The sequence below is a fragment of the Panthera tigris genome, chromosome C1, assembly GCF_018350195.1.
Source record: "Panthera tigris isolate Pti1 chromosome C1, P.tigris_Pti1_mat1.1, whole genome shotgun sequence".
Classification (NCBI taxonomy): Eukaryota; Metazoa; Chordata; class Mammalia; order Carnivora; family Felidae; genus Panthera; species Panthera tigris.
The window spans coordinates 97,465,891-97,578,472 of record NC_056667.1 but is presented as its reverse complement, the minus strand read 5'-3'; the positions used below and the strand labels follow the sequence as shown (position 1 = coordinate 97,578,472).

Genomic DNA, 112,582 nt, shown 5'->3' with positions numbered 1-112,582 from the left:
TAAAAATAAAAATAAAAATAAAATAAAGTTTCCATTCTCAACACTTTTCACATCCTCCCTGGCCATATCATCCACTCTCAGGGCTCAAAACAGCAGTCCATCTCTGGGGCATGCATAACCTGGCAATATAAGACATCTTTCCAGAAGACGTTCCAACATGAATAGTTTCAAGAGGATCCATTTCCAGATCCTCAATTGCCATGCGTTTTCCTTCCTAGAATCAATCTGCCTGAGAATACGTGACACCTTGATGACAGGCGTCTTCCTTCATAAGTTCCTTCTTGCTCATCCTAAATCTGATAAGGGCACATTTCTTCAGAGTTTATGTAAAAATCTCCGGGCCAGCAACTTGAAAAGTTGCTGTAGGAAAGAACAGCCTGATGGCTGCCAGAGGGGAAGGGGTTGGGGGATAGGTAAGATGGGTGAAGGGGAGTGGGAGGTATAGGCTTCCAGTTATGGAATAAGTCACAGCATGAAAGGTACAGCAGAAGGAATATAGTCAGTCAATGGTATTGTAATAACATTGTATGGTGACAGACAGTAGCTACACTTGTGGTGAGCATGGCATCACGGTTAGACTTGTCACATCACTATGTTGTACACCTGAAAGCAATATAAGATTGTGTGTCAACTAAACTTCAATTAAAAAAAAAATGCCATAGGTACTGAGACTACCTACAAGGACTATAATATAGTGAATGACTATAATATGGGTAATAAATGCTCTTATAAGTTAGAAGGGTTCCAACCCTGCTTTCAATAAAGTTGAACAGGGGCTCCTGGGTGGCTCAGTCAGCTCAGGTCATGATCTCGCGGTTCGTTGGTTTGAGCCCCCTGTGGGGCTTTGTGATTACAGCTCAGAGCCTGGAGCCTGCTTCAGATTCTGTGTCTCCCTCCCTCTCTCTCTCTCTGCCTGTCCCCCGCTCATGCTCTATCTCTGTCAAAAATAGACAAACATTAAAAAATAAAATAAAAATATTGGGGCACCTGGGTGGCTCAGTCGGTTAAGCGTCCGACTTGATTTCGGCTGGGGTCATGATCTCACGGTTTGTGAGTTCAAGCCCTTCACTGGGCTCTGCACTGACAGTGTGGAGCCTGGTTGATATTCTCTCTCTCGCCCTCTCTCTCTGCCCTGCTCTCTCTCTCTCTCTCTCTCTCAAAAGTAAATAAACATCTAAAAAAGTAAAATAATGGGGCGCCTGGGTGGCTCAGTCGGTTAAGCGGCCAACTTCGGCTCAGGTCATGATCTCGCAGTCCTTGAGTTCGAGCCCCGCGTCGGGCTCTATGCTGACAGCTCAGAGCCTGGAGCCTGTTTCAGATTCTGTGTCTCCCTCTCTCTGACCCTCCCCTGTTCATGCTCTGTCTCTGTCTGTCTCAAAAATACATAAACATTAAAAAAAAACCTCTTAATTTCAAATAAATAAATAAATAAATAAATAAAAATAAATAAAAAATTAAAAAGTAAAATAATAATAAAATAAATAAAATTGAAGAAAGACCAAATGGAGTTGTCAGCCTACTGATCATTTGATGATAGTTTTTGATGATACATCTATATGTGAATTGGGGCTTCTAATTCGGAAGGGGGTTGAAGAACTAATTGGCAGTTGCTATAACAACTTCTTCCATCCTCATTCACTTATTTATCCAACCAGTGTTTCTCAGCATTAATATCAAAGCAAGGAAAAATATTAAGACAATTTATGCTGAGCCCTGTGTTGTTCTAGCAATAAGGAATATTCATCCGTGGATACGTAAACTAGTAGGAGAAAAATCCCAGCCCCCCCCCCAACCTCATTAAAAGATGCAGTTCCAGTAATATTTTACGTTTGTGCTTAATGATTGTGTATTTAAACTATAATTGTGTGTTAATCAGTAATCAATTGTGTACTAAGAATAATTAATGATAGCTCAAGCGAGAATAAATTAATTAACATTTAGAGCCTTAGGGTCTCAGGAGGCAAAATTTCTTTTAATAAACATATAGTAATATTTGCTCAGACAAGTATAAAAGGACATTCAAGAAAAATCTTTCAAGCATAAAAATTACTTTAGGATTACATCGCATGGAAAGATAGAATGGAAATACAAGTTCAAAGAGAAAAAGGAAAGTTGTGAAACCTTTACTCTGTTGAAGATGAGCTTGTTTATACATTTTTTAAATGGATGATGAATATGTAAAAATATTGAATCTTTATGTTGTATACTTGAAACTCATATAATGTATGTCAATTGCACCTCAATAAAAATTTATCTTGAATTAAGTTTTCTGAATTAATTTAAAAATTGAGAGATTGTCATGCACTAAACCTGATGAAACATTTCATATTGTCATTTCAAGTGTTAAACCTGAGACATAAAAAGAAATGGGTGATGGTCGGTAGCAAATGACACTGGCACTAAGTTTCTAGTGGATGCATTAAAATGAGGGATGTGACCGTTTTTTATGTCGATATTTAAAATACATTAGAAATGACATCTTTTGCAAATATTCTGACTTATAATAAAGAAATTTATATGTCAACTTAAAAATATGTGAGGGTATGGGACACCTGGGTGGCTCAGTCTGTTAGGCGTCCGACTTCAGGTCAGGTCATGATCTCACAGTTCGTGAGTTCGAGCCCCGCGTCAGGCTCTGTGCTGACAGCTCAGAGCCTGGAACCTGCTTCGGATTCTGTGTCTCCCTCTCTCTCTGCTCCTCCCCTACTCGCGCTCTGTCTCTCTCTCTCAAAAGTAAATAAACATTTAAAATATTAATAAAATTTAAAAAATGTGAGGGTAAATACCGTAAAATTCCATTTATATGATGTTACAGAAGAGGGAAAATTAATCTATCATGAAAAAATCAGAACAGCGGTTGCCTCTAGAAGGGACGGGGGCACAGACTGACTGCAAAAGAGTTCAAGGGACCTCTTTGTCATAAACGCAAAAGCATTTGTCAAACATCATCGAATGGGGTACTTAAAAACGTGTACATTTCACTGAGGCAAATTTTACTTCAAGCAAAAAAGAAAAACTACTAATATAGGTAGTGTCATGCATGCCAAAAAATTTAGAGGTGAAATGTATTGGTGTCAAACATGTATTTGGAAATGTACAAAAAATAAAATAGATTGAAAATGGACAGATGTAGAGATAAGTAATGTAACTAAAGCAAAATGTTTATGGGAGAATCTAGGTGGTGTGTGTATGTTGCTCACTGCTCAAGTATTTCAACTTTTCTGTATGTTGAAAATATTCACAGTAAAATATTGGGCAAAGTGTACAAATGAGAATATTTTTTTCATAATTCTTTGAGGGACATGTGGGCAAAAGTTTGAGACCACTGGTTTCTATTAGCGCCATTTGCTAATGAATCTCTAACTTCAACAGCCCAAACCTCTCTCCAGAATCCCAATAATCTTTCCATCTTCTCCTGGACCACTCCATCTGGATTTCCCATCAGATCTAAAACTCAACAGATCCAAATATGAATTTACTGTCTTCCTGGTTCAGTTAGAAATATCATCAAGTGACAGAATGTTACAAACAAAACGAGGGCGGTTTTTCTTACATAACAAGAGATCTGGAGGTGGACGGCTGCTGGCGTTGGCTCAGCAACTCAACGATCTCCTGGCAGGTCTGCCATTCACTTGGCCTTTCCTCATAGCCACAAAGTGTTCTACTGCTCCAGGCATCATGTCTGAGTTCAAGATAGGAAAAAGGGGAAGGAAGCAATGCCAGTGACAATTGAACTTTTATTAACACAACTTCAGATTTTCCAGAAGCCTCCAGCAGCCTTCCACATAAATACCATTAATCAGAACTGCAAAGGAAACCAGGAGGCAGGTACCCAGCTTCCCTGTCCTCTAAATTGGATGTAGGATTGGGTGACAGGAAAGCCCAGCTACAGTAGATATAACATTCTCCCCCAAACCTGTTCCACCTCCTATACTCCCTCTCTGAATTGATGGTCCCTGGACCTGATTAATTACCCAAGTAAGGAGCCCAGGAATCATCCTTACCTTTCTTTCCTCTCTACTCCTCATATTCATAGTCTTGATCTTTTCTCTGTCTTTGAGTCTCTCTCAGATCTAAGCCTCCTTCCTATATCCACTGCCACTGTCTTGGTTCAAGTTCTCATTTCTTCCCTGAACTGCTTAGTCTCAAGTCTTAACTTTAAACCATCTTCCATGTGGCCCCAGCTTGACCATTCTAAAAATAGACATCTAACCATCTTATCTCCTGCCTAGATCTTGTCTGTGGCTTTGCATAACACCTAGTTTAAAAGCTAACTTCCTGAGTATGTCATGTATTGTAGCCCCCCATTTTCGTATAATAATGGATTCTTGCAAATGTGTTATCAGTCACGGTACCCCAGTCCTGTCAAGGGTCAGCTCCCCTAAGACACAACTTTATAGATGGGGTTGGGGGGGGGGGAGCTGGGAAAGTCGATATTCAAAATCTAAACCTGTTATGCTAGGTAGGGAACCATCTGTCTCTAATACATGTGTGCTAAAATCATAGTATGAAGGAATAATACATTTACATGTTATTATAAGGATTCTGTTCTCAAGAGTTTTGAATATATCATCTCTAAATGCATTTTGTCTTAGAGACTTAAAATTCAACCATATATTTAAAATATAATATCGTTGCTGTTCATTCAGTTCAGATTTATTGAATGCCCACTAGGTACGAGACCCTACCCTTTAGTTCTTTTCCTTCATAATAGAGCAGAAATGAGAGACCTAGAACAGTGTTTGATGGAAGCCATTTGCCTCTTTCTGCATACCTCATGACTCACATCTTTGTCTCTATTGCACTATTTGAGACTTACTACCAGAATCAGCACTTTTCTTTTTCTGGCTTCTTACTCATTTTCATAAATAAAATTCACTATTCAAACAAATGTCCAAAGACGCAGATGGAGGCAAAGATGGCAACATGGTAGAAACCGGTTGATTGATAAAGAGTGTGATGCGGTGATAGCTTAGCTTTAGAGAGTACTTACTCTGCGCCAGGCACTGTTCTAGGCACTTTACAAAGAGTAACTGAATCCTCACAACTCTATGAAGCAGGTGCTATGATCTCCGTGTGGCAAATGAAGAAACTGAGACCCAAGGATACTTTTGGACCTTTGTCAGCTGAGAGCTATGCCCACCACCTCCCAGATTCACCTCCTGTCTGTTCCACTTGAGCTAACTACATTTCTCCTAGTTGGAGGTCGTGGGAGGGGGGGAGGGGCTTTGGTCTCCCCAGCCCTGTGGTTTTGTACATGCTGTCCCATCTGCCTGGACTGCTCTGCTTTGTGCTCACCTCATTCTTGGAGACCAGGTCAGGCCCACTCTCCTTTGTAAAGTCTTCCCTGTCTAATGAGGTGAGGTCCAGCTCTGCTGGCCAGCACCTTGCCCAACCTCCCCATCTTGCTGTAACTATGTGCTTACAGATGTCTCTCTACCACCAGAGAAGGTACTGCCAGGCCTGGCTGTCTCATTGTTGAGTCCCTGGGGCTTGCTACTATGCCTAGCCTATAATTGGCACTTCAAGTTTTGCTGAATTGATGCACAGGATTCCTGGATTTTACACTTTCTTGTCGCCCCCATACCGTCTGGCACCACATATTGCAGACTCTTAGTCAATGGGAGCGGGAGCCTGGTTTCCCTGCCAGCAGCCTAACTTAATAAAACAGAGCAACACAAAACCCGCCCCCCCCCCGCCTTTTTCTCCCGTGTCCACATCACAATTAATACCCCAGGATCTGAATTCCTTTCGAAGCCCTCCCACCAGTCGAATCCAGCGGGACCCGAGGGGTCTGACTGACTCCCCCGCTCAGTGCAGAAGGGGCAGGGTGGGGAGCCATCAGGGCGCAGGGTAACCGCATCCCGCGCCTTCTGCCAGTTCTTGCCTATTAAGGTAAGAGTTCTCGGAGGAGTGCGGGAGCGACCGAAGCGGGGGGATCCCCAGAAGGGGCCCCGCGGCCGGTGCGCTCGCCCGGCGCCGGGGGATCACAGCCCGGGTACTGCCAGCTTCAGGGCGGCCCCGGGTCCTACTTTTCTCTTCTGCCCGAGGCCACCTTCCCAGGTTTCCACAGCCACCGGGGCCGCGTCCTCATTCTCAACCGCCACCGCAGGCCTCAAATGAGTCTCTGCACAGGGCGCTGATTAAATGGGTCTCCTGTCCCCAGCGGACGCTCCTACCCGTCAGATGCCCGCAGAAGCACCGAGAGCGCTGCGCCCGCGGGGCCCCGCAACCGAGGGACGGTCCCGCGCTGCGGGGGCACAGCGGAGGACGCATCCTTCCGGCCTTCGGCTCTCCGCCCCCTCTGCGCCCCCACCCCACGCCAGTCTCTCGGGGTCCCCTAGGGCCCGCTCCAGCCCCGCGCCGGGCGCAGGCCCCGCCCCGCCGCCCCGCCCCCCTCAGGCCCCGCCCACGGCCCCTCGCGCTCCGCCCCCTCCCCGCCGGCTCCCGCCGCTCCCGGCGCTCCGAGCGCGGGCCTGGGGACTCGGGATCCCGCCGCCGGGGCCGCAGCATGGGGCGCTTCCGCGGGGGCCTGCGATGCATCAAGTACCTGCTGCTCGGCTTCAACCTGCTCTTCTGGGTGAGACCCGGAGCCCGGAGGGCCGGGCAGGGGAGGGGCCGGGCGGGGGCGCGGGGCCAGGGTCCCCGGGGAGCTGGCCTTTGCGGCGTCCGAGCCGGGCTCCTGAAGGCTGGGTGTTCAAACAGGCGGAGGTGTGGAAGAGGCAGACAAAGAGGGAGGGGGGGAATAAAAGGGGAGGGATGGAGGGGAAGGAAGCACAGAGGGAGGGAGAGGTTGAGCAACAAGAAACGGTGAGAAGGTGGGGGACACCTTGTGGATCTTACCTTTGAGGAACCTCTGCCTCAGCTGGTGACTCCAGATGCGGGGACACCAGCCCCTCCTCACCTCACCTCCTGAGGAGTGGGTCCCCCCAGCCTCCAGGGCACTCACCCCTTCTTGCTCTCCCTTTCTACCGCAGCGGGGGCCTGGCCAGGGCGCTGGAAGAGAACCCCCCCCTCCCCCCCCCCCCCCCCCCCCCCCCCCCCCCCCCCCCCCGAGCCCAGGATGGGGCTGCCGGGGGTGGTGCCCCAAAGGGCGTGTGTGGAGACACCACCTGGCGAGGATGGTTTTATTTAGGAAATTGGGGGTAGGAGTGAAAATGGTATGGGGGGGGGGTCGTCCTCATTCTGGGTGTTAGAAGAGGGTACCACGGGCCGGGAGGGGGTGGTGGTGCTCTTCTGCGAAGCGTATGGACGGAAGAGAGGGGCTTGCAAAGGGCATCGGCATCTCCCCACAACCCCTAGCCCGCAGCCTCTGCTAAATACCACGGATGATCTCATTCAACTTTGCATTGAACCAACATTCCCCGGATTAGTGGTTCACAGAGAGATAGGGCCATGCCCCTGGTCTCCTATATTATTGGGACGAGGTTAGGACCAGACCATCCCTAGATCCCCGGCTATCCTGTCTCGGGCCCTGGAGGACAAGGTCTAAAAATTGTTTTCTCTGCACGTTCCTGCTTGGGCTTTCTCAAGAAACTGTCAGTCAGTATAACTGCTCAGTTAGACCCTGGGGGAAAATAAAAATTTTGTTTTGGGTGAACAGGTTCTTAAAGCTGGGGTGGCGGGTTGTGGGGGGGTGGGGGGAGCAGCAGTGGCCTGGGTGCTTTGAAACAGCCAGGAAGGAAGAGGATGGTGATTGTCCTATGGGCTCTGGGGAGTCGGTCTTCCCATGGCTGCAACTAATTAATTATTGAGTGATGGGCTCTGCTCATGTCTGCCAACCCATTAGCCCAGATGGCGGGGTGACTTCAGCAACTGCAGCCTCTCAGAAGACAAGTTACCAGGCTCAGCATCCTGCAGCAGGGGAAGGTGTGAAGGAGGCACCCCAAAGACAGCCCCTGAATTTTAAAAATACACATGGTTTTTGTATCCCAGGCATTTACACTCAGCCTACTGTAGGGAGGGACATTTCTAAAGGCCCTTTATGTTGTGCTTTTTAATAGTGTGGCTTAATTTCAAAAGCTGTTAATTATAGATGTCATGCTTGGGTGACACCCTTCGCTCTCGCTGCTTACAAATTCAAAACAAGTTTCATATCAGCCTTAGAAGGAATTCTCGGGCTGGGCTCAGTGCTTACTTAGTGCCTGATGTTATGCCAGCCCTTCCAGGGATAAGAGGAAGCATTTCTTGAATGTTTTCTGTGTGTCAGGACAATGCTAAGCACATTGCATTCATTATTACACTTAATCCTCACAACAGTCCTCACGTGTATAATATTGCTATCCCCATTTTTACAGTTGAAGAAAGAGGCTCAAATAGGTTGACTTGCCCAAGGTCAAATAGCTAGTGAGTGGCAGAGGCAGGACTCAAACTCCTAAGCACTGTGGTACATCACACTCCTAAGCAGGGGTTCTCAAAGAGTGGTTCCTAGACCAGCAGCATCAGCGTTTCCTTAGAACTTGTCAGAAATGCATATTCTCAGCTCCATTCTAGGCCTGCTGAAGCAGGAACTCTGGGGGAGGGACCCAGCAATCTATTTTAGCAAGCCTTCTAGGTAATTCTGATGCATGCTTAAGTTTGAGAACCACTGTTAAACAATTATTAAATAAGTATTATAAAGATCATTTATCACATAGAAATATAAATTAATATGTATAATTTGTCAATATAAAATGCTGTTCCCTAAGTTTGCTAATGTTGTTAAGGAAACAAGCCCAATGCATATAGAACAACAAGTTAATAAGTATATAATCAAGCGAAAAGTTCACACTTCTGGCCATAAGCACAGTAAAGAAGGGAAGTAGGAACGAAGTGATGTTTGAGCGTCTACCATGTGTTAGCTACTGGGGTTAGTCGTGACCTTTTATATGTATGATCTAATTAAGGAGTTCAGAGAAAGGATCACAGCAATAGTGAGGAGTCAGGACTCTTGTCCTGAAGAATAGGGTGCTTAAGCTGAACCCCAAAGGACTGGTTGAATGAAGGTAGGCAAGGCAAGGGAGCGATGCCACCAGCCAATCTGACAAAGGGGTCAGGCTTGAGTGCAGAGATCCCAGGCAGAGTGTGCTTGAGTAAGCTATTCTCATCTCTAGGAGTCTGTTTTCTCGTCCATACTATTGAGGTAATGGGGTTGTCAGGAGGATTAAAAGGAAATGTGTAAAGCGCCTGACCTCCTCTTCCTATGAGTCTAGTACGTAGTAAGTGCTCAAAAAGCGTTGTTATTAGTGCAGACAGGAAGCATTCGATAAAAATTAGCTCTCTTTCCCGAGTCCTGTAATTTGGGGGAATAGCCTGTATGTTTGCCAAATGGCTTGCAGCTTGTCTTTGTTTTAGGATAACTACATGTTATCTTCTCAATTTGTACTCACGAATTTGGAGCGCTAGAACTCGGAGTGCTCGGAGAGCAGGAGTTTTTTGTTTGTTTGTTTTGTTTTTATGTCTTGTTCACAGTTGCACCTCCAGTGCCTAGAACAGAACCCAGCACGCAGGAGCCACGCAGTGAATAGTCTGTAGAATGAATTCATGAATCTGCAGGTTAGAGGACGTGGTACAAATAACCTTTCCAGTTTGCACAGATAATCAATGATCGACTTTATCTGGACGACCGAGCCTATCTCTTCCTGCTCATTACCTGCCAATTTGTTCTCTCTTGGGCAGATTGAGCCCAGGACAGGGGCAGGGATGGGTGCGGGTGGTATGGGGTCTTCCTCTCTCCATGGGAGGGTGGGGACTGTGGGTCTCGGAGCAGCAGCAGTTACAAGAGGCCTTCCCAGGTCCTCTACATGCATAACCACAGGGAAACGGCCAGCTGAAACCAGTACATAATGATTTAGGGGAAAATCAGTATTTGGGATAAATTATCTAGATGTCTACCTTCACTGTAACTGAGGGAACCTGATTCCAGAAAAGCCCCACCCTAGTTTCTGAAGTTGTTTTTCCTGGTTAGAGGGGTTTGTGGGGAGGTTGGGGAATGGGCAGAGGGTGGGGGCCAGTTTTCCTGGAAGGCTGGGCTTTAACTGTGATATTCAAGTGTAATATTGCCACACACTGTTGGATGTTTGGGTGTCTGCCCCTATGAGATAGAAGGTCCCCCTCGGGGACTACACTCTCTTTCCTAGCAGGCCTTCAACAGAAGGCAGGCAAGGAGGTAGGGGTGGGTGTGTTCTGTGATCTGCAATTTGACAAATCAATTTGCAGCCTCCTCTGGCAGTTTGGTTTAAGTAAGCCTCCCCAGGCTGTGCTCCTGATTTTATAAACATTCAGCTAGATCCTGCCAGAGCCAGCACAGCACTGCCTGGCCCAGGGCCGCTGACTGTATTCACCACTGAATTTTTAAAAACAGAAGTACAGCCTAGCCATGAACCCCACCAAATTCATGTCTGTTATCATGGTCGATGTCTAACATGGAACCCCTCCCAACATCTGTCATGTCTAAATTCGGACACTGCAATCAGATAGCACAGTATATTCCCATGCCTTTCACTGAAATCACCTTTATTTTTTTCTTCTGTTGCATAGCAATATAAACAAAACACCACAGTCCACCACACTGCATATGTTGGTTTCAAGAAAAACCTGGGCGCTGTTTATTCCTTGGTTTATTGTTGTACGCTCAGCGTTTTCCTATCATTGTGCTATACCGAGCAACTTGGTGTTAGCGACCGACAGGAAGCAGGACTGCTCATTGTTGAAAGTCACATGCCATATATGGCTTGTCTGAAGTTTCTCTCCTTTCCTTCTTACCACTATTCATGCAGCTTTGGGGTTTCAGTCGGTGATGTCTAGCAGGTGCTGTTGGGAAAGACTGTGTCCCGTGGGCTGGGGAGTAAAACATATTTGACCCTACTGAAGCTTACACAGGTTGCCTCCTCCACTTTGTCAAATTTAATTCAAACAGCGACTTCAGAGCTACCACCCGTTCAGAATACTGGTTTAGAAAAATACCTGAAGAAAGTATTCTTTTGAGTCCACCCAAAAGCTAGACCACTCCAGAAGGCAGACAGGAATTTCCTTGGCCTTCTGGTAGGATAGTCTTTGTTTCTGATTTCTGTCTAGGGGGGGAAGATAGCAGTGGAGGCCAGCCTCCCCTAACGTGGACAAGAGGGGCCTAGCGTTGCTGGAGGGGGCAAAGAGTCTATGACAGGGCCAGTGTGTGGAGGCTAGAGGTATAGTGCCAGTAGTCGGGTAGACCTCGGACAGGTCCAGGCAGTATGGCCATTCAAATCCAGGAACTCAAAGCCAGGAAGGTGGATACTGGCATCACACTGCCTGGGTTGTTCTTGCCTGTGTTATTTACTAACTAGGGGACCTTGGACAAGTTGTTCAACCTCTTTGAGCCTCAGTTTTCTCATCTATAAAATAGACATAATTGAGTACCAACATCCATCTGTGATTTTTGTGCAGATAAAATGAGTTACTATAGGCAAAATAGTAAGTATAGTACATGTGCATAGGTAACACTCAATAATGTAAGCTATTAGCAGCAGTCATATTTAAGCATTAGAAGTACAAGTAGAAACCAGAATCCAAGAGGTTCATAAAGGTAAAGAGAAGTGGCAGGTAAGTGGCCTAGGTCCAACCAACCAACTAAAAGGGCAAGAGTTTCATAGCTTCCGAAAGGCACGGAGTCCAAAGGACAGATGTCCTCCTCTGCAGTTACTCAGGAGACATATGCTGACGACCTACTGTGTGCCCGGCACCCTGCCAAGTGCTTGGGCATTCAAAAATGATTAAGACACGGTCCTTGACCTTGAGACGCTCATGCCTCTATGTTAGCGCTCCATTTTCCCTTTCACTGTGGCTTATTTCCTCTCTAGTGTCTTTGCTCCTCGAGGGCAGTGACTGTTTCTTGCTGGGATCCTCCTTTGTCTCTCCGCACCTAGAAGAGGTTCAGCGGTCACTGGCAAAGCTCTGGCCAACAGGACTACATTCACTGATGGCAGCACAAGGGCTGCCTGTTTGTGCCCTGCTCTCCCTCTCTACTACCAAGGGGAAGGCTTTGAGAAGCGATGGGAAAGCCTTTGGTGATTGCCGCCCCTCTAACTTCAGTGTGTCTGCGAATCATTGGAAGATCTTGTCCAAATATCCACTTTGCTCAGTAGGTCTGCATCTCTAACAAGCCTCCCAGTGATGCTGATGCTGCTGGTCTAGGGAATATGCTTTGGTTTAGATGTGGCCTGAAGAGGTCAAAGACCTACTGGTGGCTCTCATTTCTGAACGGGGCAGAGAGTACCCTTTGTTTTGGCTTCCTTATGGCATTTCTCTTAAAAGACTTTTTTTTTTTTTTTCACATTAAGACTTGATGGTTTCTAGAATTACCCAGTGACCATGTGTCCATTGTTCACTTCATTTCACTGTGCAATTCTAGAACATGCATGCAATATCCTTATGTCTCCAACCATGTGTGACAAAAAAGAACATAACCTCCATCCCCTACGTTAATATTGACCATTAACATCACAACAGGGCTGTTCTCCTGAAGTAAGTGATGCTGTACTGACCACTGAGGCAAATCATGTCACGGTTGCTAAAGAATTCGGAGAAGGAATTGAGGAAGAAGCAGGTAAAATGAGAATATCCGATTGGCTGAGAGCATATCTTACAGATGAGTAAGGGTTACCTTGGCCGGCCTTTTTCATCCTTTTTGGATTTAATTGGACACGAAAATAATAATGCTAATTAACATTCATATGATGTTTTAGTTTACAAAATGCTTTCGCATGCCTTATCCCATTTGATCACAAATTGCAACGGGCCCATGACATAATGTAATTATCCCCATTTTACAGATGTGGAAGCCGAGAGTCAGGTCCAGTATATGAGAGGCAGGAGAGAGGTTGAGAACATGACTGATCAGTTTAAGACAGAGGAAAAGCAAGATGGGAATCGAGAAAGGGTATATATGTATCAAGAGACAGTTTTTAAACTTAATTTCAGGAGCAAAACCTTGAGGAAGAATAGTAAGCATTATATAAATGTAAGCTGTGTGCCGCTGCTTTCCTGAGCGCATTTTCTACATTAGCTCCTTAAATCCTCACTCCAATCTCCGAAATAGCAGCTATTGTTACCCCTAGTTTGCACAGGAGGAGACAGAGGTGCAGACACTTTAAGAGACTTGGCGGGGACTCCGAGCCAGCCAGCGACAGAGCCGGGTTTCCGTGTGTGGCCCCAGACTCTCTGGTGTCAACCACTCTAAGTCTGCAGACCAGCAGGAGAGAAGGTTGGAGCTGTGATGAACGTGTGCATTCCAATATGGTGACCGTGCTCCTAATCATATGCGGCGACTCAGATTTAAATTAGTTAGTATTAAAAGAGACTTAATATTCGGCTCCCCAGTCACAGTAGCCCCATGTCAAGTGCTTGATAACCATAGGGGGCTAGTGGCTACAATACTGGACAGCGCAGAGAGGGAACATCTATATTCACATCACTGGGAAAAATTCTATTGGATAGCTCTAGCCTAAGTATAGTTATTCTTTCTCTCTAAACCATTTTTTCTGTTTATCTCTCATTAGGTCTTATAAAACTAAAGAGAGAGGGGAAGTATAGTTTTTAGAAAGCGGCACTGACGTATGGAGTATCGGATGATTGAGAAAACTCAAGGGGATTCTAGCTATCCTGGAAAGAGCATAGAGCTAAAATAAAAGTGAAGGGAGACAGGTGGCAGAAGACTTAGTTATTGGTACTATGGGACTGGTGTTTCCTACCTTGAGTAGGATTCAGTTTTCAGTTTGACTGTATGTAGTAACATTAGCACGTCTACCACCATAATGACACTAAGTGCCACTCCCACTCCTAACACTCACTCCCTCTCCTAAGTGTGAACCGTGAACTCATTTAACCTCTTAGGGAGGCACGGTTATTACCTCCACTTTGCAGATGAGGAAGCTGAGGGTTAGAGGGATCAGGTGTCTTGCTCAAGATCACAGGCTAGTAAGTGACAGAGCCTGATTCCAATCTAGGATGCCTAGAACCTCCGCCTGTCGACACCTCAGCACTATATGGTGGATGTTTTTGTTATGATCCAGCCTGAGGGCATCACTATGCAGTCAGAATACTCAGAAGCGGTAAAATTTTCAAGAAGAATCGTTGGCAGTGTTCCCAAGTGCGTGCCAAGCCCCGTCCTCCCCATTGTAATGGTGGTTGGGAAAGAGTCAGCTTATAAACTGGGGCACAGAAGTTGGGTGAGGATGGCAAAGCCCCCTGTGGAGCAGGGCCTGGTGCCCTGAAAGTTGCTGTCACTCAGCCAGGAAGCCCATTTGCTCTCCCTGCACACGCTCGAATCTGTCCGGTCCCCTGTTAATGCCCCAGCGCTGTCTGCCTTCACGGCACAAATGGCTTCTGGCAAAATTGCTGTTAAGTAAAAGCTTTCTAGAACACCAAGCTGGACTTTCAGGATTTCTCTGGGATTCCATCCAAGCTAACTTTTTAATAAACCAAAGCTTTTAGGCTTGTTCCAGTCTGACCTGAGTTCTACCTGAAACATTTATTTCCTCCTGTTGTTTCTCTGTACCATCTAAAACTGGATGGAGAGCATTATCATTGATGGATATTTAAGAATCCTATGTATCTCAAGAATAATTCTTGAGATACCTTGAAAGATATTAGGCTCTAAAACAAATATTGCTTCATGCCCAGTCTTTGCTCATATAAAGCTTGATACAGATGAGATATCAGAGTAGGCATTGGAGCCCTCAAGGTATATGTCTACTCAGAGGGTGAGCCTGGGATAAGAGCCAGCCAGGTGTTGTAAGGAGGAAGTCAGAGGATGTAGAAAAGGCCATTACTGTCCTCCTGGGAAGTCATCCGCTAGGTGAGCTAAGGCAGACAGCGGATTTCATTCACTTCAGTGACTTGGTGGGTTGGATGTTAGTTCTGTATTTGATCTTCCCTTGATGAAGCCATCTGCTCACTAGAATCATTAGCCAGCAGTCTGTGATATTTGTGTTGCTGTCAAAGACAACTATACGGCCATCACCTTTCTCCTAATCCTTGCTGATCCTTCCCCCCTCCTCCTTTGCCCTGTATCTGTTTAGAGACAAGGTGTTGTGTAGAACCACTGAGTAAATGCAACACACTTTCCAGCACCTGTCTTGTATCTGCTTTGGGGTGGAGGAAAGCTCCACCCCAGGTTAGTTTCCTTCTCCTGTCCCTGGGGTGACCCAGCACTTCCACACTGCCTCCCACGCAATGCCATGCCGGCTGAGCCACACAAGTTAACTTCCTAATGACCTAAACAAGCACAAGAAGGTGTGTTTGGCTCAAATCTATAACCCGGCATTCTTTCCAGAGAGGACATGCTCCTGATTCTGTCGCGATGTTGATTGCAGAACATTACCATCAGTGCAGAGAATTCAACATGGATTGGTTTTAAAATATATCCTTACCCAGAGGCAGTCTTTCGGGAATTTCTGAAGCACGAGCTTGTTCTAATGAAACCGTTATGAGAAAAATAATAGGGAAAATCAGAAACCCTGGTATCTAACCGGCACGTTTCCAAGCTAATATACACTGCTGCAGCCCTGCCTCCCCGTTACACCTCACCTGCTCTGGATGTCAGGGCAAAGGCAGCGAGCTTCCTCAGGTCTCCTGTGGCCTTTGGCTCTTGGGTTTCTTCTGACAGAATCCTCGATTTTGAGAAAGTGCTGTCTGCCTCCTTTCACTGAATAAGGGGATGAAAATCTTGGGAGCTGGCTTTCCTCCTTGAGAAAATTAGTGTCACCGTCCAGAGCAAATGTGCTTCTGACGTTTGCCTGCTGAAAGGATGAAACTCCATTACCCTTATGGTATCATAATGTGGTTTGCAATCACATCAAAACTGTGAGTGCTCATTACGTGATTCCATCCGGGATGAGAACTGCCCCCAAGCTTAAAAGCTTTTAATGGAAACTCTGGGGTTCAAGTGTCATTTCCAGCTTTGCGTGACTTCATCCCCAAGAAGAGATTTGCAGATGAGCTGGGTTGTGGGCGCACATGGTGTTCACCCTGGAGAAGCAAGAATCCAAAATTGCTTTTGTTCAGTCTTTCATTCGAGTCCTTGATTGCTGCTCTAATTGCATTCATATGTCCCTGCCTGTAAAAAGCGTGTGGAGACGTACCCTGTGTCCACGCATGAGGGGACAGCACACATCTGCACAGGCTTAGGAAACACGGAAGTGATAACTACCTGCGCTAGTTTTGGTTTGGTTTTCTGTGGGAAAGTGTTTTGCTGAGTATATTCAGCAGTGTGTTCACACAGTGCCTTCCAAGGTGTCTGCACAGCGTTTCCCAGGCTCAGATGTTTTTGAAAATAGTATTTTGCAAAGTATTCCCTTGGGGGGCAATCATTCCTGTCCGCCTATCTTAGTCAAGTCAGGTTGCCATAAAAAAAAAAAAAAATACCATAGATTGGCTTAAACAACAGAAATTTATTTCTCACAATTCTGGAGGCTTGGAAAGTCAAGATCAAGGTATTGGCCGATTGGGTTCTTGGTGAAAGCTTTCTTCCTGGAAATCAGATGGCTGCCTTCTCACTGTGTCCTCACATGGCAGAGAGAGAGAGAGAGAGACAGAGAGGGAGAGTGCGGGCTCTAGGGTCTCTTATAAGGGAATCCCATCATGGGGCTCTCACCGTCATGACCCCATCTAAACCTAATCATCCCTCAAAGGCCGCACCTCCAAATACCATCACACTGCGGGTAGGGCTTCAGCATATGAATCTGGGTGGTGGTGGAGGACACAGTTCAGTCCACAGCACAGCCTAAATGGTAACCTTGTGAAGGCCCTCCACTCTTGCACTTAACAGATGTCTGTTGGGAGCCTGCTCTACAAGGCTGAGGGGTAAATCAACATATACCCTGTCCCTACCCTCATGCAGCTCAGGCCTTAGTTTTTTTCAATGCCAGAAATATTTACAACGGATTATGTTTTTAATGTTTATTTATTTATTTTGAGAGAGACAGAGCGGGGACGGGCAGAGAGAGAGAGGGAGAGAGACAGAGAATCCCAAGCAGGCCCCGCCATGTCAGCAGAGACCACACGCGAGGCTCGATCCCAAGACTGTGAGACCACTGACTTGAGCCAAAATCAAGAGTCAGGCACTTAACCAACTGAGCTACCCAGGCACCTCTGAATTCCAGAAATATTTAAATAGAAGTGGTTACATGAGACATGAAGGAAAATACATACGCAGGCCAGCGTAGGTTTCCCAGAGGAAGTGACAAGAGAGCTGATAGCTGGGGGTGGGGATGGGGGGCAAGTTGGGGAGCTCAGGGGAGGGGGAGGGGAGGAGAGGGGAGGAGAGCTTTCTAAGCTAAAGAAACAGCAAAGGAGTAAGCGGAGGCCCTCAAGTGTGAGGAGGAATTGAAACTGTGTCTCCCATATAGGTGAAAAAATATGTACTGAGAACTTCCCCAAGTGAAGCTTTTTTTACCCAAATAGGGGGCTTTCTGCTGGGTTTAGTTATCAGGTAGCAGAGTAGCATGTATTTGCTTTTTATGATCAAGGTTTGGCTGGCCGCCTCTGGGTGTGGGTGTGGGTGCGGGTGGGAAGCTGGGCAGCCCTGGGCACCAGGGTCTGGGGAGTGATCTTTGCATTTTCGCATCTCAGCACAGCCCGCTTTCCAACTTAGTGCCTTCCAAAGAACCATGTTTGTGATCCATGAAATCTTTGTTTTCTTTAAGTGAAAAAAATATGTCCTCAAGATGGAACATTTCATCAGCAATCCTAGGAAAGTAGAAATAAATACAGCAAAATAAAATTGAAATCCTTTGACAAGTTCTGCTTTGTGCCAGATGATCTGTTTCTGACAGATAGCCATTCCTTAAAGGAAACTTTTTGCTCATCACTTTCTTAAATGCTTTCTGAGCAGGTCTGGAGACCTCTCCGCTGCTACTTCAGTTTTAGAGCACAAACTGCCTTCTCTAAAGACATATGCTTACAATTTGCAACTTTGTGTCCTGCAAATGCTCTGGAGTATGGTTAGATACTGAAACCACTTGCCTGTGAAGATGCATAATATAGTTATATCTGGTGACCCCCTATTTAATGACATGGATGTATATGTCACTGTTCCCTTCACTGTTACCTTTTTTCCCCTATTTGATTCCTGTCCTCTTTTTAAATGGTGGGCACACATTTGCCCTCAAAATTCTGTTTCATCATATTCTCTGAGTTCGTAATGCACAGTTGGTCCTCAGAAAAGAAGTGTGACACAAAGGATAATGATATCTGGCATATTCTCATGGGCTGGTTCTGTGATTGAATTCTTACCTGCAAGGTTTGTGTCTGTTGTGGACCACCCGGTGGGAACCAGCTTCTCCATGAGCCCCTGAGATCCTCCTGAGAAGGAACTGGGTCTTCCTTTCCTATGAATCTTTGGCTCCTGGCTCACAATAGATGTTCAATAAATGTTTAAGTGACCAACATCAAAGTCCCACTCATGCTGCTGTAGGAAAACATCCATTCCTAGAAAAAACAACAGCTCTAGTGAGAATTACTCCAGAGGCATGAGGATTGGTACGAGTCCTGGACTCAGGGGCAGTCCTCAGAAAAGTTCTTTAGTTAGGAGAGTGGATCCTCACCACTCAACTACATCCACTCTCTAGTGTCCCTGCTCCCTCCTTCAGCCATCGGGTCTTTATCTCTGGCTTCTCACTGTCTGGCACGAAGAAGCACTCATGCTCCCGATTGTTCCATCAAAATGAGTAGCTCCCGTCTCCCCTCCCCTCAAGGCCCTGCCATGGGCTTTCCAAGATGGCAGCAAACTAAGTAGAAGCCACGGGCCATGCATGGTCTGCCCCAATGTGCCTTTCCAGCCCCAGATTTCTCTCTCTGCCCAACACAGGTTCCAGGTAAGGAAGGAAAGCCTTACCCATGCTGTTCCCTCTGCCTGATATTTTCTCCCCCCTTCCAGTCCTCCCTGGCTCAGTGACTTGCAGCCCATTCTTCAAGGTGTAAATCAAAATGCCTTCTGCCGAACACCGGTTGTCATGCTTTGCTCTGCCCCCCAGGGCAGTGTGACGCTCTCCCATGAGCACACTTCCTGCATTACGTTGCATGTGTCCATTCATGGGATTATCTTCCATGTGAGACTGTGAGTCCTGTCTTTCAGCATTGATTTCCTAAAGCCTAGCACATCCCCAACTGGGACCGCAGTTGATTCCTTGAAAGATGGGAGGAAGGGGAAGGAGGTGAGGGCAGGGGCAAGAGAAGGAAAGGGCGGCCTCATTCCTTGTTTGTTCCAACACTGGCTGAGGTGCATGTTGTGGCTGAGATTAAAAGGAGAAGAAAGAGCGGAAAAACGGAGGGGTTTGGGCCTAGAAGGGGTTAAAATTTAAGCTTAGTGGGCCTGAAGTCTTCTCCCACATCACTTAGTGAGATGTCTCTTCCCGGGTTTGGGACACACAGAGCAAGGGGACTCACTGACACCTGCCTTGCTCTCTTTGCCCCTGGCTGCACTCGAGTTGGGGTGAAGTTTTTCAATTTAATTCAGTTTGTAGCATGAGTTAGATCAGTCAGAGTCCAGTGATCAGAGTATTACAAGAGACTTACCGGAATGGTGAGTTTGAAAAAACCAAAGGGCTACGTGGTCTGTGTTGATGTCACTTTCCAAAGCAGCGATCACTGTTGTCACGAGCAACCTCAGGCCTGACTGGTCCTCACCCACGTATTCCTGACATAGCCAGTGGCTATGTGCTGGGAGGATTCCCTCCACACAGTGATGACATTCAGTTAAGCCACAGTTTCCTTGACCCGGGAGGAAACCCGTGTGGTTTGGGTTGGGGGCGTGGATGAGCAAGCCCAGATTTTTTTCTCCTTGCCCCGTGGCTTTAAATTGCAACTTCTCTTTTAATTTTCCATTATGCAGTGAATACATGTGTGCCAGAAGTGGACAAATGTGTTCCGTCTGGGAGGGTGATCCCAGACAGCAATAAATTAAAGTCTGTGTACAGACATGCCAAAAATGTGGCCGCGTGGTGGGGTGTCCCTGGGACCAGTCACCTCCTCCACAGTCTGCTTGGTGGCTGCAGGCCTTTGGCCTGACGCCTCTGTCAACAGATTTTGCTTTGTATTTGGAAACTGTCTTTCCATCAAGTCGCCGCAGAGGCAAGATGGGAGGGTTGCCTGTGAGGCTTTGCTGGGCATGTCTGTCCCAGGCAGCCTCGGGGAGCTTCTAGGACAGTGTCCTCCCAAGGGCATCATTCTCTTTCCTACACCAGAACAGCAATGACCTCAAAGCTGGTTCCCTCCCAAACTAAAGCACGGCCCAAGAAAAGCCTCCCCGCTCTTTCAGGGTTGAGCAGATAAACTACCCTATAATGCTTTAAAAAAAAAAAAAAGAAAGAAAGAAAAGAAACATTTTTAAGTTTACGAGAGTAATACATGCTTAATGCACACAACTTAGACGGTAGAGTGGGAAAAAAAAAAGCCACCCATAATCCCACCTTCAAAGATACATACTGTGACTGTTTTAGCATGACTTCTTTCAATATTTTTCCATGCCATGCTACCCTTTTAAACATGCAAAACCCCTTTTAAAGCTGTCAGACTCCGGGGTGGCTCAGTCAGTTAAGCGTCCGACTTCAGCTCAGGTCATGATCTCTTGGTCTTGGGAGTTGGAGCCCCACATCGGGCTCTGTGCTGACAGCTCAGAGCCTGGAGCCTGCTTGGGATCTTATGTCTCCCTCTCTCTCTGCCCCTCCCCTGCTCACGGTCTGTCTTTCTCCATCTTCCAAAAATGAATAAATGCTATAAAAAAATAAATAAATAAATAAAAAGCTGGCAGACTCCAGCTCCCTTAGCTGTCCCTCACATTATCCAATTAGTGCTTTCCCCTAAGTACTGGAAACTTTTACTTATTCCACATGAGAGAGTCCAGCTGGTGGAGCGCTAGAGCCTCTGACTCCCCATGCTCTTCTGAAGAAGCCGGCCACAGAGGGAAGTGGCCTGGAGACAAGGGAAGGACAAAGCCCTTACATAAGTCCAGCCAGAGAGCCCTAAATGGGAGCACCAGGTCCTTCAGCAGCAGCCCTGCGAATGGAGGGATGCTGCATCCAAAGGGCTCTGGTCTGACCCTGACTTTGATGCCCTTTTCCTTCGGAAAACCTCTACCGCCCTGACCGCATCCTGTCCTGTTGCTAGCATGTGTGTGTGCTCTTCCCTGTCAGGCCAGAAGCAGCCTCTGAACTGCTCATGTGATGATGGGCTCAGGCGCCCCCGCACCAACGAGAGGGGTTGGCCGACCCAGGAGGCGATCTTGACATCTGCTTGCTTCCCCACGAGCCTCGAGCCCAGCAGGTGCCCAGAGAGTATCTGTTGATTGACTGATAGGACGCAATTCGAGATGGGTGTTTGTGGCAGGAGTTGTGACAGTCCTGCGACGGGAGGAAAGACTCCCAGCGTTGATGCGGAGCCTCACAGAAGCCCTCAGAGTGGCTGAGAGGAAGCAGGCAATGAGTCTACCAGCCGCTGCCTGCGCCAGCCACACGGCCTCTCCATGAGCCGCACAGTACACAGACCGTGCTTTTTCAGAAAATTATTTTTTCCTTTCTCACTTTCCATGGAAACTCAAAATAGCAACCAAAAAGAAAAAAAAAAAAAAACCCAAAACAAAACAAAACAAAAAAACAGCTGAGCTCCCTCTCTGCCTGCAAAACCATCCCCAGGCCGTACTGTGATCATAGAGGCCCTGGTGGAGACAGGGTTCTAGATCCCTCTAAAAGACCTTTCTAACTGGGCACTGCACACTCATGAGGTGAAAGCGGGTTCTGAGGTGGTGTGCTTTCTTCCAGTTGAGAAAAGTGGGTTTCTTCCAGGTCTTAGAGCTCAGCTTGCTGTTGTGGTGACGGTCCCCTTTCACTGTGATGTCGGTGAGGAGGTGCGGACTGCCCAGCAAGGGACAATGTGGCAGAGGGTAGATGCCTTCCAGGGGGACTTTTATTGGAACATTCTTTTTGAGATGCCTCCCAGGCTGTGCTGTTATGCCCAGTCACCGCAGGGCAGCCTGGCAGAATGGGGAAAACTCTGGGCTTGGAATCAGGAAATCCCAGTTCTGGTATCACATCAGGTACCTGAGAGGCTTTGAGCACATTGTTTCACCTTCCCTAGGAAACGTGAAGGGCGGACAGGCTGGTTTCTGAAGGGATACCCTCATCCAGCCTCAGCACTCTGTGCCCCCAGCCCACTCCCAGACTATGTGTACACCATCCCTTTCCATTCCCTGAAAAACCAGGTTGTTTCCCTTTCAGCTGGCAGGGTCGGCCGTCATCGGTTTTGGACTATGGTTTCGGTTTGGAGGCACCATGAAGGACTTCTCATCAGAGGACAAGTCCCCGGAGTATTTCTACATGGGTGAGTGACCCCAGCTTGCTTCTCTAAGCTTTACCAGAGCTGCCCTGGAGGCTTAGGGCAGAACCCGCACCTGGACTTATGGAGGGGAAGTGAGGACGCAAAACCTGACCCCTGTAGACTCCACCTGGCCCCGAGGGTGCAGGGGCCATGTGGCCATGGCAGGCGAGGACCCTGCACCCCTACCCTGCCTGTTCCTCACATGGATCAAGAAAGACCAGTGTGGGAGGACCAGGACCGACCTACTGTGCTTCTCTCAGCCACATCTCATTTCCAAAGAGTTAGAAGGTTGCCTCTTGCCCTCCGAATGAGGTGGGTGTGCCACAAAATCGGTCATCCTCTTGTCCGTCTGGGCTGATGGGGTCTCTGCCGAGTCAGGTTTTTTTGTGTGTGATCTGCTATTTTAAATTGTCGTGAGAGAGACACAATTCCAAGTGAGGAGACATCTCAAAGTTTGGAGGTGCTCAGTCCATCCCTAACTAGGGCCTGCAGAAGGCAGGGCTCCCTACCCAGGGAAGAGGCTGCCTCCCCCACCCAGCTGGAGGAAAGGGATGAGGGCTGTGAGGGCAGCCTGCAGTTCTGAGACAGTGTGGTCAGTAATAGGGGCTGAGCATTTCCCCGGATTTAGTCCCTCTGATCTACTCCTCGTCCTCTTCTGTGAATGTCCTCACTCTCCAGCCGCGTGCACCCAGACTCTAGACTTCAAAAAGCTCCAGACCGTTGTCGCTGCAGGTCATAGCTCCGTGTGACTGGCCATTTCACGGTCTGTAGCAGCCACACGGCCCGCCTCAGTTGTTGGGGGAGAAGCAGGGCCCCGTGCAAGTCCTTTGCTCCCAGCACGGAGAAGAGCAACGTCCACTGCCGGGCCAGGGGGACTGAGCACCCAGGCTCAGTCCACACCAGGAAGGGCCACCCACAGCTGTGTCACCTCCTGTTCCTGGCACCTTTCACACACTGCCTCCTCCTGCAGAGAGCAGCCAGATCCGCGAGGATACTTCCAGGAGCAAGTAACAAGAAAACCTACTACAAGATGGGTAACTGTAAGGACACTCCACATTCATCAAATCTTAGATGCAGTCTTTTGTAAAACACACAATTATTTTAAGTTCCACCTCGAGGTGGGAAAGAAGAAATGCTGCCAATTCAGCCATGACCGCCCCTAAAATATGCATGCTAATTTTAGAAACATTAAAGTGTAAATATGTAAAATGTATATCGAAATTGATGAAACGTGGGGAGGGAAGAGTGGCGGTGGGGAGTCTCGTCTCCAGAGCTAGTTCTGGGTCCAGCAAAGTCATCAAGGAGCCAGGGTTTTTCCGTCTTTCCACCGGCAGTCCTTGGGATAACCTCAGACACCTCCCCTCGGGTTTAAAAGACAGCCGTTGTGGCTCCACGTCTCATGTCCTCATACGGCAACCTCCGAAAGAGAAAAAAAAAGAAGTTTCACCTCGCGTGGCCCCTTTTAGGGATGAATACCACCTTTGTCAGAAGACCCCCAGCAGACCTCTCCTCGCAGCTTATTGGCCAGGACTGTACCGTGTGTTCTAGCCTAAGCCAATCATGGCCAAGAAGAGAACTACTGTGACTGGCTCTCTGACTAATGGGGAGGCACCCTGGGCTTGGGAAGGGGCCCAGGCTCCCCGGAGGGCCTCTGACCCTTGGACAAAGTCAGAGTTTTGTGCCAAGGACGGAGCGGAGGAATCTGCCATCATGCTTAGCACCGAAATGCTCTTTTCCACTCACGTGGTTTCCAGGGAGTGCACACCCTTCCGTCCAGAGCCAGCACGCACATTTAACATATTTCTCCTTGAGGAACTCCTGGCTCTGAAAACCTCGTCTCCATCCCAGGGCAGGCCCCAGTGCCCCAAGACAAAGCTCGGCCTGTCCTTGTCCTGCGCCACCTCCCCAGGGATGCCCAGAAACAGTCAGGGGAGGGGAGCAGAAGGAATGAATCTCCCTGCCCCCCCCCAACCCCCATATGCTGCTGGTAGTCCAGGACCTGCTTATTTCATACTTGTTCCCCACGATGTCTGACTCAGTTCAGCATAGTCACACCTCAGCACCCGCTGGATTAGCCAGCATGGTTTGATCCTGTTGTCCTGGGATTCTTGCCTCTCAGACATGTGCAGTAATAAACAGCAGACAACAATCACAAGCAAACTTAAGTGCTAACGAGTGGCACAAGCATAACCACTGAATTAGGAAGTAGAAGGGGCGCCTGGCTGGCTCAGTCGGGGGAGCATGCAACCCTTGATCTCGGGGTCATGGGTTCAAACCCCATATTGGGCAAAGAGCCTACTAAAAAAAAGACGAAAAAAAGAGAAAAGATTGTGTGGGAACAGTGGTGGTGTATGTGCCTGTGACTTTAGCAGTCACATGAAACCAGCGTCACAGATTTAGGAGACACTTCTAAGAGCCACCTGGCCGACCCAGTCAGAAGAACATGCTACTCTTGACCTCAGGCTCATGAGTGTGTGCTCCACGTTGGGCCTAGAGCTTACCTTAAAAAAGGAGGAGAAGAAGAAGTGAGAGAAAGCACTAGGGGCCGGCAGGACAGTCTCAAGTGGAGGGGGGCTTGAACGAGGCCTTGGAAGACAGGTGGGTTTCAGACAGACTGACTGAGTTGGGGAGAGCCTTACTCATGACTCGGAATTAGCACTGGCAAACATAAGGCAAGCAGTTACCTATCATTTCCCTCTCCTGGGGAAGTGATGGCTAATTGTTCAGGCTGCTCTCTTACCACAGTCTTCCTAACCCAGCCCCTCCAACCAACTATAGCTGATGCCCAGGGTCAACAATATTTTCTCTCCCTACTCTGAAGCCAGTAGTTACCTGATGGCGTAACAAGACATCCGTCCCAATAAAACAGCGGAAATCTTTTGCTCCTGAAATCCAGGCACGCAGTGGTTCAGGGTTATTAACATTCAGTCTGTCTTCTCTTCACATGCTATTGGCTTCGCACTGGCACCCTATTTATCCCCTCTTCCTCGGGAGGGATCAACCAGTTCACTTACAGGCAGACCTTCTCCTTCAAGGTGTTTGGCAATAAGTAACTGCCTAATGCCCAGCCACCTACCCACCTCCTCACCAAGTTTGAGGTTGACAGATGTAAATCTCTATAATGCAGTTTCTGAGCTTGAACTGGAAATTTTCAGCACCAGTGAAGAAAACCCATTTTAAAAGGTCATGAAGGCCTGGGTTATGTGAAACACATGTAAGAAAAGCTGTCTCCCTTTCAATGATGATAAGCGTCTGGCTATCTAGTGATCTCTTCCTGGCTGTTTTAATTTGGGGATTTCATCAACTGTGGGTTTATGCAAACATAGGTATTCATTCAAGCAGGGGTGCCTCTATTCTTTCCATTTTTTTAGAGGTTTCTCCATTTGGGAAAAAAAATATAACCTATTCATGGATGCATCACCCAGCATCTACAGTCGTGGGCACTGGAGTCACACAAAAAAGGATGAGAACGCTGTACTTTCTCCCATGTATCTTTGCAATCTATTCGAAAAGACTCACGGAGTTAACAACTCAAATTCTAGTGGAAACTAGCACGTAAATGCCAGCTAAGTGGTATTTGCAGTGGGTGAATCAGGGGTCATTCTAAACTGGTGAGGCAAGGATCTGATGTAGGTTTGAAAGACCAGACTGTAATCAGTAAGTGGAAGCAAAATGAGGACGGTGAAGGTTGTAGGGCAAGACTGCACAAGGCATGTCCACAGGACAGTGACCAGTGAACCCAGGCTGGACAGAGAACTCTGGTTGGAGTGTAACAGGTTGGGGCAAGGTGGGAAATAGGACTCGAAGGGCCAGGGAGGGGGCGCCTGGGTCACTCGGTGGGTTAAGCATCTGACTCTTGATTTCAGCTCAGGTTATGTTCTCATGGTCTGTGAGATCGAGCCCCACGATGGGCTCTGCACTGACAGTGAGGAGCCTTTTTGGGATTCTCTCTCTGCCCCTCCCCTGCTCATGTGCTTGCTCTCTCTCTCTCCCCCTCAAAATAAATAAATAAACGTTAAACAAACAAACAAAAGAAGAAGTGCCAGAGAGGGAGGAGGACAATCACAAAGGACCCTGAATGTCAAAACTTGTTAATTTGGTAAGCAGTAGAGGAATAATTCAGGGTTTGGGGGAGGCATGATCAGCGCTGCGTTTATTTTTAAGTTTATTTATCTTGAGAGAGAGAGAGAGAGAGCACAAGCAGGGGAGGCGCAGAGAGGGAGGGAGAGAATCCCAAGCAGACTCCATGCGCAGAGCCCAGCACGGGTCTCAAACCCATGAACTGTAAGATAATGCCCTGAGCCGAGATCAAGAGCTGGACGCTCCACCAACTGAGCCACCCAGGTACCCTGGCAGTTCATTTTAAAGAGATTATTCTGGCAGCGGCAGAATGAGAGGGGAGATAGCCCATGCTAGGTTATTGACATAGGCAGACATAGGGCATAACCCTTGGGGGTTGTCAATAGTAGGGACTGTGAAGAAAGAGACAGGCAGATAAGAAATGTTATTAAACGTTATTATTAAACATTATTAAAGTCAGGAATAGAAAGAATCAAAATGACAAAAGATATCCATGATAGAAGAGTCAAGCCTAGAAGTAATAATTAATGATTTTCAGTGGAAACTTGAGTTGCAGAAGGAAGGGATCCTGCTCAGAGAGAGGGGGAGGGATGTGGACCTGAGGTGAAAGCCAGTCTCGGGAGCAGCCTGTGTATGTTGCCCCAGAAACAAAGTGCTGATAGCAATTTCACAGGTGTACATTTGGGGCCAACAGAAGAGAACCTTTCTAATGATTTTGTAAACCAAGGAAGCTGAGCAGATTTCCACAGATAGAAGTGAGCTTTCCTCTACATCAGTATTTAACCACGAACATGGCAAAAATCATAATGGAGTGATTATCAATTCGGGAGATTTCCTGTGCTGAGTAAGAGGGTGAAGAGGCTCCATACAGACATTCCTGATCCTATTTTTGAAACGAAAGCAAAATGAACTGCTCAAGATGCAAGAAATGTCATATCTTTATGGACGTATCTGTCAGGACCCTTTTCAAATCCACTCACAGAAACTTGACTCCCACTGTCTTGAGCAAAACAGAAATTTCTTGACTCACAAAACTGAAAAGTCCAGGATCAGTACTCATCTCGGGGGTGCAGGTGGTGCGGTCGAAGCCCAGCCTGTACCCATCTCTTAGCCCTGCTCCCCTTTGGCTCCATTCTTGGGCGGGTTCCCATTAGATGTGACAACATGGCTGCTCCCAGCTCCAGGTGCCATCTCCCGAGCAACACTGGCAACGGAGGTACATACTTCTTTCATTCCAGCAGCACTAACCAAAGTCCTGAGCCTCACTCTTACTGGCAATCTTGGGTCCAGTGCTTGTTCCCACACCAGTTACTGGAATGGGCTTTTTGGCCGAGGCCTGGGCTTCATGCCTGCCTTAGAGGTTGAGGTGAGGCAGACCGCAGGGACTGAGTGGAGAAGGTTTGTGTCTCTCACGGAGAGAGGAGGAAGTGAATTCAGGTTAGGGAAAACAACAGGCTATAAACCGGGCCTGAGGTCCATCTTGTGTGTTTTTAGTGGCCTGGGGCATGGATGTGGGTCTGCCCACCCTTAGTTCTTCCTCAGCCACACTTCCCTTCCCTGTGTCTTCCCTTGAGTGGCTGGTGAAACGCTCACGGTCAGTGCTTGAAGTTCAGCGAAATGTGTTATCAAGAAACTAGAAACCAGTGGGTAGAGCAGCGGGGGTTGGCAGTCAGCCATAGTTTTCCAGCTCTTTGTGATGGGGCCCAGCCCACAACCCAGGTCTCCTTGTTTGTTTCCCCAAGCTGCCTCTCTGGTTAGAGGCAACAATAAAAAGTCCTGTGAAGTCAGAGATCTTTTCTTCACTTTAAATATTCCTTCTAAGTGAAGCAATATAACCCACATTTATAGAAGGCGATACTTCCTTCCTCAATAAATAATTTTCCAAATCGGAAAGATACCTGCTCTCTGGCAATCAAATGAGGAGAAAAATACACCCAGACACCATTTATGGACTTGCATAGCAAACAGTGTGAGGTAATAGGACTTTAAAAAAGAAGCAGGCCCAGCTTTTGGAAAATCTCACTTCATGTCACAGGGTACCAGTCACTAATCTGTGTGTTTTCTTTGCAGAGTAAGTTCCAGAGCAATCAGCCCACCAAGCTCTTATCACCCCTTTGTTAAAGAGCGTCGGTGAATGGGCTTGGCACATTCAAGTGGTTCTGAAAGAAACAGGGCCTCACAGCCTAGAGTCCGTCCCCTCTGAGAGGGACCTCGGGAGGACACGTGGTCTAGCTGCCTGCTTCTGGGCAAATGACCGCCATGCTTTGTAGGAGAACTTCCTCCATCTTTGGGGGGATGCTTTCCTGTCTGGGATCCTTAGTTCTTTCTCCTTGTGATGGAAAGAAGCTCCCTTCCTGTGATGAAGATCTACCCTGATGTGAGCTGGGGGCAGGGTGGAAAGAATCCAGCCGCAAGCCCTGGGGGGAGCTGGCGCTGAAGGCAGGGCGTGAGGGTGGTCAGACTGTCTCCTGCCGCCCCTTCTCCAGGTCCTCTGAGTCCAGGCCGGAGTCTGGAGGCTGACGCAGGAAGTCTGTGTCCCCTGAGTGCTAACATGGACAAAGGAGAGCCTGGCAAAAGAGGCTTGGGTGGCTTGGGGCTTCCTGCACTCTCTCCACTGTAGTCTCTCTCAGTGAGCTCCAAGGGGAAGCTCTCCCACCCCCGTGTCTTCCAAACTCTACCCATCTGCCCCTCTGACTTCCTGTCAGTCTGTCTCTAGGGCTGCCTCGTAGAGGGGCAGATACCGCAGGGGGCTTCTTGGGGGACAGGGAGGCCTCCCCTAAGCCCTTGGAAGCCTGGACAGATGGCATGTGCTGGAGAGCCTGAAGTCGTGTCCCGTGAGCAGAGGACGTTGGCAGGTTTTCTCCACGAAGGGGCTGCCCACACAAACAGCAGTCCTTTGGCCCTTCGGGGTCACAGGCTGACTGCCTACAGCTGTGTCTTCCTGTTGAATTCAGAGTCCGGGAGCCTGGCTCCGATTGCGGGCTGGATGCAGTGCTGAACACTGAGGAGCCGGCCTGCCTTTTCTCAAAACTCTGACTCACCCCGCTAATATTTTTTTTTTCACTTCTTGGTTTTCAGTTGTACATGACGGTCATAGTGGCTGCAGAAGAGATGTGCCGTAGCTCACGTTGTTGAGAAAATTTCCCCGAAGCCTTTTTTACAAGTTAGATTGTTATCCATACTGCAGATGACAAAACTGAGGACTAAGGGGAGGTACCTAAAGCTCAGTTGACAGGCCTGGGTCTCTGGCTCCCAGCCCTGTATTTTCAGAGGAAAACCCAGACATCATCCACTAGAGACTCCTCAAGCCCTTCTCTCAAGGAAGAAGAAAGAACCCTCCTGACATTTATAAGTTACAAAGTTAACAGACTTCCAGCAGTGAGCCTTTGTTCTCCTGCATTCCTACCGGAATTGCCCTGTAGGAGTTGGGGGGGGGGGGTGCCCTTTGGAATAGACTCCCTAGTTCAGTTCCAGTTTTGCACCGTCCATGAGCTGTGCAGTCGCAGGGAAGTGACTTAAACTGTCTGTGTCTCCGATTCCCCAGCTGTGAAATGGGAGTACCAGCACCACAGACGTCATAGCATGAGATGATTTAACACGTGAGCGTGCTGACACACAGTACCTGTCGTGTAGCTTTGTTGTTTTGTGTAGGTAGGTTATCGTGTTCCTCAATCAAGGAAGGAGCCGGCCCACAGCCCATGGGATGCATGATTCCATGGGACGAAAAGAGAAGGAAAGAGAGATAAAGGAATGGTTTAGGTGCCGGTAGTCAGTGAGAGAAGAGTTGACAGCATTGAGGCTTGTCAGACGGCAGGTTCCCGAGATGATGCCTGTCAAGGTCACAGCGCAGAGTCCGCACAGAGCAGGCTGAGGTTCCAGGAAGTGGCACCTGTTACTCTAGCCCTGAATGACTCCATGACTAATACATGTTACGCTACTTAGAGCACGACTCGATAACCGATAGCTGTTGTTATTTAGATAGAACCCGAGTCTTTACTGTCCCCATAAGCCAACTCCCATCCAATATTCCAGACGACAAATGGTCATTAGCCAAGTGTGTAAAACCATCTGCTGCCAGAAAGCCACTATAATTGATGACCACGCCACTCTCCAGTCCCTAAAAGGGAAAGCCGTTTTGAAATGAGTTGATGCCGACAAGGCTTTTTGGAGGTTGCTGTCTCCTTTCCCTGTTAACTAAATGGTGCTTCTGGCTTAAAAAGAAGAATCTGGAATGTAAGAAACGAGCGATGGAATCGTCAGGGATTTGGTGATAGTGTGTCACGTGAAGATCACTTGCATCACAAGACCCAGCTATTAATGATAAAAATGCGTTTTCAAGGTGTTTACTCTTTTCTTTTTTTTTCAAATCGAGGGAAATAGGACTTGGAAGGCATAGGGGATTTTAAGAAATCGGTAAGGTACTTGTCACACCAGCCGCCTGAGAGGGAAAGGGTTCTACAGAAACCATCTTGGAATTCAAATGTGACTGTCAATTAATGTATTCATTCAACAGCTATTTTTTTAATGTTTGTTTTTTGAGAGGGAGAGAAAAAGAGACCAGGCATGAGCAGAGGAGGGGCAGAGGGAGAGGGAGACACAGAATCCGAAGCAGGCTCCAGGCTCCGAGCTGTCAGCACAGAGCCTGATGCGGGGCTCGAACTCACAAACTTGGAGATCGTGACCTGAGCCAAAGTTGGATGCTCAGCCCACTGAGCCACCCAGGTGGCCAACAGCTATTTTTTGAGGGCCAGATCAGAAAAAGGATAAGGTGTCCTTGGAAGCCACAGGTGGCCTTATGGTGTGCAGTTTTACAACCAGACTGGGAACTGCTTTCCAGAGGCCTAAGGAATTCGTCTGATTTTCCCTTAAGCTCCAACAAGCAGTGCTCATTTGGCACTGGGCTGAGTCATGTGGCCTACGCATACACAAACTGAGGTTTGCTGGGGAGAGGCCTCTGAATTTGGAGCTGCCGGGTCAGTTCCAGGATGTTTTTGCTCTGAGCTCTAGACTCTGACAGCCTAAGAATGGACTACTATACCAATCAGCAGATTTTCTTGGCGAGCTCGTATTATTTCAGAAGGGAGAGGATTGTTGCCCGTGGAACCAAGTGAGCCTGTTTGCAGTGGGGAACAACTGTGTCCTCCTCAGGCCCCTGTGCCTCTGTCCACTGCACCCCCGCTTCCTCAGGAGCACCCCTCTTTCCTACATCCCAGACTTTCAAGAACCCTTTCTCAGAGTGTGCAGCCATGCACACATCTGCCCGACCTTGAGAGAGCCCACCCTGCGGCAGCTTCATGGAGGTTGGTTGAGATGTATTCCTAGCGTGTATCTCTAAGCAAAGATGGGCAATGGCAGACAGCCAGTCCAGAACTTCAGATTTGATATGTTCTTTCTTTATCCGCTCATCCAACAAACACTGATCAAGAATCCCGCCTTGTGTCGGCGTGGTCTAGATAGGGTGAATAAGGGTTGTTTGTGGACTTAAAATCTACAGAAGACAGACAAATAGGACAGCCTGCAAAAGCACAAAATGGAAAAGAGCTGGCCGGGTCAGATCACGATAAACTCCCCTGTGGCCAGAGCATGGGCTAGATAAGGATCAAGGTGAGCCCAGGCCCTAGGCTGTTACTGTAAGCGGAACCTGTAGAGTAGATCTTGTAGCAGTGGGAGACCATGACTGTTAAAAAAATTTTCTAATGTTTATTTATGTTTTGAGAGAGAGAGCTCAAGGGGGGCGGGGGCGGAGAGAGAGGGACAGAGGATCTAAAGCAGACTCTGTGCTGACAGCAGACCTGGGGCTCGAACCCACGAACTTCGAGATCATGACCTGAGCCCAAGTAGGATGCTCAGCCGACAGAACCACCCAGGTGCCCCCACAGTGAACATTTTAAATGGGAAATCAATATATTAAGGTAGCCCAACCATGAGATCTTCTGTGAGGGAACTGAGTACGGTGTTGCTGCCTTCCTGCAGCAGTAGGGTGGGGATCAGGTCTCCAGTCCCGGGTGTCCCGCCTGGAGCCACCTTGCCTCTCTGACCCCCGTCGGCAAAACAGAAATAGAACACTCGCCTTACCTTACGGGCTTGTTTGAGAGACCAGTAAGATGATGAAAGTGAAAGAGCTTTGAAAAATAAAATTTTTAAAGCAATAAAGTGTGTAGGCAGTGGAGCCAACAACAGTATTGTCTTTAACATGGTGTCGTTTCTCATTCCCACGTCCGTTCCACACTAAGTCAATTCTTTTAGCGAAAAGGGAAGGGGAGGGAGTGGCAGATCTGGCGTAGCAGGAAGTAAATAAATAACCTGCCACAGGACCGCAGCACGGCAGGGCTTCCCCGTCCCAGGGGCCCCGAGAAGAGCTGGGGTGCTACAGGAAGCGGAGCTGCCTGGGTGTCACCCTGTCTGTGTCAGGGACCAGACAGATCTGCCCACAAACAACCGTCAGCACTGAGAGGGGCCCCCCGGAGGCACCCGGCTCAGGCTTTCCCCACTGAGGTGGGACACCGGCTGGCTCCCACCCTTTCGGTGACTGGGAGTGGTTTCCAGGTGACTCAGATGAATAAAATGCAAAAAAATAAAATAGGGACAATTAGCATTACTCTAAGCAAGTCAAGTGCCAGGCCCCCACATTGTGTTCTGACTTATCTCCGGATCAGAAAAGGAAATAAGAAAGGGCTTGGCTTTATTTGTCTCCGAACAAGAACATTTCTGTCCTTTTCTTTCTCTGTGAGAACAGTGGTTCCTGTGGCTTGACTTCAGGACTAAGTGGGATTAGCGCCAGCAATGAGGCTGCTGGTATTACCGACGAGACAGGGCAGGGTAGGCTAACCATGATGAGCTAGCTTTAGAGGCACATGGGTATTTTTATCCCAGCTCTATCTTCTTGAGCAAATCGCTTAACCATTTGGGGACTAGTTTCGCTAGAAAATGGATATAATGGTACCTGCCTCAGGAAGATAAAATTATAAATCTGTGCCAGGTGCTTAAAACAGTGCCTGGAAAAAATAAGCCCTTAATAAATGTAGCTACTATGGTATTAGGAATAGTATTTGGTGTGTATTATCCTGTCACCTCCTCTCATTGGCTATTTTCTTGGAACATTGCCACCTCCCATGTGTCCAGTGTTCATGGTGATGCCCTCTACAGTTGGTGATTCTCAACCAAACTTGACTGCCTTATTCCTGTGTCTTCCTGCCCCTCTTGGTAACCAAAGACCCCCTGTTCTGCCCCACCCTGTCCCTGCTTCCCCATCTGTGCCTGGGCAGACCATCAGCCCTTTTCCCTTCCAGGCACTTTGTCCTCGCAGCCTCTCCTGTGATGGAGACAGCCATTAATTCCAGAGTGCCGTGACGGCCCAAGGGTCTCCTGGAAAGGCGTGGGTTTGTGTCCCAGCTCCAGCACTGACTCCTGACCACCCCTGGACTCACTGCACTACTTTCCCACAAATTATAGTGATACCCACTTTCCAGGGAAGGTAGAAATCTGAAAGGTAAAGTGCCCGGCATGTAGGAGGCACCTGGAGGGGATTAAGAGCATGAGCTGTGGAATTTGGACTAGTCATTGCCGCTCAAGTGACAGTGAGTAGGTCCCTTCACCTCTGTAGGTATCAGCTTTCTCTGTCCACCGGGGATAATCGTACCCCCTACCTCCCAGGACCCTGGTGCGGGTTCTGTCAGGTGCACACTCAGCAAGCATTCAGCAAGTGCTCCCCATTATACTGTCAGCAGCCATGCTCTGCTCTGCAGGGACACCTGGCACAGCAGGGGAGCAAGCGGGCTAGGTGCTCAGTGTCCCCTCTGACCTCTTCCCTGCAGGACTGTATGTACTGGTTGGAGCAGGGGCCCTGATGATGGCCGTGGGCTTCTTCGGGTGCTGCGGAGCCATGCGGGAGTCGCAGTGTGTGCTCGGATCTGTAAGTGGGGCATGTGGGAGGGGACTGGTCTGAAGGGCACTGGAGATCGGGCCTCCAGCGCCAGCTCCTCGGGCCCACTGAGACCTTGGCACTCGCTCCCTCTCCCTGAGTCTCCATTTTCTCCATCTCTTGCTTAAGAATAATACTATCTTTGTCCCTGCCTCATATGGAAAATATGAAAAAAAAATGAGGTCATTAGTGTGAAGATGTTTTGGAAGGAAAGGTGCCTAATAATTGTAGGGGGTAATTATGATTGTTCTTTCAAAAGTACTTCCCAGTGAGGCAGCTAAGATTCCTATAGCCAGGGAAGTGCTGTTATCTACAAGAAAAGAATTGCTGTTTGAGATCAATAAGTTAGCCAAACATCTCTCTCGTGGATTATTTTAACAAGCAGCCTCTGTCAAAAAGAAAAAAAAAAAAAAAAAGAACGAATTTCAGTTACTGCTATACACATCCAATGCCAGAGCGACCTAAGAGAAACAGGGAGAAGGAAGAGGGGTCAGAAGAGAGAAGGATTTCGTATTTCTCCATGAGGGGTCAGAAACAGCAATTTCAGAGGGCAGTCTCTCCTTACTCGTTGCAATCTTTGATTTTTAAACCGTGCCTGCTGCTTCTGATCTCTTGCTGTGTAAAATCTCTTAACTCATTTCCTCAGTCCTGCATTCTGCCTGTCTTTCCCTTGTTGCTGAGCATCTCTCTCATTTATCTCTTAACATAGAGCCGACCCAAGAGACCGGAACAGAAATCTGTCCGGGAGGCCACCCCTCACCACCACCCCCACTCCCCAGAGAAGCCCTCACAGGCCCCAGGCCCCACCAGTTGCTCCCTATCTCCTGGCCTTGTTTTAGATCTTCGTAGTATCTCTTTTGTTCAAGAATTCGTTCAGTGCATAGGTGTCAGGCACTGTTCTGAATGGTGGGATTTCTTTATCAGTGTCTGAAATTATCCAATTCACCTTTTTTTAGTGCTTTACTCCTTTATCATATTTACCCTTTTCCAAGATGAGGCCCATGATCGCAGAGACGTTGGGATCTTACCTTATTCACCAATGAATACTCAGTGCCAAGGACAGTGCCTGGTGCAGAGTAGATGCTCAATAAACAATCACTGAATGAATCAATGAGCAAATGAACGCATAAACAAGCTCCAGGGGAAGGGGGGACAAATACTTCCTACTAGATCAATTCGAACTAATAATCTTGCCTCATGTTTTCCAAATGGAACTAGAATTAAAGAGGCCGAATACATTGAAAAGGTATTGAGTTAATGAAGTGAATGTTTTCTCTCCTCTATAGTTCTTCACCTGCCTACTGGTGATCTTTGCTGCTGAAGTAACCACTGGAGTATTTGCTTTTATAGGCAAGGGTGTAGTAAGTAGAAATTACATGCAATTTCTTTTTACGATGGTTAAAGGGTCTCTTTATGGCAAAGGATATGAGAATATTACACCCACAATGGTATTACAAAACTAAATAACCCCCACGTTTATCATTGGCACAGAATGTCTTAACCTGGAAATATCGTGCAGACCTATGCGGGTGTATACACGTATGTGCACGCATTTTTCTGAGGAGATAGTTCATAGCTTTCATTAGATTTATGAAAGGGGCTATGATTTTTTAAAGGATATTTATCTTAAGATTATCCTATTTGTAATGGGGAAAGGGGATAAATTGCATTCATGAGAAAGAGGGATCAAGAGGAACATGCATTTTCATCCCTTGTTGGACTAATATTTGTCCATAGGGCTCGGCCTGGAAAGAGGTCACATCATCCTTGAAGACTAAAGCCTGACCTGCTGTGTGCTGGTGAAGCCAGTCTCTTTAGATTTGTGCTCAAACTATAGGTGTCCAAAATAGGTTATCAGAAGAACCCACAGAGGAAATGTCCTTTTAGAAGGTTAAAACACCCTGTGGGAAAGAGGGGAGTGAAAAGGAGGAAGAATGGAGTCTTAAATGTACTGTATTTCATGTAAATTCATGTGCTATCAATATTGTGTTTATGAACTTACTTTAGATGTAAAAAAAAAAAAAAACGGTGAACACGTAGAATAAGTAAATATCACCTCCTTTGGAATGTTTCTGAAGTAGCTGGCTATATTTGCAGGTTGGAGGAATTGGATCTAATGACTTTTTGAGATCTTTATGGATGTCAGATCATATGCCTTTATATCAGAAAAAGCATTCTCTATGTTTTCTACGATATTTATATGCTGAAACAGTGTTCCTCAGTCATGAGCATCTTTCCAACCATGTCATGAATAGACTTGAATACTTTTAACCAGTGGGGTACCAAGAATGCCTAAGTCCCCACTCCCTGTATGTCAGAATCTCCTGGGGAGGCCCCAGAGTCTGGGGCTTAGTGGATGCTGATGTCCATTCAGGTTTGGGAACCTCCACTTAAAGAAATCTTTCTAGTCTATGAAAGTTATTCTTGGTTAGTCTGTCCTCCCATCTCCAGAAGTATCTGTGAAACTCCAGAATCTATAATCTATTATGTAAATGCAGAATTGACTTAAAATACAGATAAACACAGGGACAGGCTGTATTTTCCAAGGGTAAGGAAGAGGGGGTTTTCCTTGATGAAAGGAGAATGTTTGGAACTTCCCACAGTTTTCCTGGTATTTTTTCAGGCTATACGGCATGTTCAGACCATGTATGAAGAGGCTTATAATGATTACCTGAAAGACAGGGAAAAGGGAAATGGGACCCTCATTACCTTCCACTCAACAGTAAGTAACTTTGCTTCTTCTTTAACATCATATCTTCTGAAGACCATGCATTAGTCAGGACCTCTCTCTTCACTTGGCTTAAAGATCAGAATAACTTTGGTGAAGCCATGCTGTAGCTGTATTTCAGCCCTCACAGGAGCCACCATTGGCATTACGCGTAGAACCTAGAAGAGGAAGGGGCCTACCTGGCACCCAGCGTTCACCAGAGGAAGTCAGGGCATGTGCCCCAGAGAGACAAAAGAGCACAAAGAAGAGCACCCAGAAAGCAGCCCAAATCAGTTCTAAGCTGTCTCAGAGGGTGGCATGGTGGTGTAATAGAAGCGACCATGACCTTCAAGTCAGGAAAGCTCTTTCTAGCTGCAGCTCTGCCACTGAGCCTCTTTGCGACTTGAGCCACTTCTTTGCCTCCCTGATAATCACTCAGCTCCCCCATTTGTAACACAAAAGGGCACGGAGACAGCTATGCTCCCTTTATCCTAGAATGTTCTATGAGATTGTGCTGTCAGTGCAGTGCTGAGGGCTGCACACAGCTAACCAACAAGGGCTTATGGATGATGGGCCAGGTCAGAGTCATCCTGATTTATTAACCACTGCCGTATGGAGAAGTATCTCTGAACCCCTGGGCCAGTTGCTTCCGGGTAGCCCCATTCCTGTTTGTCACAGGAATGTCCTGGAAGGTGCCAACCATTTATCCTGTTCAGCCTCAGCTGCCCCAGGGACATCAAGCAACACACAGTCTCCTTTGTCTTTGAAGAGCCAGCCCTAAGGCAGGACACCTATTTGCTGACCTGACTTCATGCCCTGGCCTTTCAGCCCCTGGGGTTTATTTACTGTGGCCACTTCTCCTCTCTGTCCCAGACTGTCCCCAGTTAATGAGCCCTTCCTGAAGCTCATAAAACTTGAGGTACTCAGCAAGGTAAGTTACTCCCGGGCTGAAATAAAGAATCTAAGGACCCAATTCCTGTCTAAAAAACAGCAATTTACACAAGACACTGTCATTGGCTTCTTGCTTTGTTTGGATTGCCTTGAGTCACTTCCCATTGCAAAACTCAGACAACTTTACCGAAGTTCTCTTCTTGTTTTGCTAGCATGGTTATGTGACTCTTCACTATCTTCCTAGAAATGGCAGTTTGGGTTGCAGAGATTGGCCCCATAGCTGCTTTGCTGCCTCAGTGCCCCAGTCCTCCGCCGTGATGCCCAGACTTATAGCTCCCACTCCTCCTTCCTGTGCCCTAAAAGCTGTTCTCTGACTCTCTAGTTTCAGTGCTGTGGAAAAGAAAGCTCTGAACAGGTCCAACCCACATGCCCAAAGGAACTTCTAGGGCACAAGGTAAGCTTCTCTACTAGGGTTCCCATCCTATCTATACTGTAAGATGGCTCTTCCCCTTGGGTATGATTCTAGAAGGCCATCTCCCAGTGGCTTCTGAGCCTCAGCTTTATTCTATGTAAAATACATGAAGCAATGCTGAGTCCTAGTCTCCCGGTCCCCTGGGAAATGATGGTAAGCGGACCTGCCCATAATGGTGCAAATGCCATGGCATTAATTAAACTCACCAGGGCCAGAGGTGTGCACCCTGAGAACATTGCCCCACCCACCTCTCCCTGGAAGTCACTGATGAATGCTTCATTTAGCAAGTGAAGGTGCCAGGTTCTGAAAACCTGTGCCAGGTTTTGTGCCAGGTTCTGAAAACTCTGAGATGAAACATGGCTCCTGCCTCAGTGGCCTTGTAGACTAGTCAGGGGACATGGTGTGTGCCCGAAGCCTGTAAAGAATACAATGTAGACACAGAAAGCTTCACAGAAGTTGAGATCCTTGAGCTGCATTTTGACAAAGGAAGGTCATTCTGGGCCCATAAAGCAGCAGGAACAGAGGCATGGCAGTAGGGAAGCCCAGGACTGCAGGACAGTAGGGAGTCCAGAGGGGATGGTGAGGGACATTCTTGGGCAAGGCAGACAAAGGCGTGATTTTACACCTGGAAGTTTGGGAAAGGTGTTGCTTTTAGCAGAGGATTATCATAGTCCGTTTTGCATTGTAGAAACAGTACTCAGGCTGCTGGGTGTGACAGGTAGAATAGAAGGTTGGGGAGTGTTGGAGGGAGGCCACGTAGGTGCCACTTGTGGTCACCTTGGTAAGAGAGGATGAGGAGCTAATGAAAGTCACGAGCAGTAGGGATGGAGAGGAGGCAGCCGATTCAGAGATGTTCGGAGGGTAGAATCAACAGGCCTGGCCAATCTCTTGTGTGTGAGTGGGGAGTGGGAGGAGGAAGCTAAGACCTCAGACTTCTGCTTGAGCAGAATGGGTGGATGGAGACTCTGCTCCCCGTGAGAGGTGCATGGAGGGAAAAGAGCACATTCCGGGGCAGTTTTGGCCGAGTTTGCACTTCAGGTGCCTGTGGGACTTACATGTAATCTGAGCTGAAGACGGGTGTAGGAATCCCAGCATAGTGGTGGTAGCTGAAGCCGTAGGAGTGGCCTCACCCAGGAAGAGTGTGTGGAATAAGGCAGAGGTGGGCTTAAAACCCTATCATTTAAGGGGTAAGCAAAGGACAAGAAGCCAGAAGAAGACTGTGAAGGAGGAGTCGAACTGGAGAGAGTCCAAAGACAGTGGCGCCTGGGAAGCGAGGGAGGAGATGGTTGGTCCATAAAGTTCAATGCTGGGAAGAAGACAAGGCAATGAAGGCTGGAAATAATGTGTTGGATTTGGTCTTAATCATTAATGATGTTTGCTCTGCAGTTTCAGTGAAGGGGGTGGGGGAAGCACAGATGCGATGTGGGACATTCAGGGAGAAATATGAGAATATGGGGACAATGACATGGATGCTTCTAAGCATGCAGCTGTGAGGAGACTGATGAGATCTTAGCTCCAGCCTGTGTCCTGAGTCCTGCATTGGACACTTAGTGACTCCCTTTGAGTTCGAGGACATGAACAAGGCACAGCCACTGCCCTCAAAGTGCTCAGCGGCTGCCGGAGAGACCCGCAGGGGAGCCAGCACCACCACTCGGTAGTACAAGAGTAAGGCTGCGTGAGAGGGGCGTGCGATTGAAGGGTTGCAGGAGACCCTCCTGATGTGTGATTCTTTTTTGTTGGTGTTCAAGTATCATTAACGTAACACTCTTCACTTAGTTTCAAGTGTACAATATAATGATTCAACAATTCTGTGCATTACTCGGTGCTCGTCACAAGTGTACCTACCTCTTGGGGCACCTGGGTGGCTTAGTCGGTTAAGCATCCGACTTAAGCTCAGGTCATGATCTTGCGGTTCGTGGGTTCGAGCCCCGTGTCGGGCTCTGTGCTGACAACTTAGAGCCTAGAACCTGCTTCGGATTCTGTGTCTCCCTCTTTCTCTCTGTCCTTTCCCTGCCCATGCTCGCTCACTCTTTCTCCCTGTCTTAAAAATAAATTTAAAACGTTTAAAAAAAATTCTAGGGGCACCTGGGTGGTTCAGTCAGTTAAGCATCCGACTCTTGGTTTCAGCTCAGGTCATGATCTCACGGTTTCTTGAGTTAGAGCCCCACCTCTGGCTCTGCACTGACAGCGTGGAGCCTGCTGGGGATTCTCTCTCTCCCTCTCTATCTGCCCCTCCCCTAGGTGTGCTGTCTCTCTCTTAAAATAAATAAATAAACTTAAAAATTAGTTTTTAAAAATTTCAACAAGTGTACATCTTAAGCCCTGTTATCTATTTCACCCATCTCCCTACCCACCTCCCCTCTGGCAACCACCAGTTTGTTCTCTGTATTTAAGAGTCTGGTTTTTGTCTTTTTTTTTGTTGCTTGCTCATCTGCTTTGTTTCTTAAATTCCATACGTGAGTGAAAACGTATGGTATTTGTCTTTCTCTGTGTTTCTCTTTTTCACTTAGCATTATACCCTCTAGGTCCATCCACGTTGTTGCAGATGGCAAGATTTCATTCTTTTTTATGGCCGAGTAATATTCCATTGTGTATCTATACCACATCTTCTGTATCCATTCATCTGTCGATGGACACTTGGGCTCCTTCTATATCTTGGCTATTGTAGGTAATACTGCAATAAACATAGAGGTGCATATATCTTCTTGAATTAGTTTTCCTTGGGTAAATATCCAATAGTGGAATTACTGGATTATAGGGTAATACTTCATATTGTTTCCACAGTGGCTGCACCAGCTTCCATTCCCACCAACAGTGCGTGAGTGTTCTCTTTCTCCACGTCCTCATCAGCACTTGTTTCTCGTGTTTTTGATTTTAGCCATTCTGACAGATGTAAGATGATATTTCATTGTGGTTTTGATTTGCATCTCCCTGATGATGAGTGATGTTCAGCCCTTGCATGTCTTCTTTGGAGAAATGTCTATTCAAGTCCTCTGCCCATTTTTTAATTGGATTATTTGGGGTTTTTTGGTGTTGAGTTCTCCAAGTTCTTTATATATTTGAGGTATTAACCCTTTATCAACTATGTCATTTATAAATATCTCCTCCCATTTGGTAAGTTGCCTTTTCGTTCTGTGATTGTTTTCTTTGCTGTGCAGAAGCTTCTTATTTTGATGTAGTCTCAATAGTTTAATTTTGCTTTTATTTCCCTTGCCAGAGGAGAAATATCTAGAAAAATGTTTCTATAGCCAATGTCAAACAGATTCCTGCCGTGTTTTCTTCTCGGAATTTTATTTTTCAGGTCTCACTAAGTCTTTAATCCATTTTGAGTTTATTTTTGTGTGCAGTGTAAGAAAGTGGCCCCATTCCATTCTTTTGAAAATGTAGCTGTCCAGTTTTCCCAGCACTGTTTGTTGAAGAGATGTCTTTTTTCCATTTTGTATCCTTGCCTCCTTTGTCATAGATTAGTTGACCATAAAAGCGTGGGTTTATTTTTGGATTCTATTCCGTTCCATTGATCTGTGTGTCTGTTATTGTGCCAGTACCATACTGTTTTGATTCCTACAGCTTTGGAGTGTATCTTAAAATCTGGGATTCTTTCTTCAAATCACTTTGGCTATTTAGGGTCTTTTGTGGTTACAAATTCCAGGATTATTTGTTCTAGTTCTGTGACAAATACTGCTGGTATTTTGATAGGGATTGTATTAAATCTGTAGATTGCTTTGGAGAGTATAGACATTTTAGCAATATTTGTTCTTCCAATCCATGAGTATGGAGTATCTTTTCATTTGTTTGTCATCTTGTATTTATTTCATCAGTGTTATATAGTTTTTGGAATATAGATTTTCCACCTCCTTGGTTAGGTTTATTCCCAAGTATTTTATTATGTGTGCAATTGTAAATGGGATTCTTTTAATTTATCCGTTACTTCATTATTAGTGTGTATAAATGCAACAGATTTCTATATATTGACTTTGTATCCTGCAACCTTACTGAATTCATTTATCCATTCTGGTAGTTTTCCAGTGGAGCCTTCAGGGTTTTCTGTGTATGGTATTGCGTCATCTGTAAATAGTGAAAGTTTTACTTCTTCCTGACAAATTCAGATGCCTTTATATATTTTTGTCTTCTAATTGCTGTGGCTAAGACTTCCAGTACTATGTTGAGTAAAAGTGGTGAGAGTAGGTAAAAAAGAAAACAATGGTAGGAGTGGATATCCTTATCTCGTTCCTGATCTCAGAGGAAAAGCTCTCAGTTTCACCATTGAGCATGATGTTAGCTGTGGAGTTTTCACATATGGACTTTATTATGTTGAGGTATGTTCCCTTTAAACCTACTTTGTTGAGGGTATTTATCATGAATGGATGTTGTACCTTGTCAAATGCTTTTTCTGCATCTATTGAGGTGATCATATGGTTTTTATCCTTTCTCTTACTGATGTGATTATCACATTGATTGATTTGCAAATATTGAACCACTCTTGCATGACAAGAATAAATCCCACTTGATCGTAGTGAATGATTTGTTTAATGTATTGTTGGATTTTGTTGCTAGTATTTTGTTGAGGATTTTTGCATCTTTGTTCAACAGAAACATTGACCTGTAGTTCTTTTATTTTGTAGTGTCTTTGTCTGGATTTGGTATCAGGGTAATGCTAGCCTTATAGAATGAATCTGGAAGCTTTCCTTCCTCTCCTATTTTTTGGAATAGCTTAGGAAGAATAAATGTTAACTCTTCTTTAAACAATTGATAGAATTCACCTGTGAAGCCATCTGGTCCCATATGTTTGTTTATTGGGAATTTTTTATTACTGATTCAATTTCATTTTTAGTATTTAGTCTGTTCAAATTTTTTATTTCTTCTTGATTCAATTGTGGGAGTTTATATGTTTCTAGGAATTTATCCATTTCTTCTAGGTTGTCCAATTTGTTGGCATGTAATTTTTCATAATATTCTCTTATAATTGTGTTTCTGTTGTGTCAGTTTTTTCTCCTCCTTTGTTTCTGATTTTATTTGAGTTCTCACTCTTCCTTTTTTGATGAGTCTGGCTAAAGTTTTACTGATTTTTTTAGTCTCTATTTCATGTATTTCTCCTCTAATGTTTATTATTTCCTTCCTCTACTGGCTTTGCTTGGTTTGTTTTCTTTTCTAGCTCCTCTCAGTGTAAGTTTAGGTTGCTTGAGATTTTTCTTGCTTGTTGAGGTAGTCCTGGATTGCTATAATCTTCACTCTTAGAATAGCTTTTGCTGCATCCTAAAGATTTTGAAACCTAGTTTCATAGTGTTCTGGTCAGAAAATATGCATGATATGATTTCAGTCTTTTTGAATTTATTGAGATGTGTTTTGTGGCCTAACATGTGATCTGTTCTAGAGAATGTTCCATGTGCACTTGAAAAGAACGTGTATTCCACTCTTATTGGATTGAATGTTCTGAATATATCAGTTAAGTCCATCTGGTCCAATGTATCATTCAAAGCCACTATTTCCTTGTTGATTTTCTGCCTGGATGATCTATGCATTGATGTAAGTGGGGTGTTAAAGTCCCCTACTATTATTGTATGACTATCAATTTCTTCTTTTATGTGTGCTAATATTTACTTTATGCATTTAGGTGCTTTCTTGTTGGGTGCATAAATATTTACAATTGTTATATCTTCTTAATGGATTGTTCCCTTTATCATTATGTTGTGATCTTCTCTGTCTCTTATTATAGTCTGTCTTTTCAAGTCTATTTGTTCAATATAAGTACTGTTACCTCTGCTTTCTTTTTGCTTCCATTTGCATGGTAAAGGTTTTTCCACCCCTTCACTTTGAATCTGCCTGTGTCTTTAAGTCTGAAGTGAGTCTGTTTTAGGCAGCATGTAGATGGGTCTTGTTTTTTATCCATTCAGTCACCCTATGTCTTTTGATTGGAGCATTTAGTTCATTTACATTCAAAGTAGTTATTGATAGGTATGTATTTATTGCCATTTTGTTACTTGTTTTACATTTGCTTTGGTAGTTTTTCTTTGTTCCTTTCTTCTCTTGCTCTTTTCCCTTGTGGTTTGATGGCTTTCTTTAGTGATATGCTTGGATTCCTTTCTCTTTATTTTTTGTGTATTACTGCAGGTTTCTTATTTGTGGTTACTATTAGATTACTATTGTGGTTACTATTAGGCTCATATACAACATCTTATACATATGGCAGTCTGTATTAAGCTGATGGTTGCTTAAATTTGAAACCATTCTAAAAGCACTAAATTTTTACTGCCCCCCCCCTCGTTTCATGTAATGATGTCATACTTCATATTCTTTTATTTTTTAATTCTTTGACTGGTTTTTATAGATATAATTGATTTTACTGCTTTTGTGCTTTAATCTCTGTATTGCTTTTATAAGTGATTAATCTACAACCTTTATTGTATTTGTATTTACCTGTGAAATCTTTTCCTTTCATAATTTTCTTACTCCTGATTATGGCCTTTTCTTTCCATGTAAAGAAGTCCCTTTAATGTTTTTTGTAAGGCTGGTTTAGTGGTAATGAACTCCCTTAACTTTTTTTTATCTGGGAAACCCTTTCTCTCTCCTTCCATTCTGATGCTAGCCTTGCTGGATAGAATATTCTTAGTTGCAGGTTTTTTCCTTTCAGCACTTTGACTATATCATAGGGGCCTTCTGGCCCTCAAAGTTTTTGCTGAAAAATCCATGGGTTTACCTTGTCTGTAACTATTTACTTTTTTCTTGCTACTTTTAAAATTCTCTCTTTATCACTTTTTTTTTTTTCTTTTGCGTGGTGTGTCCTGGGATGTATCTTTGTGGGTTCATCTCGTTAGGGGCTCTCTCTGCTACATGGGCTTGTTTCTTTCCCCAGGTGATTAGGGAGGTTTTCAGCTATGAGTTCTTCAAATAAATTTTCTACCCCCTTTTTATTTTTTTCTCTGGTATTCTTATAATGTGAATGTTACTGCATTTGAATATGTCACTGAGTTCTCTTAACCTATTCTCATTTTTTATTGTTCTTTTTTCTTTTTGCTGTTCAGTGTGGTTGCTTTCCATTACCCTGTGTTCCAGCTCCCTGATCCATTTTTCTGTTTCTCTAATCTACTATTGATTCCCTCTAGTGTATTTTTAATTTCAGTTATTGAATTCTTCATCTTTGATTGGTCCTTTTTTATATTTTCTCTTTGTTGAAGGTCTCAGTGAGATCCTCCACTCTTTTCTCAAGTCCAGTGAATATGTTTAGGACCATTGCTTTGAATTCTTCTTCAGGAATATTGCTTACCTCTGTTTTATTTAGTTTTTTTGCTGTGTTTTTATCCTATTCTTTCATTTAGGACATATTCCTCTGTTTCCTCATGTTGTCTAATTCTCTGTGTTTCTGTGTATTCGTAATGTCAATTATGTCTCCTGCTCTTGAAAGTAGTTACCTATGAGGAAGAGGTCTTAGTGCCCTGCACTTAGAGGCCCTGCAGTGCAATGTCCCCTGTTCCCCAGGACCAGGAGCTTCAGTGGTGTCTTCTGTGTGAGTTGCACAGGCCCTACTGTTGTGGCTGAGCCTTGTTTACCTTCAGTCCAGGTGACTACAGTGGTCCACTTTGCCTGTTGTGGGCAGGGTTTGGTCCCTGTGCCAGTCTGGGGCCACAGTGGGCTTGTCGTTAGGCAGTATCAGCAGTCAGACCAGATGTCTGCCCTCATCCCATCTGCTGGGGCTGGGGTCATACCAAAATGCAGGGCACTGTCTCTTTCTTGTCCCCTGAGAGGCTTTCATTGGTGGCTTGGGCCTCCAGTCCATCTGCTGAGGCTGCAGTGACCCCAGACTGCAGGACTCTCTTCCTGTGCTGTCTTTGAGAGGTTTCTGTCGGTGGGCAGAGCCAGTAGTGAGATCAGATGTCTGCCCCCAGTCTATCTGCTGGAGCTCTAGATGCACCGATTGTCAGGGCACTCCCTCTGCACTGCCATTTACAAGGTTCAGCTCCTAGAGCTGCAGTGAAACTGGTGTGTATGGTTATCTTCCCTTCTTCCCAGGGCAGATGTCACTTTGGAGTGGCAGGGTCCCTGCCTGGGCTGCTGCAGGATCAGATGCGGCCGGAGCCATTCTGGAAGGACTCCTGCCAAGTGGGGCTGGTTGGATGGAGTGGACCCAGATCCATAGGAGAACACAGGGGCAGGCACTGTGGTGTTAGCAAGCTAGGTGGCAGGTGTTCTCACTGGTTCCCGCAGGTCTCTAGCTGTCTAGGCTGGAGAGCAGGGAGAGAGAAATGGTGCCCACAAGCTCTTTTGTTCTTAGAAAAGTCTCCTAAAGACCCCTGCCCCTCCAGCACATGTTCTGCGGTTAATAAATAAATCTCCTTCCCATATACCCCAGCCACTTTTCAAACTGCTGCTTCTGTGTTATATCTCCGCAGGCCTGTTTGTTATGCTGGCTCTTTAAGGATAGCAGCTGGGTTTCCTACCACCCTCTGGCTCTCCCAGAGCGGAGCATGCTGATTTTTAAATTTCCTGGTGTTAAGCCCCACAAATTGTAAAAACTCTCAAAATTAAACCCCTCTGGTTTTCAAAACAAAATGTTATGGGGACTTATGTTCCCAGTGCCAGTCCCCTGTGAGTGGGATGACTGGTGTGGGGTCTGTCTCTCTCCCTTCCCCATGCTTGTGGTGCCCCCCTGTTCGTGGTTAGTCTCACCAAGAGTTTGGTTCCCAACTGCCTCTCTGCCCTCCCTGCCCTTGTCCATGTGGCCTCCTTTCTATGATTAAGTGTGGAAAATCTATTCTGCTAGTCTTAGGGGTTTCTGGGTTGGTTGCACTGATGTCACTGTTCTCTAGGTGTGCTCATGGGAGGAGGTGACTTGAAGATCATCCTACTCTGCCATCTTTCCAGAAATCCTCTCCCCTGATGTAATTCTTAGGATGCGTTTTAAAGGATGAATCAGAGCTTAGCAAACAGACAAAAGAGAAGGGTATTCCAGGTAGAAGGGATATGGGGTAAAGACAATGAAAACAAGGGAATATAATTGTATCCAGAAAAGTGCCAGTAGTGGGTTTTGGCTCAGGTACCTGTGGGGATGAGTCCTTCAAGGAGGAGGGACCTGTTCTTGAAGGGCCTTGAATACTTTCATGAAGCCAAAAGTCTACATCTCCTGCTGTATGCTTAGGAAAGTACTAATGTTAGAATCTGGGATAGGATTTACATTTTCCTGAGTTTCCTATAGTAGCAGTTTGGAGGATTGATGGGAAATGAAAATCTGGAGCCAAGAAGGCCAGTTGGGAAGGCTGCTGTCCTCGTTGTCGTCCAAGAGACGTTAACTGGTAACAAGCTGGACTGAGCACCAGGAATGGAGAGAAAGCCATTTAGAAAGGAAAATCTACAGAATCTGGTGACCAGTTCAATATGAGAGAAGAGGGAGGAATCCATTGCTGCTTTTGGCTTTACTAGCTGGATAGATGGTATCATTTAATGAACTGAGAAATAGAGAAAAAGGAACAAATTTTGGAGGAAAGAAAGCTAGTTCAGTGCTTAACCTGGTAATTTTGAGGAGCTAGTGGAACTTCCAACTGGAAATGTCCAATAGACGGTTGCAAAATCTGGCCTGCAGCTCAGGAGAGAGGTTTGGGTGTCAGGACTTCATGGGAGTCTTAAAGCTGTAGATAAGAGTTTAATCCATTAGGTTTAGACGAGAAAATGGCAAGGATAGAATTCCAGGGAACAACAACATTTAAGGACGGGAAGAAGAAGAGTTGCCAAGTAAGAAAAGTAGAAAAAGTAGACAGACACATGTGAGGAGATGCATGGGGGGAGGAGGGAATAGTTACCAGGGTCAGGTGCTGCCATTGAGGTCAACTCAGCATTTATCCATACCTACCCTACGCCTGGCCCTGCAGGTAAAAAGATGAACGACACAAAGTCACTGCTCTCAAGGAATATGTAGTCTAACAGGACAGATGGACACAGAAATGGACAAAGTGCAGTAACAGAGGTAGGCACAGAGGGTGCAAGTGCTTTGAAAGCACAAAAGGTTACTTAGTGAGGCCAGAGGCTGGAAGGGTCGCGGGAAAGCTGACCGGAGCAGTGATGTCTCAGCTAACTCTTCAGGTGTGAGAAGTACCTATGGAAGCATTAGGCAGGAGGAAAGAGGAAAGCAGAGGAAAGAGCATAAGCAGAGGCACAGAAGCAGAAAATATGAATGGGGAAGTAAAAGTCCAAGGAGGTCCACTGAGATAACTACTGCCATGTTGACAGGATTGAGCATTTTCAAACGGTAACTTGATGTCAGGGGGAGTGAGGACAAACCCCATCCTGCATGGCATGAGATGTAAAGAGGGAGGGTGTCCTTTCAAGTAGTCTAGTTTGGGGCAAAGGACAGGCAAAAAGAGTTCAGAAAAGACGAAATCCAGGGGCACCTGGCTGGCTCAGTTGGAAGAGCATCCAACTCTAATTTCGGGATCATGAGTTCGAGCTCCACGTTGGGTGCAGAAATTACATAAGTAAGTTTTTAACAACTTAAAAGACAAAATCCAAATTACCATTAAACACATAAAAAATGCAGGCAGTTAATAGCAATGGCAAAATATTGCAAATTAAAGAGCTGGCATCGTTTAACCTATGAAATTGACCAAGTTCTTCCTTCCTTAATAGTTATATACAGGGTTGACAAAAATGATACGAAGTGAGCATTTTCAGAGAAATCAGTACAAAATGTTTAGAGGTAGTATGACTGTAGAATACTAGTGAGTTAAAAGAGCTTAGGAATGTGATAGAGTAGGAGGACCCTGACCTCACCCCGTCCCATGTTTACAACCAGATATCACCCACATCCAAATCAATAAACTAGAGAGTAATCCAAAGGCTTAGAAAACAAACGTCACAACTAAATATAGAGAAGAAGCTGCATCTGGAAGGTTAGGAAGGTCAGAAAGGCAAAGGGAGGCTGCCTGGAGGAGGGAGGGAGCCGCACACGTGGAGAGGACAGAGAAATGGGCCTTTGCACCAGGGAACTTACGCAGGGAAGACTAATCCCCGTAATGTTTGGCTTTAAAAACCAGAGAGGCTGAATTCTGGGGGACTTGGATCCTGGAACTTTAAAAGTCAGCTGACTCCGCACAGGGCAAGCTGGGAAGGTGAGCGATAGCCGGGTCACTGCCCTTAAACAGCAGCCTGTATGAAGAGGCAACATGAAAAAGGCGGTTTACACAATGCCAGGGGCAACAGGAGACAGATCTGTTCATACTGATTTCAGAGCACGTTGGAGGACTTCAAACTAAGGGAGCTGGCAGGTGCCGTCTTCCTTCTCCACCCTCCAGCATAAACACAGAGCCACTTGTAGGAGGCAGGACTGCACAGACACTTGCTGCCTAACCTGCTAGCAGTTCAGGTGCATGCCCATGAGATCTCCTGAGGACTCACCCACTCCAAGCCTGCTAACCTTGGCCCTGGGCTCAGGGAAAATTTTGTGAAAGCCGCCCATGCACCCCGCCCAGCCTCTGAGTGCCCAGTTGCCACCATGTTCAGTGCCTAGCCACTGCACCAGGCCCAGCTGAAAACCCCCAGCCGCCAACACATGCTAAGCACAGCTGGATGCCAAGTTCAGCCTCACACCCCCAGCCATCCCGGCACAGCCTCCAGCCTCCACCACAGTGCTTTGGGGGATCTGGCATGGGACAAGTAGCACAATGCAAATTTTGCTAACACTGCCACCCTGCTCCCAAGTTCCCTGGCAGGTACACCCACTCAGAGCTGGCCTGAGTGGGACCGGGGGTCCCACTAACACCACAGAGAGCAAGCACAACCCACACCAGGCAGAGAGTCAGTGCAGATAACTGCATGGAAAGGAAAAGTGACCCAGACACAATAACAGAGCATAAGCCACACACATAGGATACTATCCTGAACTGCCAGGACCTCTTTGTTGTGAAGTCCCCATTTTCAAGAGCAGAAGACGTAGCTGACTTTCTTAACACAGAGAGACAGACAGAGAAGCAGACAAAAGGGAGACAGAGAAATTTATCCCAAATGAAAGGACTGGACAAGGCCACAGCCGGAGATCTGAGCAAAACAGATATAAGTAACATGCCTGATGGAGTGTTTAAAGCAAAGATCATAAGGACACTCATTGGGCTTGAGAAAAGAGTAGAAGGCATGAGAGAGATGCTTAACAGAGATAAGGAGTAACATAACAGAGATAAAGGTTCAATAAAAGAAATGGGAAACATGCTTGATGGATTGAACAGCAGGATGAAAGAAGCAGAGAGGTTAGTGACCTAGAACACACACTATTTGAAAATAATCAAGTTGAACAAAGGACAGAGAAGAGAATTATGCAAAATAAGATTAGACTTAGGAAATTCAACGACTCCATCAAAAATAATAACATTTGTATTATAGGAGTCCCGGAAGAAAAGCGGGCAGAAAATTCATTTGAAGAAAATAATAGCAGATAACTTCCCTAATCTGGGGAAGGAAATAGATACCCAGATCTAGTAGACACAGAAAACTCCCATCAAGATCAACAAAAGCAGGGGTGCCTGGGTGGCTTGGCTGGTTAAGCATCCAACTTCAGCTCAGGTCTGAATCTCAGGGTTCTTGGGTTCGAGCTCCACATTGGCTCTGTGCTGACAGCTCAGAGCCTGGAGCCTGCTTCAGATTCTGTGTGTGTGTGTGTGTGTGTGTGTGTGTGTCTGCCCCTCCCAAACTCATGCACATGCTCTCTCTGTCTCTCTCTCTCAAAAATAAACATTAAAAAAAATACTTTTAAAAGAATCTACAAAAGCAGATCCACACCAAGACATATTGTAATTAAATCGGCAAAATATAATAATAAAGAAAAACATTTAAAAGCAGCAAGAAAAGTCCGTAACTTACAACAGAAAACCCATAAGGCTAGCAGGGAATTTTTCAATAGAAACTTTCCAAGCCAGAGGGAGTAACATGATGTATTCAAAATGCCCAATGGGAAAAATCTGCAGCCAAGAATACTCTATCCAACAAGAATACTCTTATCATTCAGAATAAGAGAGATAAAGTGTTCCCAGGGAAACAAAAACTAAAGGAGTTCATGACAACTAAACCAACTCTGCAAGAAATATTAAAGGGGACTCTTCGAGTGGAAAAAAAAGAGACCAAAAGTAAGAGTATAGAGGTAAGATATACAAAAGGAGTAAAAAATGAATATTTCTGTAAAAAATCATCAAGGAAATCACAAAAAATGGTTATAAAATATAATAATATATACCTAAAACCTGAGGAGGAAAAAACAATGGGTTCAAACTTAACCATCAACTAAATATAGACCGCTATGTGCAGAAGCTGTTATATAGAAACCTAACGGTAACCATATATCAAAAGCCACTAGGGGCACCTCAGTGGCTCGGTCACTTAAGCCTCTGACTTTGGCTCAGGTCATGATCTTGCAGTTTGTGGTTCAAGCCCCACATCAGGCTCTGTGCTAAGAGCTCAGAGCCTGGAGCCTGCTTCTGATTTTGTGTCTCCCCCTCTCTCTGCCTCTCCCCTGCTTACACTCTGTCTCTCTCTCAAAAATAAATAAACGTTAAAAAATAAAAAAAAAAAAAACTAAAAAAAACACTAAGGGCACTTGGGTGGCTCAGTCAGTTAACCCTCTAACTCTTGATTTCGGCTCAGGTCATGATCTCATAGTCATGAGATCAAGCCCCGTGTCAGGCTCTGTACTCTGTGGAATCTGCTTGAGAATCTCTCTCTCTCTCTCTCTCTCTCTCTCTCTCTCCCCACTCCTCTCTCTCTACCCTTCCCCCTCTCTCTGAGAAAACACTAATAAATATGCAAAGAATAAAGAGAAAGAAATCCAAATGTATCACTAAATAAAATCAGCAAGCTATGAAAGAATGACAAGAAAGGATGAAAGAAAATCTTCAGAAACAACCACAAAATAAAAAATAAAATGACAATAAATACATACCTATCAATAATTACTTTGAATGTAAATGAACTAAATTCTCCAATCAAAAGACATAGGGTGACCAAATGTTAAAAAAAAAAAAAAAGACCCATCCATATGCTGCCTACAAGAGACTCATTTTAGACCTAAAGACACATGCAAATTGAAAGTGAAAGGACAGAGAAACGCCTATTGGATGCAAATGGATGTCAAAAGAAAGCTGGAGTATTAATACTTACATTGGACAAACTAGACTTTAAAGACTGTAACAAGAGATGAAGAAGGGCACTATATCATAATAAAGGGGACAATCTAATAAGATATAACAATTGTAAATATTTATGCATCCAACAAGGAAACACCTAAGTATATAAAACAGTTAATAAAAAACATAAAGGAATTAATCGATAGTAATGTAATAATAGTAGGACACTTTACCACCCCACTTACAACAATGGATAGATCATCAAGGAAATAATGGCTTTGAATGACCCACTGTACCAGATGGATTTAATAGATATACTCAGAAGATTTTATCCTAAAGCAACAGAATACACATTCTTTTCAAGTGCACATGGAACATTCTCCAGATCACATATTAGCCCACAAAAGAAGCCTCAACAAATTCAAGATCGAAGTCATACCATGCATATTTATGACAGCAACACTATGAAACAAAGTCAACCACAAGATAAAATCTGGAAAAACCACAAATACGTGGAGCTTAAATAACATGCTACTAAACAATGAATGGGTCAACTAGGAAATAAAAGAAGAAATTAAAAATTACATGAAACAAATGGAAATGAAAACATAATGGTCCAAAACTCTGGGGTGCAGCAAAAGTGGTTCTAAGAGCAAAGTTTATAGCAATTCAGGCCTACCTCAAGAAGCAAGAGAAATCTCAAGTAAACAACCTAACCTTACACCTAAAGGAGCTAGAAGAAAACAAACAAAACCTAAAGCCAGCAGAAGGAAGGAAATAATAAAGATTAGAGTAGAAATAAATGATACAGAAACTAAAAAAACAAGAGAACAAATCAATGAATCCAGGAGATGGTTCTTTGAAAAATCAATAAAATTGATAAACCTCTAGGCAGACTTATTTAGAAGAGAAATGACTCAAATAAATCTCAAATGAGAGAGGAAAAATAACAACAAACACCACAGACATACAAACTCATAAGATAATATTATGAAAAACTGTATGCTAACAAATTGGGCAACCTAAAAGAAATGGATAAATTCCTAGAAACCTATAAACTCCCACAGCTGAATCAGGAAGAAATAAAAAAATTGAAGACTGAATACTAACAATGAAATTGAATCAGTAATTTTAAAACTCCCAAAAAACAAAAGTCCGGGACCAGATGGCTTTACAGGCAAATTCTACCAAACGTTTAAAGAAGAGTTAATACCTGTTCTTCTCAAACTATTCCAAAAAATAGAAAAGGAAGGAAAACTTCCAGATTCGTTCTATAGGGCTAACATTACCCTGATACCAAAACCAAATGAAACGCCACTAAAAAAGAGAACTGCAGGACAATATCCCTGATGAACTTGGATGCAAAATTTCTAAACAAAATACTAGTAAACTGAAACAATACATGTAAAAAATCACCATGATCAAGTGGGATCTGTTCTTGGTTTGCAAGGATGGTTCAATATTGGCTAATCAATCAGCATGATACATCACATCAATAAGAGAAAGGATAAGAACCATATGATCATTTCAATAGATGCTGATAAAGCATCTGACAAAGTACAACATCCATTCCTGATAAAAATCCCCAACAAAGTAGGGTTAGAGAGAACATACCTCAACATAATAAAGGCCATCTATGAAAAACCCACAGCTAACATCATCCTCAATGGCTAAACACTGAGAGATGTTCCCCTAAGGTCAGGAAGAAGACAAGGATGTCCACTCTCCCCACTTTTATTCAACATGGTGTTGGAAGTCCTAACCACAGCAGACAACAAAAAGAAATAATAGGCCTCCAAATCGGCAAGGAAGAAATCAAACTTTGACTATTTGTAGCTGACATGAGACTATACGTGGAGAACCCAAAAGACTCCACCAATAGATAGATAGGTAGGTAGAATGAAAAACTGCCAGAACTGATAAACGAATTCAGCAGAGTCAAAGGATACAAAATCAGTGTACAGAAATCTGTTACATTTCTATACACCAATGACGAAGCAGCAGAAAGAGAAATGAAAATGCAATTTCTATCAAAATACCAGCAGCATTTTTCACAGGGCTAGAACAAACAATCCTAAAACTTGTATGGAACCACAAAAGACCCCAAATAGTCAAAGCAATCTTGAAAAAGAAAAGCAAAGCTGGAGGCATCATAATTCCAGACTTCAAGTTATATTACAAAGCTGTAGTCATCAAAACAGTATGCTACTGGCACAAAAATAGACAACGCAGATCAATGGAACACAATAGAAAATCCAGAAATAAACCCACAGCTATAAGGTCGATTTATCTTCAACAAAGCAGGAAAGAATATCTGGTGGAAAAAGACAGTCTCTTCAACAAATGATGTTGGGAAAACTGGGTTGCAACATGCAAGAGAATGAAACTGGACCACTTTCTTACGCCAAACACAAAAATAAGTTCGAAATAGATGAAAGACCTAAATGTGAGACATGAAACCATCAAAATCCTAGAAGAGAGCACAAGCAGTAACTTCTTTGATATGGCCATAGCAACATTTTTCTAGATATGTCTCCTGAGGCAGGGAAACAAAAGCAAAAATAAACTATTTGGACTACATCAAAATGAAAAGCTCTGCACAGCGAAGAAACAACAAAACTAAAAGGCAACCTACAGAGTGGGAGATGATATTTGCAAGTGACAACTCTGATACAGGGTTAGTATCCAAAATATATAAAGAATTTACAAAAACTCAACATCACAAACACAAATAACCCAATTGAAAAATGGGCAGAAGGTGTGGACATTTGTCAAAGAAGACATACAGATGGCCAAAAGGCACATGAAAAAATGTCCAACATTACTTATTATGAGGAGAATGCAAATCAAAACTACAATGAGATACCACCTTATACCTGTAAGAATGACTAAAATCAACAATGCAAGAAAGAACAGGTGTTGGCAAGGATGTGGAGAAAAAGGAATTCTCGTGCATGGTTGGTTGGAATGCAAACTGGTATAGTCACTGTGGAAAACAGTATGGAGGTTCCTCAAAAAGTTAAAAATAGAACTACCTTATGACCCAGCAATCCCATTACTGGTATTTACCCAAAGAATACAAGAACACTAATTCAAAGTGATATATGCACCCCTCTGTTTATCGCAGCATTATCAACAGTAGCCAAAATATGGAAACAGCCTAAGTGTCCACTGATATATATATCATATATATATATATGTGTGTGTGTGTGTATGTATATATATATATATATACATACACACACACACATATATACATGTCATATATATACATATATATACATGTCATGTATATACATATATATGTCACTTTTTATATATATACATATATATGTATATATGTGTGTGTATATATATATATATACACATTATATATATACATATATAAAAATAGAATGAAACCTTGCCATTTGCAATGACATGGATGGAGCTGGAGAGTATAATGCTAAGCAAAATAAGTCAGACAGAGACAAATACCATATGATTTCAATCATATGTGGAATTTAAGAAACAAAACAAGCAAAGGAGAAAAATAAGAGAGACAAATCAAGAAACAGACTCTTAATTGTAGAGAACGAACTGATGGTTACCAGAGGGGAGGTGGGTGGGGGGGATGGGTGAAATAGGTAAAGGGAATTAAAGAGTGCACTTGTAGTGATGAGCACAAGGTGATGTATGGAAGTGTTGAATTACTATATTATATACCTAAAACTAATACAACACTCTATGTTAAGCAATTGGAATTAAAATTAAAACTTAAATTTAAAAAGAAATTTAAATAGACTAATGAGTTGAGTATGTCCATGCCCTTTATCCAGAAATTCCACTCATCAATTTACTTTAAGGAAAATAAATCAGAGATAGGGAGAGAGGTATGGTATCACTGCAGTGTTATTCATGAGAACAAAATACTGAATAGGCCATTAATGTGTAACAAGAGGGGACTGTCTAAATTATGTACTCTCATATGATAAATTATAGCCACTAAAAACCACTATTGCAAAGAATTTTTGATGAAAGTAGTTTTGAAGTCCTAATGTTAAGTTTAAAAAGCACATAGTTGTATATAAAGAATTACCTAAGTGTGTGTTTGAGTTTAAAAATACACCACCTGTGTCATCTAGCTGGTTCTGTGGGTAGAGCATGCGACTCGATCTTGGGGTTATGTGTTTGAGCCCCATGCTGGGTGTGGAGATTACTTAAAAAAAATAAATATTTAAAAAAGGAATATACTCACAGTGTTGATGATTATCTTTAGTGTAGTAATACAAGTATGTCTTATTCTCTTTATTTTTTAATCTCCAGTATTTCCCCCTTACCCACAGGGGATATGTTGCAAGACTCCCAGTGGGTGGCTGAAACACAAATAACACCAAACCCTGTATAAAGGGTCTTTATATAAACCCTATATATGTGGTATCATACATACCTGTGATAAAGCTTAATTTATAAATGAGGCACAGTAAGACGTTAACAATAATAATAAAACAATTATAATAATGTAATAAAAGTTATGTGACTGTAGTCTCTTTCTCACTCAAAACATCTTACTGTGCTGTACTTACCTTGTTCTTGTGATGTGAGATGGTAAAATACCCATGTGATGAGATAAACGAGGTGAATGACAGACATTGTGATGTAGCATTAGTCTACTAATGACCTAATGGTATGTCACGGGAAGGACCATCTGCTCCCAGACCCATGGAACCATGGGTAACCAACTGCAAAAGCGAAACCACAGATAAGGGGGAACTACTGTATTTCCCAAATTTCAACAGGAAGCACCTATTTCTTTTATAAGGAAGCAAACCCGTACAAGTTACTTTTCCGAAAAGAAGCTGGCTTTGAAAGCAAGGATGGAATATGGGTAGTGCTAGAGGAGGACAGTCGTGGAGGGGATTGTTTTGTTTTAGACTGAGGAACACGGGCATGGTGTCATAACGATGAGTGGGAATGTCAATGGAGAAGTAGAGGCGAAATAAGAAAGATAACGGACAGCACAGGCTTCCTGAGGAGATGACTGGGAAAGAGATCCGGCTCCAGTAAAGGGATTAACTTTCAACAGAGATGCGTACTTGGCTTTGATGAGATAGAAATAAGAGCAGTGTTGCCTTGTTCATTCTGCGTGCTCACTGCCTACAACTGCCTGGCACTGACTGAATGGAGCGTGTAAGTTTTATAGGTGAAGGAGGGGAAGGTTGAGGAATTTTCTCCAACAGGTGCAGTCGTGTATTATAATGTATTATTTTTTCTGTGGGTCTGTATCCCTCTCTAAACTGTGAGCTCCCTGGGGTACCTGGGTGGCCCAGTTGATTAAACGACTGACCCTTGATTTCGGCTCAGGTCATGCATGATCTCACAGTTCATGAGTTCGAGCCCCGAATCTGCACTCAAACTGCAGAGCCTGCTTGGGATTCTCTCTTTCCCTCTCTCTCTGCTCTTCCCCTGCTCACTTGCTCTCTTCCTCTCTCATAAAATATATCAATAAACTAAATAAACTGCCAGCTCCCTGAGGGCAGAAGAAATCATGTCTTATTATCTCCATATCTACCACACCATTCCAGTGACTGACTGATGAAGGTAGATTGCTCAAGAAATGTTTGTTGAATGAATGAATGATGAATGAATACGGTATGATAGGAGACCTGAAGATTGTGGTAAGGGTTTCATATAGCTTATTAGAGGGAACTAACCAGTGACAAGTAAAAGGACCTGGGCAGCCTAAAGACAAAATTGAATAGAGAGCATACCTCTGTACTTAAAAGGATTCCAGGGAGAAGCTGGAGAAACTAATTATAAGTGATCTGTTCTTTTCCCTGTCCAATTATCCCCCTTTCTTTTAACCTGCCCTGCACAAGTCTCTGTGGGCACAGATGAAAGGATAGAGACCCACCCAGCCCAGCCATCATTGAAAAGAGTTGGTCCTCTAACTGCTAACATTTGGTTTCCCTTTGTTTAATTCGAACCTGTACAGTCTTTTAAGCCTCTTACTAAGTAATCCCTACCTTGCATAGTAAATTGGACCAAGTATGTAGAAAGTCTTTTAAACTATTAATGGCAATAAAAAAAAAAAAAAGCAAGGAGCTATTATCTGGGGGATATGTTACTTATTTTTATATGCTGAAAGTGAGAAGATGCCCCAAATTTTTAAATGCTTCAGGTCCTAGAATCGCTTCCCCCAGCCAGGTTTCAGGGTTCTGAAGCAGCCATTGGCCTAAATAGGAACATTTTACCAAAAGGAGAGGATTATATGTTTTCCCCAATATACATTTTTGCTTTAAGGTTATCAGAATGATGCTAAGAGGAGTGGTTTGGATGTGAGCAGAAGCTGACATGGAAAAACTGCTCTGTAGAGAAGGAAAGGGTTGGATCAGAGTGATGATTCACAGATACAATCATTTGTTATTCCTTTTTTTTCCCCAAAACAGAATTGCATTGATGAAATTGAGGCCATAATCAGCATTAAACTCCAGCTCATCGGAATCGTCGGCATTGGAATCGCAGGTCTCACGGTGAGAAAGTTCCAGAACTTACCTCTTTTGCGCTCTAAGAAGTCTTTGTATGTTGTTTGTCTTCCAGTGTGATACAGCAATACCTTAGGAGAGATTTCTCATAAAAGACAGACACTGTTGACAGGACGTCTTCTAAGAACAAATCTTATTAGATATATCAAGACTTAGTTCTCTAAAATATGATACAGGTTTTTTTTTTTAACATTTATTTATTTTTGAGAGACAGAGAGAGACAGACCATGAGCAGGGGAGAGGCAGGGAGAGAGGGAGACACAGAATCCGAAGGAGGCTCCAGGTTCCGAGCTGTCAGCACAGAGCCTGATGTGGGGCTCGAACCCACACACCGCGAGTTCATGACCTGAGCTGAAATCGGACGCTCGACCGACTGAGCCACCCAGGCGCCCCAACACAGATGTTAACTTTAACCAAATTATGACTTTGAGTTTATCATTGTAATAACTTGCTGCTTTAAGGCCACCAGACTTACACTAGACAAGTGATTTTCAATTCTGGTCTCTTCTTACTCTTAGAAATTTATAAGAGCATACCACATTAATCCCTCTCACTTATGATTTGCAGATGTGGTGATTAATAGTGTAAACTCTGGCGTCACCCTGTCTGGATTCAGCTCCTAGCTCCACTACCTGTGAACCCTGGGATCATGGGGTAGTTTCTTAATGTCTCTATTCCTCAATTCCCTCATCTGTGAAATGAGAATTTTAATGTACCAACCTGAAGTATTCTTCCAAATTAACCCCTATAAAGCGTCTGGAACATAACACTCATAGATGCTCCCTCTATACATAGTCTGAGGGTTCCCAAGCCCAGAATCCAGGCAAAGGGAGTAACACACACAGAGTGTGAAGCCTAGTGCAACCAGCACCTGCAGGCAGCTCAGTGCCTCTAAAGCATGTGTGTGCAAGAATTGAGAGCCGAAGGATGTGAGAGGAGCAGCAAGAGATGACACTGAAGGGCGTGTGAGGGTCCACACAACTGTGGTCTCTGTGTGCCCTTTAGAAAGGCTGGGCTTCATCCTTAAGGTAGAAGGAAGCCACCGAGGGTTAGAAGGGCCTGTGGTTGCCAAGTGGAGACAAGTTGGAGGGAAATGAGGTTGGAATCAGGCCAGTAAAGAGGTGATTTCCACTGTCCAGGAGTTGAGTGATATTCGCTAATGCCAAGGCAGTACTTACCCTCTGGCTCTCTATGTAGATTAATTCATGGCATGAGCATAAGGGAATTACGAGGAAAATCAATGAATTGGCTGTTTTTCAGGACACACCGGCATCTGCCCTCTTTTCTGTATTTCGAGCGCAGAGGGGTGGGACGTGTGGGTGAAATACTATGCTGAGGATCCCCCAATCCAGGGCCATCTCTCAGGCCCTCCTCACCTGCTCTGGGGCTAGGCCGGTTGCTACTCTGTGGCTTCCTGAGGACAATTTTTAGGCAAGAAGACTTGAAAACGCACTGCATCACAGAGGTATCAGATAGACGCTCCTAACAACTCTACAGTCTCAGTGAGCGAGCATCCTACAGACAGTCACCCCTGACTCGTGACAGTGGCAGGACAAGGCTGAAAAAGTTCTTTAGAGTGCAGCCAGGATGAAGCAGGGGTTGTAGCCAACCTTCACAACCACACTCAAAGGGGAACGCCTTCTACTGGTCGTCTTGAATCAGCACCCCAGGAGTTTCTTCTTAAATTCCTTTCTTCTTAAGTGTAATCAGTTAACCAGATGTCCATTAGGTGTCTCCCCTGCCATGCGCTGGTACGATCAGCGAGAAGCTTGGAGCCCTGCTGCTGGCTCTTCTCCTACTGAAGCCTACCCCTTCCCTTCCCAAAGAACAGATAATACATGTCTTTTTAAACTTAGCACTTATAGATTCTGGTCCGATGTAGGGTAGGATCAAGGAGAGAATGGTATGGATTTCTTTAAACAAACATTGACAGTCATTTATCAACATTGCACCCACAGATAACATTCCATAGGCTCTGCAAAACTGTAAGGGAAATGACTGAGAACAAGAAAGATCTTTCGGCATCCTTCTATTCAAATCACACCAGTGGCTGTTGGTTTGGCCAAGTGTTTGGCTTTTCCCAGAATTATCCAAGAGGTAGAAGACATCAGTAATAACAGAATTCCAACACCTCAGTTTATGCTTTGGGGAAACTGTGGAGTTAAATAGTGAAGCATCGTTTGTACCTTAAAATGGACCAAGAATGAAGAGACACTCCACTTTGTCATATGTGGTCAAAGCTGCAAAAATTCGAAACTTTTCCAATGACAGAAAACTCTTTAGACCAAAAATGTAAACAACTAATAAATAGTTGATATGTTAATATGGAAGCCTTTAACCTGCAGCCATAAATAAGTATTATATACAAAAGTGCCATTTATAGCCAGTAGTGGTTGTAATTATTTGTTAGACACCCAGGCAGTTTGCTGACCTTTTCATCAATTTTTATCATTCGAAAGTCACTAACAAGTGGTTCCTTCTTTTTCAGATCTTTGGCATGATATTCAGCATGGTCCTTTGCTGTGCAATCCGAAACTCACGAGATGTGATATGAAGCTACTTCGACATGAAAACTGCAATCGAGAGCTTTCATACAGCTGTCACAGGACCTGGCTCCTGGCTCATTTTTATTACTCAAAGGACATTAGGATCTTAAAATAATTTGCTGTCAATTGTACATTTGCACATGTATGTATGTTTGGCTCATTCCTCGTTTACCCCTTGAGTGAATGCTCTGTGTGTTGACTGACAGCATATTCATGTGTGATCTGTGTGTTTCTGGTATACGCATCATACAGAATGAAATCTGTTGGCTGAAACTTCCTGGTTCTTGTTATGTTAGAGGAACAATCTATTTAACTCTCAGAAAAAAAGATCATAAAACTTTGATACACTTTAAAAAATTTGGCTATTCAGAAGAAGTGATAATGGGTCATTCTCTCAGATTCTAGCCATAGAAAGTTAGATACAGAGAATTCAGGGATTTCTAGTTAACAGAAGCAGTAAGTTATGGGAATTGAGAGATCGTGGCGAGGTGCTGAAATTGCCTGCCTCTGAGTTGGGTGTCAGGGTTTCCTGGGATTTTTTTATATACATACTCTCCCCAGAACACAGTAAGCCACAGTTTTAGAACTAAACACATCTGTAAAACTAAATATAGCATGGAAAATCTTATTTGAATAACTCATACTTTCCTAGTATTTAAAAACAAAAAACTCCCTCTGGAAAGAGTGGTCACACAGACAATCATGTGCCCTATAAAAGTGAGTGTTTTTAGGACTTCAAAAAAAAAAAAACCTTTTAATAACTTTTTGAAGACATTTTTTTTCTTATGTAAGTACATTTAAACATTGCTTTATTACTTACTTTCCTTTTCTGACTCTGCTCTGAACTACAGCAACCCTCACACAAACAAAAGGGCTTTTATCTCAGATTTTTCCGTGTTTCTCCAAATGTAAAGATAGAAAGACTAAAGCCAGAGATCTGGCAGTTGCAATTAGTGGGAAAGAGAATTTTCATGGGCACTGTATCCTTGAAATACCTCATAACTTGAGTTTACATATTTTCCTAATTTTTTCTATTTTTCTTACTCACCTAGAGAATTCTTCTTCATAGATTATGAACTACAGTTTCCACCACTTAGGAAAACAAAACCCTTCCTAATTCAAATATTATAAGCATCCTTGGCCAAACCAAAATAAAGAAAGAAAAGCATCTACTAGTTGTGTGCACACAGCAGAGACAAGCTAAGGAAATTAAAATATTTGAACACACAGAACAGAAATATGTTTTTTCTGTGTTAAGTCGCCTATAAAAATAAAATTTTCGTATTCTTTATGATCTTGATGCTTTCATTTTGGTATGTAAACCCAAAGATAGGATCTAAACTGACATTGTTTGTCCATTTTTAACAACTTGGTACCTTTAGTAGATCATGGAGGGGTTTTTTTAATTATTATTATTATTACATTTGAAAAGGCCACCCAAAAGTGAAAGTGCTGGGGACTTTGGAAGCCCCTGGGTAAGTTCACAGGCCTGTGAGAACACAATCTTTGGGTGCGCACTAAAGCAAAGTGCTCAGTCCCAAGAAACTTTTACAAAACGATTTGCTGAAAAGACCTAATTGCTACAAATAGTCTCAATCACATAGAGAACCATCTTCCACCATACTTGCTACTGCCACTAACTTGGGAGGAAGCTTTTCTAGAAAAAAAGACTGGAAGCAAGCTAATTTAATCGTACGTGGCTACTTTACAGTGTTTATAGTTGATGCAAAGATGATTTTAAGAAAGTCACTTTAATTTTAAAGATTATTTTAAGAAAGTCACGTGTAAACGTGAAATAGATGTTTACACCCCAGTAGGTGACAAATACAACCTTTGAGGCAAAGAACAAACAGTCCATCTCTCTTGCTGGCTTTAGTTCATCCGTCTACCTGAAGACAGGCCCAAGTGCATACTCGGGTTTCTTGCAGTTCAGAATCATCTCTGATTCAACAAAACTGAGTTTCACTCCATATCTGAATTAACAACCTTAAAGAAGACTACAGTGGTTAAAAAAGAGTAGAGATCTGTTCCATAAATGATTAATGTACCCCTTTGGGGAGTAATTTTTCAGAAATATGTGCCATGAGTAAAACTAGAGAATTCCACCTCTGAGTGAGGGTAGATTTATATATATCCTGAATCTATATATATCTTGAATTCCTATATATCTTGAATCTATATATGTCTTGAATCTATATATCTCAAATATGTAACTCTTGGATACATACATATGTAACTTGAATATATGTATACATGCATGTATGTACAGGCATACATACATGCATGTATATATATATATATATATATGTGTGCATATATATATATATATATACACACACACATATATAAATTTTTGGTTATGTCTGTTTACCTGAACTGATTTGAGATCAGACTCAAACATATTCTTAAGCATCTGGTGCCAAGGCACTGAATTAAAATTTCTTGATGAACTATTTTAAGTTATTTCAAATTAAATTTTCTACGTACTGGAATTGTTTGTTTGATTTTATCTTAAAATTCTATTCTATCTGTATACACCCCTTTACACAACCTTTCCAAATGTCCAACTACCAAACAAACGGTTAAAAAAGGCAGGAGTAGCAATCCTTCTATAGTTTATTGTGAGGAGCTGGACGTAAAAGCAACACCCTAAGGACGTTCAAGCAAATAGCACTATTTCCTTTAACGTTGTTTCATCTCTTCCCCAGAGTCGCTCCTTTGTTGTCCATGGTTCAATCTGGGAAGCCAGACATTGCTCCTGGGGCCATCACAGTCCCCCCCTCCGCGCAGTCATGGAGATAGTTCTTTGCCCGTGTGCCTTGCTAATAGGTTTGCTTGATGAGAGTAAGGCTGGTGGGAAGACAGCAGTGAAGGAGATCTCTTCCCTTCTGAAGTAAGTATCAAAGGTTAAAAGGAAGAGGCACCCTTGGAAATTCAGGCAGTGCACCCCAACTTTCCTGGTTCACTGCTCCGTTGACATCCCTTTGAGGGAGCATTTGTGGGCCCTCGAAGCTAGTCACTTAACTACACCATCTTAGTTTGAACTCATCAAAATCAAATTTGTATTAAGGTATATTTTAAGGGGAACAAACGTTTTCTACTTTCTCTCAACATGATTTTATTTTTTCCTATAAAATGTACCTGTATTATATGTAGGTGTCCACTGAAAGGTAAAAAGGACTATACTACTACCAAATATTATTAATCATTCTGTTGGTAGCCTCATTGCTAACAAAAGTTAAATGCATTCCAGGAAACCACTATTCCAATGGCTATCTCCTGGGGACACAGAAAGCATGACATAGAGAAGCACTATGTCGCAAAGCAAACTCTATGTTGATTTCATAAAGTTTTTAGCCAGAAACCCATCTGAGGCTTTGGTATTTGTTTTTTGGGGATTTTTTTGTGTATAATTTAATGATGGTTTTACTTACATTAAACAGAAGAAATTTAAATTAAAAGAAATAACCAACGAAATGCTTAGCAAACCTGGCAACTAATGAGTATTACCTTAATTGTTATATTTATTACATTGATAAGGACTTTCTGTTAATTACAAATCAAATATGCATCATCGTGCACAACTGAATATAACTTCTGCATGATACCAAATACCTATCTGAACACATTCATTTGTTGAATTAATCAATAGTCTTTGATCTAGTTCCCCATTCTATTTTAATTCAAAGACTTGTTATCAGTAGCCAGAGCCAGAGTCCCTCTATATCCCCCTCGGCCTGCTCTGCCTTACAAGATGCAACCCACTCTAATATTAGAATTTTTTTCTTTACTTTCTTTGGGGGCTACTATTTTATACATTTGATAATCTCTTTGCAACATACTGATATGCTAAGATGAACAAGAGAAGTCTCTGCCTTCAAGAAGCTTAGGGTGGAAAAAAGGCAGGCAAATAGAACCCCCGTGAGGTTAAGTGCTGTGATAATCGTTAACCACGCGTGGGCCTTCTTGACCTTGGAGAGGATGGTCAGGGGAGAGAGGTTTCCTGAGTTCTGAGGTCTCTAAACTGAGTCCTGAAGAACTCCTCTAACACATTAGCCAAGTAAAAAGTAACAGGAGTCGAGAAGAAAAGGGGATCTTTGGTGGAACAATATACAAGAAGACCCTGAAACAGAGAGCATGGAAGCTTTCCAAGAGGGCATGTCAAGAAGACACAAAGAGATGAAGGGCCCCGTTAAACTGTACCAAGGTGTCTTATCTCTGTACAGAGATCATAGGAAATACTTTATTTTCACATATTGTGATCTTTATTTTTTCTTTTAATTTAAATTTGAGTTAACATAGAGTGCACTATTGGTTTCAGTACAATTCAGTGATTCATCACTTACATACAGCACCCCATGCTAATCACAAGTGCCCTCCTTAGTACCCACCATCCATCTAGCCCATCCCCCACCCACCTCCCTCCATCAACCCATAGTTTGTTCTCTATCATTAAGAGTCTCTTGTGGTTTGTTCCCTTCTCTTCTCTTTTCCCCCCTTCCCATGCGTACATCTCTTTTGTTTCTTAAATTCCACATATGAGTGAAATCATTTGGCATTTGTCTTTCTCTGACCTATTTCGCTTAGCATTATAATTATACTCTTTAGATCGATCCATATCGTTGCAAATGGCAAGATTTCCTTCTTTTTATGGCAGAATAATATTCCATTGTATATGTACACATCACATCTTCTTTATCCAGTTATCTGTCAGTGGACACTTGGGCTGTTCCATAATTTGGCTATTGTAAATAATGCTAGTATAAGCATCAGGGTGCACATATCCCTTTGCATTAGTATTTTTGTATTCTTTGGGTAAATACCTAGTAACGTAATTGCTGGCTCATAGAGTAGTTCTATTTTTAACTTTCTGAGGAAGCTCCATACTATTTTCCAGAGTGGCTGCGCCAGCTTGCATTGCCACCAACAATGCAAAAGAGATCCTCTTTCTCCGCATCCTTGCCAACACCTGTTGTTTCTTGTTAATTTTAGCCATTCTGGGAGATGTGAGGTGGTATCTCATAATGGTTTTGATTTGTATTTCCCTGATGATGAGTAGCATTGAGCATCTTTTCATGTGTTTGTTAGCCATCTGGATGTCTTCTTTGGAAAAGTGTCTATTCGTGTCTTCTGCCTCTTTCTTCACTGGGTTGTTTGTTTTGGAGGTGTTAAGTGTGATAAGTTCTTCATAGATTTTGGATACTAACCCTTTATCAGATAGGTCATTGGCAAATATCTTCTCCCACTCCATAGGCTGCCTTTTAGTTTTGTTGATTGTTTCTTTCACTGTGCAGAGGCTTTTTATCTTGATGAGGTCCCAGTAGTTCATTTTTGCTTTTGTTTCCCTTATGTTCAGCAATGTGCCTAGTGAGAAGTTGCTCCAACCAAGGTCAAAGAGGTTCCTGCCTGTGTTCTCTGGATTTTGATGGTTTCCTGTCTTAAATTAAGGTGTTTCATCCATTTTGAATTTATTTTTGTGTATGGTGCAAGAATGTGGTCCAGTTTCATTCTTCTGCGTGTTGCTGTCCTGTTTTCCCAACACCATTTGTAGAAGAGATTGTCTTTTTTCCATTGGATATTCTTTCCTGCTTTGTGAAGATAAATTAACCATATAGTTGTGGGTCAATTTCTGGGTTTTCTATTCTGTTCCATTGATGCATGTGTCTGTTTTTGTGCCAGGACCGTACTGTCTTGATCACTAGCTCTGTAATGTAGCTTGAACTCTGGACTCGTGATGCCTTCAGTTTTGTTTTTCTTTTTCAGGACTACTTTGGCTATTCAGGGTCTTTTGTGGTTCCATACAAATTTTAGGATTGTTTGTTCTAGCTCTGTGAAGAATGCTGGTGGTATGATGACAGGGATTGCATTAAATGTGTAGATTGCTTTGGGTAGTATTGACATTTTAACAATATTTGTTCTTCCTATCCAGAAGCATGGAATGCCTTTCCGTTTGGGTCTTCTTCAATTTCTTTCATAAGTGTTCAATAGTTTTCAAAGTATAGATCTTTTACCACTTTAGTTAGGTTTATTCCTAGGTGTCTTATTGTTTTTGGTGCAATTGAAAATGGGATCGATTCCTTGATTTATTTTTCTGTTGCTTCATTACTGGTATATAGTAATGCCACAGATTTCTGCATGTTGATTTTATATCCTGCTACTTTGCTGAATCATGTGTTCTAGCAATTTTTTGGTGGGGTCTTTCAGATTTTCTTTTTTTATTATTTTTTTAATGTTTATTTATTCTTGAGAGAGAGAGACAGAGCATGAACAGGGGAGGAGCAGAGAGAGAGAGAGACAGACAGACAGAATCCAAAGCAGGCTCCAGGCTCTGAGTTGTCAGCATAGAGCTGAACTTGGGGCCTGAGCCCACACACCGTGAGATCATGACCTGAGCTGAAGTCAGACACGCAACCAAGTGAGCCACCCAGGTGCCCCCAGATTTTCTACATAGAGTATCATGTCGTCTGCAAAAAGTGAAAGTTTGACTTCTTCTTTCCTTTCTTTTTGTTGTCTGATTGCTGAGGCTAAGATTTCCAGTACATGTTAATAGTAGTGGTGAGAGTGGAAATCCTGTCTTCTCCTCACTGTAAGGGAAAGGCTCTCAGTTTTTCCCCACTGAGGATGATATTAGCTGTGGGTCTTTCATGTATGGCCTTTGTGATGTTAAGGTATGTTCCATCTATCCATACTTTATTGAGGGGTTTCATCAAGAATGGATTCTGTATTTTGTCAAATGCTTTCTCTGCATCTATTGACAGGATCATATGGTTCTTTCATCCTTTTTTTTAAATTAAAGTGGTGTATCAAGTTAATTGATTTGTGGATACTGAACCAGCCCTGCAGCCCAGGAATAAATCCCACTTGATCATGGTGAATGATTCTTTCAATGTACTGTTGAATTCGGTTTGCCAGTATCTTCTTGAGAATTTTTGAATCCACATTCATCAGGGATATTGGCCTGTAATTCTCCTTGTTTAGTGGAGTCTTTGGTTTTGGAATCAAGGTAATGCTGGCTTCATAGAATGACTTTGGAAGTTTTCCTTCTATTTCTGTTTTTTGGAACAGTTTGAGAAAATAGATGTTAACTCTTTAAGTGTTTGGTAGAATTCCCCTGGGAAGCTATCTGGCCCAGGTCTCTTGTTTGTTGGGAGATTTTTGATTACTGATTCAATTTCTATACTGGTTAGGTGTCTGTTCAAATTTTCTATTTCCTCCTGTTTCAGTTTTGGTAGCTTGTGAGTTTTTAGGAATTCGTCCATTTCTTCTAGATTGTCCACTTTGTTGGCATATAATTTTTCATAGTATTCTCTTACAATTGTTTGTATTTCTGTGGTGTTGTGATTTCTCCTCTTTCATTTGTGATTTTATCTATTTGGGTCCTTTCTCTTTTCTTTTTGATAAGTCTGGCTAGAGGGTTATCAGTTTTGTTAATTCTTTCAAAGAACCGGCTCTAGTTTCATTGATGTGTTCTACTGGGTTTTTTTGTTTGTTTGTTTGTTTCTATATCATTTCTATTCTTCATTATTTCCCTTCTTCTGCTGTCTTTAGGCTTTATTTGCTGTTCCTTTTCTAGATCCTCTAGGTGTAAGTTTAGTTTGTGTATTTGGGACCTTTCTTACTTTTTGAGATAAACCTGAATTGCAATATACTTCCCTCTTAGGACTGCCTTTGCTGCATCCCAAGGGTTTGGGATTGTCATGTTTTTATTTTCATTTGCTTCCATGTATTTCTTTAATTTCTTCTTTAATTTACTGGTTAACCCATTCATTCTTCAGTAGGATGTTCTTTAACCTCCCTGTAGTTGAGGGCTTTCCAAATTTTTTCTTGTGGTTGACCTCAAGTTTCACAGTGTTGTGATCTGAAAACGTGCATGGTATGATCTCAGTCTTTTGTACTTGTTGAGGGCTGATTTGTGACCCAGTATGTGATCTATTCTGAAGAATATTCTATGTACACTCAAAAAGAATGTGCATTCTGTTGATTTGAGATGAAATGTTCTGAATAATATCTGTTAAGTCCATCCAGTCCAGTGTGTCATTCAAAGCCATTGTTTCCTTGTTGATTTTCTGCTTAGATGATCTGTCCATTGTTGTAAGTGGGGTGTTAAAGTCCCCTACTATTATTTTATTGTTATCAGTGAGTTTCTTTATGTTTATTATTAATTGATTTATATATTTGGGTGCTTACAAGTTGGAGACATATTACAATTATTTGATCTTCTTGATGGATAAGCCCATTTTATTATGACATAATGTCCTTCATCCTTTGTTACAGTCTTGTCTTAAAATCTAGTTTGTCTGATATAAGTATGGCTACTCCAGCTTTCTTTTGACATCCAGTAGCATGATAGATGGTTCTCCATCCCTTCACTTCCAATCTTCAAGTGTCTTTAGGTCTAAAATGAGTCTCTTGTAGGCAGCGTATAGATGGATCTTTTCTTTTTACCCATTCTGATACCCTATGTCTTTTGATTGACCCTATGTCATTTAGTCCATTTACATTCAGAATGATTATTGAATGATTGGACTTTAGTGCCATCATGTAACCTGTAGATTTGATGTTTCTGGTGATGTTCTCTGGTCCTTTCTAGTCTTGTTGCTTTTGGTCTTTTTTTTTTCTTTTTTCTCCAAAGAGTCCCCCTTAAAGTTTCTTGTATGGTCACAAATTCCTTTAGTTTTTGTCTGGGAAACTCTTTATCTCTCCTATGTTGAATGACAGCCTTTCTGGATAGAGCATTCTTGGCTGCACAATGTTTCCATTCAACATGTTGAATATATCTTGCCACTCCTTTCTGGCCTGCCAAGTTTCTGTGGACAGATCTGCTGTGAACCTGATCTATCTTCCCTTGTAGGTTAAGGACTTTTTTTCCCCATGTTGCTTTCAGGATTCTTTCCTTGTCTGTGTATTTTGTGAATTTTACTATGATATGTCTTGGTGATGACTGGCTTTTGTTGAATTTAATGGGAGTCCTCTGTGCTTCTTGGATTTTGATGTCTGTGTCCTTTCCCAGATTAGGGAAGTTTTCCGCTATAATTTGCTCACATAAACCTTCCTTTTTCTCCCTCTTCATCTTCTGGGACTCCTCTGATACAAATGTTATTACATTTTAATAAAACACTGAGTTCCCTTAGTCTGCCTTCATGATCCCTGACCTTTGTTTCCCTCTTCTTTTCAGATTCATTATTTTTTATAATTTTATCTTCTGTATTGTTAATTCACTCCTCTGCTTCATCTATCCTTGTTTTTATGCACTCGATTTGGGTTTTTGCATCTCAGTTTTAGCATTTTTAATTTCGGCCTGACTCGATTTTAGTTCTTTTATCTCTGCAGAAAGAGATTCTTTTGTGTCTTCTATGCTTTTTCAAGCCCAGCTAGTATCCTTATAATTGTTTTAAATTATAGTTCAGAAATCTTATTTATATCTGCATTGACTAAATCCCTGGCCATCATTTCTTCCTGTCCTTTTTTCTTTTTTAAAAAAAAATTTTTAATACTCATTTTTTTTTTTATTTTTTTTTAACGTTTTATTTATTTTTGAGACAGAGAGAGACAGAGCATGAACGGGGGAGGGGCAGAGAGAGAGGGAGACACAGAATCGGAAGCAGGCTCCAGGCTCTGAGCCATCAGCCCAGAGCCCGACGCGGGGCTCGAACTCACGGACCACGAGATCGTGACCTGAGCCGAAGTCGGACGCCCAACCGACTGAGCCAACCAGGCGCCCCAATATTCATTTATTTTTGACAGAGAGAGACAGACAGATTGTGAGTGGGGGTGGGGCAGAGAGAGAGGGAGACACAGAATCTGAAGCATGCTCCAGGCTCTGAGCTCTCAGCACAGAACCCAACACAGGGCGCAAACTCACGGGCCATGAGATCATGACCTGAGCCAAAGTCAGATGCTTAACCAACTGAACCACCCAGGCACCCATCTTCCTGTTCTTTCTTTTGAGGTGAATTCCTCAATCTTGTAATTTTGGATGAATATAAAACAACAACAATAATAATAGAATAAAATAAAATAAAAATTAATTTAAAAAAATCAAGTAAAGGAAGCTAGATCCTAAGTGTGTTTTGGTCTGCATGTTAAGATAAGCTTGATAGAAAAAAGAGGAGAGAAAAAGAATAATGAAATTATTAAAATGAAATAAAAAATTAAAAAATTGAAAATTAAAAAAATTTTTTTAATGAAATTAAAAAAATGAAAATAAAAATGAAATAAATGAATGAATAAATGAAATAAATGAATAATGAAATAAAAAATGAAAATAAAAATGAAATAAAATTTGAAAATAAAAAATTTTGCTCTTTCCGTAACCAAGATACAAAAGAAAAACAACAAAAACAACAGAAGCAACAAAAACAAAAAAAGCAAACAAACAAATGAACAAAAAAACCCAAATGAAGCTAGATCCAGTTTTCCCTAGAGCTGAAACTTTGCAGCAGTATGGTCAGTAGACTTATCTCGTGGAAGGGACTTGTGCTGGTCTCCTAGGAGAGGGGAATGCTGCTCTCTCAGGCTGACTTGCCCTAGTGGAGATGTGCCTGGAGGACACAATGGGGAGGGGCTTGCCGTAATGACTCAGTTCTCCACTTGGTGGCACTATTTAGCTCACTGGGGTCCATCAGTGTTGGTGGGCTAATGGTGAAAATGGCTTCACTCCACTCTGTATTCTCCAGTGTGGGAAGTTTGGGCCATCACCCCTCCTGTGTCCCCTGCTTCCGTCACCTCCCTGCCTTCCCCCTGTGTCCAAGCTGTCCACCTACTAGGCAGTGACTCTCTCCAGAGTTTTATCTTAGGCATTGCTGCGTTTCAAAATCCATATTTCAGAGACCTCCATGGTTCAGACCCACAGTGATCTGGGGGAGTCTCATGGAACTGTAGCCTGCTTGTTCCAGGAAACAGTTGCACCACCACACAGTGGCTTAGAGTTTATGGTGAATGAAACACAGCCAGTACCAGGGTTTGTTGCCCTCAGCTGGGGTCTTTGTTCCTATATGGGTGAATATGGCAGCTTGATCATGCCCACCAGGTCTTTTGCCCGCAGAAAGGCCATATCACCTCTATTAAATGCACTGCAAGCTGGGGAACCACTTCTTCCTGTAGGACCCAGGGGATCTTCAGACCGGGCTTCCTGCTCCTGGGCCTCCGCCTTGCTTCCTCACCAGAGCACCACCAGGGGCTGACCTCTGACTCTGTGCTCCACTGTTTATTAAAAACTGGCAGTATTGAAACCCTGTCCTTTTTCTCCTATCAATGGTTTTGGGGAACAGTTTTCTTGTGCAGTCCCCTGTGCCTGTTTTCACTCTTGCTTTCTAGCTGCTTTCAGGGGGATTGCTTTCTTGCACAAACCCAATGCACTGCCCTCTCCCTTGAAGTGCAGGTAGCTGATAGAGACTCTCCAGCCTGAGATTAAGGAATGGATGGGGAATACGAACTGCTTTGGGCTTTAAACATTACTGAATTCTGGAATGTAGTTAGAAACATTACTGGATTCTAGTTTTTGCAGCTTTCTCACTGAGGTCTTCGATGTGAAAGGCTACTCATATTGTTCAAATATGGGCACTACTGCTTGTATGTTGCAGATTCCTAAACTATAGTTCTCGTGAGACTCCCTCCTTGAGCTTCAGGAATGTATATATCCTTCACATGTATTCAGTGCCTGTTTATGTTTCCTCTTGGATGTCGTATAGTCATTTCCAACTTGCTTCCTCACTGTAGTCTGCTCTCCTGCCTGTGTGCCACCATCTTCTAGCTGTCAGGAAACCTGGGAATGATTCTAGTTTCCTATTTCCCTCAATTCCCCCTCTCTCTGTCTACTTCTTGGTAGGAATTCCAGTATATTAGTTAGAAATCCTCATGAAGGGGTGCCTGGGTGGCTCAGTCGGTGAAGCGTCCGACTTCGGCTCAAGTCATGATCTCACGGTTCATGAGTTCAAGCCCCATGTCGGGCTCTGTGCTGACAGCTCGGAGCCTGGAGCCTGCTTCTGATTCTGTGTCTCCCTCTCTCTCTGCCCCTCCCCTGCTCATTCTCTCTCTCTCTCTCTCTCCAAAATAAATAAACATGAAAAAAAAATTTTTTAAATCCTCTGACTTTGTCCTCCAGTCACTGTTCATACTAAAGCTAAGTGATCTTGAAAGAGTTCAAATTTGATTTTGTAACTCGTTCAAAAATTTTTCAGTGTGGGGAGGAGTTAAGATGGCAGAGTAGTAAGGGGACCCTGGGCTTGTGTCATTCCTTGGACACAGATCAACATCAACCCATTTTGAACACCTATGAAATTGATCTGAGGATTAACAGAACAACCTGTATAATTTGAGGCAGAGAACACAGCAGGTGTGTGCCAAGAGGTGAACTAGGGGAGCGAAGAGCTGCGGTGCCACAGAGTGGAGGGAGGGAAGGAGGAGAGAGGGAGGGAGGGAGGGAGAAAACAAACATGGGGGGAGAGAAGCCCAAAGGAAAATCGAGGTGCACCTACCAGAAGGGACATGAACGCTAGGCAGACAAAAACAGCAGGTGGAAGGAGGGTCACAGAAGTAGAGAATGTGAGCCAGAGTTCTTTGAAAAGATAACTAGGAATTAGCCAGGAGAGATGAGAGGGTAGGAAAGAATCCAACATTGAGCAATAGGGGGTTAGAGTGGAAGTTACCTTGATAAAAACAATTTTTACTGTACTTAGACTTGCTACTGAGAGGTGGGAGAGGGGCAATTTCTTATATAAATGAGAACTTTTTTTTTCCTGAGGAGATACTGTATAATCGACATACAACATTAGTTTCAGATGTACATTATATTTGTATATATCCTGACATGATCACCACAATAAGTCTAACATCCGTCACTGTACATAGTTACAGAATTTTTTTTCTTATGATGAGAACTTGTAAGATTTACCTTCACTTAGCAACTTTCCACTATGCAATACAGCATTAACTATAGATGCCATGCTGCACATTACATCCCCATGCCTTAGTCATTTCATAACTGGAAGTTTGTACCTTTTGACTCTCTTCACCTATTTCACTCACCTCCAACTCCCCACCTCTGGCAAGCACCACTCTGTTCTCTGTATCTCTAGCTTATTTTTCTTTTTCTTCAAGATTCAACATATAAGTGAGATCATACAGTATTTGCATTTCTCTGACTGACTTATTTTGCTTAATATAATCCCCTCAGGGTCCATTCATGTTGTCATACATGGCAAGATTTTACTTCTTTTTTATGGCAAAACAAAAAATAAGTGTTGATGAAAATGTGAAGAAAAGGGAACCCTCGTATGTTGTTGGTGGCAATGTAAATTGGTGTAGCCACTATGGGAAACAGTATGGAAGTTCCTCAAAAAATTAAAAATAGTACTCTCATATGATCCAGCAATTCCACTTCTGAATATTTATCCAAAGCAAATGAAAACACCAAGTTGAAGAGATATATGCACCCCTATGTTCCTTGCTGCATTATTTACAATAGCCAAGATACGGAAGCAACCCAAATGTCCGTCAATGGATGAATGGATGTATATATATGTATATATATATATGCAATGGACTATTACTCGGCCATAAAAAAGAATAAGATCTTGCCATTTGCAACAACATGGATGGACCTAGAGGGTATTGTGCTGAGTGAAATAAGTCAGACAGAAAAAGACAAATACCACATGATTTCACAAGATGTGAAGTCTAAAAGCAAAGAAAAAAAAACACAACAAGCAAAATAAAACAGACTCATAAATACAGAGAATAAACTGGTAGTTGCCAGAGTGGAGGGGAGTGGCAGGATGGATGAAGTAGATGAAGGGGATTAAGAGGAACAGGGGCGCCTGGGTGGCGCAGTCGGTTAAGCGTCCGACTTCAGCCAGGTCACGATCTCACGGTCCGTGAGTTCGAGCCCCACGTCAGGCTCTAGGCTGATGGCTCGGAGCCTGGAGCCTGTTTCCGATTCTGTGTCTCCCTCTCTCTCTGCCCCTCCCCCGTTCATGCTCTGTCTCTCTCTGTCCCAAAAATAAATAAAAAAACGTTGAAAAAAAAAAAAAAGAGGAACAAACTTCCAGTTATAAAATAAATAACTCATGGGGATGAAAAGTACAGCATACAAAATATAGTCAATATATTGAATAACATTGTATGATGACAGAGGATGGCTACACTTATTGTGGTAAGCAATGAGTAATATGTATTGTAGTGTATACAACGTATGTCATACACATATATATATTATATTTTGTTGTATGTATAGTGAGAATTGTTGAATCGCTGTGTTGTACATCGGAAACTAATATACTATCATATGTCAACTACACTTCCATAATAAAACAAAAATATTTTTTAAGGTTGCTTTGGTTATTCAGGGACTGTGGTGGTTCCACACAAGTTTTAAGTTTTAGAATTGTTTGCTCTAGTTCTGTGAAAAACGCCACTTGCGTCTTAATAAGGCTTGCACTGAATCTACATGTAGATTGCTTTGGCTAGTATGGATTTTAACAATATTCATTTTTCCAATCCATGAGCAGAATATCTTCCCATTTACTTGTGTCTTCTTCAATTTCTTTCATCAATGTCTTAGAGTTTTCAGTGTCTTTCACTTCCTTTGTTAAACTTATTCCTACTTTCTTCTTTTTGATAGAATTGAAAATAGGATTGTTTTCTTAATCTCTTTCTGATAATTTTCTGGGGTTTTTTAGTGTTTGTTTTCAGTGCAACAGGTTTCTGTAGATTAATTTTGTACCCTGCAATTTTACTGAATTTATTTATTAGTTCTAACAGGTTTTTGGTGGAGTCTGTAAGGTATTCTATATGTAGTATCATGTCATCTGCAAATAGTGACAGTGTTACTTGCAATTTGGATGCCTTTTATTTCTCTTTCTTACATACTTCTGAGGAGTTTGGCTATTAGAAAAGCAGAGATGGCGGCTGCACTGATCCCAGATCCATTTACTTATGAAAAACTCTTTATATTTCAGAGTCAAATGAGGAACAAAAGGGTTTTTTACAGACCTGAGTCTCAAACTTCTGTCAAGAACTGACTCCTTTAAACTTTAGGTTGAATTAAAAGCCACTTCAGAAGATGTTCCAAAGTCTCCATCTTTCCCTTATTCCACCAGCAATGATTCTTTATTTCCCATTTCTGAGCTCTCTGTTCATTCCGCCTCTCTTAAGCCCAAAGAACATCGATACCCTCCGAAAGAGCATTTCCATATACACGTGTTTCTAGATCCAGTTGAGGCAAATTGTTGATCGTGCCAATCCCGAACCCTTCTCCTAAGGATTGTCTTAGACTACTTCACTTTTAAAAATAGTTCAGTATAACTTATAAGTGCCCCTATTCTAAGTGGATTGCCTTCAGTGGGTGGAGACAAGTTGTCTCTGATATGCCATTCTAGGGTTCTGTGGCCCATGATGGTATAGGCCCACCACAGCCATGTCCAGGCCTAGCCTCCTCCCTACAGGTATAGGAAGCTAATTTATGCAATGTCTTCTGAGTGGAAGTCTGTTTAAGGGGCTCCCTAAATCTTTCAGCGTAGTCACAGTTCAAGTCGCTGGAAAATATCTTTCAGATTCCATGAAAGCCATGGAATCACGTGATTAGTGCCAGTTAGGTTTGAACATTAAAGAGTTTACTCATTAATCAGAGATCTGTGTTTGATACACAGTTTTCAGAGGGGATGTTATAATCTTGCAGCTTTAACGTGTTCATGTTATCAAGTGATATAAGAACCCAAAGCCCCAGATTAATACTTGGAAACTGTACTGTCAACCTCAAACACAGTAAGGTAAGCATAATGTGCATTCCTGACTTTGTCTATAAATGTGCAAATATTCGGGGCTCCTGGGTGGCTCAGTTGGTTGACCGTCCGTCTTCGGCTCAGGTCGTGATCTCGCCGTCTGTGAGTTCGAGCCCCGCATCGGGCTCTGTGCTGACAGCTCAGAGCCTGGAGCCTCCTTCTGATTCTGTGTCTCCCTCTCTCTCTGCTCCTCCCTGACTCATGCTCTCTCTCTGTCTCAGAAATAAATAAACATTAAAAAAAAATAATAAAAAAAATGTGCAACTATTCCCTCCCCATTGACAGAGCATGGGCTTGGTGGTAATCCATCTATGCCACCTGAACACCTGCACACATGCGCACTCGCACACACACACATGCGCACTCGCCCAGCTCTCCAGTGTCTGCATGCGGGCATTTACAAGATGCCCAGCTGAATGTAGCCGGTGACTGTGGGATACGGCAAAGGTAACCATCCCTGCTGATAATTGATTTTTACCCTGAGGGTAGCAGTTTAGATGGAGAGAAATGGGCAAATACAGGATAAATCATCTTTTTGAGGTCAAGTCTTTTTGAGGTCAGACTAGGTCTGTCTCGCATCACACATGTGTTGAAACCAAACTCATGAAAGAGTACCTAAGGAAGGAAAAGAAAAATAAACGGCCACTTACCAAGTGCATTTTCCAGATAACAGTGTTTCAATATTGATGAAGGTTTAGAATTTAAGATGATTCTATGTTATTGAATCCCTTAGCATTCTCCCCCTGTCCCTGAAATCTTTCAAAATCCTTCTAGTTTTTCAGGACATCAAAAGCCAAAGCAGCACAAGTTACTCTTGGTATAAATGCTGAAAAGTGTCTCCTATTACCTGAAAGAATACAAAGGATTTAGACTTCCACATGTAAAATGATCATGGCCTCTTTTCTAGGCTTTTGGGTGTATAACTTTCACAAGTCAGTTGGCCCATCAGAGTAATTAAATTAAAGAGAACAGTTTTTAGAATGGAATATACTGTCCTCTGAGTTTTGGTGAAGTTTTATCATATGCTTTGAGTAGCCTAGAATAAAAGGCTATATTGCAGATTTCACATATTCTTTACCCACCATTTCCACTCCAGTCCTGCTTCTAGCCTTTGGAAGTCAGTGTCTCCAGTACCCTGTTGCCATATATTCCTTCACTTTCTGATTCACATAACCCTCTACTTATAACTCTGCAGCGTCCCCACATTCATTTTCTATATCAAGACAAACCTCATGGCCTTCTGTTAAGAAAACCTGCTCAGGGGGCGCCTGGGTGGCTCAGTCAGTTGAGCGTCCGACTTCAGCTCAGGTCATAATCTCACGACTTCGGCTCAGGTCACAATCTCACGGCTTCGGCTCAGGTTATGATCTCACGGCTCATGAGTTCGAGCCCCACGTCGGGCTCTGTGCTGACAGCTCAGAGCCTGGAGTCTGCTTCGGATTCTGTGTCCCTCTCTTGCTGTGCCCCTCCCTCACTCACGCTCTCTCTTTCTCTCAAGAATAAACAAAACATTAAAAAAAAAAATTTTTTAAAGCCTGCTCAAGGCTGGCTTTCATCAGTGTCTGATATCCCTGTTCGCCATTTTACCTGCTCTCTGCCCTTCCATGTGGAAACCATCCTTTATGCGAGCTCAAAAGGCTGTTTCATTGACCTTTTCTTCTAAATCCCCTAAGCTCTCTAATGCATGTGTGGGTATAGGTTTGGATGAAAGAGTACTCAAAATGTACACAGTGTGTTGTGAAACATATTAGTATTTTATTAATTGTATTCCAGGTAAACACATTGAACTGAACCGCAAGTGACCTTGCTATTGAAGTTAGATAGAAACTCCTACCACATCGGACTTCCGGGGTTTGGTACAATCATTTGTCTTGATGGCCTCATGTATGCAGTCGCTATAGTCAGTATTACACTTGCCACATTTACAGCTTATAGCTACCGGGTAGGAGAAATAGGGAGTAACATGGTGTGGGCATCCTGGTATTTCTACAGTCTTGTACAGGAAGTCTCTGTAGGTGCAAACATCTTGGGACAGAGCATATTTGGGAAGAAACAGTTTGCCATTGATATCCTGAGGGAAGAACAGAAGAGGAAGCAAAATGTTAATTCGCTTACATCCCATAGATACAAATAGGACTGGGGGAGGATTCCTTAGTCCCATTCCCCAATACCAATTCAGCATATCCACACTGAATCCTATAGAGACAAAAATGACATACACACACACCTCTCTTTTATCCTTGATCGTGGGAACAAGATAAGGTTTAAATAAACTTTGGGAGTAAAACTATTGTAAAAATTATCTGTACCAACTGTATGGAGTAGGTCCGTATATTATAACCTAGGGACTCTACCTCTAAGGAGCCAATGACCGTTAGGTCTGCGAAATGAGGTTGTGATTTATCTCATTTCCTTTCTGGATAGAAATGGACTGAGTCTAGGTTTATCTAATTTTCAGCTAAAAGAAGTGAGATGAACTACATACCCGTGTCATACAATATCCAGCACAGATGGTGGTGTTGATGGTTAGGCAATAAGCACACTCTTTCCTTTCGACATGCATCATATACTCAGTGGGAAAACAAAAAGACATCGCTTGTCCACATGCCAGGCCAAAAAGCACGGACATCACGTAGATTGCAGTCATGCTAAATCAAAGACAAAATTAAAGAATCTATTACATGAATCCTTTAGGACATTCAGAAGGGACATTTAGAAAGAGCTACAGTGCGTGTGCATATGTGTGTGCATGTGTGTGTGTGTAAATATATATATTTATCGAATGCCTACTTTGTCCTAGGCCCTATATTAGGTGTTTTTACATACTTAGTACTCTCAATAACCTTTCTTTATAATGTGGCCATGAGCCATATACGTCATAGTGTAGGAACTCACATAGCAAATGTCCTGCTCGCAAGTGCCACTTAACAACACTGGGCAGTGAAATGAAAAGCCTGAAACATCACAACAGAAAAGTGACAGACACATAAGGTCAACTCAGCGCAAAACAATTCATTCGGTAGAAACAGTTTAAATACCTGCCTCTAATTATAAGAAGTGACTTAACAGGCCTCAGTAGGGGCTTTTCAAAACAGGAGTTTTCTAAAATCTTTGGTTCGATAGTTTAAAAGGCCAACAGACTAGTCATAATTAGAAAGCATATCGAAACCAAGAAAATGTATAATCAAACTGTAGTGCCATCTCAATGCAAATAAGCTTGCATACAATTCTATCCAATGTCCGGCAAGGAAGATGAAGCTAGAGAAAGCCTAGAATGGGCCAACTATCCTAGTGTTATTCTAACCGGTGTTAAAGGGTTAAACCAGAAATCTAGAACCCCCCCCTTTTCCAACCCTGAGAATATTCTCTGATGGTTGAAAGAAGTGGAGTTGGACAAATAAAAATTATTTTACTAAGAAAATGTATGGGGCGCACTGTCTTAAAACAAATTATAGAAACAAAAAATATAGGTTGACATAGTGAGAGTAATACCATTCAAGGACAGATCTACTGTGGGTTAGCCGGGAAAATAAAATGAGGTTTCACTACCTGGAAGATAACAGAGGGTCCACTGTGCCTCAAGTAGAAGGAGAATATGTATCTCAATAGAACCTGTTTAATGGAGAGTCTGTTCAATATTGATGGGTCATTCTAAGCAGATGGATAATGTTATTATGACTTATAGCAGATAAGTTAGATAAACATATACTGAGCATTTGAACCAGACGATGAGAAATACAAAATGGATAAGCTATGGTCCATGACTTCAAGGGCTAACAGTCTAAGGAGAGAAGTATGAACACTAATAATAAAAGCATTGTTCTAAGTGCTCTGAAAGAGTCCAAAGCATGACTCCAAGATACAAAATTATAGAAAACGTCTTCTGTATAAACAAGGAAGTGAAGTAACCCATTTAAAAGGGTTTTCTGGTTAACTCTTTTGGATAAAATGTTGCATATTCAAGTATTCTTTGGAATTTTTTGGTATTTCAGTTAAGGAGTGAAAATATAAGAATTTCTGGCTCATGGGTCTGGTTTTCTCAAGTGCTTCACAAATGTGAGCTCCGTCTATGGTAGAGAATTGGTTCCATTATTTTAAAACCACAGATTTAGAGGATTCTCTAAGAATGATATAAAATATTCAGCCATCATGATCATATGGTTCTTGCCTGTCTAGCCAACTACTGGGTTTTTGCATAAAACATAATTAACTCGGATATTTTAACTATTAGCTCTGTCTGTGATTCTATATACAATAGATGTGTGGTGATCTGGTGAGAATATTGGTCCTGGAGTTAGGAAACAGAATGCTATTTCAAGATCTCCCATAGATCTATGAGAAATTGACTAAAATATTTAATCTGTCTGGGCCTTATTTTCTCATCTGGAAAACATAAAGAGACAAGTAAACCTAACCATTTTTTTTTTAATTGTAGGATAAAACACTGTTTTAGAACTTTTACCCACTGTTGCCATATTCATTATGGATACTGTATATGTTTTGAGAGTTCCTCTTATAAATGTAAAACTCTGAACTAACAAAAGGAAAAATTAAAAATGCTGAGTTACTGGGTGGCTCCGTCGGTTAAGCATCAGACTTCATTCAGCTCAGGCCGTGATCTCATGGTTCCTGAGTTCGAGCCCTACATCTGACACTCTCCTGTCAGCACAGGGCCCACTTTGGATTCTCTGTCCCCTTCTCTCTGCACCTCCCCCATTTGCATTCCTTCTCTCTCAAAAATGAATAAAAACATTTTTAGGTGCTCCTGCGTGGTTCAGTTGGTTAAGTGTCCGACTTCAGCTCGGGTCATGATCTCATGGGTTCATGGGTTCGAGCCCCAGGTCAGGCTCTGCGCTGACAGCGTGGAGCTTGGAAACTACTTCAGATTCTGTTTCCATCTCTCTGCCCCCACCCCCTCCCTCGCTCACATTTTGTCTCTCTCTCTCTTGCAAATATAAAATAAAATGAAAAAAAAATTTTTAATAAATAATTTTTTTAAGTGCTGAATTACAAGCAATAGTAGCTGTATAATTTTGTGAGTGTAAAAAAAAAGTAAGAATTGTTCTTTCCCCTTCATTGCAAATAGTAAAACTTCACCCACAGAATCTTTCTGAGCCTGTTTCTTCATCTATAAAAGGAAGGCTTAGAACTAGAAGATGATCAGGAAGGTCTTTTCAGCACAAATAGATTGTGATTCTATGTGATAAATTAGTGTCAGTTCCCTGAGCTATAAGAGTTAGTGATCTAGAATTCTGCTTCCAGATTTCATTACAATTATGAGTAACTGAGCAATTTAATATCATTTGCCTTCATTTTTCCACATGCTCCTTCCTGAAAATCATAAAAAGAATAAAACAATATGTGTGAAGCTCTTGGAATGCTATGGAACAAAGACTAATAACTATATAACACTATATAAATCACTATTAGTTAATACCTCCCTATATGATCTGCCATAATTTCTCCTTTATTGTCACCTGGATTCTCATCTCTGCAACTTAAATGCCTCTTTAAAATCATCATAAGTGATTTATTAAGCACCTAAAAACAGAAGGCATGATTTCAGGTCCTAATAATGAGAGATGCCTCTTTCAGTGGTATGACCATCTGTCTACACTTTCGACATTTTTTCCTATATAAAGTATCTTCTTTCTTTGCCACTTACCCCACCTTTTTCCTCCCTCCCTCTTTTTTTGCTCTCACTACCTTCATTCTTAATAAACACATTGCTCTCTACTCTGCTAAATTCCTTTGCCTATCTTTTGTCTCCAAATTCCTTACTATGCCATAAAAAAATCAATTGCCCACCCTATGAGCAATCCAGAACTTCACTAAAGCAATATTTTTCTGGAAACCAAAATATACTATAAGGCAGGTGTGTACATTAGACACTATCCAAAGTGAATTTACTGTAAGTTTTCCCAGAAGTATATGATCATCAAACATAACCATTAGTAATTGACAGGATCTAATACACTGATAAAAATGTTTAAATCAAAATGTAACCAGAGAAAGCCATGAACATCAATCAGCCTTCATTAGAGAACTGACCAGTTGTTCCTCTTACTTTAAGTCAAGTAGTTTTTCATATCTTTATATATGTCATTCACTCACCTCCACCACCACTGAACAATTTTGGAGCAGTAATTAGAATTCTTGGAGTCTATTGAAGCAAATTATCACTTAGCACTTGCCATTTTTGAGTATTGGCTAAAATCATGAAAATGAAGAAAGAATTCAAGTAAGAACATTTCATTTCACAAAGCCTTTTCAGTGTAGACACCTACCTTACTTTGCATTGGTGAGCTGATGGTATAATGACCCAGACTAAAAGCTCTTGGTTCATTTTATACCCTTCAGGATAATTCCTCTCTGATCTTCTTGTTTATATAATTGCGTTTGAATTACTGCTTTCTTATCTGAAAAAAACATCTATTGAAAATTCATACTTAACCCCAAGTAAAATGTGTTTAGACAAACAATTTCACAACATATTCCCCTGGAAACTCTGACATTATTGCAGCATGAATTTTCCTCTCTCCAATTTCAAAATAAAATTACCCTTTTAAATACATCCTTTATTAATATTTATTAATATTAACAAAGGATACACACAGAAGGAAAAAAAACATAACAAAAAAAAACCCCTCAACATCATCTAAGTAAATCTTGGGAATAAATTTATTTGGGGCTTGAGTGTCCCAAATTTTGCCTGAATGCTCTTTTACAGATAATAGAAAATTTTGCTCATCTACAAAACAAAGGCACCTTTTTTATGGAAACCCAGGGCAATTAGCATATGTGTTGTGGATTAAAATAAAAAAATATTTAATTAGTTCAAATATTTTAGTTCAAAATATTTTATTGTTCTATCTTTGGATTTGAAAAAATAATAAACAAAATTTACATGTGTGAAAGAATGGTCATTTAAGTAAATGACCAAATCTGACAAGATGTCAAACTGATCTGAGATCAAATCCTGACTCTGCCATTTACTATGACATTAGCATGCTTGAGCTTTGTTTCATCACGTACTTAAAGGTAGTATCAGTGTTTATGTAAAGCACTTAACACAGTATCTGCCATATAATAAGTGCTCGATAAATGATAGCTAATTTATGATAATTCAATACTCACTTGTTTAATAACTATTTAGTCAGAATGCCTGGTATATAGCAGGCAGTCGTTATATGTGTTTAATGTATAAATGGCTGAGGAAGGGCATGAAAAAATAATTATTGAATTTTTGAAACCGACATACACTTTTCTCCATCTACACAGCTGTAATTCAATTTTACTTCTTTTAACCCATTTGCCTCTGTGTAACAAGGTAATATGCCAAAAGTTCAACGAGAATTTTCTACCGCCCTCAAGGAAAAAAAGTCCAAACTCCTTAGTAACATTTACAAATCCCTGGCAATCTATTTTACCTCTCTGGTTTTATCTGTCACCCCACACCCTGACTTCCCCACCCTGTCTGCACTTTCTATGTCCTTCAGCCAATCTAAATGGAATTCTCAAATTAGTCACATTCTTTCTTGCCTCCAAGTCCTTTCATATACCATTCTCTATCTCTGGAACATCTGCCTGATCCCCCACTGCGTGCCTCATCCCACCTAATTCCTACTCATCCTTCAATACTTAACTGAGTAAGCAGCCCTTCTGTAAGCCCTGATTCCCCAAGGCCTTCATCATGGTTAGTGGTTTTAAAAGAATTTGAGAAAATAATAGAACATCTGGCACATGGTAGATATTCAATAAATTATAGATACTATTCTTGATTATTGACAATCCCATTGATCTTCATTTATCCTAGTCTTTCTTGTTAATAAAAGTTAATGCAAAAAATGAGTCCTGTTATAGGTGCGTCGCTCTGGAGGTAGGATGGAGAGGTCAAGGCAGAATCTGGTATGTATACCAGGAATAGCTAGGCCAGAGGCCTCTAAATATCAGAAATATAAGTTACTGTGTAGTAAGAGAAAAACTCTGAAAACAGGAAAAGTTGAAATGAAGATACCAAACTTAACCTATTTCATGTGATTCCATGTTTTGATCCTAAAAAAAAAAAAAAAAAAAAAAAAAAAAGCTTAAAAAGCAAGACCTAAAAGGATCAACTGTTTGCAAGTAACATAATTGAGTCAATGAACAAAACCAAAGAATATTTATAGGAATGCAATGATATTTGGTACCCAAGAAGGTATAATCCACAATATGTGGAATTTAATTAAAAAAAATAAGTAGTAATGCAAAGAAGCAGGAAAATACATGGGCCCCTGTGTGGTTCAGCCGGTTAAATGTCCAACTCTTGATTTTGGCTCAGGGTATGATCTCATGGTTTGTGAGTTTGAGCCCCACATCAGGCTCTGCAGTCACAGTGTGGAGCCTGCTTGGAATTCTGTCTTTCCCCCTTTCTCTCTCCATCCCTACCCCACTCATGCACATGTGTGCACTCTCCCTCTCTCAAAATAAATAAATAAACTTTTTTTAAAAGTAGTAAAATACAGTCCATAATGAAAAGGAAATTAATCAATTGAAACTGACCCAGAAATGGTATAGAATTAGTAGACAAAGAACATCAAAACTTGACATCACCAAAAGAACACAAAACCTTTCCAGTAAATAATCCCAAAGAAACAGAAATTTGAGTTACCTGAAAAACAATCCAAAATAATTATTTTAAGGAAGCTCAGAGAGATTCAAGGGAATGTAGACAAGTCAATGAACTCAGGAAAACAATCATGAAAAAACAAGAAGTTCAACAACAAGATAAAAATAATAAAAAATAACCGAACAGAAGTTCTGGAACTGAAAAATATGTAAACCACATTGAACTCTAGTATGTAAGTTAAAAGACAGAACTGTTGAAAAAAATATCTGTTAATTTATATTGTGTGGATACACCGTATACAAAGATGTAAATTGGGCACCAAAAACAAAATGGGGGAGGCAAATAAATGTGTAGAACTTTTTTATGCAAATGAAGTAAAGCTGTCAGCTTAAAATAGACTGTTATAAACATTACATGTTTTATATAAGCTTCATAGTAATCACAAAGAAAAACCCATAGTAGATACACAAATAATAGAAGAGAATCGATATTAAAAAATCATCAATTCACAAAGAGAGATGAGAAGAAAAAGAACTACAAAATAATTGAAAACAATTAACAAAATGGTGATAGTAAGTGCTTTCATATCAATAATCATTCCAAATGTAAATGGTTTAAATTCTCTAATTAAAAGACACAGAGTGGCTGAATGGAAAAAAAATAAAAGACCCATTGATATGCTGCCTATAAGAGACTCACTTAAGCTTTAAGGACACTCATAGCCAAAAAGTGAAGGAATGGAAAAAGATAGCCCATGCAAACGGAAACCAAAAAAGAGCAGGGGTAGCTATACTTGTATCAGACAAAATAGACTTTAAGTTAAAAGTTGTAACAAGAAACAAAGAAGGTCATTATGTGATGATAAAGGGGCAAATCATCAAAAGGATGTAACAATTATAAAATACATGCATCCTATATCAGAGTACCTAACTACATTCAACAATAATAAACAAATCTCAAGGCAAAAACAAACAGCAATGCAATAATAATAGGGAACTTAAATACCCCACTTTCAAAAATTGATAGATCATCCAGACAGAAAGTCAATATGGAAATAATAGACTTAAACTACAAGTTGGACCCAACAGATATATACACAAGATTCCATCCAACAGCAGCAGAATACACATTCTTCTCAACCATATGCAGAACATTCTCCAGGATAGACCATATGTTAGGTCACAAAAAAAGTGATAACTAATTTAAGATGACTAAAATCATACCAAGCGTCTTTTCTGCCCACTAGAAATCAATAACAGAAGGAAAACTGGAAAATTTCCAACATGTGGAAATTAAGCAAAAACAATCCTGACCTGCCAACTAGTCAAAAAAGAAATGAAAAAAAATCTTAAAACAAATGAAAATGGAAACACAACATATCAAAACTTATGGGGTATAGCAAAAGCAGTTCTAAGAGGAAAGTTTATAGTGATTAATACCTACATTAAGAAACAAAAAAGATACTAAATATACAACCTCACTTATACCTCAAGGAACTAGAAAAAGAAGAACAAAGCCCAAAGTTAGAAGGAAGAAAATAATAAAAATTAGAGCAGAAATAAATGAAGTAGAGACTAGAAAAATAGAAATCAATGAAACTAAAAGTCGGGTTTTTGGAAACATAAACAAAATTGACAAACCCTTAGCTAGGCTCACCATGGAATAAAAAAGACATGACATAAATAATAATTATAAATGAAAGAGGAGACATTACACTGACAACAGAAATACAAAAGACCATAAGAGACACTATGAACAATTACCAACAACAAATTAGATAACCTAGAAGAAATGGATAAATTTCTGGGAACTTACAAGCTACCAAGATTGAACCATGCAATAATAGAAAACCTGAATAGGCCAATAACAAGTAAGGAGACTGAGTCAGTAATCAAAAATCTCCCAATGATAAAGCCCAAATGGTTCACTGGTGAATTCTCCAATTAAAATATATATTTAAAGAAGAATTAATACCAATCCTTCTCAAACTCTTCCCAAATAATTGAAGAGGATGAAACATTTCCAAATTAATTTTATAAGGTCAGCATTACCCTGATACTAAGTCAGACAAGGACCTACAAGACAAGAAAATTATAAGCCAATATCCCTGATAAACATAGATGCAAAAATCCTCAGTGAAATGGTAGCAAACCAAATTTAAGAGCACATTAAAAGGATTATACACCATGATCAAGTGGGATTTATCTCAAGGATGTAAGGATGGTTTAACACATGCAAATAAGTCAATGTGATACACCATATTAGCAAAATGAGGAATAAAAATCACGATTGTCTTAATAGAAGCAGAAAAAGCATTTAAAAAATTCAACATTTTTTTATGATACAAACTCTCAACAAATTAGGTACAGAAGGAATGTACCTCAACATAATAAAGGCCATATATGACAAGCCCACAGCCAACATCATGCTCAATGGTAAAAAGTTAAAAGCCTTTCCTCTAAGATCAGAGACAAGACGTGGAGGCTCACTATTGTCAAGTCAATGAAGTACTGGAAGTCCTAGCCACAGCAATTAGGCAAGAGAAAGAAATAAAGGCATATGAATCAGAAAAGAAGCAGGAAAATTATCTGTTTGCAGATGACATAATCTAATATATGGAAAATTCTAAAGGCTCCACCAAAAAAACATTACAACTAATAAATGAATTCAGTAAATTTGCAGGATATAAAATCATTATACAAAAGTCAGTTGCATTTCTATACACTAACAATAAACTATCTGAAAGAAAAATTAAGAAAGCAATCCCATTTAAAATAGCATCAAAAAAACAATAATATACTTCAGAATAAATTTAAACAAGGAAGTGAAAGAGATATACACCAAAAACTATAAGACACTGATGAAAACAAATGAGGAAGTCACAAATTAATGGAAGTTATCCTGCATTCATGGGTCAGAAGAAATAATAGTGTTGGGGCGCCTGGGTGGCTCAGTCGGTTGAGCGTCCAACTTCGGCTCAGGTCGTGATCTCACAGTTTGTGAGTTTGAGCCCTGCATCAGGCTCTGTGCTGACAGCTCGGAGCCTGGAGCCTGCTTCGGATTCTGTGTGTCCCTCTCTCTCTGCCCCTAACCACTTGCATTCTGTCCCTGTCTCTCTCAAAAATAAATAAACATTTAAAAAAATGTTTTTAAATAAAGAAGAAATAACAGTGTTAAAATGTCCATATTACCCAAATCAATCTACAAAGTCAACGCAATCTGTATCAAAATTCCAATGGCATTTTTCACAAAAAATAGAAATAATCCTAAAATTTGTACAGAACCACAAAAATCTCTAAAAACTAAGGCAATCTTGAGAAAGGGAAACAAAGCTAGAGGCATCACACATCCTGATTTCAAACCATATTACAAAGATACAGTAATCAAAACAGTATGATACTCACATAAAAACAAGCACATATAACAATGGAACAGAACAGGGAGCCCAGAAGTAAACTCATACATATATGGTCAACTAGTCTTTGACAAGGGGGCAAGAACACACAAAGAAAAAAGTGTAGTCTGTTGAATAAATGATATTGAAAAATAGGATAGCCACATACAAAGAAAGGAAACTGGATCCTATTTTATACTAATCAACAAAATTAACTCAGGGGTCCTGGGTAGCTCAGTTGGTTAAATGTTCAACTCTTGAGTTCGGTTCAGGTCATGATCTCACAGTCATGAGATTAAGCCCCACATTGGGTTCTGTGCTGGGCATGGAGCCTGCTTCAGATTCTCTTTCTCCCTCTCCCTCTGCCCCTCCCCAACTCATGTGTGCACTCTCTCAAAAAAAAAAAAAAATGAACTCAGAATGGATTAAAATTTAAATGTAAGACCTGAAACCAGAATTCCTAGAAGAAAACATAGGAAAAGGCTCTTTGACATATGTCTTGACTATGATCTTTTGGATAGGACTCCAAAAGCATAGGTAACAAAAGCTAAAATAAATAAGTAGGACCATATCAAATTTTAAAAGCTTCAGGAAAGCAAATGAAATAATAACTTGAAATGGCAACCTACAGAATGGGAGAAAATACTTGCAAACCAGGTCTGTTAAGGAGAAAATATTTGCAAACCATGTCTGTTAAGGAGGTAATATCTAATATATATACATACACACACACACACACACACATATATATACTCATACAACTAAATAGCAAAAAAGTAAATAACGTAATTAAAAAATAGACAAATGACCTGAATTGACATTTTTCCAAAGATGGCCCAATAATACAGTATTGTATATACTTGAAAGTTGCTGAGAGTAGATGTTACGTATTCTCACTACATAACAAAAAAAAAAAAGACTCAACTATGTTAGAAGATGGTGTATTAATTATCTTGATTTTGGTTATTATTCCACTGTGTGTGTATGTGTGTGTGTATAAAATCATCATGTTGTATAATTTTAATATATACAATTATTTTGTCAATTATCCCTCAATAAATAAAGTTGGGGAAAAGGTATTATAACTAGTTTCCATATATTAGAGGAAAGATTAAGTATGTAGAGACATGGAGATATAAAAGACCAAAATTGAACTTCTAAAGGTGAAAACAACAATTGTTGTGAAGAAAAATACATTTAAATGAGTTGACAATAGAGGAGACATTGCAGAGAAAAAGATTAGTAAACTTAAAGACATAGCAATACAAATTATTCTAAATAAAATACACAGAGGAAAAAAAAATAACAGTAAATGATTGAGTTGTGGAACAACTTCAAGATCCCAAACATATATGTAGTTGGGACTCCTGAAGGCAAGGGATACAGAAAAAAAATACTTGAAGATAATGGCCAAAAAAGTTTACAAACATGATCAAAGCTATAAATCTACAGATCCAAAAAGCCCCAAAACATAAGAAATGTGAAGAAAACCAAACCAAGACACATCATAATTAAATTGCTTAAAGGCAGTGAGAAAGAGAAAAAAATTAAAAGCAGCCAGAGAAAAAGACACATAATGCAGAGTAGAGCAAAGATAAGGATGACAGGAGATTTCTCACTGGAACAATCAAGTCAAACTAAAAGGCAGTGGATTATCATCTTTAAAGTACTGCCAAAAACAAAAACAAAAAACTAAAAAACCTATCCACAGAATTCTTAAGCCAGCAAAAATATCTTTCAAATATGAAGGGAAAATAAAGGCTTTCATAGACATGCACAATCACAATCTGAAAGAATTCATCACCAACAGATCTGCACCATAAGCAGAAGGAAATGATACCAGATAGAAATCTAGATATAGACAACAGCATGAAGAACACTGGAAATGGTCATTACATGTGTAAAAAATTTTTGTCTCATTATTTACATTGTTTTAAAGATAACTGAATGTTTAGGGGGAAAACAATAATATAGGGCTCATAATATATGAAGAAGTTAATTATATAACAAAAGCACAATGGCCAAGAGGCAGAAATGGGAGTATCCTGTTATAATGTTCTTATGCCATATGTAAAATGATATATATAACATCACCTGAAGATAGACTAAGATTAAGTTAAAGATGGATAAAGATATAATCCTTAAACTATTAAAATACCACAACAAAGAATTATGGATAATAAGTCAACAAAGTAAATAAAATGAAATTATAAAACATGTTCAATCCAAAAGGAGTCATAAAAATAAGGGAAAAGGTAACAACAACAACAAAACAGATGGGACAAATAGAAAACATCAAGATGACAAATTTAAATCCAACCATGTCAATAACTGTATTAAGTTAAATAGTCTATGGTAGGCAGAATCTTAGCCCCCAAGATTCCTGACTCCTATTATACATACCTTGTATAATTCCCTCTCCTTGATTATGGGTAAACACTTTTAAAAGAAGATCAGAAACAGAAAAAGTCAGAAAGACTCAAAGCTATAGCAGATGCCCTCCATTGGTCTTGAAGAAGCAAACTTCCATGTTGAGGAAAGTGCCACATGGCAAGGACCTGAGAGTGGCCTCAAGGAGCTGAGAGTGGTCCCTGATCATAAGTAAGAAAAAGAGAACCTCAATCATACAGCAGTTAGGAACTCAATTGTGCCAACAACTTGAGGGAGCTTGGAAGTGGATCTTTCCATAATCAAGTTTCCAGATAAGGATGCAATCTACTGGCACCTTAATGTCAGCCTTGTGGGATGTACCAGACCAGTGACCCATGTAAACTATGAGATTATACATTTGTGTTGATTTAAATTGCTGTCTGTGGTAATTTCTCACTCAGCAAAATAACATATGCTATAAACACACCAATTAAAAGTACAGAATGTCAGTGTGGAAGGGAAAAAGACCCTACTCAATTACATGCCACCTATAACAAATCTACTTTAAACATGAAGGCACAGAGGTCCTAAGGTGGCTCAGTCGGTTAGGTGGCTGACTCTTGATTTCAGCTCAGGTCATTATCTCACAGTTCATGAGATTGAGCCCCAGGTTGGGCTCTATGCTGATAGTGCAGAGCTTGCTTGGGATTCTCTCTCTCCTCTCTCTCTTCCCCTCCTCTCACTCATGCTATCTCTCTCTCTCTCTCTCTCTCTCTCTCTCTCTTCCTCTCCCTCTCCCTCTCCCTCTCCCTCTCTCTCAAAATACATAAATAAACATTTTTTTAAAAAAAAGAATTAAACATGAAGGCACAAATAGGTTAAAAGTTAAAAGAATATAAAATGATAAACTATGCTAACATCAATCAAAAGAAAGCTAGAGTAAATATATTAATACAAAACACACTACATTTCAAAGAATATTACCAGAGTTAAAAAGGGTCATTTGAAAATGATAAAGAAGCCAATCCATCAAGAGGACATAGCAATTCTAAAAATTTATGCACATAATAACAAAGCTTCAAATTTGTTGAAACACTGATAGAACTTCAAAGAAAAATTTCCAAATGCATAATTATAAGTGGAAATTTCAATGCCCCTCTCAACACTTGATAGACAAGTGGACAGAAAATTATTAAAGATAGAGAAGATTTAAACAACATTATCCAACATTTCCTAACTGACCTTTGTAGAACATACCACCCAAAACAATATGATACACACTCTTTTATAAAAAGATTCAAGTCATACAAAGTATGATCTCTGACAAAAAATGGAATTAAATTACAAATCAATAATAAAAAGTTATCAGTAATAACCTCAAATATTTATAAACATACTTCATATAACCCATGGGTTGAAAAAACATTCAAAGGGAAAATTATAAAGTATTTTGAATAGAATGAAAATTAAAAATTAAAACACAACACGTAAAAATTTGGGAAATGCAACTAAAGCAGTACTTAGAGGGAAATTTATACCCTTGCTGCCTGGGAAGATAATACCTTAGAAAAGAATAATGGTCTCACAAGAAAAAATTTGAAAAGACCACAAATACTTGGAGGTTAAAGAACATCCTACTAAAGAATGAATGGTTTAAACAAGAAATTAAAGAAGAAATTAAAAAGTACATGGAAGCCAATGAAAATGAAAACACGACAGTCCAAAACCTTTAGGATGCAGCAAAGGCAGTCATAAGAGAGGTGTATAGCAATCCAGGCCTTCCTACAAAAGAAAAAATGTCTCAAATACACAACCTAACCTAATACCTAAAGGAGGTGGAAAAAGAACAGCAAATAAAGGCCAAAACCACCAGAAGAAGTGAAATAATAAAGATTAGAGCAGAAATCAATGATATCGAAGTAAAAAAACAAAAAGCAAAAGACAGAAGAACCGATCAATGAAACTAGGGACTGGTTCTTTGAAAGAATTAATAAAGTTGATAAGCCCCTAGCCAGACTTATCAGAAAGAAACAGGAAAGGACCCAAATAAATAAAATGAAGAATAAAGGAGGAGACGGCACAACCAACACTGCAGAAATACAAACAATAATAAGAGAATATTATGAGCAGTTACATGCAAACAAATGGGGCAATCTGGAAAAAATGGACAAATTCCTAGAAAGACATAAACTCCCAAAACTGAAACAAGAAGATATAGAAAATTTGAATAGACCCATAACCAGTAAAGAAATTGAATCAGCCATCAAAAATCTCCCAACGAACCAGTCCAGGGCTGGATAAAACTTCCCAGGGGAATTCTATCAAACATGTAAAGAAGAGTTAATATCTATTATTTTGAAACCATTCCAAACAAATAGAAATGGAAGGAAAACTTGGACACCCATTCTCTGAGGCCAGCATTACCTTGATTCCAAAATGAAAGACCCCACTAAAAAGAATTACAGAACAATTACCCTGTCAAACTTGGATGCAAACATTCTCAATAAGATACTAGCAAATTAGGGTACCTGGGTGACTCAGTCAGTTAAGTGTCTTACTCGTGGTTTCATCTCAGGTCATGATCTCACAGTTTGTGAGATTGAGCCCCACATTAGGCTCTACACTGACAGTGCAGAGCCTGCTTGAGGTCTCTCTCTCTCTCTCTCTCTCTCTCTCTCTCTCTCTGCCCCTCCCCCTCTCAAAATAAACAAATGATCTTAAAAAAAGATCTAGCAAATCAAATCCAACAATACATTAAAAGAATTATTCATCACAATCAAGTGGGATTTATTCCTGGACTGCAGGTCTGGTTCAATATCATGAAATCAATCAACATGATATACAACATTAATAAAAGAAATGATAAGGGGCACCTGGGTGGCTCAGTCGGTTGAGCGTCCGACTTCGGCTCAGGTCATGATCTCACAGTTTGTGGGTTGGAGCCCCGCATCAGGCTCTGTGCTGACCACTTGCTCAGAGCCTGGAGCCTGCTTCAGATTCTGTGTCTCCTTCTTTCTCTGCCCCTCCCCTGCTCACACTTTGTCTCATTTTGTTTCTCAAAAATAAATAAATGTAAAAAATGTAAAAAAAAATTTTAAATAAATGATAAGAATGACATAATCCTCTCAATAGATGCAGAAAAATCATTTGACAAACTACAGCATCTTTTCTTGATAAAAACCCTCAAGAAAGTAAGGATAGAAGGAACATACCTGAACATCATAAAGGCCATATACAAAAGACCCACAGTTAATATCACCCTCAGGGGAGAAAAACTAAGAACTTTCCCCTTAAGGTCAGGAACACAACAGGGCTGTCCACTCTCACCACTGTTGTTCAAGACAGTAGTAGAAGTCCTAACCTCAGCAATCACACAACAAAAGGAAATAAAAGGCATATAAATTGGCAATAAAGAAGTCAAACTTTCACTCTTCACAGACAACATGATACCCTATGTGGAAAACCCAAAAGACTCCACCAAAAAACTCCTACAACTGATACATGAACTCAGCAAAGTTGCACAATATAAAATCAACATACAGAAATCTGTTGCATTTCTATATACCAATAATGAAACAGCAGAAAGAGAAATCAAGGAATTGATCCCATTTACAATTGCACAAAAACCATAAGATACTTAGGAATAAACCTAATCAGGGGCTCCTGGGTAGCTCAGTTGTTTGAGCTACTGACTCTTGATTTGGCTCAGATCAGGATCTCACGGTTCATGAGGTTAAGCCCTGCATTGAGATCCATGCTAACAGTATGGAGCCTGCTTGGGATTCTCTCTCTCCCTTTCTATCTTCCCTACCCCACTCTCTCTCTCTCCCCCTCAAAATAAATAAACTTAAAAAAAAAACAAAATCTAACCAAAGAGGTAAAAGATCTATACACTGCACACTATACAATGCTTATGAAAGAAAGTGAAAAGGACACAAAGAAATGGAAAAACATTCCATGCTAATGGATTGGAAGAACAAATATTGTTAAACTGTCTATGATACCCAAAGCAATCTACACATGCAATGCAATCCCTATCAAAATAACATCAGCATTCTTCACCAAGATAGAACAAACAATTCATAAATTTTTATGGATCTAGAAAAGACCCTGAATAGCTAAAGTAATGTTAAAAAAGAAAACCAAAGCTGGAGGCATCAAAATTCTGGGCTTAAAGCTGTAATAATCAAGACAGCATGGTGCTAGCACAAAAACAGACACATAGATCAATGGAACAGAATACGCAGAAATGGACCCACAAATGTATGGCCAACTAATCTTTGACAAAGCAGGAAAGAATATCCAATGGAAAAAAGTCTCTTCAACAAATGGTTCTGGGAAAACTTGACAGTGACATATAGAAGAATGAAACTAGACCATTTTCTTACACCATACACAAAAATAAATTCAAAATGGATGAAAGACCTTAATGTAAGACAGGAAACCTTCCAAATCCAGAGGAGAACACAGGCAGCAACCTCTTTGACCTCAGCCACAGCAACTTCTCATTAGACATGTCTCCAGAGGCAAGGAAAACAAAAGCAAACATGAACTATTGAGACTTCATCAAGATAAAAGCTTCTGCACGGTGAAGGAAACAATCAACAAAACTTAAAGGCAACTGATGAAATGGGAGAAGATACTTGCAAATGACATATCTGATAAAGGGTCAGCATCCAAAATCTATAAAGAACTTATCAAACTCAACACCCAAACAAATAATCCAGTGAAGAAGTAGGCAGAAGACACGAATAGACATTTTTCCAAAGAAGACATCCAGATGGCTAACAGACTCATTAAAAGATGCTCAACACCTGTCATCATCAGGGAAATACACATCAAAACCACAATGAGATACCACCTCATACCTGTCAGAATGGCTAAAATCAACAACTCAGGAAACAGAGATGTTGGTGAGGATGCAGAGAAAGGGGAACCCTTTTGTACTATTGGTGGGAATGCAAACTGGTGTGGCCACTCTCAAAAACAGTATGAAGGTTCCTCAAAAAATTAAAAATAGAACTACACTATGACCCATCAATTGTACTACTAGGTATCTATATGAAGGATAAAAAAATGCTGATTCAAAGGGGCACATGCACCCCAATGTTTATAGCAGCTCTATCAACAATAGCTAAATTATGGAAAGAGCCCAAATGTCCATCAACTGATGAATGGATAAAGATGCGGTCTTTATATACAATGGAATATTACTTAGTGATCAAAAAGAATGAAATCTTGCCATTTGCAACAACATAGATGGAACTATTGTGCATTATACTAAGCAAAATAAGTCAGTCAGAGAAAGATAAATACCATATGATTTCACTCACATGTGGAATTTAAGAAACAAAACAGATGAACATAGGGGAAGGGAAGGAAAAATAAAGTAAGATAAAAACAGAGAGTGAGGCAAACCAAAAGAGACTCTTAAATACAGAGAACAAACTGAGGGTTGATGGGGGGCAGGGGGGAAGGCAGACGAGAGGGGAAAATGGGTGATGGGCATTAAGGAGAGCTCTTGTTGGGATGAGCACTGGGTGTTATATGTAAGTGAGGAATCACTAAATTCTACTCCTGAAACCAATACTACACTATTTGTTAACTAACTTGAATTTAAATTTAAAAAAAAAAAAAGAAAAGAAAAATGGTCTCAAATCAATGACTTCTGCTTCCATCTTAAGAAACTAGAAGAGCAAAGTAAGCCCAAAATGAGCAAAGGAAAGGAAATAAAGGTCAAAGAGAAAGTCAATAAAATAAGAAAACAGTAGAGAAACCTCAATGAAATTAAAAGCTAATCCTTTGAGAAAATTAATAAGATCAATAAGCCTCTAACCATACTGATAAGAAAAAGACAAAACACATATTATTAAGATTAGAAATGAGAGAAGTGGCATCACCACAGACTCCACAGGTATTAAGAGGGAGTATTATGAATAACTTTCTCTCAAAATCAACAATTTAGGGGCGCCTAGGTGGCTCAGTCAGTTGAGTGTCTGATTCTTGATTTTTGCTTGAGTCATAATTCCAGGGCCATGAAATCAAGCTCTGTGTCAGGCTCTGTGCTGAGCATGGAGCCTGCATGGGATTCTCTCTTTCTCTTTCCCTCTGCCCTTCTCCCCTTCTTGCTCTCTCTCTCTCTCAAATATCAACAATTTAGATAAAATTGACAGATTCTGTAAAAGACACAAATTACCAGAGCTAACTCTAAAAAAAAAAAGGTAACTTGAATAGCTTTATATCTATTTTAAAAATTGAATTTGTAGTTAAAAACATTCCCACAAATACTATGCCAGGCTCAAATGACTTCACTAAGGAAATTCTACCAAACTTTTAAAAAATAAATAAAACAAAACTTACACAAATCTAGAAAGTAGCAGAAAACAGAACATTTCTCAATTCATTTGATGAGAACTGCATTATCACTTTATACAAACTCATATTCTGCAAAAAATGTGAAGAGAAGGAAGTACATCCCGATACATTCTATGAAGCCAACATTATCCTGATAATAAAGCTAGACAAAGACATTACAGAAAAGAAAACCACAGACAATAACCTTCATGAAATGAACATACATGCTAAAATTCTTCACAAAATTTTAGCAAATCAAATCAAATAATATATAAAAAGGATAAAACATGACCAAATAGAGTTTATTCCAGGAATGTAAGGATAATTTGCATTCAACCAATGCAATTCACTATACGAATAGACTAAACAATAGGCGAGAGTCAAGATGAAGGAGAAGTAGGGGAACCAGAATTTCCCTCAGCCCTCAAACACAGCAGTACTGAGGTCAGAACATTTGAAGTTCCAGGAATCCAGGCTACAGAGCAACAGAAACATCTCCACAGGTGTATAGAGACAGCTTGGCAGGACAGAGGTGCATGTTTGTGAATTGGGAGAGTGAACTGGGTGGTGTAGGCATGGACAGGGGGAACCACTTTAGTGGAGAGACAAAGGGAAGAGAAAGGCTCTGGAAGTAAGGGATTGTATTTGGACAAGAGAAAAACCTCTCTGGACCATGGGCCAGAGAATGAAAAATACGGAGAGAGCCCATTTCTACCTTGCAAATAGCATTCAGAGTGAAGATCTGAGTTTTCAGGGTTGCACAACTATCTCCAGACTGGAGCTGTGTGCACGAACTTCAGGAGGAGGGGAGCCAGCACTGGGACTCAGTAGCAATCTTGGGGGCATAGTGGGAATAAGCAGTCCTCCCTTGAGTACTGTGGGAAGAGGGTATACTGCCCCTCCAAGGACAAAAGACCTGCAGGCACCAGCCAGAGGCCCTTTTGTTGACTGGGCAGAGTGGTGCTATTCCAGAACGGGTCCCCACAGAATGGGATCCTTTAAGACAGTTGGTTTTGAATCCCATTCGAGCATCTGGGAGGAGCAGGAGATTGTAAAGCAGGACAAGCCTGCCCACCTGTACTGCTCTGTGAGCGCTGCCTAAACAGAATAGTTTGCGACACCTGGCCCAGGAAGGAGAGATGGGGGTATTGCCATTTTTCTGGCCATCACCAACACAGTGGGGCTTTGGAGAACAGGACGGTGGGTCCCAGTGGAGGCAGGACCCACTTACACTAAACCCTTTCACTTCATGCCTGGCAACTGCTTATCTACAGCAGCAAGATTGACACTGACCAAACCAGACGGCCTCTCCTCCAGACCAGTATAGCCGCCAGTTTCAAAGCACCAACAGACAACCATCCTGCAGTTTTGCATTTTCTGGTTTGATTTTTGGCCAGTTCTTATTATATTTCTTTCTTTCTTTCTTTTTTCTTTCTTTCTTTCTTTCTTTCTTTCTTTCTTTCTTCCTTCCTTCCTTCCTTCCTTCCTTCCTCTCTCTCTCTCTCTCTCTCTCCTTTTCTTCCTTCTTTCCTTTCCTTTCTTTCCTTTCTTTCTCTGTTCTGGTTGTTTGTTTAATCGGGCACTTTTACTCTATTCTTTTTACATCTTTGCTGTATCTCCTTCTTTATTTTCCTCTCTCTCTCTCTCTCTCTCTCTCTCTCTCTCTCTCTCTTTCTGGATTAAGCCTTATAGTTTCTTTGATTCTCTGCCTGGTCTTTTTTTCCCACCCCTGTCATTTCTCTCTTTCTATGGGATAAGGTGTCTTCCACTCTCCACCTTTTTTCATTTTTTCAAGTGTTACTTCAACAAACAGATCAAAGCACACCTGGTGGAAGGTCCAAACCTCCACTACAAGTAGGGAGATAAAACAACCAGAGACACAACAACAAAGTGCACACAACACACTCCAGAAACACTTCCTGAAATTCCAGGACCTGGACAGTGGATAACCCCTTTTAAATATAGTAGTACTCACAGGTGCAGTACACATAAAAAGCTATTAAAACACATAAAAGACAGAAAACTAGCTAAAATGATGAAATGGAAGAATTCTCCTCAAAAGAAATTCCAGGAAGAAATGAAAGCCAAAGAATTTCTCAAAACAGATATAAACAATATATCTGAACATGAATTTAGAATAACAGTCACAGGACTAATAGCAGGGCTTGAAAAAAAACATAGAAAACAACAGAAAATCTATTGCTGCAGAGATCAAGAACCTAAGAAATAGTCAAGACCAATTAAGAAATGTTGTAAATGAGATACAAAATAAACTAGATGCAGTGACAGCAAGGATGGAGGAAGCAGAGGGGAGAATAGGTGAAATAAAAGATAAGATTATGGAAAATGATGAAGCTGAGAAAAAGAGGGCTAGGAAATTACTAGACCATGAGGGGAGAATTAGAGACTTAAGTGATTCAATGAAACATAATATCCATATCATAGGAGTTCCAGAAGAAGAAGAGAGAGAAAGGGGCAGAAGGTTTATTTGAACAAATTATAGCTGAGAACTTCCCTAAAGTTCTTGGGAAAAGAAGAAGACATCCAAGTCCACTGAGAACTCCCTTCAAAATCAACAAAAACAGGTCAACATCACAACATATCATAGTGAAACTGGCAAAATACAAAGATAAAGAGAAAATTCTGAAAGGAGCTAGGGATAAATGAAACTTAACCTACAAGGGTAGATACGTAAGGGTAGTAGCAGACCAGTCCACTGAGACTTGGCAGGCCAGAAGGGAGAGGAAGGAAATATTAAATGTGCTGAATAGGAAAAATATGCAGCCAAGAATCCTTTATCCAGTTAGGCTGGATAGTCATTCAGAATAGAAGGAGAGATAAAGGCTTTCCCAGACAAACAAAAATTAAAGGAGTTCACGACCACTAAACCAGCCCTGCAGGAGACCCTAAGTGCAACTCTATGAGTAGAAAGCAGCAAAGACTACAAAGGACCAGAGATATCACCACAAGCACAAAACCTACAGATAACACAATGGCACTAAATCCATATCTTTCAATAACTCTGAATGTAAATGGACTAAATACCCAAATCAAAAGATATAGGGTATCAGAATGGATAGAAAAAACAAGATCCATCTATATGCTGCCTACAAAAGACTCATTGTACACCCGAGTACACCTGCAGATTGAAAGTGAGAGGATGGAGAACCATCTATCATGCTACTGGATGTCAAAAGAAAGATGGAGTAGCCATACTTATATCAGACCAACCAGATTTGAAACCAAAGACTATGACATGAAGAAGGGCATTATATCATAATTACGGGGTCTATCCATCAAGAAGAGCTAACAATTGTAGATATTTATGCCCCCAAGGTGGAAGAACACAAATATATAAATCAATTAATCACAAACATAAGCAAACCTATTGATAATAATACTGTAAATGTAGGTGACTTTAATATTCTACTTACAACAATGGACAGATCATCTAGGCAGAAAATCAATAAGGACAATAGCCTTGAATGATACACTGGGCCAGATGGACTTAACAGATATATTCAGAACTTTTCATCCCAAAACAGCAGACTACACATCCTTTTTGAGTGCACAGGGAACATTCTCCAAAACAGATCACATACTGGGTCACAAAACATCCCTCAACAAATATAAAAGGATTGAGATTATAATGTGCATATTTTTAGATCACAATGCTATGAAACTTGAAATCGACCACAAGAAAAAATTTGGAAAGCCTCCAAATACATGGAAGTTAAAGAACATCCTATCAAAGAAAGAATGGGTAAACCAGGAAACTGAAGAGATTAAAAAATATATGGAAGCAAATGAAAATGAAAACATGGCAGTCCAAACCCTTTGGGATGCAGCAAAAGCAGTCCTAAGAGGAAAATACATTGCAATCCAGACCTCAAGAAGCAAAAAAGATCCCAAATACAGAATTTAACCTCACACCTAAAGGAACTAGAAACACAGCAGCAAAGAAAGCCCAAAGCCAGCAGAAGAAGAGAAATAATAAAGGATTAGAGCAGAAATAAATAATATACAATCCAAAAAAACAGTAGAACAGATCAATGAATCTAAGAGCTGTTTTTTGAAAGAATAAACACAACTGATAAACTCCTAGCCAGACTTCTCAAAAAGAAAAGAGAGAGGACCCAAATAGACAAAAATCACAAATGAAAGAGAAGAGATCACAACCAACACCACAGAAATACAGTTAGTAGAAAATATTATGAAAAATTATATGCCAATAAAGTGGATAATCTGGAAGAAAAGGACAAATTCCTAGACACCCACACCCCATCAAAACTCAAACGGAAAGAAATAGAAAATTTGAACAGATCCATAACCAGCAAAGAAATTAAATCAGTTATCAAAAATCTCCCAACAAATAAGAGCCCTGGGCCAGATGGCTTGCCAGGGGAATTCTAGCAGACATTTAAAGCAGAGTTAGTACCTATTCTTCACAAGCTGTTTCAAAAGATAGAACTGGAAAGAAAGCTTCCAGACTCATTCTATGAAGCCAGGATTACCTTGATTCCCAAACCAAAGACCCCACTAAAAAGAACAATTACAGGCCAATATCCCTGATGAACATGGATGAAAAAACCACAACAAGATATTAGCAAATTGAATTCAACAGTACATTAAGAGATTCACCACAATCAAGTGGGATTCATTCCTGTGCTATAGGGTTGGTTCAATATTTGCAAATCAATCAATGTGATACAACACATTAATAGAAGAAAGATTAAGAACCATATGATCCTGTCAATAGATGCAGAAAAGGCATTTAACAAAATACAGTATCCATTCTTAATAGAAAAACCTCAATAAAGTTGGGATAGAAGGAACATATCTTAACATCATAAAAGCCATATATGAAAGGCCCATAGCTAAGATCATCCTCAATGGGGATAAACTGAGACTTTTCCCCCTGAGATCACGAACACTACAGGGATGTCCACTCTCACCACTGTTGTTCAACATAGTAGTGGAAGTCCTAGCCTCAGAAATCACACAACAAAAACAAATAAAAGGCATCCAAATTGGCAAAGAAGAAATCAAACTTTTACTTCTCGCAGATGACATGATACTCTACATGGAAAACCTGAAAGACTCCCTCAAAAAACTGCTAGAGTTGATGCATGAATTCAGCAAAGTCACAAGATATAAAATCAATGTACAGATATCAGTGGCATTTCTACACACCAATAATGAAGCAAAAAAAAAAGAGAGATATAAATGAATCGATCCCATTTATAATTGCACCAAGAACCATAAAATACCTAGGAATAAACCTAACCAAAGATGTAAAAGATCTGTATGCTGAAAACTATAGAAAGCTAGTGAAAGAAAAGGAAAAACATTCCATGCTCATGGATCAGAAGAACAAATATTGTTAAAAAGTCGATACTACCCAAAGGAATCTACACATTCAATGCAATCCCAATCAAAATCGCACCAGCATTCTTCTCAGAGCTGGAAGAAGCAATCCTAAAATGTGTATGGAACCACAAAAGACCCTAAATAGCCAAAATTTTGTTGAAAAAGGAAACCAAAGCAGGAGGCATCACAATCCAGACTTTAACCTGTACTACAAAGCTGTAATTATCAAGACACTATGGTATTCACACAAAAACAGACACATAGACCAATGGAATAGAGAACCAGAAATGGGCCCACAAATGTATGGCCAACTAATCTTTGACAAAGCAGGAAAGAATATCCAATGGAAAAAAGACAGTCTTTTTAGCAAATGGTGCTGGGAGAACTGGACAGCAACACAAAGACTGAAACTGGACCACTTTCTTACACCATACACAAAAATAAATTCAAAATGGATGAAAGACCTAAATGTGAGACAGGGAACCATCAAAATCCTAGAGGAGAAAACAAGCAACAACCTCTTTGACCTCAACTTCTTACTTGACATGTCTCTGAAGGCAAAAGAAATAAAAGCAAAAATGAACTATTGGGGCCTCATCAAGATAAAAAGCTTCTTTCTGCACAGAAGGAAGTAATCTACAAAACTAAAAGGCAACCAATGGAATGGGAGAAGATATTTGTAAATGACATATTGGATAAAGGGTTAATATCCAAAATCTATAAAGAACTTACGAACTCAACACCTGAAAAACAAATAATTCAGTGAAGAAATGGGCAGAAGACATAAACAGACACTTTTCCAAGGAAGACATCCAGATGGCTAACAGACACATGAAAAGATGCTCAACATGGCTCATCATCAGGGAAATACAAATCAAACCACATCGAGATACCACCTCACACTGGTCAGAGTGGCTAAAGTTAACAACTCAGGAAACAACAGATGTAGGTGAGGATGTGGAGAAAGGGGAACCCTCTTGCACTGTTGGTGGGAATGCAAACTGGTGCAGCTGCCCTGGAAAACAGTATGGAAGTTACTCAAAAAATTAAAAATAGAATTTCCCTATGACCCAGCAATTGCACTACTAGGAATTTATCCAAAGGTTACAGGAGTGCTGATTCATAGGGGCACATGGACCCCAATGTTTATAGCAGCACTATCAACAATAGCCAAATTAAGGAAATAGCCCAAATGTCCATCTACTGATGAATAGATAAAGATGTGGTATACATATATATATACATACATACATACACACACACACACACACACACACACATGCACACACACACAATGGACTACTACTTGGTGATGAAAGAGAATGAAATCTTGCCATTTGCAACAATGTGGATAAAATTGGAGGGTATTATGCTAAGTGAAATAAGTCAGTCAGAGAAAGACAGATATCATATGTTTTCACTCTTATGTGAAATTTGAGACCATAGGGGAAGGGAAGGAAAAGTAAGTTACAAACAGAGAGTGAGGCAAACAATAAGAGGCTCTTAAATTCAGAGAACAAGCTGAAGGCTGTTGGGGGTGGAGGCTTGGGGGTGTGTGTGGGGAAAATGAGAGATGGGCATTGAGGAGGGCATTTGTTGGGATGAGCACTGGGTGTTGTATATAAGTGATGAATCATGGGAATCTACTCCCAAAGCCAAGACTACACTATATACACTGTATGTTAGCTAACATGATAATAAATTATTTTTTTAAAGCAATAAAAACTATGGTGCACTGTGGAAAACAACATGGAGGTTCCTCAAAAAATTAAAAATAGATGTACCACATGATTCAATAATTCCACTACTGGGTTTTTACCCAAAGAAAACAAAAACACTAATTCAAAAAGATATATGCACCCCTATCTTCACTGCAGCATTGTTAACAATAGCCAAGATATGGAAGCAACCCAAGTTTCCATCAATAGATAAATAGATAAAAAGATGTGATATACCAAAAGTCTATTAACATTAGAATGAGTAATACACTGTGACATGTTTATACAATGGAATGTTATGCAATAGTGAAAAAAGAATGAACTACTGAATCATGCAATTGCATTAATGAATCTCATAGACATATGTTGAATGAAAAAAGTAAAAAAAAAAAAACAAAAAGTATACATACTATGTCATTCCATTTACATGATGTTCAAGAACTTGTCTGAAAGAAGGCATGAGTGAACCTTGCGGGAGGGGGATATGATAAGGTCCTATATTTTGTCTGAATAGTGATTGAATATTACTCAGACTTTAAAAAGAAAGAGATCTTGGTGTGCCGGGGTGGCTCAGTTGGTTGCGTGCCTGACTTCAGCTCAGGTCATGATCTCACAAGTTGTGGATTCGAGCCCCATGTCAGGCTCTGTGCTGACATCTCAGAGCCTGGAGCTTGCTTCAGATTCTGTGTCTCCCTCTCTCTGCCCCTCCCCTACACATGTTCTGTCTCTCTCTCTCAAAAATAAACGTTAAAAAAATTATTAAAAAAAAAAAGAGGTCTTGCCATGTGCAACAACATGGATGGACCTAGAGGGTATTATGCTAAGTGAAATAAGTTGGACAGAAAAAGACCATATAATTTCACTTATATGTAGAGTATAAAAGACAAAACAAATGAATGAACAACAAACAAAAATCAGAAAAAAGACCCATAAATACAGGGAACAAACTAAACTGATGGTTGCCAGAGGGGAAGGGGTGTGAGGATGGGCAAAATGGGTGAAGAGGAGTAGAAGACACAGATTTCCAATTATGGAATGAATAAGTCAAAGGGATAAAAAGTACAACAAAGGGAACATAATCCATGGTATCAAAATAGCATTGTATGGTGACAGATCGTAGCTATACTTGTGGTGAGGATTGCATACCTTTAGGCTTGTCAAATCACTATGTTGTACTCCTGAAACCAATGTGACATTGTATGTCAATAAATAAATAAGGAAAAAATGTTCATCCTTGGTCTTAGGAATGTGCACATTGAATGCATATTCAGTGATGTGCTACTGCATACTTCTTTGAATGTCTAAAATTTTTAAGTTGACCATATCAAGTGTCAGCAAGGATGTGGAGTAACTAAAATTCTCCTACACTGCTGGTAGGAATATAAAATGGTAAAGTTTGTCAAACAGCCAATTTCTTAAAAATTTAAATACATACCTATACTATGATCAACCATTCCATTCTTACACAAGAGATATTAAAGGGCATGTCCCTACACAAAGACTTGTACATAAACATTCATAATGTCTTTATTTATAAAAGCCAAAACCTAGACACTAATGTCCATCCACAGCTGATAAACAAATTACACACACACACACACACACACACACACACACACACACACACACAGAGGAATATTTTCCAACAGTAAATAGGAATAAACTATTGATACAGTAATAACATGGATGAACCTCAAAAAGTAATTATGCTTTGTGAAAGAGCCAGATCATATGATTCTGTTTATAAAAAATTCTAGAAAGTACAAACTAATCATAAGAAAGAAAGAAAGCAGATTACTGAGTGCCTAATATGGGGAAAGGGAAGGAAGAGCAGAAGAGAGGGGTTACAAAGGGGCAGAAGAAATTTTAGGGGTGATGAAAATGTTTATCTTGATTGTGATGATTTCACAGCATATACATATGTCAAAATGTATCATATTGTGTTCTTTAAATATATGCAATGTTATGGTTTGAATTGTGCACCACTAAATTCATATGTTGAAGTTCTAACCCCTAGTATCTCTGAACGTGGCCACATTTGGGAAACTGAGGCATTGCAGATGTAATTAGTTAAGATTAGGTCATTCTGGAGGAGGGTAGTCTCCTAGCCCAACGTGATTGATATCCTTATAAAAAGAGGAAATTTGGACACAGACATGTCGACAGGGAGAATGCCATATGAAGACTGGAGTTATGCTGCCACAAAGCAAAGAACTATCAGAAGCTAGGACACAGGCCTGGAACAGATCTTTCCCGGCACCTTCAGAGGGAGCCTGGCCCTACTAATTTCTTATCTCAGACTTCTAGCCTCTAGAACTGTGACACAAAAATTTCTGTTGTTTAAGCCCCTCGGTTTTGTAGTACTTTATTACAGCAGCCCTAGGAAACTAACGCATGCAGTTTATTGTATGTCACCTATACCTCAACAAAGCTGTTTTTAAAATCCAGTAGGTACAAATGATCTGTGGTCAGTTCTCTGGCTTCATGTCATACCACTCTCTCACTCTACCTTTCACTTACAATGTTCCTTTGAACATGCTAAACTTGTTCTTGCATCAGGACTTTTCATTTGCTATCGTTCATTATGAAGGGCTCTTTCACCAGATCTCCAAATGGCTTACTCATCATCTCAGTTTAAACTATTTAAAACTACTTTCCTCAGAAAAGACTTCCTTCACCACCAAATCTAATATAGCACTCCGGTTCTGTCATTTGTTAATCCACTATCTCATACTTTTTTCAAAGCACTTATAACTTTGATATCATATCATTTGTTTACATGTTTATTCTGTTTCTCCCCTTCTAACTAGGATGTAAGCACCCTAAATAGAGGGAATTATTTGTCTTGGTCATCACTGTATCCTTAGAATTCAAACCAGCCTATTACATACATTAGATGTTCAATAAATATTTACTGAATGCATAAATAAATGGAAATAGATATGCTTTTCCCAGAGTTTATAATTTGATACTCAGGGGGGCGCCTGGGTGCTTCAGTCGGTTAGGTGTCCAGCTTCGGCTCAGGTCATGATCTTGTGGTTTGTGAGTTTGAGCCCTGCATCAGGCTCTGTGCTGACAGCTCAGAACCTGGAGCCTGCTTTGGATTCTGTGTCTCCTTCTCTCTCTGCCCCTCCCCAACTTGTGCTCTGCCTCTGTCTCTCAAAAATAAATAAATGTAAATTAAAAAAAACAAAAATAGAATTTGATACTCAGAGAGGCTATTAACTGCTCTGATGTTCTGAAAAAAAATTTTGCCCTGTTTTTTTTTCCTTTTGAAGTAGGCTTCATGCCCAACATGGGGCTTTAATTCACAGCCCTGAGATCAAGAGTCACATGTTCTACCAACTGAGCCAGCCAAGCACCCCAACTGCTCTGATGTTCTATAGATAGTTATAGGCAACCCCAGGCTAAAATCCAAGTTTCCTGATGCCCTTTTATTGCATTAAAATTTTAACTCATTTTCAAAGAAAAAAAAAAAAGCTACCCACAACCTTTAATTACCTAAACAGAGAAACAGAGGAGTGGCACAGGAATATGAATCAGACATATAGTATTTTCCCCTCCTCAAAGAGAGGGTAATTTTGTAGTTTGCTCTGCTTCCATAAAATTCTAAAATCTTGTACAATTATTTTTTAATCAGTTTATCTATCTGAATTCTGAGTTATCTGTAAGCATCACATTAGAACTGTCTGCCATTTGAAACAAAATCTGTTTTTTAACTCCTTTTAATGTTTTTTTTCTTAAACAACACAAATAAATGATAGCAAGTAGAGTTGGGCCTAATGTGCGTATTGATCATTTTATTATCCTAAAGTTCCCAAGTAGAGGGACAAAATTGATTTAATATGTATAAAATTTATGTCAATGTGCTTCTCCCATCTGGTAACAGGTTAAAGCCCCTGATATGCCAGATTTATATGAATTTATATAAGCTTTTTCCATCCTTTTCAAAACATTTCTGAAATTAAGGTCATATATTAATGTTAATAGGAATTGCTAGCATCTTCCATATCAAGTTTTCTTTCCTGTATATCAAAACGTATTTCTTGATCCCTTAGTGTACTATCATTCACTCTATTTTTGTTGCTTTGCATAAACTCTTGGTAATTAGATATTATTTCTCTGGCTGAATAATATGAGTAGTATTAACTGTACTCATAATAACATGTGCAGCTACTTCCTAACAGCTAATCAACAATATTAATCAACAGTATTAGTTAATATTAATTTTTGGTTATTAATCTCATCAAAACTTATTTTAACTTTTCTCATCTTTGTTTAGTACACCTTTTATCTTAAAAGAAGTTCATAGTATTTTTATATGCAAAAATCAATAAAAGATTCTGTTAGTGGGACACCTGGGTAGCTCAATCAGGGAGGCATCTGACTCTTGGTTTCGGCTCAGGTCATGATCTCACAGTTCGTTGGTTTGAGCCCACGTCGGGTTCTGCACTTGACAGTGGAGAGCCTGCCTGAAATTCTCTCCCTCTCTCTCTGCCCCTCCCTGCTCATGCTCTCTCCACCCCCCACTCTCTCAACAAAACAAAAAAAGATTCTGTTAGCAAATTAATCTGTGGTAGCCAAGAAATAATAAACGAACAATGCAGTTAAATTCCTTAACCACATGTGTGTATAAAACAAAGTGAAAAGAAGCTGCACACAAAAGATCACATATGGTGCAATTCCATTTATTTGAAATATACAGAATAGGTAAACCCATAAAGTCAGAAAGCACACTGGTGGTTACCAGGAGCTGCAGGGAGTGGGAATGGGGAAATAACAGCAAATGGGTGCGGGCCCATCCTTTTGGGGTTATAAAAATGATTTGGAGGGGCACTTGGGGGGCTCAGTCTGTTAAGTGTCTGACTCTTGATTTTGGCTCAGGTCATGATCTCTTGGTTTGTGAGTCTGAGACCCATGTTGGGCTCCTCGCTGATAGTGTAGAGCCTGCTTGGCATTCTGTCTCTCCCTCTGACCCTCCCCTGCTCACTTGCACACATGTTCTCTCTCTCTCTCTCATTAAAAATTAAAAGATAAAAAGAAATAAAAAGAAAATGATTTGGAACTAGATAAGGGTACATTATGGAACATTTGGGACATTGTGAATGTATTAAATACCACAGAACTGTTCACTTTAAAGCATTTAATTTTATTATGTAATTTTCACCTAACTTAAAAAAAAAGTGGGGGCACCTGAGTGGCCTAGTCGGTTAAGCGTCTGACTCTTGGTTTTGGCTCAGGTCATGATCTCACAGTTTGTGAGTTCGAGCCCCACATAAGGCTCTGTGGCATCAGTGTGAGTCTGCTTGAGATTCTCTCTCTCCCTCTCTCTCTCTGCCCCTCCCCTGCTCACTCTGTCTCTCGTTCAAAACTAAATAAAATTCTAAAAATTAAAAAAAAAAAAAGACAATTGACAGCTTAAAGAAAAAGTGACAATGTTTTGTGGGATTTATAACATATAAAGAAATAAATTATACGTCAAGAATAAAACAAAGAACAGGAATGGGAAATAGAAATATATTTCTGTAAGCTTCTTTAACTATATGTGAAGTGCTATAATATTATTTGAAGGTAAACTATAAATTAAAGATGTATATTGCAAATCTTAAAGCAATCACTCAAAATAAAAGTATAGCTAAAGCCAATTGTGTCAAAAGAATGAGAAGACAGACTAGGAGAAAATATTGGCAAAAGACATATCAGGTAAAAGACTGCTATCTGAAATATACAAGGAACTCTTAAAAATCAACAGTAGGAAAACTAAGTTTGATTTAAAAAATAACTGAGCAGACGCTGCAACCAAAAAGACACAGCAGATGGCACATAAGCATATGAAAAGATGCCTCACATCATAGGTCATCAGGGAAATACAGATTAAAATAACAACGCAATACCACTACTCATCTAAGAGAATGGTCAGGATCCAGAACAATGACATCACCAAATGCTGGCAAGAATGAGGAGCAAGAGGAACTCTCGCTCACTGCTGGTGGGAAGGCAAAATGCTGCAGCCATTTTGGAAGACAGTTTGGCAGTTTCTCACAAAAATTAAACATACTCTTACCTAGCAACCTCACTCTTTGGTATTTACCCCAAAAAGCTGAAAACCCTAGCCACACAAAAACCCTAGCCACACAGATGTTAATAGCAGCTTTATTCATAATCATCAAAACTTGAAAGCAACCAAGATATCCTGCAGAAGGTGAAAAATAAACAAATTGTGGCATATCCAGACAACGGAATATTATTTAGTAGTAGAAAAAAACAAACGAACAAACAAACAAACAAACTACCAAGCCATGAAAAAATATGGAGGAACCCTAAATGCATATTACCAAGTGAAAGAAGACAATCTGAAAAGGCTACTTACTGCATTATCCCAATCGTATGACATTCTGGAAAAGGCAACACTACAGAGACATTAAAAAGATCATTAGTTATTCAACACAGTGTTGGAAGTCATAGCAGTCAGACAGCAAAAACAATAAAAGGCATCCAAATTGGAAAAGAAATAAAACTGTCACTATTTGCAGATGACATGATATTATATATAGAAAACCCTGATGACTCCACCAAAATATATTAGAACTAATTTAAAAAGTTAACATGCAGTTATGCAGTATCCTGCAATAAAGTTGTAAGATACAAAATTAATATACATAAGTTATTGCATTTCTATACAGTTATAATGAACTTTTAGAGAAATTAAGAAAGCAATCCAATTTACAATTGCATCAAAAAGAATAAAATACCTAGGAATAAATTTAACCACGGAGGTGAAAGACTCATACACTGAAAACTCTAAGACATTGATAAAAGAAATTAAAGACGAACACAAATAAAAGGAAAAATATTCTGTGCTCATGGGTTGGAAAAATTAATGTTGTTAAAGTATCCATACACTACCCAAGGCAATCTACAGATTCAAAACATCGAAATAACAATGGCATTTATCACAGAACTAGGATAATCCTAAAATTTTTATAGAACCACCAAAGACCCTAAATAACCAAATCAATCTTGAGAAAGAACAAAGCTATAGGTATCATGCTTCCTGATTTCAAACTATACTACAAAGCTATAGTAAATAAAAACATTATGGTACTGGCACAAGAACAGATAATAAATCAATGGAACAGAATAGAGTCCGGAAATAAACCCATGGTTTTATGGTCAGTTAATATAAAACAGAGGAGGCAAGAGCATACAATGGGCAGAAGACAGTTTCCAGTAAATGATGTTGGGGAAACTGGACTACATGCAAAATAATGAAACTGGACCACTTTTTTATATGATATACAAAAATAAACTCAAAATAGTTTAAAGACTTAAATGTAAGACAGGAAATCATAAAACTCCTAGAAGAAAACATCAGCAGTAAGCTCTTGGACATCAGTCTCAGCAACAATTTTTTTGCATCTTTCTCTTCAGG

The 112,582-nt window shown here is 41.4% G+C and overlaps 2 protein-coding genes and 1 long non-coding RNA gene across 13 annotated transcripts; 1 reads left to right on the top strand and 2 right to left on the bottom strand.

Moving 5' to 3' along the window:
• Positions 1–5,728: 5,728 nt before the first annotated feature.
• TSPAN2 (tetraspanin 2) lies at positions 5,729–61,688 on the top strand. Of its 4 annotated transcripts, XM_042993792.1 has the most exons (9): positions 6,514–6,580; positions 12,466–12,562; positions 22,227–22,329; positions 34,221–34,318; positions 35,614–35,688; positions 36,951–37,049; positions 38,308–38,379; positions 58,916–58,999; positions 61,500–61,688. In XM_042993792.1, exons 2-9 carry the CDS (start codon positions 12,515–12,517, stop codon positions 61,563–61,565), a joined length of 645 nt encoding a protein of 214 aa, XP_042849726.1. In that variant the 5' UTR covers positions 6,514–6,580; positions 12,466–12,514; the 3' UTR covers positions 61,566–61,688. The 4 variants fall into 4 exon arrangements, with proteins under 4 accessions (XP_042849728.1, XP_042849725.1, XP_042849727.1 ...); XM_042993794.1 differs by lacking the exons at positions 6,514–6,580; positions 12,466–12,562 and adding an exon at positions 5,729–5,895; XM_042993791.1 differs by lacking the exon at positions 12,466–12,562 and having other exon boundaries at positions 6,444–6,580.
• LOC122240746 lies at positions 10,316–23,268 on the bottom strand. Of its 5 annotated transcripts, none has more exons than XR_006220482.1 (4): positions 22,569–23,268; positions 18,250–18,444; positions 15,387–15,984; positions 10,316–11,878 (listed from the first exon to the last, which is right to left on the bottom strand). It is a non-coding gene; the product is annotated as an uncharacterized LOC122240746 (long non-coding RNA). The 5 variants fall into 5 exon arrangements; XR_006220478.1 differs by lacking the exon at positions 22,569–23,268 and having other exon boundaries at positions 15,387–15,428; positions 15,544–15,984; positions 18,250–20,594; XR_006220477.1 differs by lacking the exon at positions 22,569–23,268 and having other exon boundaries at positions 18,250–20,594.
• A 17,132-nt stretch (positions 61,689–78,820) lies between the features above and the next one.
• Positions 78,821–85,392, bottom strand: TSHB (thyroid stimulating hormone subunit beta). 4 transcript variants are annotated; one of them, XM_042993789.1, is made up of 4 exons: positions 85,364–85,392; positions 83,624–83,755; positions 79,822–79,984; positions 78,821–79,407 (listed from the first exon to the last, which is right to left on the bottom strand). In XM_042993789.1, the coding sequence occupies exons 2-4, from the start codon at positions 83,680–83,682 to the stop codon at positions 79,153–79,155; spliced, it is 477 nt and encodes a 158-aa protein (XP_042849723.1). In that variant the 5' UTR covers positions 83,683–83,755; positions 85,364–85,392; the 3' UTR covers positions 78,821–79,152. The 4 variants fall into 4 exon arrangements, with proteins under 4 accessions (XP_042849723.1, XP_042849722.1, XP_042849724.1 ...); XM_042993788.1 differs by lacking the exon at positions 85,364–85,392 and having other exon boundaries at positions 83,624–84,115; XM_042993790.1 differs by lacking the exon at positions 85,364–85,392 and having other exon boundaries at positions 79,822–80,948; positions 83,624–83,692.
• Positions 85,393–112,582: the final 27,190 nt, after the last annotated feature.

Excerpts from the sequence above, each read along its gene's own strand:
- TSPAN2 (XM_042993791.1), top strand. The coding sequence starts at position 6,512 with ATGGGGCGCTTCCGCGGGGGCCTGCGATGCATCAAGTACCTGCTGCTC. Across the intron at positions 22,330-34,220 it reads CCCGGAGTATTTCTACATGG|GACTGTATGTACTGGTTGGA; the intron begins GTGAGTGACCCC and ends TCTTCCCTGCAG. Across the intron at positions 37,050-38,307 it reads TCATTACCTTCCACTCAACA|TTTCAGTGCTGTGGAAAAGA; the intron begins GTAAGTAACTTT and ends CTGACTCTCTAG.
- TSHB (XM_042993789.1), bottom strand. The coding sequence starts at position 83,682 with ATGAACCAAGAGCTTTTAGTCTGGGTCATTATACCATCAGCTCACCAA. Across the intron at positions 79,985-83,623 it reads GCTCACCAATGCAAAGTAAG|CATGACTGCAATCTACGTGA; the intron begins GTAGGTGTCTAC and ends TCTTTGATTTAG. Across the intron at positions 79,408-79,821 it reads CTGGATATTGTATGACACGG|GATATCAATGGCAAACTGTT; the intron begins GTATGTAGTTCA and ends TTCTTCCCTCAG.